The sequence below is a fragment of the Cyclopterus lumpus genome, chromosome 1 (genome assembly GCF_009769545.1).
Source record: "Cyclopterus lumpus isolate fCycLum1 chromosome 1, fCycLum1.pri, whole genome shotgun sequence".
NCBI classification, from domain to species: domain Eukaryota; kingdom Metazoa; phylum Chordata; class Actinopteri; order Perciformes; family Cyclopteridae; genus Cyclopterus; species Cyclopterus lumpus.
The window spans coordinates 22,797,504-22,910,003 of NC_046966.1; the positions used below are offsets into that span (position 1 = coordinate 22,797,504).

A 112,500-nucleotide genomic window follows, 5' to 3' on the forward strand; every position below is an offset into this window, starting at 1 on the left:
TGTGCTTTGTGTTCACCGCTCATCAGCAAAGTTGGCGAACTTGCTAAATACAAAACGTGCTTTAAACATCGGGCACGTTAGACTCGTTGACGTTAGCGTTGAGCCTCAAACTGTGATTGGCGGGTCGCTACGTCACTCCTGGGAAGTCCGAATGCGGTCGATTCCGTTCACCTGGCTGCAAAAAGAAACCAAGATGGCGACGGCCTGAAATGCCAAACTCGAGGCTTCAGTCCACAAACCAGTTGGGTCGACGACGTCCACCTCTTATAAACCGTCTCTGAGCTCAAAGCCCGTAAATACATACTCACAGTGTTGGCCATATTTAATTTTTTAGGCTTGTAGAGGGAAGAAGCTCAAAGACAGAAGAGGCTGAATGCACACAAATAAATACAGAGCGTCACTTTAGAAACCATGAAGGACACGTGTTTGGTTCGTCACGTCAGGAAGGCTTTTCATCTGTTTTATTATTCAAAAATTAATGCTTTCTTCCTTCCACTCTGATTTATTTAATCTGTAAAAGGGAGGTTTTTATGTTTTTATGTAAAAGCACTTTGAGCTACATAGTCTAACCTATATAAATAATAATAAAGGTTATTATTATTATTATTATTTACCTACGCATCAGAAGTATAAATAGCTCTTTTCTACTTCACTCCGACCTCGGTAACAGCCGACGACGCCTGCATGTAAATGATGCCGCAGTCAGTTTTCGCAAAGGTCAACGAAGGTTTTTCTCATTTTCTCACGTCCGGCCAAGTGGAACGAAGTGGAGACGAGGGGATGAAGCCTAGCTCGGCTCTGGCGGTTGGTCGTACGTTGAAATCCTCACGCGGCTCAAAGTCCTCCGACGAGCCTCTGAGCAAGTCGCCGCCACCCGGCGGCATGAACGCGAGCTTGAAACGCTGCCTCTGTGTGCTTTATGGGAGCCGATCTGGCTCTGGGCCCCGACAGCAGATACCCTGCTGGAGTAACAGATGGCCCGGTGCATCATGGGAGTTATGTCCACAAATATCTATTACAGTCCATGAACGGCACAGGAAAGCTGCCGTTAAGGTGAACGTGACGCATCCCATACCGGTGGTAACTATAGCGACACAATCTGTCAAAGGACGTGCCAGTGTTTTAAAAAAGCACAGGTAGGTCGTGTCCTAAATGTTCTTAATTCTTCTGGTTCGGATGCTGTGTTTTGGTTACAGAGAAAAAACAAGGTTGTCTCCTTTGATGAGAGATTGTCATTTCTAATTATGGTGAAGTGACTTCTACTATTACAGGTGAAACATTTACACTTTCATTACAGAACAGAGGTTATGGCAAGAGGCAGAGAAGAAAACACGAAAATAAATCAATACTGATTCTAAAAAACATTTAAATCGACTGGTAAAATATTACTTAACTACTAATTTATCAGAATAAAGACAATTGCATGATATAACCTGAAAAATAAAATGTGTATAACCATCATCCCCCCCCCCCCCCCCCCCGGTGTGTGTGTGTGTGTGTGTGTCTGTAGATGTTCCTCACCGTGTACCTCAGCAACAACGACCAGCACGTCAGCGAGGTTCCCATCACGCCGGAGACGCTGTGCAGAGACGTGGTGGAGCTCTGCAAGGAGCCCGGAGAGGCCGAATGCCACCTGGCCGAGATGTGGAGAGGCTCAGGTGAGTCTCCACCTGGGAAAAAAAATAAATTAAATAAAAACACAAACAGATATAAATCGTCGTTTCTCATCCCATTTTCCCTGAGACTGAACACGGTGTTTTTCAAACCAATCAGAGCACGCCGTTGGAGAAGGGGAGCGGATGCTGGACGTGTTGCAGCGATGGGGGCAGCAGATGGGGGAGGTCCGCTACCTCCTGCGTCACCAGAGAGCTCCGGGAAGAGAGTCGGGTGAGAAACAGGCTGGATGGTGGGAAGCCAGTGAGGGGTCGTGTTCTTGTCGATGCACATGGGGGAGAGAGGGGGGTGGGGGTGGGGGTGTGGGGGGGGGGGGGGGGGGGGGGTCGAAACCTCCAAACTCCTCTCAGGTGAAAAGAAAGAGCAGCTGGTGACTCCGTGTGTGTGGAGGAGGTGACACATGGCGGCCTCCGTCCTCCACGGGAGGAACAGTGGATAGTTCACAGAGATAAAGACGTGTTATTATTGGGAGGAAAGAAGAAGGACCGATAGCTTTTCTTTGTCCACAGCAGTGTATACAAACACGTACTTTCCTGGGAAGTCCTTTTCCAGCCTCAATATGGTGGTTTGCCATCCCCCCCCCCCAGAGGAAAACTAAGAAATCTGGGTGCCCAGTTCAGATTACACAAGCTTTAAACTTTAAACACGGCAAAGGAAGTGATGGGAGTGATGTCGCTGGAACCTGTCAGTTATTTATTTTACATGCTTCTAACTATTTATTTATTTCCCTCATGCCATCTCAGCTTATGTTCAATAGGTTACATTCTCCCAATCTCAAAATTGAAAGAAAATAAGACGGCGCAGCTTAAAAAAAAAAAAAGGAAACGCATTAAAACCACAGCTTATAAAAAAAAAACTAATCTTAAATAGTAGTAAAAAGTGCTCGTGAAAGAGTGGAGAAATATGACAAATGAGAGGAGTGTAAATACTTAAATATAACGCCGGCCTCCAGTCGAGTCTTCGCAGTAATCCAGTTGTTGTATTTGTGCGCATGTGGAGGTGAAGTGAAGCGCACGGTGCAGATCAACACTGTAATCAGCTTATGACTCAAAGGAAGTTGTGTGTGTGTGTGTGTGTGTGTGTGTGTTTTGTTGTCTATTTCTGTCCCAAAAAACAAAGAAATCCCCTCTGAGGTTTTCCTGCTCTGACTTTTTCATTGTTAACCTCGATGTTCACAAAGACCTGATCACTAAATTACTGTGAAACCACTGCAGAACACCCCCCCCCCCCCCCCCCCCCCCCCCCCAAAAAAAAACAAAACATGACCTCAGAGGATAAAGCTGTTAAAGCTGTTAAAAAAAGACTTCCTGTCTGTGGCTGTCAGCTCAAAGCCCATTGGTTCCTATTGAAAACGTTCATTTAAAAAAACACAAATGTATAGTTTTTTTTTTTAAAGACTCAGTAATTTCCTAAAATAGCTTTTCGCTGTAGTTTTTTTTTTGTCGGGGACTATTTTCAGGGGCGGATTGATCCACATTTGGTGCCTCTGGAAATGAATAAAACACAACAACCAGATTTCAGACCTGTTCTTTCCAGAAAGAGAGAATACATCTGGCCACAGGTCTTTAGCACTAATACAAACAATTATTGTTGTCCTTGTTGAGCCTTTAAAACGTTGCGGGATGTCGATATCTGTGAGAGTTTACGAGGATACAACGGTGTGTCATCAGCCTAATTGTGATCGCAGAAGACAACGTCATTAGTTCTGCAGGTATTAAACCAGAGAATCCCTATTGACCATTGATATCTGTGCCAGATTTCACTGTAATCCATCCAAAAATGTTATAGGAAATTAGATTCTGGACGATACTTAGCGTCAAGAAATGCTGAACATTTAAAATTCTCATTTAAAAAAAAAAATATTTCCAGGTGGATCCAGAGCGGACCATCAGATGATGAAGAGGAACCAGGCGAAGGCTTCTGTGGAGAGATGTCTGGAGAACGGGGTGAGACCGTGTTTAGCCTAGCTTAGCACAAAGGCTGGAAGCAAAGGGAAACTGTTAGCCATAAAGAAAGAGAAGCTACATCCAGCAGTTAGGAGGTGAACTCTGACTGTGTGTGTGTGTGTGTGTGTGTGTGTGTGTGTGTGTGTGTGTTGCAGGTCTCGGCTCCTCGTCTGGACGTGACGCTGAGCGACCTCCAGGATCTGGCAACCAGACAGCAGCAGCAGATTAATGCACAGCAGCAGATGCTGGCCTCCAAGGTACGAAACACTGAACAATGATATTACTATCACAGCCCATAATAGTATACAAATACACAAATTCTGCTACAAGGGATTTCTGTTGTTTCTGCGTTAGCAAACCAGTGTTCCTAATGTTTCTAGCACGAGCAGCGGCGCCACGTTGTTATTCACGTGGATTCTTGAAGCACATTTAGATCAAAAAAACAACTAGAAAACTATTCTGTAAAAATATACAATTGATATATTTTGATCTGGGACAACAAAGAAAAAACATTTTCTTATAAATAATCGTTTTTAGAGCCTCAAGTGGCCATGGGAGGAACTGCAGTTTCACCAAATGCACACTGCGGACAACATAACAACAACAAAAATGGTTACGCTGGCATAAAGAAGCAGGTTGACAGCTGTTTTACTGTCATCCCATTATGTATCTCAGGAATCTAAATATACAGGGAAATAAAACATTTATACAGAAAAGAAAAACAGTGCCTGAAAATAAAATATAACATTTCTCAATTGAGGCTTTCTGGCGAGCGAAGTCTCCACAGCTCCCCGACTTGAATCTGACAATCAGGTCCACAGTGATGTGTCGGGCGTGTGGAGGTTTTGATCTTTGAACGCTCCTCTCAACATCTCCGTTTCCTTTTCTTCCACTTCTGTCACCGTTGCACTGAATGCGGTTGCGGTTGCGGTTGCGGTTGCGGTTGCAGGAGCAGCGGCTGCGCTACCTGAAGCTGCAGGACCAGCGGCAGCAGCAGCAGGAGACGTCCGAACAGGAGCGACTGCAGCAGCTCAGGGAGAACGCCCACAACCAGGAGGCCAAACTGAGGCGGGTCCGGGCCCTCAGGGGCCAGGTGGAGCAGAAGCGCCTCAGCAACAGCAAGCTAGGTCGGTGCGACGAAGTTTTAAAAGGAATGAGCATGAGGGCAATCGTCACGGCTGGAAAACGTGACACGGTTATTGTATCCGAACTTCGTATTTCCAAAAGAACCTTGAGAGGTTTTCCCCATTCACATCCATGAAAGTCAGAGTTTTCTGATAACGGCATTTAATTACGGTTAGAAGAACTTAAGACACAATGAGTCTTATTTATTAAGGCTTTTTAAATTGTTTTTCTGGAGCTGAAGCGACGCATTCTGTCTGTTTGTATTATAAAACACAACACCTGTTATTTATATGACACGGTGTGTGTTTTTCCTTTTTGTTAATGCATTGAACGGAGGACAACATGTATTTAATTTTATATATTTCATATATATATATATATTATATATTTCATATATATATATATTATATATTTCATATATATAGATATATATATAATACAATATATATAATATATATATACAAATATATATATATATATATATATATATATATTTATATATATGTGTATATATACACACACATATATTTTATATATATTATATTTATATATTTCATATATATATAATACAATATATAATGTTTATGTATATATATATATATATATATATATATATATATATATATATATATAATGTATATATATATATATATATATATATATATATATATATATATATATATATATATATATATATATATATGTGTGTTTGTTACTCCAGTGGAGGAGATCGAGCAGATGACCGGTCTGTTCCAGCAGAAACAGAGGGAGCTGCTGGTCGCCGTGACGCGGGTGGAGGAGCTGAGCGACCAGCTGGAGACGCTGAGGAGCAACAGGCTGGAGGCCCCTCTTCATCCTCCTCCTCCTCCTCTCCTTCATCACCACAACACCTCCTCCACAGCTGAGCTGGAGCGCCTCTATAAAGAGCTGCAGGTGAGACCCGAGTGGAGGACCTCCACGTGGCTTAGAGGGTCTTCAGTCCTTCCAGAGATAACCTGGATCTACTTGAAGCTCTGCTGGCTGAAGCTAAAGATCATTTTCACTATCGATTAATTTGCCAATGACTTTCTTGATTAATTGATTAATTGTTTGGTCTATAAAATGTCATAAAATAGTAAAACCGACAGTTCAAAAGCAATTTTAAAAACATAACTTCAGATTGTTCTCGATGTTTCATTAGCCCGGCTGACTAGTTTACTACTAGCGGCGAGCTGGTGTAGCTACTCACACTAGCTACAGGCTGCGCTAACTAGCTAATGCAGCGTTTGCAATGTTAGCTTCCGTCGTACCAGTTTTTCTTTTTTACCTTTGCGCTCCGTCCCCGACGCGGCAGTTGAGGAACAAGTTGAACCAGGACCAGAGCGGCCGGCTGCAGCAGCAGAGAGACAGCCTGAACAAGAGGAACCTGGAGGTGGTGTCGATGGACCGGCGGCTGGCCGAGCTCCGCCAGCGGCTCTGGAAGAAGAAGGCCGCCCTGCAGCAGAAAGAGAACCTGCCGGTGAGTGCACACAACCCCCCACTGCCCCCCCCAAAAACATTCAGTCAGCAAAATATAAACTTTCTATTAATCCTTTAAACTGGAGCAACGTGGCGACGACTGAGCCTGCAGCTAGCAGCTACATGCTAACGGCGCTAACAGTGCCAACAACGTTAACAGTGCTGACAGTGTTAACCTGGGGCTGAACCGGAGGGCGGGCGTTACGCTTTCGATACGTTACGTCAGTGCTAACCGCTAACCGCTGTTTGAGTAAAAGTACTAATACCAAAAGTCCTGCATTTAAAATGTTGTTTGAGTAGAAGTATGTAAGTATAATCAGGAAAATGTACTTCAAATAGTATGAATGTGTCCCCTGTGACTGTTTAATTATGTATTATATCATACGATTATTATATCTCATTTAGCACTGATCACATTCATGCTGGATTAATCTGCTAACCAACAGTTTTGCCGAACCAACAGTGCAAACCTCAATGTTATTACATCTTATATAAATTACAATTATTAACATTATTTTAGAGGAAAAGCAGAACATCCTCACATTTGTGAAGCTGGAACGAACCATGAAATGGTTTTACGTGAAAAAGGACATAAACCATTAAAATAGTTACCAATTAATTTCAACTCGTTGACATTTTACTGAACTGTTTGTTAAATATCCAATCGTTCCCTCCAGGCGGCTTCAGACGGAGTGGCCCCTCCGCACGGCGTGGGCTCCAGAGTGGCGGCGGTGGGGCCGTACATCCAGTCGTCAAGCTCTCAGGGGCCTCCGGTGCCGGCTCGCCACGAGGTTCTGGTGAAGCCGGCGTACCCGGACGGCACCGCCACACTGCCCATGCCCGACTCGTCCCAGAAGCCGCCTCCCAGACCAGCCAAACCCGCCTCAGGTACCTGAAGTTACTCTGAAGCATATCTACTATACGGTCCAAAGCATCGTTCGGACCGACGTGTGCCGACAGCAGTTTCTCTCCTCTTTACAGGTTTCTCCACGTCAAAAATAACCAAACACTCCGACTGGAGCGGCTCGTATTCGGAGTCCAGTGGAGGTTACAGCCACGCCTCCACCCTGCCTCGCATGTCCAGCCTCAGCAGCCACAACTCAGGTCAGCTGGAGCACGATGTCTACACGATAAATGATGCTGTCTGTGGTGATGATGATGATGATGATGCCCCCTCTTTTCCCTTTTCATAGGCGCTAAAACCCTCACAGATCAGAAGGCCTTCTCTGGGTCTGACATCCCGCCCCCTGTCCCGTCACAGACCAATCAAATCACTGAGAGCCTGCTCAGGGACAATCAGGTATCAAGGGACTCTCACTTCCATTTTCTCACTATTACATTGTTCATTTACGTGGATAAATCAAAGGAATCGATCACATTGTGACGCCCTCAGTCGATGTGACAGTCCTTGACTTGCTTGACTACTTCGATTTAACAACAATACCACTGAGAATAAGAATACTAAATGTTTTTAAAGTGACAGGAAAGCCTTGCAAAGCCATACAGCTTACGAACATGAGCTATGAATTGTTTCTACGTTGGCCTTCCTTACATTTCAGCTTGTTATGTTAATAAAAAGTATTTGATTGACTCCTTTTTTTCAATGTAGGCCGGAGTATCTGTGTAAATTTGTTATAATATTGACTATACTGTTATTTATTTCTGTGTTAACGCCTTTAGGCTTCTGGTAAAGGTTCCAACATGATGACGGCGCCGCCTCCAGTTCCCAGTAAGCCCAAGCCGTTCTCCTCATCCGGCCCGCCGACCTTCTCCAAGAAGCCCCCTTACTGCACCGGGACCTTCCCCGGTAAGGTGCGACCGGTCGGGGGCCAACTCAGGGCCCCGGGGGTCCACTCCAGCCACAGCCACACCCTCCCTCTGCCCAACAAGCAGGAGAGTCCGCCGGCCGCCGCCGTGCGGCCGTACACCACCGAGCTCTCGGAGGCCCCGCCCCCTCCGCTGCAGAAGCCTCAGACTCTGGCGGCTTCATCCATCTACTCCATGTACACCCAACAGGGGAAGGGCTACCAGGGCCAGGGCACGCTGCCCCGCAGCCAGCCCAGAGGTGACGCGCCCACACAGACCGCTAGTTAGCACTCTAGTTAGCACTCTAGTTAGCACTCTAGTTAGCACTCTAGTTAGCACTCTAGTTAGCATTGATTTGGATGTATTTTTCTGTTTCACAAACTATCAAACAGTTATTGCCACAAACATTTTGATTTATATGTTAAATTATATAGGTTTTAATCGGGATACGGTTTCTACTTTTTCACTTAAAGGGATAGTTTTGGGTGTTTTGATGTTGGGTTGTTTGAGATACTTGTCCACAGTCAGAAGACCCTCAGTTTGAAGAATCAGACAGAATCAGACGGTTGGCTTCGAAGCCCCGGACTCCGTTGACAAAAACAGTATAGAAAGTATAGCGTACACTTAAACGTACGATTTATTGCTTTCCTATAACGGCATTTCCATCATGACCACTAGTCCCCCTCGTACACCCAACTTATTGAATTATCTTCATCAAGGTGGAGGCAAAAATAAAATGTACGGTCTGTTCTCAAGTTAGAAAAGTCAAAACTTTAAAACTTTAAAGCTTTAAAGATGACGTTCCTGTTACTTATACTGTCAATATTTTTCTCATAACTATGAGCAGTTCCAAACACACAGATATTTAATATCCAGACAGGACTAAGAAAAGCAGAACATCTTCATATTGGAGAAGCTGGAAGCATAAAATGATTTCTGATTATTGATTAATTGATTAACTGACTAATCATTCCAGCTGTTAACCGGATGATTGGTTTGTCGTTGCTCCTCACAGTGTACGGGAAACCAGTGCTCCCAGCTAGCGGGCCGACTGCCGCCTCAGACATCACGACCTCTGGGTTTTGCGCATCCGAAGGGGTCGAGGCTGACAGCAGTTGCCGGGGCAACGGCGAGGGCGTCGGAGCAGAGACGGCGGAGCGCGGCACCCCGCGGCCGCTGAGCCCCACCAAGCTCCTCCCCTTCCTGTCCAACCCTCACAGGAACCCCAGCGACGCCGACCTGGAGGCCTTGCGCCGCCGGCTGCACCACGCCCCGCGGCCCCTGAAGAAACGCAGCTCCATCACGGAGCCCGAGGGCCCGGCGGGTCCCAACATCCAGAAGCTGCTCTACCAGAAAACCACTCTGGCCGCCATGGAGACCATCCCCATGGAGACCATCCCCATGGAGACGGTCGGCCCGGCGGGGACGTACGTCAGGAATCGCGAGGACGGGACAGGCGGCGGGGACGTCGCGTTCAGGGTCGACGGCGGCCAGCCAAGAGCCGAGAGCCCGGAGGACTGTCTGACCCCGCCCCCTCTGCCCCCCCGTGCGCCCATCCCCGACCTCGCCGCCACCTGCCGCCCCCTGCCGCCCCCTCAGGAGGGCAAGGAGGACGAGGAGGTTTGTCCGTCCGCCTCGATCCACCTGGACTACTTTGCCGATGAGTTCCCGCCCTACCCGCCCCCACCATACCCGTCCTGTGGGGAGGGGGATCAGGGAGACGACGGCCTCAGCCTGCAGCCGCCGGAGGTCACGGGACAGGTGACGGTGCCCCCGGTGAGTGTGACCCGGGTCACGGGGGAACAGGGTACTAGATCAAATTATCACGTCACCGAAATGATTACAGACAAATATTTCCCCTCTCAGGGGAAGAGGTCGATCCTCCGTAAAGCCGACTCGGAGCGGATCCACCACGGCATGCGGGTCAAGTTCAACCCTCTGGCCCTGCTGCTGGACTCGTCTCTGGAGGGCGAGTACGACCTCGTCCAGAGGGTCATCTACGACGTGAGTCACTCCCCCCCCCCACCCCTGGTCTTAATCTGCCGATCAGCGAGAGAGTTTGCCATCGCAGACCCCATCAAACGATGTTCCTTAAATCTTAGATTTGATCACTCGACATTATACACACTGTCCATCATTCCCTGCAGGTGGACGACCCCAGCTCGCCGAACGACGAGGGCATCACGGCGCTGCACAACGCCGTCTGCGCCGGCCACACGGACATCGTCAAGTTTCTGGTTCAGTTCGGGGTCAACGCCAACGCGGCCGACAGCGACGGCTGGTGAGTTTGCCGTTCTTCTCGGCCGTGTAGCCGTGGAAGACCATGACATCCTCGATGTTTACTCCTCCTCCGAAGCCGTGATTGAATCCCTCTCCTCGTCTGCAGGACTCCCCTCCACTGCGCCGCCTCCTGCAACAACGTTCAGGTCTGCAAGTTCCTGGTGGAGTCGGGGGCGGCGGTGTTCGCCACCACGTACAGCGACATGCAGACAGCCGCCGACAAGTGTGAGGAGATGGAGGACGGCTACGCCCAGTGCTCCCAGTTCCTCTATGGTGAGACTAAACACAACGTCTTCAGAGCGCTTATTGAACGTAGCAAACACCCTCTCCCCCCACCGATGGGGTTTGGTAAGTTCAATGAGGAGATTTCTTGGTGCTCTGAGATGAAGGGAGACCACGAGGAGTTTGTGTTGACTCTGAGGACCGTTCTAGAGGCCTTTAAAGGGGTTCAGGGGGTATTTACCGAAGTTCAGTGATTCTCTGAGACGGTTTTGGGGGTTTTAGGCCACGATCACGCAGAGAAACCTTCGTTTTTCTATGGAAGTTGTCGAGGTTTTGTGAAAAGGTTCCAACAAGGTTCTGGTGACGTTTGAATGTGGTTGAATGGATCATTTCAAGTAGGTTCCAGAAGCAAAATAAGTTTCCTTCCATTCTGTGAGATAAGAAGAGTCAGGGAGGAAGTTCTACGTGTCTTCTACGTTAAGAAGGTTTCGTGGGTATGGGGGTTTCTTGTGTGGATTTTGTGGGTCTCCAAGGACCATTGATGAGGTCCCAGTGGTCCCATTGACGTTACAGGGGTCCACATAACATTTGAGGGTGTTTCATTGTCCTGAGGTTGTTTTGAGGAGGTCTCAGGGCTCCTTAAAGGAGCTCTCACACGTTCAGTGTTCATTGAGGAGTCCTAAAGGAAATAATGAGGGAAGTTCATGGGACCCCTCATGGTGTTTCAGGGTCATTAAGGAGGTTTCATGTTACAACTCTGTTCAGAGTTTCTAAATGTCTCTCTCTCTCTCTCTCTCTATCGGCAGGCGTTCAGGAGAAGATGGGCGTGATGAACCGCGGCGTGGTCTACGCCCTGTGGGACTACGAGCCTCAGGGCGAGGACGAGCTGGGCTTTGTTGAGGGCGACTGCATGACGGTGCTGCGACGCGAGGACGAGGTGGAGACGGAGTGGTGGTGGGCGCGGTGCGGCGACCGGGAGGGCTACATCCCCCGCAACCTGTTGGGGGTGAGTTTAAAAAAAATTAAAAAAAAGGCTTGTCCGTTTTACAGCAGCATTTAAAACCGCCAAAAACTAAATACTTTATATTTATTTTTATATTTTTAATGAGCAGAAGAATTTCACGTGACCCGGCCTTTCGGCTTGATTATGTGCAAATTTACGAGTAACCGTTTTTGTAATTTTCCATGAATTTCCTTGAAAGAAACTGTTATTTGGGACTAATTCTGGATTTGAGAGCAGCTGAAAATATAGATACTTTTAAACAGAAACTAAAATAAATATTTATTCAGTCTAGCATTTTTATTACTTCTGATTTTATACAGTTAATTATGTGTTTTTATGCCATGGTGTTAGTATTTGTACATATTTATTTTGCTCAAATTGTACTTCTTTACTGTTTTACCTCAATCAATTTGTATTTAATGTATTTGTTTACTTTACTTAACTTAATTTGGTGTCCTTAAGTCTCTTCTTTTCCACATGTTCATCATTTTTAAAGCACTTTGTGTGCAAGGCGTTGTATAACTAAATAAACCTAATTGAAAAATGGAGAGAACGCTCTCAGACAGTTTATTATTCGATATCTCCGGAAAAGCCCGAAATTGTGATTACGGTAAAAAACGGATGGATCCATTTCACCTCAAGCCCTTCAAATATTAACTTGCTTGAAACTTTAATCCCCGTTAGTGTTGAATTGTACATTTTGGTAAGAGGTCACGTTATCCATTAAAAGGGATTAATTGGATGTGCATCAAGTGAACCCTCTCTCCATTTTCCATGAAAGAACCTTCTGAAGACCAAACGGTTCACTTCCTTTCCGAGAGGTTTGACGTCCCGCTCTCCACATTGAGCTCCACAGGGAATTGAACCGTCGACCCTGACTTCTTAAATCTCATTTGCGTTTTAATAATCTTTTTTTTTAAAGCGGCTCTGAGAATCCTGTTCCTCGACAGTCTCACGTAGGGGGTTTTGGTAATTAAACGTTATCTTAATGGTGTTTTTAATGAGAAATTCCTTTTTCCCCTTTTATTTGCCAGCTCTATCTGAGGATCAAGCTGCGGCAGAGGACCCTGGCTTAACCGCCGACGGACGGACCCTTGTCACGAGAGGGAGTTTAAACCTCTGGACTCTAATAAAAGAGAGAGAGACGGGTTGTTTTCTGACCCGCTGACGGACACGTTTGGTTTTTCAACCTCAGCACAAAGATTGACGCAATGAGCTCGTCGTCGTGGAAGAAGAAGAAGAAGAAGAAACAATAGTTCATCTGCATCCTGCGGTGAAATGAACCGATTACCAGTTTACCATCAGCTGTCCTGAGCCACCGAGGGGCCCTAAAAAAACTAAATGGGAAGATACGTTTTTTGGGGTCCATGTTGTAATTAGTTTTTTTCTTCATTTTACATGGAGAGAGAGAAAGAAAGAAAGAAAGAAAGAAAGAGAGAGAAAGAAAGAAAGATGCCTCGACGACATGCAACAGAGGTTGTTTGGTTTTGTCGTTATTGAAGCATTTAAAGGTACGATCACTTGGTTTTGTTACAGCTTCCACTGGTTTCACCAAATGTAGCAAATATTGGAATTACAACACATTTTGGACGTGTTTCACCAAATATGGAGTCATTTTTATACAGAGCCCAAAGTTTGTTTTTCACCTTTTTTTGTGTGTACAAGATAACAACTTGTGTGAACAACTTAGTGACTTAAGGGAACAATTTAAGGACTGAAGGGAACAAGTTAAGGACTTAGAGAACAAGTTAAGGACTTAGAGAACAAGATAATAACTTGTGGGAACAAGTTAGGGACTTAAGGGAACAAGTTAAGGACTGAAGGGAACAAGTTAAGGACTGAAGGGAACAAGTTAAGAACTTAGGGAACAAGATAATAACTTGTGGGAACAAGTTAAGGACTTAAGGGAACAAGTTAAGGACTGAAGGGAACACGATAATAACGTGTGTGAACAAGTTAGTGACTTAAGGGAACAAAATAATAACTTGTGTGAACAAGTTAGTGACTTAACGGAACAAGATAATAACTTGTGTGAACAAGTTAAGGACTTAAGGGAACAAGTGAAGGACTTCGGGAACAAGATAACAACTTGTGTGAACAAGTTAAGGACTTACGGAACAAGATAATAACTTGTGGGAACAAGTTGGTGACTTAAGGGAACAAGTTAAGGACTGAAGGGAACAAGATAACTTGTGTGAACAAGTTAGTGACTTAAGGGAACAAGATAATAACTTGTGTGAACAAGTTAGTGACTTAAGGGAACACGATAATAACTTAGGGAACAAGTTAATAACTTGTGGGAACAAGTTAGTGACTTAAGGGAACAAGTTAAGGACTGAAGGGAACAAGATAACTTGTGGGAACAAGTTAGTGACTTAAGGGAACAAGATAATAACTTGTGGGAACAAGTTAGTGACTTAAGGGAACAAGTTAAGGACTTAGGGAACAAGATAATAACTTGTGGGAACAATGTTAGTGACTTAAGGGAACAAGATAACAACGTGTGTGAACGAGTTAGTGACTTAAGGGAACAAGTTAAGGACTTAAGGGAACAAGATAACTTGTGGGAACAAGTAAGTGACTTAAGGGAACAAGTTAAGGACTTAAGGGAACAAGATAACAACGTGTGTGAACGAGTTAGTGACTTAAGGGAACAAGTTAGTGACTTAAGGGAACAAGATAACTTGTGGGAACAAGTTAGTGACTTAAGGGAACAAGTTAAGGACTTAAGGGAACAAGATAACTTGTGGGAACAAGTTAGTGACTTAAGGGAACAAGTTAAGGACTTAGGGAACAAGATAATAACTTGTGCCAACAAGTTTGTGTCGTGAGCGAAGAAGTTATGGAACAGAACCATAAATTGAGCAAGAAAAGAAAAAGGGTCTCTGTAGTGCAGATTATGTTCCACCAGTTAATTATTTAAATTATTTTATAATTTGTAGCCAGTTCTTGTTGTGCACTTTTGCAGTTTTGTTATTAATGTTCCCAGAAACACATACAGGGTGTGTTGAAGCACTTGTTTAAGAGTATGAAACGGTTTGGATTTGTTTTTTTAATTATTGTTATAAAAGTTTATTCATAAAAGTCCCTGTTTGGCACAGAATTTGTGTCGTTTTTTTTTTTTAAAGATAAAGTCGGAGGCATTTTTTTTTTTACATGTTCAGTAGATCATCACTAGATATCATATAGTGATCATTTAATAATTTTTTTTGTGTCGAAACTGAGGACTTAAATTACAAACTCCTAAAAATCTGTGTAATCTCAGTATTCTTTTCTAATATACTGGAGCGGTAGATTTATTACATTTTCCCAAATAATGTCTTAATCAGAGGATGCAAGCGGTGTGTTTTTTATTTAGCTAGGCTAACCTGCTTCCTGTCTTTGTGCTAAGCTAAGCTAAGCTAAACACACCCCGGACCTCTCTCTCTGTTCCGGACACTCGGATATGAAACTGATTTATTCACGTCCGACTCTGGAGAACAGGAAGATTCATTTCTTAATAAAAAGAAAAAAAACTATTCACACTTTCTTTCCTCAGTGTTTCGTTTTTTTTTTTTTTTTTTACATCCTGCAGAAAAAATACAAATGATTTAAAATGACAGTTTCCGTCACGTTGTTTCAAACGGTTTATTTATTAGCTGGAGGGACAGTCGGGGAAAATCCACTCTTTTAATGTTTAAATGTTCAGCTGACCTCTAACGGGGTCATTGCACACTTTGACCTCTCGGGGTCGTCGCACACTTTGGCCTCTCGGGGTCGTCTCACACTTTGACCTCTCGGGGTCGGTCGTCGCACACTTTGACCTCTCGGGGTCGTCTCACACTTTGGCCTCTCGGGGTCGTCTCACACTTTGGCCTCTCGGGGTCGTCTCACACTTTGACCTCTCGGGGTCGTCTCACACTTTGGCCTCTCGGGGTCGTCTCACACTTTGACCTCTCGGGGTCGGTCGTCGCACACTTTGACCTCTCGGGGTCGTCTCACACTTTGGCCTCTCGGGGTCGTCTCACACTTTGACCTCTCGGGGTCGGTCGTCGCACACTTTGACCTCTCGGGGTCGTCTCACACTTTGGCCTCTCGGGGTCGTCTCACACTTTGGCCTCTCGGGGTCGTCTCACACTTTGACCTCTCGGGGTCGTCTCACACTTTGACCTCTCGGGGTCGTCGCACACTTTGGCCTCTCGGGGTCGTCTCACACTTTGACCTCTCGGGGTCGTCGCACTTTGACCTCTCGGGGTCGTCTCACACTTTGGCCTCTCGGGGTCGGTCGTCTCACACTTTGGCCTCTCGGGGTCGTCTCACACTTTGACCTCTCGGGGTCGTCTCACACTTTGACCTCTCGGGGTCGTCTCACACTTTGACCACTCGGGGTCGTCGCACACTTTGACCTCTCGGCATGCAGAAGAATCATAAAAACAAAGTGCAAAGAACTCCATTGGAACGGGAAGCAGTTTCAAATGCCACACGGGATCCATGGAAAGTACATTCGATATTAAGGTTTACAATTGCACAGAACCTCATTAAAAAAAAACAATAAAAAAAACAAACAAAAAAACACGTTTCAACACGACTACTTCATACTTTAAATGAGAAGATTTTCTTTCTTCTTCTTCTGCCGGTCAAAGAGCATGCAGGTTTATGTCCATCAAACCTTCTCAACGTGAACAGAAACCGGGACCCGAAAGATGCAAATATTTCGGCGTCCGTCATTTGTAAATGCAGACGTTAAACATTAGACGTTAAACATTAGACGTTAGACGTTAAACGTCCGAGGCTTCGACACTTGGACCAAGTGGACGTGAGGCGAGGACAGCGCGACGCCTTCTGTACAACAAAAAACATTGTTCGGCTGCATTGTTTTGCACATTTAATGATTCATCTGAACAACGGCGTCCTGCAGCGTCCCGATCAATGCGTCGGCCTCTACAACTGTGGATTGTTAGTTATTGAACCGGTTATTGAACAGCAGGCTGAATTAGTGCTCCAGAGCCACGGTGACTGGATCAAAAGTGAATAAAGTGCATAATGGGAGGAGCCGGTGGGCTCGTGGGTGTCGGGAGTCGAAAGAATTGCGGCTTTACTTTGATTCCACAAAGTAATTATAAATCCATGCCCTCAAAATAATGTAATATGTTTGAGGGATGTCGGGTAAAATCTTTAATCCTTAAATTAATCACTTATCAAGCAGAAACTACAATCCAGTCCCTTAAAAAGTTTCTCCGACGTGAGTATGTGCTTTCAGATGATTGTAAAGTAAATTCCCCCAAAATTGTTTTAGAAGACTTCAACGTGGACATTTATTACTGTGACGATTATTTATTGTTGAAGCTTAAAAAGTATTTAACAGATTAATCAGTGGTGAAAATATACAGCCAATGCAGCTTTACTGTAAGACTTTCTTATCTGCGCTGATTGCATGTGTCGTGTTTGTCCACAGCAGCTGACCCCTGACCCCTGACCCCCGACGTGGGGAGAAAAAAAGAGGCAGATGTGTACGGGCTGAAAAAAAAAAGATGCAAAAATGTTTGACGAGAAGACGCCTCACTCTGTGGAGAAAGACGCGTCCACTCCTCCTGTAGAACCCCCCCCCCCCTCCCCTCTCTCTCTTCAGATTTAATATTTTGGTCTGAGCGCGTGCAGATGTTTTGTTGTGCTGTGGGCGAACGGACCGCTCAGTCCTTCCTGTCCGGTCTCTTTAAAACCAGTCCTTCTCAAATCCGCCCCCCCAACAAAAAATAAAAATAAATCCCGCTGTCTTCTCATGACAGCCGCATGACGGTATCAGATTTATCGTCCAGGGTTAAATCCACCGAGGTCAACCGGCTTTAACTCAAGACATTGACGTCTGCTGGGAGGAAAATGATGATGATGATGATGATGATGATGATGATGAGCAGGACGGAAGTATAGATCCAGGACGGGAGGATTAGGGAGCGAGAGAAGCAGATGCATGGATGGCGTCCGCCCGGCCGGGGGTTCTCACGGAGCTCAGCATCGGTCGGGCGGAGGTCTCTGATGGTCCTGCTGCAGGTTCTGGTCGTGGTTCTGGTTCTGGTCGTGGTTCTGGGAGGCGGGCAGCAGGCGGGCGACGTGGCCGATGCCTTTGGTGACGCCCTCCCTGAAGAGCAGCTTGGCGCCCAGTCGCAGGTACTCGGGGTGCTTGATGAAGCAGAAGCGAACCACGGCTCGCTCGCCCGTACGCAGCTCGTCCTGCAGCGGAGGGAGAGAGAGAGAGACAGAGAGACAGAGAGGTAGAGAGAGAGAGAGAGACAGATAGACAAAGAGGTAGAGAGAGAGAGAGAGACAGATAGACAGAGAGGTAGAGAGAGAGAGAGAGACAGATAGACAGAGAGGTAGAGAGAGAGAGAGAGACAGATAGACAGAGAGGTAGAGAGAGAGAGACAGAGAGACAGAGAGGTAGAGAGAGAGAGAGAGACAGAGAGACAGAGAGGTAGAGAGAGAGAGAGAGACAGAGAGACAGAGAGGTAGAGAGAGAGAGAGACAGAGAGACAGAGAGGTAGAGAGAGAGACAGATAGACAGAAATGTAGAGAGAGAGAGAGACAGAGAGGTAGAGAGAGAGAGACAGAGAGACAGAGAGGTAGAGAGAGACAGAGAGACAGAGAGGTAGAGAGAGAGAGAGAGACAGATAGACAGAGAGGTAGAGAGAGAGAGAGAGACAGATAGACAGAGAGGTAGAGAGAGAGAGACAGAGAGACAGAGAGGTAGAGAGAGACAGAGAGACAGAGAGGTAGAGAGAGAGAGAGAGACAGATAGACAGAGAGGTAGAGAGAGAGAGAGAGACAGATAGACAGAGAGGTAGAGAGAGAGAGACAGAGAGACAGAGAGGTAGAGAGAGAGAGAGACAGATAGACAGAGAGGTAGAGAGAGAGAGACAGAGAGACAGAGAGGTAGAGAGAGAGAGAGAGACAGAGAGACAGATAGACAGAGAGGTAGAGAGAGAGAGAGACAGAGAGACAGAGAGGTAGAGAGAGAGAGAGACAGAGAGACAGAGAGGTAGAGAGAGAGAGAGAGACAGAGAGGTAGAGAGGTAGAGAGGTAGAGAGAGAGAGAGAGACAGAGAGGTAGAGAGGTAGAGAGAGAGAGAGAGACAGAGAGGTAGAGAGGTAGAGACAGACAGACAGAGAGACAGAGAGGTAGAGAGGTAGAGACAGACAGACAGATAGACAGAGAGGTAGAGAGAGAGAGACAGAGAGACAGAGAGGTAGAGAGAGACAGAGAGACAGAGAGGTAGAGAGAGAGAGAGAGACAGATAGACAGAGAGGTAGAGAGAGAGAGAGAGACAGATAGACAGAGAGGTAGAGAGAGAGAGACAGAGAGACAGAGAGGTAGAGAGAGAGAGAGACAGATAGACAGAGAGGTAGAGAGAGAGAGACAGAGAGACAGAGAGGTAGAGAGAGAGAGAGACAGAGAGACAGAGAGGTAGAGAGAGAGAGAGAGACAGAGAGACAGATAGACAGAGAGGTAGAGAGAGAGAGAGACAGAGAGACAGAGAGGTAGAGAGAGAGAGAGACAGAGAGACAGAGAGGTAGAGAGAGAGAGAGAGACAGAGAGGTAGAGAGGTAGAGAGGTAGAGAGAGAGAGAGAGACAGAGAGGTAGAGAGGTAGAGAGAGAGAGAGAGACAGAGAGGTAGAGAGGTAGAGACAGACAGACAGAGAGACAGAGAGGTAGAGAGGTAGAGACAGACAGACAGAGAGACAGAAAGTGAGAAAGTGAGAGAGAGACAGAGGTAGAGAGACAGAGAGACAGACAGACAGAAAGAGAGAGACAGAGCGAGAGAGAGAGACAGAGAGACAGAGACACAGACAGAGAGAGAGAGACAGAGAGAGATGCTGTCACGTGACGTAACACAAAGCCGCCACCAGAGGGCGATCACGCGCCGCTCCGTCGCCCAGACACCGACCTTCCCGTGCAGGCAGTCCACGGTGGCCGTCTGCCTGACGTTGCCCACGTGCACGGTGACCTGTGACCCCCGGCGGAAGGTCTTGGCGTGGAAGAGCAGGACGATGGCGGCTTCGAACTGACAGCAGATGGTCGGGTTCATCTTGGGGCTGACCATCACCATCCCCTGCAAATCACACGTCACGTTTTTATTTTTTTTATTATACGCTTCACTTTTTAAGAATCTGCAGCGTCTGTTTGTTTGGTGAGAACAAAGTGACGCAGCAGGTTTTTAAAAGGAGTTTTTTTTAATATATATATATATATTTATATATCTTTCCTGCCGCGACGACAAAAACTGAAAGTGTCACGTTTTTTTGTGTTTTTTTTCGAGTTTATTCTCGGGGTACGGTGGCCGCGTTGGGACATCTCCGACTCAGCTGTGCTCGGATTGACCTCGTAAGAAGGTCCATGCCGTGTTTTCAGCGGGACTATTTCTACAACTATGGGATGGATTTTCATAAATGTTGGTGATCCTTCTCATTTAAACACTTTTTGGTTCATGACCAAATTACCTGCAGAGCTGATGGACGTTAAAAAAAATGAATAATTAAACACACAAAGACGCTTTAAAGACAGAGGATTCATTTCGAGCGTGGGAGAGACTTTTTTCGGCAACGTAAAAATCAAACACGCGGCCTCTGGGTCACGCGACCTCTGACCTTGCGCAGCAGCGAGCGGTCAAAGTTCCCCAGAGCCAGCGTGGCCGCCTGCCCGGCCCTCAGCACCCGGCAGGCCGAGCGGTTCCTCTGGATGCTGCCCACCTTCAGGCGCAGGAAGCGGCCCTCGTCAGTGGGACCGACCACCAGCCGCTCGCCCTCCCGACACACTCCGCTGAAACACACACACACGCGCGCACACAACACACACACACACACACACACACACGGTCGGCCAATGGCGGGATTAAAAACTACAAAATGATGATGATCTGCGTTGTGTTCCTCTCACCTGTACAGAGTTCCTCCCACCACAGTCCCAACGTCAGGAACAGAGTAGATCTCATCTACCTGCACACACACACACACACACACACACACACACACATACACACACACACACACACACACACACACACACACACACACACTGGAAATGTCAATATATTCAATATCGTCCCGTTAATGTTTTCTCGAAGTTGCATTTTTTCAAACCTTCTTTGGTGTGTGTGTGCGTGTGTGTGTGTGTGTGTGTGTGTGTGTGTGTGTGTGTGTACCTGGAACTCGGTGAGCTGCTGCATCAGCTCTTCCTGCTCCTTGCTGTTGCTCAGTGGAGGGAGGATGTTCAAGAAAACCTTCAGGAGGTCCAGACTCTCTCCCGACACACTGGAGAGGGTGAAGATGGGCGTGATGCTGCGCACACACACGCACACACACACACACACACACATACACACACACAGACACACGCACACACGCACACACACACAATATCATCACATTGTTTCTGATATTTTGTTCCAACGTGGGTAAAGTGGTGACACAGTTTCACAGAGATTCTCTCCGCTTCACAGTTTTAGTGGTACTAGTACTCACCATGCAGACTGGGTGAACTGCAGTACTAGTAGTACTCGTGGTACTAGTACTCACCATGCAGACTGGGTGAACTGCAGTACTAGTAGTACTCGTGGTACTAGTACTCACCATGCAGACTGGGTGAACTGCAGTACTAGTAGTACTCGTGGTACTAGTACTCACCATGCAGACTGGGTGAACTGCAGTACTAGTAGTACTCGTGGTACTAGTACTCACCATGCAGACTGGGTGAACTGCAGTACTAGTAGTACTCGTGGTACTAGTACTCACCATGCAGACTGGGTGAACTGCAGTACTAGTAGTACTCGTGGTACTAGTACTCACCATGCAGACTGGGTGAACTGCAGTACTAGTAGTACTCGTGGTACTAGTACTCACCATGCAGACTGGGTGAACTGCAGTACTAGTAGTACTCGTGGTACTAGTACTCACCATGCAGACTGCGTGAACTGCAGTACTAGTAGTACTCGTGGTACTAGTACTCACCATGCAGACTGGGTGAACTGCAGTACTAGTAGTACTCGTGGTACTAGTACTCACCATGCAGACTGGGTGAACTGCAGTACTAGTAGTACTCGTGGTACTAGTACTCACCATGCAGACTGGGTGAACTGCAGTACTAGTAGTACTCGTGGTACTAGTACTCACCATGCAGACTGGGTGAACTGCTGTACTAGTAGTACTCGTGGTACTAGTACTCACCATGCAGACTGGGTGAACTGCAGTACTAGTAGTACTCGTGGTACTAGTACTCACCATGCAGACTGGGTGAACTGCAGTACTAGTAGTACTCGTGGTACTAGTACTCACCATGCAGACTGGGTGAACTGCAGTACTAGTAGTACTCGTGGTACTAGTACTCACCATGCAGACTGGGTGAACTGCAGTACTAGTAGTACTCGTGGTACTAGTACTCACCATGCAGACTGGGTGAACTGCTGTACTAGTAGTACTCGTGGTACTAGTACTCACCATGCAGACTGGGTGAACTGCAGTACTAGTAGTACTCGTGGTACTAGTACTCACCATGCAGACTGGGTGAACTGCAGTACTAGTAGTACTCGTGGTACTAGTACTCACCATGCAGACTGGGTGAACTGCTGTACTAGTAGTACTCGTGGTACTAGTACTCACCATGCAGACTGGGTGAACTGCAGTACTAGTAGTACTCGTGGTACTAGTACTCACCATGCAGACTGGGTGAACTGCAGTACTAGTAGTACTCGTGGTACTAGTACTCACCATGCAGACTGGGTGAACTGCAGTACTAGTAGTACTCGTGGTACTAGTACTCACCATGCAGACTGGGTGAACTGCAGTACTAGTAGTACTCGTGGTACTAGTACTCACCATGCAGACTGGGTGAACTGCTGTACTAGTAGTACTCGTGGTACTAGTACTCACCATGCAGACTGGGTGAACTGCTGTACTAGTAGTACTCGTGGTACTAGTACTCACCATGCAGACTGGGTGAACTGCAGTACTAGTAGTACTCGTGGTACTAGTACTCACCATGCAGACTGGGTGAACTGCTGTACTAGTAGTACTCGTGGTACTAGTACTCACCATGCAGACTGGGTGAACTGCAGTACTAGTAGTACTCGTGGTACTAGTACTCACCATGCAGACTGGGTGAACTGCTGTACTAGTAGTACTCGTGGTACTAGTACTCACCATGCAGACTGGGTGAACTGCTGTACTAGTAGTACTCGTGGTACTAGTACTCACCATGCAGACTGGGTGAACTGCAGTACTAGTAGTACTCGTGGTACTAGTACTCACCATGCAGACTGGGTGAACTGCAGTACTAGTAGTACTCGTGGTACTAGTACTCACCATGCAGACTGGGTGAACTGCAGTACTAGTAGTACTCGTGGTACTAGTACTCACCATGCAGACTGGGTGAACTGCAGTACTAGTAGTACTCGTGGTACTAGTACTCACCATGCAGACTGGGTGAACTGCTGTACTAGTAGTACTCGTGGTACTAGTACTCACCATGCAGACTGGGTGAACTGCTGTACTAGTAGTACTCGTGGTACTAGTACTCACCATGCAGACTGGGTGAACTGCAGTACTAGTAGTACTCGTGGTACTAGTACTCACCATGCAGACTGGGTGAACTGCAGTACTAGTAGTACTCGTGGTACTAGTACTCACCATGCAGACTGGGTGAACTGCAGTACTAGTAGTACTCGTGGTACTAGTACTCACCATGCAGACTGGGTGAACTGCTGTACTAGTAGTACTCGTGGTACTAGTACTCACCATGCAGACTGGGTGAACTGCTGTACTAGTAGTACTCGTGGTACTAGTACTCACCATGCAGACTGGGTGAACTGCAGTACTAGTAGTACTCGTGGTACTAGTACTCACCATGCAGACTGGGTGAACTGCAGTACTAGTAGTACTCGTGGTACTAGTACTCACCATGCAGACTGGGTGAACTGCAGTACTAGTAGTACTCGTGGTACTAGTACTCACCATGCAGACTGGGTGAACTGCAGTACTAGTAGTACTCGTGGTACTAGTACTCACCATGCAGACTGGGTGAACTGCTGTGCGGCCGTCACGGCGTCGTCCGGGCTGGCCACGCCCATCGGCACCTTGTTGCAGCCCGGCTGCTTCAGCAGTCGCTCCAGCTGGCGGACGGTTCTGTCCACGGTGCCGCGGGAGCACAGGTCCACTTTACTGACCACGATGAAGATGGGAACTTTCAGCGCCATGGCCAGGCCCAGGTGCTCCCGGGTCGTGCCGGCTGGACGGAGGAGAGCGGGAACACTGTGAGCATGCTGACATCAAAATAAAATACTTCCATTACCCAGAAGCCACCTGGCAGGAACCAGGAGGGAATCACACACGAACAGCGTTTCTATTACTATTTTTATTTTTATTTATTTATTACAGTTTTAGGACTGAAAAATGTTCAAGCTGCAACAATAAGGTGATTAAATGAGAAAATTAACCTACGACTATTTCGATTATCGATTTTTCTGTTTTTTAAGCAACCTGTGAACAAACCTTTAAAATGTGAGGATGCTTTTCTCTGTCACGTTTAATAATAACAAAATTAAAAAAAGTTTTATTTGGACTGTTTAATTTGACGAAACAAGAAATATATTTTGGACTTGTGTTGTGATCATTTAAAAAACAGCTCTGGCTCTCTGAGTCTAATCTCATTTTAACGTTGATCCCTTCTGCCCCCTAGTGGTGACTATACAGAGTTGTTTTTAATTATTTCCTGAAAGCAGAGAACTTAATAATTTTGCTTCCAAGAAAATAATGTAGAAAAACAAAAATGTATATATACAGTATATATATATATATATATATATATATATATATACAGTATATATATATATATATATATATATATATATACATATATATATACATTTTATATATATATACACAGTTTTGTATATATATATATATATATATATATATATATATATATATATAAAATTAATATTTTTTGTGCCCTGTATGAAACGCGCAGCTCACCGATGCCGGTGTTGGCGCTCACCACCAGCATGGCGAAGTCGGGGCAGTAGCTGGTGAGGCCGAAGATGGTCGTCTTCAGGTACTTGTGGTGTCCGGCCAGATCGATGAAGGTGATCATCTTGGAGGAGCTCTCGCAGATCTCCTCAGCCGTCCGGGACTCGCTGTAGTTCACCACCTGCATCATTAATTAAATAAATAAATACATATGTTCCCATTGATTGGATACTCGAATAATTAAATGCACTGTGGCAGAGTTCTGCAGAGTTAGTTTTTTAAAATATTTTATATCTATATATCTATCTGTGCTCACCTCTCCTTTGCTGTTGAAGCCGAGGATCTCGAAGCTGATGCTGGAGGTGCGTCCGGTCTGGATCTCGTGCAGATGCCTGAAGAGGTTGAGCCTCGCTCGGCCTCGCCCGTTGTCCAGCTCGCCCTGCGTCAGGACGCCCAGCAGGGTCGACTTCCCCGAGTCCACGTTGCCCAGGACCGCCACCCGCAGGTCCAGGAACTGTCCCAGTCCAAAAGAAACACATGACGGAGGAGAGGGATCATAGTCTCTACTTTAAGCCTGTTTTAAAAAAAATCAAATGAACTGCTGCTTTTGAGAGGAGAGCGCTTTGCATGCTGGGATGCGGATGACCAGCAGCCGTCTGGAGAATGACGTCACGTCTGACCTGGACTTTTATATTCAGGCAGATGGGAGTTCCTTTTGTTGGACTTCTTCACTCTGTGTCGCTGACACATCGAGCCAATCAGAGGAGAGGAGGCTCTCACACACACACACACACACGCACACGCACGCACACACACACACAGCACCCGGAGACTCTCACCTGCTGGTCATCGGGGACCTTTCGAACCAGGACTTCTGCGATTTTGCGCGTGTTCCTGTCCAAGTCGTAGTCCACCTCCCTCTCTCGGAGGAGAGTGATGTCGGCACCGACTCTGACGAGACGGAGGAGAAGAAGAAGAAGAAAGAAACAAGTTACAACTCACACACTTGTTGTGTTCAGTTAGCAGCGCTGAACACCAGTTGTTTTATTCTTTAAAGAATATAATTGACATATTTATCTATTAGAAAGGAAATAAATCCCCGCAAAGAAATGAATTTCAAGGAAAATTCAATAATAAAAATTCTTCATTATTGCGGCTTCACGATTGAATACAAGACCATTATTATCATTATCATTTTATTTATTATTATTATTGAATGCATCACAGGGGAGGGTTCAACTCTATCTTGTATTCTTTATCGATACAACTAAAATTAAAGATTATTATAATTGCCACATTTTCATCATGACCAATTATTTACTGACTGTTTAAAAAAAAAATTGTAATCTATTTATTATTTGGGCACTTCTCTGCCCAGCATCTCGATCTTTACGGTCGCCGTGGTCGTAACACCTGTAACGTCTGACGTCGCCCGTTCCTGTAATATCACGGCTGTCACATGACCGCCTCGGTTTCTTTTGGGCATCGTACTTCACATGATAACATTCCCTACTCATGTGTTTAGGATAATAATAATAATAATACTAATAATAATAATAAATGCCCTCTTAAAGCTGGAGAAACCCTTTAGAGACGGCGCTCAGAAGCAGGCGACCTACTTCTCCGCCATCCTCTTCAAGGTCTTGAGCGAGGCCTTCATGTCGGCGTCGGTCAGGCCGACCAGCAGGCCGTTGTCTTCCACGCCGATCTGGTAGACGGCCTCGCCGCGGCCCTCCTGCAGGCGCCACTTCAGCTGCGTGGCCAGGTGCTCGAAGCGATACTGCGTTGGATTGACCAGCTTCAGCTAAACGGCGGCAGCCGGGAGAGAAACACGAAGAGAAGGCGGGTAAATAACCGGCGGGGGCGCACGGTTCAACCGGAGCTCGACCCGAACCGGCTTTAAATGATTCATCTAAATGTAAAATAACTATTAATATGGGAAGGTGCACTTTACTTGTCTGTCCCGACAGTCTAAAAATAAATATATATATATATATATATAATGTACTATCATGTATGACAAAAGAAAAATCATAAATATTTAGCATATTTTTGCTTAAAATGTATAGAAAATAGTATTTTTAGTCAATCATAACAATATAACAATATTTCTAAAAAAATCATTAATCATGAAACCCAATCTGGACCCATATAAGCAGAAGAAAATTGATTTACCAATTTAAAAATAACAAATTAGTTTAAGGTCCACCTCTGAATTGAGGTCAGAAGTCTCTGGATTTTAAAGCCAGCTTGTTTTTACTAAAAGACCTTTTTAAAATAAATTGCAGTGTTCTTTGAGGAACCTAAATCTCATCCGTCCCATTAAAAAAAAAAACATCACCTCGAGATTCTCCGAGCTACGAGGGCGAAGTAGACAAAGTACACAAAATACACTCGGCGAGTTGCGCAATTCCTATTTTGGTGTGAAGAACTCGCAGTACGCCGAACCCGAAACAGGAAATGAAGAGGTAGTTACCTTGTACTCAATGTTTCCTTCTTCCGCCTATCAGAGAGAGAGAGGAGACACATTAGGACCCTTAACGACAGATTTAATGTACTTTGTGTCCAGCTTTGGGCCAACAGCTCGTGTTTAAAGTGAGATCCATAACTTTAAATAAACAATACTTATATTTCAGGAAAACATTTTCTGTTATTAAATCTTAATTAAATTAAAGTTTTATATTTCAGACAGTTGTCATGATGTGACCGGTATATTTATACCTCTGGTGTGAGCAATAAAATGCACTTTTGACAGGGAGAAAAATATCCACCTAACTCCATTAACCATTCAAATAATTTAAAGTTTGTTATGAATAAACTGTGTGTGACACACATTTTATTCATACTTCTAACCCTCAAAAATATTTGTGTTTTTTCAGGGTTATATATACACACACGCACACACTTTTTATTCATACTTGTAACTCTCAAAAATAGTTTTATAAATAACTAGTTTATCATAACAAACTTTAAATTGGTTGAATACAATGTGTATATATATATTATAATATATAATTATTATAATTTTATTTTTTTCCCTTATATCGAATTAATCATCTGATTTAATTCATACTAATTTAGGATAGGAATATATAAGCATTATGCTTCTACCTATATCCATACATACATTAAATAAATAAACACATACATTAAATAAATAAACACATACATTAAATAAATAAACACATATATACATTAAATAAATAAACACATACATTAAATAAATAAACACATATATACATTAAATAAAAAACACATACATTAAATAAATACATACATACATAAAAAAAATAAACACATACATACATTAAAAAAATAAACACATACATACATTAAAAAAATAAACACATACATTAAATAAATAAACACATACATACATTAAATAAATAACTTTATGTAGGTTGGAAGCTAAACAAGTCGAGCAAACACTGCTTGCTGGAGTCGAAACACGTTTTGCCTAATTATTAATTGTTCTTTATTATTCCTGAAAAAATACTTTTGAGTGAACTCCTGCGACCTTTGCGCCTCGGACACGGTTGTTTATAATAATAAATATATAATAATAGTTTGACGTTTTCTCCAATGGGAATATTAGCGAGACATTGTCTGTAGAGGCTCCTCGTGTAAAGCCAGCTAGCTTAGACCGTAACAATAACATTACATCCGCGCCATGTTTGTTTTTATATTGTATTGCTGTGGTGTAAACATGTCAGTTAGCCTGCAGCTAGCCGGGTTAGCTCGCCGGCTAGTTTAGTGTCCCGTTAATCCCCGTTAAAAGGACGGTATGGTACCTCCGGGGGGAAATACGGCGGCGGCGTTTTGTTGTTCCTGTTGTTCTTTTTATTCCTTCTTTTCCGGCCTCGCTTGCCTCGTCTCGTTCGCGACTTTTTCGACGTTTTCTTCCCGTTATTACCGGAGCCCGGTCCGTGCCTGCTGTGCCCGGGCGACACTGCACCATTCCCGGAGAAATCCACCATCGCTGAGCTCTCCGGATGTCCCGCGGCCTCCCCGGAACTACAGGGATCAACCGGGAAGTCTATAAAATAATACTAATACTAATATTAATAATGATGATGATGATGATGATACAGCTACTCTTTCTAACATCACATGTTGGACGCGGAGACACGCCGCGCAGGATGCTCTCTCCTCAGCATCACCGACGCCGTCAAGTCCGCTCTCCTTCGCTAAATACGACACGGCTTCCGGTTAGAACTTTCAAAATAAAATATAAGACTTGCATTTCAAAGTAAAAAGTACAACAGCGGCTGAGGATTTGTTTGTTTTGGGGGAACTTCTCTAAGCTAGAAGTCAAAAAAAAAAAAGTCAAAAATACATTGAATTAGGAATAACACCATTACTATTCTTGGTCTCAACAAACATTTACTTTATTTATGTTACTGTGCCACAATGATTATTACTTTTTCTTTCACGTCTCACCATTGAGAAATACAAACAATAAAAACATCTATTTATATTATATTTATTTAAAAGGGACCATGTACAGTTAAAACATAAATGTCACCATGTGTTGCACTGTACCATATATAGTCCCATGACAGACATAACAAACATAAAACAATAGCAAACAGTAAAGGATAGGACACAATACAACAGTATATGTGGTAAGAAGAACACCCAATGTGAAGCTTCAGTACAGCACATTAAAAGTAAGTAATACAAACTATTAAAAGTAAGTAATAAAAACCATTAAAAGTAAGAACTACGAACCATAATAATTTTGCTCAATGAGTAATGAGTACCAGCTTTCAACTGATTTTTTTAGTTTATTTTTAAAAGTGCTGATAGAGCTGCAAGTGCTGATAGAGCTGATTTGTGGAGGGGGCCAAACCATTTAGAATTTTATAGACCATGCAGAAATCTGAAAATAGTCTAAAATTCACCAAGCTCAGCAGATTGTATTTCTCCAGTATCCCACAGTGATGAAAATCCAATGACTTTTTGTCCAATGTTTTAAGGGTTTGTTTATATGGCGATTCCAGTGGTTTTATGGTGGTTTCACCAGCCTGCCCCCAATATGTAATGCAATATGAAACATGGGAAAGGATCATGCATAAATATATTGGCAGCATCCAGAAAGAGACAGTTTCTGATATGTTTAAAATTAGCCAAATTGTACTTTATAGTATTAACCATTCTCTTTACATGTTTCTTACAGTTCAAATTTGTATCCAGTATCACGCCAAGATATTTATGATCAGTAACAATTCCAATCCATTCGCCTTTGATAAGAATATCAGCATCATGCGGTTGTGTCTTGGTTTTGGAGAAAAACATACCTTTTGTCTTGTTGATATTGAGACTCAGACATGATTGATTAAGCCAGTGTGTGATCGTTTCCAATTTGTCAGCTTGTCAGTTGCTATCTCAGTAGTTTTTGTATGTGTGTAAACAACAGTGTCATCTGCATACATTTGCAGTTCTACATCATGACACTGTTCAGGGAGATCATTGATGTATAAACTAAATAATAAAGGGCCCTAACACTGACCCTTGTGGAACACCCAGTGTGTATTCCCTGTTTCTGGACAGTGTATCACAAATTTTAACATTATTGACATGTCACCCATTTCAACTTCTTTTTGTTTCATCTGTAATTTAAGAACGTTGTAGAGTTGTATTTTGTCCATAATTTGCTGTTTTGGGTAAATGGGTCAAAAACCAACTCATGCATACAATAATTATATCAGATTCTATGGACTCACATGTGTTTGTAAATGTCTAAGGCCCCGATTGTCCCCTTGATTTGTGTATCAGTGTGAATGATCTTGAATACGAAGCATGTAAAAACATGTTTTACCTTGATAAAAAAAACAAAAAGAAGACCAATAGGACGTTCCAGAGGGGGGGGGGGGGGGGGGGAGGGGGGGGGGGGGGGGGGGGGGGGGGGGGGGGGGTGCAGCAGCTGAGAAGGCCCTGTCACTCCAGGTCTGGCACTTGGTCCTGATGGTCTTCAGAGTGTTTGCACCAGCGGACCTGAGGCAACATGTTGGGGCTAGGAGGGGGAGGAGGTCTGAAAGGTAGGGAGGGGCCATGTTGTTTAGGACTTTGTATGTGGTGAGTAGTATTTTAAAGTCTATCCTGAATTTGATCGGGAGCCAGTGAAGGTTGCGTAGGACCGGGGTGACGTGGTCATAGAGTTCTGAACATACTGAAGTTTGTTAAGAATTTTGTTAGGAGAGCCGAAGAGGATGCTGTTGCAGTAGTCAAGTCTGGAGGTTATGAGGGCATGGATAAGAATTTCAGTGGTGGCAGAGGACAGGGAGGGCCGGAGGCGTGCAATGTTCCTGAGATGAAAGAAGGCAGTTTTGGTGATGTGGTTGGCGTGCGGTAGGAAAGAGAGGTTGGGGTCTAGTATGATACCGAGGTTGCGGACCTTGGTGGAGGGGGTGACGATGGAGCCATCAATATCGAGAGAGAAGGTCTGGGCTGAGCGGGTAAGGGAGTTGGGGCCGATGATGAGTATTTCAGATTTATTGCAGTTGAGTTTCAGAAAGTTCTGTTGCATCCATAATTTTATATCGGTGAGACAGGTAGTGAGAGTGGAGTGGGTGACTGAGGTGATGGTCTTGGGAGGAGAAGTAGAGTTGGGTGTCGTCAGCGTAACAGTGGACAATGGATGATTTGTCCAAGGGGAAGGATGTAAATGATGAAGAAGAGGGGACCGAGCACAGAACCTTGGGGGACACTTGGGTGTAGTAGTTAATCAAACCACTTTTCACCCGAAAAACATTTGCATTTATTCTATTTATTAACTTTAATAACACAATAACACATAGTGTATTCTGTAAACACTATATAAATGCAATAGGCCTCACTCTTAATGAAGCTTCATGACAAAACTATTAATCAATTTTTTCTGTGGGTAGAACTAATTTAGCTGATTTACTCAAAGTCAAATTAGTTTACTCCAACAGGAGAGATGATCAGAGGTGCAGAGTTTTTACCACTATGATTAGGTTCAGGACTGAAGTATGGGAGGAGTTTCTTCCTGAAGGAGCAGCCAGTAAAGGAGTAGATGAGAGCTGCAGCTTCTACGTCATAGAAGGAGACCAGACCCTCCTCATAGTCCACAAACACCCCCACCTTCTGAGGACCAGACTTCAGGGAGAGAACAAATGGAGAGTCGGCACCAGCTGTGTACTCATTTCCATTTCTCAACCATATAGTCCAGTAACCCTTCTGAGGGCTCAGTGTGATTGGTCCCTTCCTTTTGCTCAACTCTCTGGTCACTCCTAAATCCCAGTCAGTCTTTCCTTTAACTTGAACCTCAAAGTAAAATCTGCCTGAAGAGAAACTCTGCTTTGCTAGGACACAAGTACACGAAGAAAATCTCTCTGGGTTGTTTGGGAGATTCTTCTTCACATCACTATGATTCACTTGTTTCCCGTCATCAGACAGGATGAGATCAGGATGAGCTGTTTGAGGATCAAGAGTCACATCCACTGCAAACTTCTGGACCCTCTTCAGCTTAACTTCAGTAACCAGCTTCTTGATCTTTTTACTGAGAGTCTCCTCCAGCTGAGACACAGCTCTCCTCACAGTCCCCTCATATGATGCTGGAGGAACACTGACCTCAGACCAGTCCTTGGTGGGTGGTGGATGGTGGATGTTTAGGGCCTGGACACTCTGGAGGAGGTGGAGGTGGTCTTCAGAGAGGGAGAGCTTCTCCACCTCAGTGCTTCTCTTCATCAGCTCAGAGATTTCCTGTTCCAGCTCTCTGATGGAGTCTTCAGCCTGTTTCTTTGTTGTTCTCTGCTTCTTTTCTATCGTATTGATGAGCTCGTTCAGTTTTCTCTCAACAGACTCCTTCAGATCAGTGAAGACCTGAACACCTTCTGCTTTCTCTCTGTCTGCATCTTCCTCACTGAGCTCCACTTTGTGTTTGACCTCCTGAATCTTCAGTCGTCTCTTCTGGATCATCTCCTGAAGTTCAGCCTCTGTCTTCTCCAGCTCAACCTTCTTTCCTTCATATCCTTCCTTCAGAGGAACAACATTGTGCATCTTGTGGTCTAACACAGTGCAGAGCATGCAGACACACGTCTGGTCGGTCCTACAGAACAGCTCCAGAGGTTTATCGTGCTTCGTACACATCCTGTCTTCCAGGTTCTCCACAGGGTTAATCAGCTGATGTCTCTTCAGGCCTGACATTGTCAGATGAGGCTCCAGGTGAGTCTCACAGTAGGAGGCCAGACACACCAGGCAGGACTTCAGGGCCTTCAGTTTGGTTCCAGTGCAGACGTCACAGGGAACTTCTCCTGGTTTGGACTCTTGTTGCTCTGAGCTGCTGCTGCTGGCTTTCTGTTGAGCCGACTGTCTGAACTGAGAAACCATCTCAGACATGAAGGTGTTGACGAGCAGCTCAGGTCTTGAGAAGAAAACCTTTTTACACATTGGACACATGTTCTGGTTGTTGGTATTCCAGTAATCATTGATGCACTTCTTGCAGAAGTTGTGTCCACATGGTGTGGTGACTGGATCAGTGAACACATCCAGACAGACGGAGCACAGGAACTGATCTTCAGATGGCAGAAAGTTTGAAGCCATATCTACACACATTGTGGAAGAAAATAATAATAATAAATAGATTAATTATTTGTTTGAAAAAGGAAACGTGTGATTCTTTTTATATCTTTTAACTTTTGAGTAAACAACCCAGATCAAAGTGGTGCCGACAGACTCAACCTTGCTCCTCTTGCATCGCAGCACAGAATGAGTCCAATGTGAGTTAAAGAACAGCACTGACAACAAAGCTGCTGACGTGATGACAAACACATCACATTTCCTCCTGCTGCTTCACAATAAAAGCCTGGTAGAAAACTCTTATTGTGAAACTACTAGAGGAAATAGAGGAAGTGATCAATGAACAGTAACAAAAGCAGGAAAGTCGGAGTGAGACTGAACTTAACACCACAGATTCAGTTCCTAGTTACTAAAGTCCTCCTGAGACAGTTTAAAGCTGTTAAAGTGAGTTTCTGTGTAGTGGGACTTTGGACAGACGGCCATAGTTATATTGTTAATAATTCATCAGGTATGAAGTGATAAGAGAGGAACTTCCTGCCTGAGTAAAGGTAAAGTGTTGTGTTCATCCTGGTTATTAAAGGTGTAAATATGATCAGATGTACTCACCAGTGTTTGGAAGAGACTCCGTTGTGTTGTTGACAAAAACCTGATGACGTCACTTTGAATTGTCTCTGAGAGAAAAGCAGAGACAAATTTTTCTTGGTTTTTAATGAATTGCATTATAATGCATGAACTGTATAACATATTTGTATTTCTTTCTAAAATAAGTACATATCACTTCACAGTTTATTCTTCAGTTTGTTTAACTGGGAAAAAAAATAGCAATAATAAAATATATATAAAATAAAAAATATATAAAATAATTTGTAAATACAATTAACTTAATTTCAAACAAAGTGCAAACAACATATACTGTATTTCCTCACATTGAACAGCAGGTTTTCTCAAACAATAAAATAACACAATTATGAACAAGGTGTGCAGGTCTACATGGACCATATTATTTTGTGATCATATTCCTATGTATATTCCTATTCATATATATCAATCAGTGACTAGTGTGGGCTTGCTTTGCTTTACAGATTTTGTCAAAGCGGGGTTGCTGGTTGGAGATAGCTACTCTCAGTTCATTCTCAATGTTCAACTTTGATCTGTATTTGGTCTTCATTGCAGCAACTGCAGAAAACCCTGTTTCACATAAATAGGATGTGGCAAAAGGCAACAGTATGCCCATAGCTCTTTGGCCTAGTAGTGGGTAGTCTTTCTCCACTCCAATCCAAAACACAGCCAGTGAATTGGATGTGAACTGTAGTCTCCTTGTTGAGTCAGATGTCATGTCAATGTACTGCTCTTCCTCTGTGGTACTGAGGTCTGCAGGTGCAGTTGCTTGAAAGGGGTCTCGTAACCAGTCATATTTGGCAGAATCCTCAGGGAAGTACTTGTGAAAGTGCTTTTGCAGGGCTGAGATATGAGCCTTCATACATGGAATAATTGTATTTTCCAGCTCATTGTTTTCTAGGAATGCATTCAGGTTTTCAAAGGAGTCCACACTCCCCTCTGCAAGCCTTCTCTCCCACATATTCAGTTTTTTTGTAAAAGATGTTATTTTGTCTGTGAGCTGTGGAAGATGAGTGTTGGTGCCTTGCAACTGTAAATTCAGTCCATTGAGCTTCTGAAATATATCACTGAGATAGGCAAGCTTCTGTAAGAAGTTTTCATCATGAAACTTGTGGGCAAGGTCATTCCCTTCTTCAGTCAAGAGCACTCTAATCTCATCCCTCAGCTCAAAAACCCTGGACAGTACCTTCCCTCGTGAAAGCCATCTAGACTCACTATGCCACAACAGAGCTGTGTGCTCGGATCCCATTTCTTCACATATTGATGTTAGAATCCTGGATTTCAGGGGTCTGGTTTTTAGTTGACTGTTGTGATGACATCTGTCAACACTGAGTTCAGTTCGGGACTTAGCTCTTTGGAGGCAAGTGCCTCTCTGTGAAGGAGGCAGTGTGTCCACTGTGCTTTGGGAGAGACGCGCCTGATAAGAGCTTGCAGTCCGTTGCGTTTCCCAGCCATCGCCTGAGCCCCGTCTGTGCAGACTCCCACGCAGTTCTCCCACTTCAGATCTGCCTCTTTCAAATAGGCGTCAATTATTTAAAAAAGTTCTTCTGCAGTGGCCCTGTTTGGTATATATTTGCAGAAAAGCAAATCCTCCTTTATTTCTTCCGCATCAATATACCTGACATATGCTATTAACAAACTGTCTTTACTGCTGTCCGTTGCCTCATCCATCTGCAGAGCAAAACGACCATCTTTCATCTTTTCAATAAGCTGCTCTTCCATGTCTGCAGAGAGGTCACCGATACGCCTTGAAATAGTGTTGTTTGACAATGGAATAGTTTTCAGTTTATTGGCAGTTGCTTCATCAATAACTGTTGAAACCATGTCAATGGCTGCAGGTAGTATTAACTCCTCCGCTATTGTGTGAGCCTTTTTGCATTGGGCAACTCTGTAGGCTACTTTGTAGGAAGCGAGTTGTGCTTTAACGGGGACAGATGCAGCTTTTTCAAAGTGACTCTGCTGGGCATGACAGTTTTCCAATTGTTTTTGGAAAAACTCAAGGTGCTTGTTAATATGTTCAGGGTGGTGGGTTTTCAGGTGTCTTTTTAATTTAGTGGGCTTCATGCTCTCTGCCGCCAGTATTTTAAGACACAAAACACACTGGGGTCTCTCATCCTGACCGACAATAGTGCTTGTGAAGCCCAGAGACAGATATGCCTCGCTATATTTCCTTGCCTTTACCTTAGTTTGAGGCGTTGTCGAGGTGGTCGCGTCGCCTGTTGCGGCTGTAACAGAAGTTCCATCGGATTTGCGCTTTAGACCAGTCACAAATCTGTCCATCTTTGTACATACTTCCTTCTCTTATCTTTATCTTTCTCTGTCGCTCCGTATCTTTCTCGCTCTGTGTCGCTGTGTGTCTCTCTCTCCCTCTCTCTCTCTCTCTCCCTCGCTCGCTCTCTCGCTCTCGCTGGTTTTGCCACAGTCGGTCTGTGACATGAGCCGCTCTGGTGGCGTGGTTGGAACACAGTGCATGTCACGTCGGTTATTTTATATTGTTTTACCGGTGTATGTGTGCGTCTGTGTGTGTGGGTTGGTGATGAAGCCGCGACCCCCCTGTAGTACCACCGCGCCCCCCCTAGGGGTCGCGACCCCCACTTTGGGAACCACTGTACTAATCCATCTTCTATAACTAGAATTCCATCAACTTCATCTTCTTCCCCGTCGCTTTCCTCTTTCAGCCCCTTGTCTCCCAATCAAGTTCTTACCTTGGTAACCTCTGCCCGCCCAACCACCTGCCCCCTTGACCCCTTCCCATCTCACATTCTCCAGTGTATTGCCTCTGACCTTCTTCCATTTCTTACCCATCTTATTAACACCTCCCTCTCAACTGGCTGCTTCCCTAACTCTCTGAAGGAGGCGAGTGTTAACCGTCTCCTAAAGAAACCCACCCTCAACCAGCTCTCAAGTGAGCTGTCCTTAATCAAGTGTCCTCCTTTCTCCACCATAAAAACCTTCTTGGCGTGATGTACCAGTTTGGCTTCAAGGCCGGCCACTCAACCGAGACAGTGAACCACCAGATCCTTACTTCCTCCCTTCAGGATCTGGGTATCTCAGGCTTTCCTCTATCCCTTTTCTCATCCTACCTCAACGACCGCACTTACCAGGTAACCTGGAGAGGATCTGTGTCTGAACCTTGTCCTGTCACTACTGGAGTCCCTCAAGGCTCCGTCCTGGGCCCCCTCCTCTTCTCTCTGTACACCAACTCTCTCGGCTCCTGTTTTTCCTACCAAAGCTATGCTGATGACATCTAACTGTGGGCGTCTCTCAGTGGATGTCCACACACCTCCTGAAAATGATCCCTGACAGGACTGAACTACTTTTTCTTCCAGGGAAAGGCTCTCCCACCCACAACCTGATTATTACCTTCAATAACTTGTGTTGACACCGACCTCGACTGCCAGGAACCTCAGTGTCACACTCAACAGTCAACTCTCCCAACTTCACACCAACAACACGCTCCTGTAGGTACATGCTGTACAACATCAGGAGAATATGACCTCTTCTCACTCAGAAGGCAGCACAGGTTCTGGTCCAGGCTCTGGTCATCTCACGTCTGGACTACTGTAACTCCCTCCTGGCAGGTCTACCTGCTAATGTCATTTAACCTCTGCAGCTCATCCAGAATGCAGCAGCTCAACTGGTCTTTAACCTAAATTCACCAACACTACTCTGCTCCTCCGCTCCCATCACTGGTTACCAGTGGCTGCCCGCATCCGCTTCAAAACATTCGTACTTGCGTACCGAGCTGCAAACAGATCGGGTCCAGTCTACATCCAGGACCTGGTCCAACCTTATACCCCAGCCCGGCTTGTAACTCCGTCACTTCGAGCTAAACACTCAACAAAGTCACGCCTGTTTGCTGTCCTGGCTCCTCATTGGTGGAATGAGCTCCCCACTGACATCAGGACAGCAGAACGTCTCTACATCTCCCGCCTCAAACTAAAAACACGTCTTTTCCGTCTTTTTCTTGATTAAAAAAAAGAAATAGCACTTTTTTAATGAAATTGTCCTTTCTTGATTCTTGTTGTTCTGAGTTGGTCCTCCTGAGACAGTTTAAAGCTGTTAAAGTGAGTTTCTGTGTAGCGGGACTTTGGACAGACGGCCATAGTTATATTGTTAATAATTCATCAGGTATGAAGTGATAAGAGAGGAACTTCCTGCCTGAGTAAAGGTAAAGTGTTGTGTTCATCCTGGTTATTAAAGGTGTAAATATGATCAGATGTACTCACCAGTGTTTGGAAGAGACTCCGTTGTGTTGTTGACAAAAACCTGATGACGTCACTTTGAATCGTCTCTGAGAGAAAAGCAGAGACTTGTCTCGACTGCAGTGTTTCTGCCACTCTGACCAACTTACGCTTCGTTTCCGGAATGTGACGTAGAAGCTCTCCTCTTCAGTGTGGCTCCGCCTCTTACCTGTGGCTCCGCCTCTTACCTGCAGCGCTGTGGTCTTGTTTTAAATCCAAGGAGATTAATACCATGTGTTGGAGCTATTTAATTGATATTAGTATTTAGTTGTTTTATTGACAAGTAGTATTGTTTAATCATTCAGGTTGTTTGCTTATTTAGGTTAGATGTTTTGATATATTAGAATAGCTTTTTTCTTGTGATAGTTTTTAGTTAGTTTAATTCTTTATTGTTGTTGTCTAGATATATTTAGTCTTTTGGTTGTTCATTTGTTCGTTAATTGGGTAACACTGTGGGCACCTGTGGTTATATGTAGGAGTAGGCATGTAGAGGACCAGCATGCACCTGGGTAGGCCTATGTTTTTTACCAGCGCAGGAGAGGCAGCGTTAGGAGTTCCTTTGTTCTTTTGTTTGTTTGTTTGTTTAGTTAAATAAATTATCAGATAAACGGAATGCTGAATGGACAATGCTTTCTTTTGGCTGCGTAAACCACAAACCCATGGTGCGTCAGTGGCAATTTTATTTATGTTTGTTTTTGATTCATTGGACAAATGGCCACTACACTATTAATATATAAAAATAATAGCATGAATAAGTTTACTTAATAATTACAAAAAATGTGGTATATTAAAACTCTGTATTTATCAAATGTGCTTTAAATACATTGTTTCAATGCTAATTTAGAGCATACATTTTGAAATCTACAAAACAGATGTTTGAAAACAAAGTTTAAAGAAGTCCATTTATGTAATTGCACAGAACTTACACTTAAAGTATATTTTTCTTACAATATTGTTAAGTTCAACCGAAAATCTGAGCTTCCCGCGCTTTGAAAGATGTCCTGAGACCATTAATTTAAAATATAAAGGTTTGGTACATGAGAAAATTCAAATTGCACAGATGGTGCCCAAATGTCCATTTTGCATAATTTATCTGTACTAAAACCTCTCTAACTTTGTTCTGCTTCACTTTTTCAAAGTCAAACTTTGCAGAGAGACTGGTCCCATAGTGTGCTATGATCTGGGTGGTTTTTGACCTTTGCTCTGCATGCTCCCAAGAGATAATCCTAATAATGAGTTTTGAGTTGACACCAGTTATTGAACAACAGTAAATATCATCAGCTGTCACTCACCAGTTTGTGGGTCAGCTGTTGAGAAAACCCCGACGAGCAGAGTTAATATTTCTTTGGACAGAAACACAGAGACAACAAACATTGAGTTTCACTTCAGGAGTGTGACGTCATAGCCCCGCCCCTTCCGGCAGCTCTGTTTGGGAGGTCGTGTTTCCTCCTCCAGGTTGAGACTTTACTAGAGTTACAGACATGTGGCAGTTTAATCTCTGCAGGGAAACTATTATGTCTCTTTATCTTCCTTTTCCTGCAGCCACCAGAAGAAGTCAGTCCCACATAATAAATAATAATAAATATGTTTGTGTCTCTTTACAGTCCAATGCAGCTCTGCAACAATCTCAGTGTCGGTCCACAGCTCAGCTCTCTGTAAAGCTCTCACCTCCTCATCTCATACTCACTTCTGATCTCTATGTGCTGCTGAATCAGAGGAGGAAGTTGAATATGTGCAGTCTGTTCAAGCCTTTAACAAACGCTCCTCCCTCTGATGTGTGCTCTGCTGACCCCTGCTGGTCACAGGAGGGAAACACACCTTTTGGGGATTTTATGGACAAGACTGCAGCTATAAAAATATAAAAACTTCAACAAACAGTTTCTTCTTCTGCACATTATTTTACTGCAGTGATACTTTACAGCAGAGTCATTTCATTCATTACAGAAGATGTTTTCATTCACTTTACAGGATCTGTTTTTAGTCTCTGACATAAATCAACCTTTTCTACAGGCCATCCAATCAATTTCAGCAAACAGTATGATTCAATGCAAAAAAAGTATCAAACACGTATTTCTACTTTGTAGTTAAATATTTAACATTTATTCCAACACTGACATAATAAAGACATCTTATTCATATAATAAGATATTACAAGTATTTTATTACAAACTATTTCACTCGGACTCTTCAAACATCTTTTTTTTATTCCACTTTCAGTCATTTATTTTCAGGCAGAAACATCAAACATTCTCTATAGTCCCATAAAACATGTAATAATTTATTATACCCACGTTTTCAAAGCCATGTTGTGCCTTGTGATTATAATGAAATCCAGTTGACAGGTTTACTGCAGCTTAAGATATTCATCCATACTTCTCTCTCTGTATTAATGTTTTAAGGAGATACAACCACCTCAACAGGTTAAGGACCCCTGTAATACTGAGTGGACCAGAAAGCTCAGGTAAGTAATTGTGTCGTCTCTGCAGGAGTCCAGATGAGAACATTGGAGTTCATCAGAGAGGTCATATCTTTACACTCTTATGAATATGTGCATATGTTGTAGAAAATGCTTCATGGTTATTGCTCAATACATTTCTGATAAAAAATTAATAAATCAGGCAGTTTGCTTGTAGCAGAGTTTTAGAGATAAGGAAATAAGATTTAGGATTCAATGCTTGAATAAGTTACTTATGTTAAACAATCTGTCATGGACTACAGGAAGCCTTCTGAACCAATGCTATTTAGTAATTATGGTATTAATACACAGACAGAACCGCCATTGAAAGATTTTTGTTGAAAACATGAAGAAGAAGAAAAGGTAGTACAGACAATATGGACATTTTATGGAATAAAAGGTCAAAAGTAAAAAAAGTATAAAAGGTGAAAGAATATATTTTATGCAATCTCTCTTAAAGCCACATCGTCTGTCTGCAGATTTCAACTGAGTGGATTATTCTTCCTTGTTTACTAACACCAAAACATGTTAATACACTGATTATAACAGTTATGAATATTATATCCCATTGGTGCTAATTAATCCCCCTAAATGTTCCTTTAATAGAATTGGAGGAAAGACATCCTCCCTGTTAACATCTGTGGAGATCAACAGAGTTACACCCACAGTCCACAAGTAATACGATCAGAATGTAAAACTAAAATAAATGTAAATCAGTACAATTACAACCTTAACGTTCTTAAATCAAGTTCAACTCCTCAGAGCGTCACAGAGCTCTCAGGTCTCTTTAAGAAGCCTTTCAATAGAAAAATAACCTTTATAAGAGTGACTCAAACTTAAAGATACTTTTATGTTTTAACCCTGAAGCTGTTTGAGGGACACAAATGATTACTGACCCATCATATTCAGATGAACACAAGTTCACAAGAGATATTATCACTAAATATGTACATTTATTACCATAAATGACATTACGTCTTTTTATTTCAAATGTATCAGTCCGTCAGTTTGTTTTGTTTTATGTCTCTAATCGATTGGTGTCCACATATTGACCGCTGTGTCAGTATTGTAGTATTAAAACTTTGTCTGGTGTATAAATACACTGGATGTATGAAGACTACTTAAATGTGAATATGTATTGTTGGTAATGAATTATTGTTCAGGGACTTTCTGATGGTAAAAAAGAATCAAGGAGTTTGATTGACAGGAGAGATGATCAGAGGGGAGGAGTTTTTACCACCATAATTAAGACCAGGACTGAAGAATGGGAGGAGTTTCTCCTTGAAGGAGCAGCCAGTAAAGGAGAAGATGAGAGCTGCAGCTTCTACGTCATAGAAGGAGACCAGACCCTCCTCATAGTCCACAAACACCCCCACCTTCTGAGGACCAGACTTCAGGGAGAGAACTGGAGAGTCATCAAGAGCTTTATACTCATTTCCATTTCTCAACCATATAGTCCAGTAACCATTCAGAGGACTCAGTGTGATTGGTCCCTTCCTTTTGCTCAACTCTCTGGCCACTCCTAAATCCCAGTCAGTTTTTCCTTTAACTTGAACCTCAAAGTAAAATCTGCCTGAAGAGAAACTCTGCTTTGCTAGGACACCAGGACAAGAAGAAAATCTCTTTGGGTTGTCTGGTAGATTCTTCTTCACATCATCAAGTTTCACTTGTTTCCCGTCAGCAGACAGGATGAGGAGAGGATGAGCTGTTTCAGGATCAAGAGTCACATCCACTGCAAACTTCTGGACCCTCTTCAGCTCAAATTCAACAACCAGCTTCTTGATCTTTTCACTGAGAGTCTCCTCCAGCTGAGACACAGCTCTCCTCACAGTCCCCTCATATGATGCTGGAGGAACACTGACCTCAGACCAGTCCTTGGTGGGTGGTGGATGGTGGATGTTTATGGCCTGGACACTCTGGAGGAGGTGGAGGTGGTCTTCAGAGAGGGAGAGCTTCTCCACATCAGTGCTTCTCTTCATCAGCTCAGAGATTTCCTGTTCCAGCTCTCTGATGGAGTCTTCAGCCTGTTGCTTTGTTGTTCTCTGCTTCTCTTCTATCGTATTGATGAGCTCGTTCAGTTTTCTCTCAACAGACTCCTTCAGATCAGTGAAGACCAGAACACCTTCTGCTTTCTCTCTGTCTGCATCTTCCTCACTGAGCTCCACTTTGTGTTTGACCTCCTGAATCTTCAGTCGTCTCTTCTGGATCATCTCCTGAAGTTCAGCCTCTGTCTTCTCCAGCTCGACCTTCTTTCCTTCATATTCTTCCTTCAGAGGAACAACATTGTGCATCTTGTGGTCTAACACAGAGCAGAGCATGCAGACACACGTCTGGTCGGTCCTACAGAACAGCTCCAGAGGTTTATCGTGCTTCGTACACATCCTGTCTTCCAGGTTCTCCACAGGGTCCATCAGCTGATGTCTCTTCAGGCCTGACATTGTCAGATGAGGCTCCAGGTGAGTCTCACAGTAGGAGACCAGACACACCAGGCAGGACTTCAGGGCCTTCAGTTTGGTTCCAGTGCAGACGTCACAGGGAACTTCTCCTGGTTTGGACTCTTGTTGCTCTGAACTGCTGCTGCTGGCTTTCTGTTGAGCCGACTGTCTGAACTGAGAAACCATCTCAGAGAACAAGGTGTTGACCCTCAAATCTGGTCTGGTGGTGAAAACCTCTTTGCACATGGGACACTGGCACCTGTCACTCACATTCCAGTGTTCAGTGATGCACTTCTTGCAGAAGTTGTGTCCACATGGTGTGGTGACTGGATCAGTGAACACATCCAGACAGACGGAGCACAGGAACTGATCTTCAGATGGCAGATTGCTGGCAGCAGCCATATCTACACACATTGTGGAAGAAAATAATAATAATAAATAGTTTAATTATTTGTTTCTCAACCTTGCTCCTCTTGCAAAGCAGCACAGAATGAGTCCAATGTGAGTTAAAGAACAGCACTGACAACAAAGCTGCTGACGTGATGACAAACACATCACATTTCCTCCTGCTGCTTCACAATAAAAGCCTGGTAGAAAACTCTTATTGTGAAACTACTAGAGGAAATAGAGGAAGTGATCAATGAACAGTAACAAAAGCAGGAAAGTCGGAGTGAGACTGAACTTAAAACCACAGATTCAGTTCCTAGTTACTAAAGTCCTCCTGAGACAGTTTAAAGCTGTTAAAGTGAGTTTCTGTGTAGTGGGACTTTGGACAGACGGCCATAGTTATATTGTTAATAATTCATCAGGTATGAAGTGATAAGAGAGGAACTTCCTGCCTGAGTAAAGGTAAAGTGTTGTGTTCATCCTGGTTATTAAAGGTGTAAATATGATCAGATGTACTCACCAGTGTTTGGAAGAGACTCCGTTGTGTTGTTGACAAAAACCTGATGACGTCACTTTGAATTGTCTCTGAGAGAAAAGCAGAGACTTGTCTCGACTGCAGTGTTTCTGCCACTCTGACCAACTTAAGTTTCGTTTCCGGAGTGTGACGTAGAGGCTCTCCTCTTCAGTGTGGCTCCGCCTCTTCAGTGTGGCTCCGCCTCTTACCTGTGGCTCCGCCTCTTACCTGCAGCTCTGTGGGTGAAAACCTCACCTTTACCTCCCTGTGACTCACAGAGGAGTCTGGCTTTTTGCCTCCATTGTTTTAACTCCAAGGAGATTAATGCCATATTTACCAATTATTACAAATTACTATATACATCAGAAATACATAAAAGTGACTCTTAAATAAACTACTTGGAACATTAAACCTTCCACAAATGAATGAGCAACAACAGGCTTTGAATAAGCTAATTTACATTTGTAGAGATACAGGAAGCTATCGATGACATCCCCTCTGGTGAAGCAGACCAGATGGTTTTCCTCCAGAAATATATAAAGACTTCAAAGATATTTGTATTCCTCTCTTCAGTAAAATGTACAAATATTCCTTCTTGAATCATAAACTACCTGAATCAACACAGACGGCTGCAATGACCTTAATACCAAAGCCAGGTAAAAACCCAGAGGATCCTTCCTCATAGAGACCAATTAGTTGGCAATGTGTGGAAAACTACAAATTGTCCAAACTTTTATCTAAAAGACTCGACCCTATCCTCCCCACCATCAAACAGGATTTGTTCAAGGTCGTCATTCTTATACTAATGTGAGGCGTTTATTGAAGGTCATTCAATACCCCAAAAACAACCCCCTATAATCTCTGGTGGTCTCCTTAAGACGCTGTGAACGCGGTTGATGGAATCAAAGGAAAATATATGTTCAACTTTTTGGAAGTTATTCTCTGGGTAATACATTTATAAGTTGGGTAAATCTACTGACCTACCACTTGGAGGCAGTAGAGACCCAGATAACAGCATAAGATCTCCATTTAAATTGTCTCTCTATGGCTTTAAATATCTGGGAATCCATATCTCCTACCAACTGGAAGATCTGGTGAAGATGAATCTGTCTCCTATCCTGAAACACATTAAAATGGATTAATTTCTTAGCTCGGACGGATAGCTGCTATTAAAATTAATATACTCCCTAGAATGTTGTACCCCTTGCAAATGATACCTAAAGACATCCCAAGTAGATTGATAAAAGATCTGCAAAGGACCATATCTGAGTTTATTTGGAAAAAACAACCGTCCTAAAATGAGATGATAGAAATAGGGCTCTAGCAGTAACAAACTTTCAATTGTATTATTGTTCAATACAATTGAAAAATGTATTAGAATGGGAGGCACATGACCCTAAATCAATATGGTTATTGAAACACAAGCTGTAAATGTCTCAGACTAGTGGTTTACATGGATATCTGCTGTGAATATACAAAGAATAGACACTGAAAATGGATCGATAAATTCAGTCCAGAGCCTCTCTGACAGAGATTCTCCTCATCAGTCGCCTCTTCTTTGTGTTCACACAGTGAAATGAGAGCAAAGTACAAATAAAGGTTTATTTAGGGAGAAAGTGAGAAGATGTGAAGCATTGTTTAGTCTGGAAGGTGTGGTTCACGTGGGGGGATGGGCACATGAGCACGGGAGAGAGATGGGTTCCCATAACAAACACCTGATTTATTTATTTGAAGTTTAAAATGTCTACAACGTTATATGTGGGGCTGTAAACAGGTGTTTACACAGGTGTGTGTGTGTGTGTGTGTGAGAGAGGGAACAAAGATCAAATAAAGTCTTTCTGGCTCCTCTAAAGACGTTTTCTGGAGGTCCAAACGTGCCGTCGTTCAGACATGTTTGTGCTCAACGGGCAGTTTACATGTAGGCAGCAGGACTCTGTTTACAAGGAAAGAAAGAGCAGAGATCTCCAGATCTTTTTGGAGATCTCCTTTTCCTCCCTCTGACCCACACGGAGTAATCTGGCTATTGGGCTCCATCAGTCACATGACCCTCATCTCCTTTGTCCCAGTTGTCTCTCCCGTACACCCCAAAGCCTGCCGAGGACACGAGTTCTGTACGAGTTGAACCAATGCGTGTGATTCAAATGTAGGACGTCTTGCTGATTCCCCTGAACACATCACAAAGGGAACTCTTATTAAATGAAAGACAGTACAACTGCAGGAAGCACATGGTGGAGCTGAAGTGAAACCATTCATTTACGCCTCCTCCACTTCTTGCTGGTCGCTGTGTCATCGCGGTTTAGAAAGTAGCTTCTAGTTAGCAAACATTTAAAAATCAGCTTCCTACAACGTTTTCCAGCAGGTTGTGTCTTTATTTCTGTTCCTGTGAACTAGGAACAAAAGAGACATCCTAGAAACTCCAGTAAAGATCTTCACAGCAGGTAAAGACTGAACTTCTTGTCCTGCTGCTGCTTCACTTTCTCTTTGAAACATGTTTCAGGCTAAATAAAGTTAGAAGTTAAGAATCAAGTAAACATGTTGCCACGTTCAACCCTTCAAGTTTCTCGTGGCCGGTCTGTCCTGCATTGCCTGGAATCCCACAATGCCTTGCGATGTCCCACAGGAAATAAACAGGCTTTTGACTTTGGAGGGTTCACATCAGACGACTCGTGATTTCAAAAGTCGTTTTGAGTTCAAAATGTGTTGCATTAACATAAAAATAAATGCATTAAATTGCAGTTTAATTACCTTGGATAAACTAATGCCGATGTGAGGAGTCCGTACCTGTGTGGTTCTTCAGGCACCTCCGTATTACTACACAAAAAGCTGATTGTAACTTGGATGTTGACGTTAACTCGGCTGGGGGAGAAGATCCTGTTCCTTACTCGCTTTCACAAAGAGATCCCAGGCCGTTCGTATCTTTGGGTGATGTTCCCGTTTAATTACAGTTCACAACTGACAATACAACTTGATATCTATTAGTTTCCCGGTCTCCCTCTGGTGTGTCTTGTTTGCGGTTACCCGTGCATCATTACATCTGTCGGTTGCACCTGTGCCCTATATATAAACTACCTGCCACACTGATACACACTGCCCACCTGTGGTCAACCTGAGGTAAGCTCCACATTCAAACATATAATACACAGACATGACGAACGGCTCCTACACACCGGCCCATGATTGGGAAGGTATGCACAATTACATTAATCAAAAAAGGAGTCATGAAAACAAAACAAGTCTGATTTCGTTCCTTCTTTCTTCGTCAGGTGTTATCAACGCGTGATACAATGTTATGTATATATATATATTGGATATTGGCCGCTCCAACGGTCCTGTCGTTGTCTTTAACTGTAGTACACGTACAAGTCCTTTTTTGTTTTGGTCACTCTTCCCATGATCCACGAGGAGCAGTTGGATCCATGACAATGATCACGTCCCCGGATACTAAACTTCTTTGCGGCTTTGTCCACTTTTGTCGTTCCTGCAGCTCGTTCAAGGCGAGGAATTGTTGTCCGTTTTAATGTCTAACATGAATGCAGGATGTCCGTTTTTATACTGGCGCTCCAACCTTAAATAGGACACCGTGCCATAGCCATGGTTGTACATGTATGGGTCCTCTGAAGTCCTTTGGTTTGATGCAGCGGTCCACTTTAAGTTCCTTCTCCAGGTCCAGCAGCCATTCCTGTCCATTGTTGTGAGAATGTCTGTGGAATAGGGTCATCTGAGGACATGTTTTGTTCTACACGTTTCTTGCAACAGCAGTTTTGGTAGCAAGGTGAATGGTGACATGAATCCTAACGGGTCGTAGATGGAACTGACGATTGACAGATACCATGTCTTGTATGTGGTCGTGTCTACACTGCAGGCTTGAATGTGAAAGTGTCACTTTAGGCGCACCAATTTAATCCAAGAGCCATCACAACATTAACTGTGGACTCCTAAATATTAGATCTCTGTCATCTGAAGCTGTATTAGTGAATGATTTAATATCAGACAATCACATTGATTTATTGTGTCTTACTGAAACCTGAAGTCATGTCAGCCTCAATGAATCAACTCCTCCAAGTCATATTAATACTCACATTCCTCGAGACAGTAGCAGCCATCTTTGACTCAAGCCTATTTAATAAATACTAAACCTAAAATGTATTGAATTTGCATTCATTAACTCTAATAACACAATAACACATACTGTGTTCTGTAAACACTATAAACATGTATTGGGCCTCACTCTTAAATTAAGCTTTATATGTTTTCTGTGGCTGAACATCACATATCATTTGTTTAGCTGATTTAGTCAAAGTCAAACTTCAGCTTCTTGTATTTTGTGTCTTCAAAGAAGGAACTTTCTTCTGGAAGTGGAAATACAATCATGTGGATTTAACAAAGGTTTAAATTAATATTCTCCATATAAAGTGTCATGATGCAGAGTTCAAGAGATCAATGTGTTTATATGTAACGGGATACATTTAATAAAGTGTCTTGATGACGTGTAAATCAATCACCACAGTAAATAAGATGTAAAGTTAAACTGCATCATATTCACACAAAATGTGTACATTTATTCTCGTCTATGAATAAAATCATAATTAAGATAAGATATAGAAGATAAAATGTAGAAGTTAAGATGTAGGAGATAAGATGTAGCCCACACAAGGTTGAGTATTTTCCCTTGAAGGAATTAGGAGAAGTGATTAGTTTACTCGGACAGGAGAGATGATCAGAGGTGCAGAGTTTTTACCATCATCATTATGTTCAGGACAGAAGAATGGGAAGAGTTTCTTCCTCAAGGGGCAGCCAATAAAGGAGTAGATAAGAGCTGCAGCTTCTACGTCATAGAAGGAGACCAGACCCTCCTCATAGTCCACAAACACCCCCACCTTCTGAGGCCGAGACTTCAGGGAGAGAAGAACTGGAGGACCAGCAAAAGCTTCATACTCATTTCCATTTGTTAAACATATGGTCCAGTAACCATCCTGAGGTCTCAGTCTGATGTCTCCTTTCCTGTTGATCGACTCTCTGGCCACTCCTAAATCCCAGTCAGTCTTTCCTTTAACTTGAACCTCAAAGTAAAATCTGCCTGAAGAGAAACTCTGCTTTGCTAGGACACCAGGACAAGAAGAAAATCTCTCTGGGTTGTTTGAGAGATTCTTCCTCACATCACCAAGTTTCACTTGTTTCCCGTCAGCAGACAAGATGAGTTGAGGATGAGCTGTTTCAGGATCAAGAGTCACATCCACTGCAAACTTCTGGACCCTCTTCATCTCAACTTCAGCAACCAGCTTCTTCATCTTTTTACTGAGAGTCTCCTCCAGCTGAGACACAGCTCTCACCACAGTCCCCTCATATGATGCTGGAGGAACACTGACCTCAGACCAGTCCTTGGTGGGTGGTGGATGGTGGATGTTTAGGGCCTGGACACTCTGGAGGAGGTGGAGGTGGTCTTCAGAGAGGGAGAGCTTCTCCACCTCAGTGCTTCTCTTCATCAGCTCAGAGATTTCCTGTTCCAGCTCTCTGATGGAGTCTTCAGCCTGTTGCTTTGTTGTTCTCTGCTTCTCTTCTATCGTATTGATGAGCTTGTTCAGTTTTCTCTCAACAGACTCCTTCAGATCAGTGAAGACCTGAACACCTTCTGCTTTCTCTCTGTCTGCATCTTCCTCACTGAGCTCCACTTTGTGTTTGACCTCCTGAATCTTCAGTCGTCTCTTCTGGATCATCTCCTGAATTTCAGCCTCTGTCTTCTCCAGCTCGACCTTCTTTCCTTCATATTCTTCCTTCAGAGGAACAACATTGTGCATCTTGTGGTCTAACACAGTGCAGAGCATGCAGACACACGTCTGGTCGGTCCTACAGAACAGCTCCAGAGGTTTATCGTGCTTCGTACACATCCTGTCTTCCAGGTTCTCCACAGGGTCCATCAGCTGATGTCTCTTCAGGCCTGACATTGTCAGATGAGGCTCCAGGTGAGTCTCACAGTAGGAGGCCAGACACACCAGGCAGGACTTCAGGGCCTTCAGTTTGGTTCCAGTGCAGACGTCACAGGGAACTTCTCCTGGTTTGGACTCTTGTTGCTCTGAGCTGCTGCTGCTGGCTTTCTGTTGAGCCGACTGTCTGAACTGAGAAACCATCTCAGAGATGAAGGTGTTGACGAGCAGCTCAGGTCTTGAGGTGAAAACCTTTTTACACATTGGACACATGTTCTGGTTGTTGGTATCCCAGTAATCATTGATGCACTTCTTGCAGAAGTTGTGTCCACATGGTGTGGTGACTGGATGAGTGAACACATCCAGACAGACGGAGCACAGGAACTGATCTTCAGATGGCAGAAAGTTTGCAGCAGCCATATCTACACACATTGTGGAGGAAAAGAAGAACATTTTATTAAACAGAGTTTAATTATTTGTTTAAAAAGGAACAAGTGTGATTCATTTGATATCTTTCCACCCTTCTACCAAACCACTTTGTCGACTACTTTATAAAAAAGATGGAAGACAAACGCTCATTTACTAATCCATCTTCTATAACTAGAATTCCATCAACTTCATCTTCTTCCCCGTCGCTTTCCTCTTTCACCCCCTTGTCTCCCAATCAAGATCTTACCTTGGTAACCTCCGCCCCCCCAGCTATCTGTCCCCTTGACCCCTTCACATCTCACATTCTCCAGTGTATTGCCTTTGACCTTCTTCCATTTCTTACCCATCTTATTAACACCTCCCTCTCAACTGGCTGCTTCCCTAACTCTCTGAAGGAGGCGAGAGTTAACCGTCTCCTAAAGAAACCCACCCTCAACCCGTCTGAAGTCAACAACTATAGACCTGTCTCTCTTCTTCCTTTTATTTCCAAAGCTCTCAAGTGAGCTGTCCTTAATCAAGTGTCCTCCTTTCTCCACCATAAAAACCTTCTTGGCCCTCACCAGTTTGGCTTCAAGGCCGGCCACTCAACCGAGACAGTGAACCACCAGATCCTTACTTCCTCCCTTCAGGATCTGGGTATCTCAGGCTTTCCTCTATCCCTTTTCTCATCCTACCTCAACGACCGCACTTACCAGGTAACCTGGAGAGGATCTGTGTCTGAACCTTGTCCTCTCACTACTGGAGTCCCTCAAGGCTCCGTCCTGGGCCCCCTCCTCTTCTCTCTGTACACCAACTCTCTCGGCTCTGGCTTTTCCTACCAAAGCTATGCTGATGACATCTAACTGTGTGCGTATCTCAGTGGATGTCCACACACCTCCTGAAAATGATCCCTGACAAGACTGAACTACTTTTCCTTCCAGGGAAAGGCTCTCCCACCCACAACCTGATTATTACCTTCAATAACTTGTGTTGACACCGACCTCGACTGCCAGGAACCTCAGTGTCACACTCAACAGTCAACTCTCCCAACTTCACACCAACAACACGCTCCTGTAGGTACATGCTGTACAACATCAGGAGAATACGACCTCTTCTCACTCAGAAGGCAGCACAGGTTCTGGTCCAGGCTCTGGTCATCTCACGTCTGGACTACTGTAACTCCCTCCTGGCAGGTCTACCTGCTAATGTCATTTAACCTCTGCAGCTCATCCAGAATGCAGCAGCTCAACTGGTCTTTAACCTAAATTCACCAACACTACTCTGCTCCTCCGCTCCCATCACTGGTTACCAGTGGCTGCCCGCATCCGCTTCAAAACATTCGTACTTGCGTACCGAGCTGCAAACAGATCGGGTCCAGTCTACATCCAGGACCTGGTCCAACCTTATACCCCAGCCCGGCTTGTAACTCCGTCACTACGAGCTAAACACTCAACAAAGTCACGCCTGTTTGCTGTCCTGGCTCCTCATTGGTGGAATGAGCTCCCCACTGACATCAGGCCAGCAGAAAGTCTCTACATCTCCCGCCTCAAACTAAAAACACGTCTTTTCCGTCTTTTTCTTGATTAAAAAAAAGAAATAGCACTTTTTTAATGAAATTTTCCTTTCTTGATTGTTGTTGTGAGTTTGTTCTCCCATGGTTGAATGCACTTATTGTAAGTCGTTTTGGATGAAAGTGTCAGCTAAATTAAATGTAATGTAATATCTTTTAACTTTTAAGTAAGAACCCAAGATCAGATGTGAGTTAAAGAACAGCAATGACAATAAAGCTGCTTACATGATGACAAACACATCACATTTCTTCCAGCTACTTCACAATAAAAGCCTCCCGCTGGTTCGCTGGTAGAAAACTCTTATTGTGAAACCACTAGAGGAAATAGAGGAAGTGATCAATGAACAGTAACAAAAGCAGGAAAGTCGGAGTGAGACTGAACTTAAAACCACAGATTCAGTTCCTAGTTACTAAAGTCCTCCTGAGACAGTTTAAAGCTGTTAAAGTGAGTTTCTGTGTAGTGGGACTTTGGACAGACGGCCATAGTTATATTGTTAATAATTCATCAGGTATGAAGTGATAAGAGAGGAACTTCCTGCCTGAGTAAAGGTAAAGTGTTGTGTTCATCCTGGTTATTAAAGGTGTAAATATGATCAGATGTACTCACCAGTGTTTGGAAGAGACTCCGTTGTGTTGTTGACAAACACCTGATGACGTCACTTTTAATCGTCTCTGAGAGAAAAGCAGAGACTTGTCTCGACTGCAGTGTTTCTGCCACTCTGACCAACTTAAGTTTCGTTTCCGGAAAGTGACGTAGAGGCTCTCCTCTTCAGTGTGGCTCCGCCTCTTACCTGTGGCTCCGCCTCTTACCTGTGGCTCCGCCTCTTACCTGCAGCGCTGTGGTCTTGTTTTAAATCCAAGGAGATTAATACCATGTGTTGGAGCTATTTAATTGATATTAGTATTTAGTTGTTTTATTGACAAGTAGTATTGTTTAATCATTCAGGTTGTTTGCTTATTTAGGTTAGATGTTTTGATATATTAGAATAGCTTTTTTCTTGTGATAGTTTTTAGTTAGTTTAATTCTTTATTGTTGTTGTCTAGATATATTTAGTCTTTTGGTTGTTCATTTGTTCGTTAATTGGGTAACACTGTGGGCACCTGTGGTTATATGTAGGAGTAGGCAGGTACAGGACCAGCATGCACCTGGGTAGGCCGATGTTTTTTACCAGCGCAGGAGAGGCAGCGTTAGGAGTTCCTTTGTTCTTTAGTTTGTTTGCTTGTTTTGTTTAGTTAAATAAATTATCAGATAAACGGAATCCTGAATGGACAATGCTTTCTTTTGGCTGCGTAAACCACAAACCCATGGTGCGTCAGTGGCAATTTGATTAATGTTTGTTTTTGATTCATTGGACAAATGGCCACTACACTATTAATATATAAAAATAATAGCATGAATAAGTTTACTTAATAATTACGAAAAATGTGGTATATTAAAACTCTGTATTTATCAAATGTGCTTTAAATACATTGTTTCAATGCTAATTTAGAGCATACATTTTGAAATCTACAAAACAGATGTTTGAAAACAAAGTTTAAAGAAGTCCATTTAAGTAATTGCACAGAACTTACACTTAAAGTATATTTTTCTTATAATATTGTTAAGTTCAACCAAAACTTTGAGCTTCCCGCGCTTTGAAAGATGTCCTGAGACCAGTAATTTAAAATATAAAGTATTTAATAAAAGAATAAGGATCATAAGCATATATTTCTGTCCCAGCCGGGCGCGCTCACGTGTCGTTGGGTCCACAGGCTATAATAACGATTTATATGAATAAAAATCTCTTAAAATAGTTAACTGTCTACCGCCTTCACGTGAGAGGACAAATGCCTTACAGAGTTCTGAAAGGTTAAGTACAATCCATACACTGAGCATAAAGCTTCTCCATTGGTTAGTATTAGGTATGCATGCTTATACCTCAACTACACAGCATGCTATTTGCCTTTCAGTACAAGGAGGCGGACTTCTCTAAGCAATAAACCACGATGCTACTTCCCTTATCTCTTCCCTGGCCCTAAACAGTAAGACGAGCTCCTTCAAAATAAAAGCCTATCTTCCGGTCACTTAGGGAGACCACTACTTTGACCACGCCTCCTTGGATCAATACATTCCATTCATACCTGAGACATCTTTATAGTTATGATAACCATAAAACATAAAACAATCAGCATACAGTTACAATAATACTTATTCAGTGATTACACTTATACAGTAACATACTTATACAGTGACAGTGACTTTTCTCCCATGTTTCCCTAACACATTCTTCAGAATATTCCTTATTGATTATCATATCTTTCTTATGTATTAATTTAAAACATGGACTTTCCTATTTACATGTGCAAGTATATATAAAAAACCATTACAACTCTACAATGTCCAGAGCCATCCGGTTCTGCCATGCCATAAGTGAAGTAGCATCTACTTTAGCAAGTCCTTTGACTGCATCTCTGGTATAGTTAACAGATCTCTGTTGGTTGTAGTAAATGTAATTGATCCAATTTACATTGTTGTTGATTGTCGGCCATACGAACAATGATTCAAACCCTGCAGTGATTTGATTACGAGCCTTAAATTCATCCGGGACCCCTCTAGGTACACCAATACTGTCTATGTACACATGAGAGTCAAATGAACCTCCTGGGCCTGATTGTGCTCGTTTTGATCGGTGGAGTAAACGGTCATCTGCAGATTGCTTAGTTGGGCGGTTTGCTCCTATGGGGAGAATCTGGAATGGCATTAACAGTTGGGCTAAGGCACAAGTTCCTGTCCACTGAACTGGGGGTCTGGGACGGAGTTTGTCATCGCCACATAGCCACCATAGGTCAGCTCGGGACACTGTGGTTGTTAAAGGAGGATGCGCTAAACCCATCCGTATGGACATTAATGATTAATGATGACAATAAGCTTTGGACAGAGAGCCTAGATCAGGTCCTGGACCCCAACGTGTAAAACATGTATAATTGCTTGGGTATATATTGATGGATGTTGGAGTTGCAGTACTTTGAACTGGAGGATGCAACAGGAAAAGAGTTTTGCATTCTTGTTTTGTGGGAGGAGTGGAGGAACTGAAAAGGGCAATAGTGCATTTCAGTCCTTCAGGGTCAGATCTGTTAAGTCAGTCGAAAGGTCACTTTGATGTGTGTCTATGGCAGGGAAATGACAAAGCCTGCTTCGATAGCTAATAGGTCATTTTAAGTAATGTTGGTCCAATACTTAACTAAAGGACCCTTCTGTAGGGCTGGATTTGGCTGGGCAGGCAAAGTCGGAGTGGGCGTGGTCAGATTTTTTGGTGGAGATTGGACTAGGATTTTAAATTGTCCTACCGGATCAGAACCTGACTGATACGAACCTAGAACATAAATGCCAGTATCAGACAACTTTGGATTCTTCAGCGTGAGGTACAAAGGGTTGCACTCATGTTTTGGACAATCATGTGGTTGGCTTCCTTTAACTATGCTGAGCCGATTCTTCATGTCTTTACCTGAACCATAACATCATCAAGGGATGTTCGTCCTGTACACAAATATGTCTCAGAGTATGTATGATAATAGGACCATTTTAAAGTATGCAGATGATTCTGTTATTGTCAGTCGGCTCCAGGACAATGAGACCAGCCACGGTCCGGTCATCCACGACTTTGTGAAGTGGTGTGAGGAGTCTTATCTTCAATTAAACATATCGAAAAACAAAGATATGATCATTGATTTTAGAAGACATGCCCACACACATGAAGTAATATGCATTAAGGGTCAGACTGTGGAATGTGTACAATCTTGTAAATATCTTGGGACAATTATCGACTCCAAACTGAACTTTGAAGCAAACTGTGAAGCCGTGTGCAAGAAGGGGCACCAGCGTTTGTTTTGTTTAAGGAAACTGTCCCACTTCCATATTAACAAAATCATTATGACTTTATTTTATCGTGCTTTTATTGAATCAATTTGATCTTTTTCTTTGGTGTCATGGTTTGGAAACCTGTCTTTAAAGAACAGGAACTCTCTGCATCAGATTATAAAATGGTCCAGCAAGCTGATTGGTGAGACACAACTTAGTCCAGAGTCCCTGAACACCAGACAGTTAGAACGGATAGCCGGCTCCATTTTAAGGGACGACTCCCACCCTTTGCACAGGGAGTTTCAGCTTCTCCCCTCCAGACGGAGATATTTAGTACCACGGTGCAGAACAAAGCGGTATAAAACCAGCTTTGTTCCCGCAGCCATCACGCAGGTTAACACATTACTATTATTATAATTATATCTGTAGCTTTGAGTACTTTTATCATGTTTGTCCGGTTGTATGTGTTTGTTGTAATGTATGTCGAGATGGATGCCTTGTTTTCTACTGCAAACCAAGTCTACCTACGGGTACTAATAAAGTAACCAAACCAAACCAAAGTCTGATCTTTTGAAACGAAACAAGCGGTCAATCGAGTGTGTCCTGGTTGAATTGGTTGAGTTACAGGCGGTCGGAGAGTCGTCGGTGTTTTTGAAGTGTTGAACATGTAGCCACACAAATGGTAGGACGACTATGAGGGAAGCAACGAACACCATAGCAAGAATGCCTCGCGTTCCACATACTCTGTGAAATGGATGCCATGGTTTAGGCCCAGGCCCATCCATGTCGACAAAAAAGTTTTAATCAGCCAACCAGACTTGTATGGAATTCAGCCCCAGCAATCTGGTCTTATTGGTTATCTCTGTTAGCACAGAGAAACTCAAGGCACTGTTTATCACTCTTTTGGAACTACTTACATTTTTCTTTTTAATGAAACAAGATTTTAAAGCTATGATATTTAGGTAAAAATACTTATTAACGCAGTGATTGTGATTTTAGTCTTTGTTCTCTTTGCCATGCAATGTTCTGTACAGAAAAACACTTGCAGATAATACACAAAAGATGAATATAATTCCTAAGGTTCAAACAGTCTTTGCTTCAGCAGTCAGGGGACAGTTCTTTCTTGTCTGTTGCTACTCCAGGAAAACATTTTTTGGCCGATGAACCGCCTTTGGGTGGACCCATGCAGGTTGACGTGTCTCGTGGATAGAGGTAGCACGGAACGTATCTTACAGCAGGCCTCTGTTTATCCCTGGATGGTAGACACAGGGCGGAGTCTATTCGTCCGTGTCTACTGGTGCTCCCTCGGAGGTGAAGCAGCAGGTGGCTGTCCGTCACTCGGTGTTGGTGCTTCGTTTGGATCGAGCTCAGGAGCAGGGACCTTGTTGCAGTGGGAAGCGTGAACCCAAGTGGCTCTCTCGGCGACCTTCACTGCGGTGCGTGTTGCCAGTAGAATCTGGAAGTCCTTGCCAGCGCTTCGCTTTCCAGCAAGAGCTTTATACTGATTTCCATTTCTCAACCATGAAGAGAAACTCTGCTTTGCTAGGACTGAAGGAGAAGTAGAAAATCTCTTTGGGTTGTTTGGGAGATTCTTCCTCACATCACCAAGTTTCACTTGTTTCCCGTCAGCAGACAGGATGAGGTGAGCATGAGCTGTTTGAGGATCAAGAGTCACATCCACTGCAAACTTCTGGACCCTCTTCAGCTCAAATTCAACAACCAGCTTCTTCATCTTTTTACTGAGAGTCTCCTCCAGCTGAGACACAGCTCTCCTCACAGTCCCCTCATATGATGCTGGAGGAACACTGACCTCAGACCAGTCCTTGGTGGGTGGTGGATGGTGGATGTTTATGGCCTGGACACTCTGGAGGAGGTGGAGGTGGTCTTCAGAGAGGGAGAGCTTCTCCACCTCAGTGCTTCTCTTCATCAGCTCAGAGATTTCCTGTTCCAGCTCTCTGATGGAGTCTTCAGCCTGTTTCTTTGTTGTTCTCTGCTTCTCTTCTATCGTATTGATGAGCTCGTTCAGTTTTCTCTCAACAGACTCCTTCAGATCAGTGAAGACCTGAACACCTTCTGCTTTCTCTCTGTCTGCATCTTCCTCACTGAGCTCCACTTTGTGTTTGACCTCCTGAATCTTCAGTCGTCTCTTCTGGATCATCTCCTGAAGTTCAGCCTCTGTCTTCTCCAGCTCGACCTTCTTTCCTTCATATTCTTCCTTCAGAGGAACAACATTGTGCATCTTGTGGTCTAACACAGTGCAGAGCATGCAGACACACGTCTGGTCGGTCCTACAGAACAGCTCCAGAGGTTTATCGTGCTTCGTACACATCCTGTCTTCCAGGTTCTCCACAGGGTTAATCAGCTGATGTCTCTTCAGGCCTGACATTGTCAGATGAGGCTCCAGGTGAGTCTCACAGTAGGAGGCCAGACACACCAGGCAGGACTTCAGGGCCTTCAGTTTGGTTCCAGTGCAGACGTCACAGGGAACTTCTCCTGGTTTGGACTCTTGTTGCTCTGAGCTGCTGCTGCTGGCTTTCTGTTGAGCCGACTGTCTGAACTGAGAAACCATCTCAGAGATGAAGGTGTTGACGAGCAGCTCAGGTCTTGAGAAGAAAACCTTTTTACACATTGGACACATGTTCTGGTTGTTGGTATTCCAGTAATCATTGATGCACTTCTTGCAGAAGTTGTGTCCACATGGTGTGGTGACTGGATCAGTGAACACATCCAGACAGACGGAGCACAGGAACTGATCTTCAGATGGCAGAAAGTTTGAAGCCATATCTACACACATTGTGGAAGAAAATAATAATAATAAATAGATTAATTATTTGTTTGAAAAAGGAAACGTGTGATTCTTTTTATATCTTTTAACTTTTGAGTAAACAACCCAGATCAAAGTGGTGCCGACAGACTCAACCTTGCTCCTCTTGCAAAGCAGCACAGAATGAGTCCAATGTGAGTTAAAGAACAGCACTGACAACAAAGCTGCTGACGTGATGACAAACACATCACATTTCCTCCTGCTGCTTCACAATAAAAGCCTGGTAGAAAACTCTTATTGTGAAACTACTAGAGGAAATAGAGGAAGTGATCAATGAACAGTAACAAAAGCAGGAAAGTCGGAGTGAGACTGAACTTAACACCACAGATTCAGTTCCTAGTTACTAAAGTCCTCCTGAGACAGTTTAAAGCTGTTAAAGTGAGTTTCTGTGTAGTGGGACTTTGGACAGACGGCCATAGTTATATTGTTAATAATTCATCAGGTATGAAGTGATAAGAGAGGAACTTCCTGCCTGAGTAAAGGTAAAGTGTTGTGTTCATCCTGGTTATTAAAGGTGTAAATATGATCAGATGTACTCACCAGTGTTTGGAAGAGACTCCGTTGTGTTGTTGACAAAAACCTGATGACGTCACTTTGAATTGTCTCTGAGAGAAAAGCAGAGACAAATTTTTCTTGGTTTTTAATGAATTGCATTATAATGCATGAACTGTATAACATATTTGTATTTCTTTCTAAAATAAGTACATATCACTTCACAGTTTATTCTTCAGTTTGTTTAACTGGGAAAAAAAATAGCAATAATAAAATATATATCAAATAAAAAATATATAAAATAATTTGTAAATACAATTAACTTAATTTCAAACAAAGTGCAAACAACATATACTGTATTTCCTCACATTGAACAGCAGGTTTTCTCAAACAATAAAATAACACAATTATGAACAAGGTGTGCAGGTCTACATGGACCATATTATTTTGTGATCATATTCCTATGTATATTCCTATTCATATATATCAATCAGTGACTAGTGTGGGCTTGCTTTGCTTTACAGATTTTGTCAAAGCGGGGTTGCTGGTTGGAGATAGCTACTCTCAGTTCATTCTCAATGTTCAACTTTGATCTGTATTTGGTCTTCATTGCAGCAACTGCAGAAAACCCTGTTTCACATAAATAGGATGTGGCAAAAGGCAACAGTATGCCCATAGCTCTTTGGCCTAGTAGTGGGTAGTCTTTCTCCACTCCAATCCAAAACACAGCCAGTGAATTGGATGTGAACTGTAGTCTCCTTGTTGAGTCAGATGTTATGTCAATGTACTGCTCTTCCTCTGTGGTACTGAGGTCTGCAGGTGCAGTTGCTTGAAAGGGGTCTCGTAACCAGTCATATTTGGCAGAATCCTCAGGGAAGTACTTGTGAAAGTGCTTTTGCAGGGCTGAGATATGAGCCTTCATACATGGAATAATTGTATTTTCCAGCTCATTGTTTTCTAGGAATGCATTCAGGTTTTCAAAGGAGTCCACACTCCCCTCTGCAAGCCTTCTCTCCCACATATTCAGTTTTTTTGTAAAAGATGTTATTTTGTCTGTGAGCTGTGGAAGATGAGTGTTGGTGCCTTGCAACTGTAAATTCCGTCCATTGAGCTTCTGAAATATATCACTGAGATAGGCAAGCTTCTGTAAGAAGTTTTCATCATGAAACTTGTGGGCAAGGTCATTCCCTTCTTCAGTCAAGAGCACTCTAATCTCATCCCTCAGCTCAAAAACCCTGGACAGTACCTTCCCTTGTGAAAGCCATCTAGACTCACTATGCCACAACAGAGCTGTGTGCTCGGATCCCATTTCTTCACATATTGATGTTAGAATCCTGGATTTCAGGGGTCTGGTTTTTAGTTGACTGTTGTGATGACATCTGTCAACACTGAGTTCAGTTCGGGACTTAGCTCTTTGGAGGCAAGTGCCTCTCTGTGAAGGAGGCAGTGTGTCCACTGTGCTTTGGGAGAGACGCGCCTGATAAGAGCTTGCAGTCCGTTGCGTTTCCCAGCCATCGCCTGAGCCCCGTCTGTGCAGACTCCCACGCAGTTCTCCCACTTCAGATCTGCCTCTTTCAAATAGGCGTCAATTATTTAAAAAAGTTCTTCTGCAGTGGCCCTGTTTGGTATATATTTGCAGAAAAGCAAATCCTCCTTTATTTCTTCCGCATCAATATACCTGACATATGCTATTAACAAACTGTCTTTACTGCTGTCCGTTGCCTCATCCATCTGCAGAGCAAAACGACCATCTTTCATCTTTTCAATAAGCTGCTCTTCCATGTCTGCAGGTCACCGATACGCCTTGAAATAGTGTTGTTTGACAATGGAATAGTTTTCAGTTTATTGGCAGTTGCTTCATCAATAACTGTTGAAACCATGTCAATGGCTGCAGGTAGTATTAACTCCTCCGCTATTGTGTGAGCCTTTTTGCATTGGGCAACTCTGTAGGCTACTTTGTAGGAAGCGAGTTGTGCTTTAACGGGGACAGATGCAGCTTTTTCAAAGTGACTCTGCTGGGCATGACAGTTTTCCAATTGTTTTTGGAAAAACTCAAGGTGCTTGTTAATATGTTCGGGGTGGTGGGTTTTCAGGTGTCTTTTTAATTTAGTGGGCTTCATGCTCTCTGCCGCCAGTATTTTAAGACACAAAACACACTGGGGTCTCTCATCCTGACCGACAATAGTGCTTGTGAAGCCCAGAGACAGATATGCCTCGCTATATTTCCTTGCCTTTACCTTAGTTTGAGGCGTTGTCGAGGTGGTCGCGTCGCCTGTTGCGGCTGTAACAGAAGTTCCATCGGATTTGCGCTTTAGACCAGTCACAAATCTGTCCATCTTTGTACATACTTCCTTCTCTTATCTTTATCTTTCTCTGTCGCTCCGTATCTTTCTCGCTCTGTGTCGCTGTGTGTCTCTCTCTCCCTCTCTCTCTCTCTCTCCCTCGCTCGCTCTCTCGCTCTCGCTGGTTTTGCCACAGTCGGTCTGTGACATGAGCCGCTCTGGTGGCGTGGTTGGAACACAGTGCATGTCACGTCGGTTATTTTATATTGTTTTACCGGTGTATGTGTGCGTCTGTGTGTGTGGGTTGGTGATGAAGCCGCGACCCACCTGTAGTACCACTGCGCCCCCCCTAGGGGTCGCGACCCCCACTTTGGGAACCACTGTACTAATCCATCTTCTATAACTAGAATTCCATCAACTTCATCTTCTTCCCCGTCGCTTTCCTCTTTCAGCCCCTTGTCTCCCAATCAAGTTCTTACCTTGGTAACCTCTGCCCGCCCAACCACCTGCCCCCTTGACCCCTTCCCATCTCACATTCTCCAGTGTATTGCCTCTGACCTTCTTCCATTTCTTACCCATCTTATTAACACCTCCCTCTCAACTGGCTGCTTCCCTAACTCTCTGAAGGAGGCGAGTGTTAACCGTCTCCTAAAGAAACCCACCCTCAACCAGCTCTCAAGTGAGCTGTCCTTAATCAAGTGTCCTCCTTTCTCCACCATAAAAACCTTCTTGGCGTGATGTACCAGTTTGGCTTCAAGGCCGGCCACTCAACCGAGACAGTGAACCACCAGATCCTTACTTCCTCCCTTCAGGATCTGGGTATCTCAGGCTTTCCTCTATCCCTTTTCTCATCCTACCTCAACGACCGCACTTACCAGGTAACCTGGAGAGGATCTGTGTCTGAACCTTGTCCTGTCACTACTGGAGTCCCTCAAGGCTCCGTCCTGGGCCCCCTCCTCTTCTCTCTGTACACCAACTCTCTCGGCTCCTGTTTTTCCTACCAAAGCTATGCTGATGACATCTAACTGTGGGCCTCTCTCAGTGGATGTCCACACACCTCCTGAAAATGATCCCTGACAGGACTGAACTACTTTTCCTTCCAGGGAAAGGCTCTCCCACCCACAACCTGATTATTACCTTCAATAACTTGTGTTGACACCGACCTCGACTGCCAGGAACCTCAGTGTCACACTCAACAGTCAACTCTCCCAACTTCACACCAACAACACGCTCCTGTAGGTACATGCTGTACAACATCAGGAGAATATGACCTCTTCTCACTCAGAAGGCAGCACAGGTTCTGATCCAGGCTCTGGTCATCTCACGTCTGGACTACTGTAACTCCCTCCTGGCAGGTCGACCTGCTAATGTCATTTAACCTCTGCAGCTCATCCAGAATGCAGCAGCTCAACTGGTCTTTAACCTAAATTCACCAACACTACTCTGCTCCTCCGCTCCCATCACTGGTTACCAGTGGCCGCCCGCATCCGCTTCAAAACATTCGTACTTGCGTACCGAGCTGCAAACAGATCGGGTCCAGTCTACATCCAGGACCTGGTCCAACCTTATACCCCAGCCCGGCTTGTAACTCCGTCACTTCGAGCTAAACACTCAACAAAGTCACGCCTGTTTGCTGTCCTGGCTCCTCATTGGTGGAATGAGCTCCCCACTGACATCAGGCCAGCAGAAAGTCTCTACATCTCCCGCCTCAAACTAAAAACACGTCTTTTCCGTCTTTTTCTTGATTAAAAAAAAGAAATAGCACTTTTTTAATGAAATTGTCCTTTCTTGATTCTTGTTGTTCTGAGTTGGTCCTCCTGAGACAGTTTAAAGCTGTTAAAGTGAGTTTCTGTGTAGCGGGACTTTGGACAGACGGCCATAGTTATATTGTTAATAATTCATCAGGTATGAAGTGATAAGAGAGGAACTTCCTGCCTGAGTAAAGGTAAAGTGTTGTGTTCATCCTGGTTATTAAAGGTGTAAATATGATCAGATGTACTCACCAGTGTTTGGAAGAGACTCCGTTGTGTTGTTGACAAAAACCTGATGACGTCACTTTGAATCGTCTCTGAGAGAAAAGCAGAGACTTGTCTCGACTGCAGTGTTTCTGCCACTCTGACCAACTTACGCTTCGTTTCCGGAATGTGACGTAGAAGCTCTCCTCTTCAGTGTGGCTCCGCCTCTTACCTGTGGCTCCGCCTCTTACCTGCAGCGCTGTGGTCTTGTTTTAAATCCAAGGAGATTAATACCATGTGTTGGAGCTATTTAATTGATATTAGTATTTAGTTGTTTTATTGACAAGTAGTATTGTTTAATCATTCAGGTTGTTTGCTTATTTAGGTTAGATGTTTTGATATATTAGAATAGCTTTTTTCTTGTGATAGTTTTTAGTTAGTTTAATTCTTTATTGTTGTTGTCTAGATATATTTAGTCTTTTGGTTGTTCATTTGTTCGTTAATTGGGTAACACTGTGGGCACCTGTGGTTATATGTAGGAGTAGGCAGGTAGAGGACCAGCATGCACCTGGGTAGGCCTATGTTTTTTACCAGCGCAGGAGAGGCAGCGTTAGGAGTTCCTTTGTTCTTTTGTTTGTTTGTTTGTTTAGTTAAATAAATTATCAGATAAACGGAATGCTGAATGGACAATGCTTTCTTTTGGCTGCGTAAACCACAAACCCATGGTGCGTCAGTGGCAATTTTATTTATGTTTGTTTTTGATTCATTGGACAAATGGCCACTACACTATTAATATATAAAAATAATAGCATGAATAAGTTTACTTAATAATTACGAAAAATGTGGTATATTAAAACTCTGTATTTATCAAATGTGCTTTAAATACATTGTTTCAATGCTAATTTAGAGCATACATTTTGAAATCTACAAAACAGATGTTTGAAAACAAAGTTTAAAGAAGTCCATTTATGTAATTGCACAGAACTTACACTTAAAGTATATTTTTCTTACAATATTGTTAAGTTCAACCGAAAATCTGAGCTTCCCGCGCTTTGAAAGATGTCCTGAGACCATTAATTTAAAATATAAAGGTTTGGTACATGAGAAAATTCAAATTGCACAGATGGTGCCCAAATGTCCATTTTGCATAATTTATCTGTACTAAAACCTCTCTAACTTTGTTCTGCTTCACTTTTTCAAAGTCAAACTTTGCAGAGAGACTGGTCCCATAGTGTGCTATGATCTGGGTGGTTTTTGACCTTTGCTCTGCATGCTCCCAAGAGATAATCCTAATAATGAGTTTTGAGTTGACACCAGTTATTGAACAACAGTAAATATCATCAGCTGTCACTCACCAGTTTGTGGGTCAGCTGTTGAGAAAACCCCGACGAGCAGAGTTAATATTTCTTTGGACAGAAACACAGAGACAACAAACATTGAGTTTCACTTCAGGAGTGTGACGTCATAGCCCCGCCCCTTCCGGCAGCTCTGTTTGGGAGGTCGTGTTTCCTCCTCCAGGTTGAGACTTTACTAGAGTTACAGACATGTGGCAGTTTAATCTCTGCAGGGAAACTATTATGTCTCTTTATCTTCCTTTTCCTGCAGCCACCAGAAGAAGTCAGTCCCACATAATAAATAATAATAAATATGTTTGTGTCTCTTTACAGTCCAATGCAGCTCTGCAACAATCTCAGTGTCGGTCCACAGCTCAGCTCTCTGTAAAGCTCTCACCTCCTCATCTCATACTCACTTCTGATCTCTATGTGCTGCTGAATCAGAGGAGGAAGTTGAATATGTGCAGTCTGTTCAAGCCTTTAACAAACGCTCCTCCCTCTGATGTGTGCTCTGCTGACCCCTGCTGGTCACAGGAGGGAAACACACCTTTTGGGGATTTTATTTACAAGACTGCAGCTATAAAAATATAAAAACTTCAACAAACAGTTTCTTCTTCTGCACATTATTTTACTGCAGTGATACTTTACAGCAGAGTCATTTCATTCATTACAGAAGATGTTTTCATTCACTTTACAGGATCTGTTTTTAGTCTCTGACATAAATCAACCTTTTCTACAGGCCATCCAATCAATTTCAGCAAACAGTATGATTCAATGCAAAAAAAGTATCAAACACGTATTTCTACTTTGTAGTTAAATATTTAACATTTATTCCAACACTGACATAATAAAGACATCTTATTCATATAATAAGATATTACAAGTATTTTATTACAAACTATTTCACTCGGACTCTTCAAACATCTTTTTTTTATTCCACTTTCAGTCATTTATTTTCAGGCAGAAACATCAAACATTCTCTATAGTCCCATAAAACATGTAATAATTTATTATACCCAAGTTTTCAAAGCCATGTTGTGCCTTGTGATTATAATGAAATCCAGTTGACAGGTTTACTGCAGCTTAAGATATTCATCCATACTTCTCTCTCTGTATTAATGTTTTAAGGAGATACAACCACCTCAACAGGTTAAGGACCCCTGTAATACTGAGTGGACCAGAAAGCTCAGGTAAGTAATTGTGTCGTCTCTGCAGGAGTCCAGATGAGAACATTGGAGTTCATCAGAGAGGTCATATCTTTACACTCTTATGAATATGTGCATATGTTGTAGAAAATGCTTCATAGTTATTGCTCAATACATTTCTGATAAAAAATTAATAAATCAGGCAGTTTGCTTGTAGCAGAGTTTTAGAGATAAGGAAATAAGATTTAGGATTCAATGCTTGAATAAGTTACTTATGTTAAACAATCTGTCATGGACTACAGGAAGCCTTCGGAACCAATGCTATTTAGTAATTATGGTATTAATACACAGACAGAACCGCCATTGAAAGATTTTTGTTGAAAACATGAAGAAGAAGAAAAGGTAGTACAGACAATATGGACATTTTATGGAATAAAAGGTCAAAAGTAAAAAAAGTATAAAAGGTGAAAGAATATATTTTATGGAATCTCTCTTAAAGCCACATCGTCTGTCTGCAGATTTCAACTGAGTGGATTATTCTTCCTTGTTTACTAACGCCAAAACATGTTAATACACTAATTATAACAGTTATGAATATTATATCCCATTGGTGCTAATTAATCCCCCTAAATGTTCCTTTAATAGAATTGGAGGAAAGACATCCTCCCTGTTAACATCTGTGGAGATCAACAGAGTTACACCCACAGTCCACAAGTAATACGATCTGAATGTAAAACTAAAATAAATGTAAATCAGTACAATTACAACCTTAACGTTCTTAAATCAAGTTCAACTCCTCAGAGCGTCACAGAGCTCTCAGGTCTCTTTAAGAAGCCTTTCAATAGAAAAATAACCTTTATAAGAGTGACTCAAACTTAAAGATACTTTTATGTTTTAACCCTGAAGCTGTCTGAGGGACACAAATGATTACTGACCCATCATATTCAGATGAACACAAGTTCACAAGAGATATTATCACTAAATATGTACATTTATTACCATAAATGACATTACGTCTTTTTATTTCAAATGTATCAGTCCGTCAGTTTGTTTTGTTTTATGTCTCTAATTGATTGGTGTCCACATATTGACCGCTGTGTCAGTATTGTAGTATTAAAACTTTGTCTGGTGTATAAATACACTGGATGTATGAAGACTACTTTAATGTGAATATGTATTGTTGGTAATGAATTATTGTTCAGGGAGTTTCTGATGGTAAAAAAGAATCAAGGAGTTTGATTGACAGGAGAGATGATCAGAGGGGAGGAGTTTTTACCACCATCATTAAGAAGAGGACTGAAGAATGGGAGGAGTTTCTCCTTGAAGGAGCAGCCAGTAAAGGAGAAGATGAGAGCTGCAGCTTCTACGTCATAGAAGGAGACCAGACCCTCCTCATAGTCCACAAACACCCCCACCTTCTGAGGACCAGACTTCAGGGAGAGGAGAACTGGAGCACCAGCAGCAGCTTTATACTCATTTCCATTTCTCAAACATAAAGTCCAGATACCATCCTGAGGGCTCAGTGAGATTGGTCCCTTCCTGTTGATCGACTCTCTAGTCACTCCTAAAGTCCATTCAGTCTTTTCTTTAACTTGAACCTCAAAGTAAAATCTGCCTGAAGAGAAACTCTGCTTTGCTAAGACACAAAGACAAGAAAATCTCTCTGGGTTGTCGGGGAGATTCTTCCTCACATCACTATCATTCACTTGTTTCCTGTCATCAGACAAGATGAGTTGAGGATGAGCTGTTTGAGGATCAAGAGTCACATCCACTGCAAACTTCTGGACCCTCTTCAGCTCAACTTCAACCAGCTTCTTGATCTTTTTACTGAGAGTCTCCTCCAGCTGAGACACAGCTCTCCTCACAGTCCCCTCATATGATGCTGGAGGAACACTGACCTCAGACCAGTCCTTGGTGGGTGGTGGATGGTGGATGTTTAGGGCCTGGACACTCTGGAGGAGGTGGAGGTGGTCTTCAGAGAGGGAGAGCTTCTCCACCTCAGTGCTTCTCTTCATCAGCTCAGAGAGTTCCTGTTCCAGCTCTCTGATGGAGTCTTCAGCCTGTTTCTTTGTTGTTCTCTGCTTCTCTTCTATCGTATTGATGAGCTCGTTCAGTTTTCTCTCAACAGACTCCTTCAGATCAGTGAAGACCTGAACACCTTCTGCTTTCTCTCTGTCTGCATCTTCCTCACTGAGCTCCACTTTGTGTTTGACCTCCTGAATCTTCAGTCGTCTCTTCTGGATCATCTCCTGAAGTTCAGCCTCTGTCTTCTCCAGCTCGACCTTCTTTCCTTCATATTCTTCCTTCAGAGGAACAAACTTGTGCATCTTGTGGTCTAACACAATGCAGAGCATGCAGACACACGTCTGGTCGGTCCTACAGAACAGCTCCAGAGGTTTATCGTGCTTCGTACACATCCTGTCTTCCAGGTTCTCCACAGGGTCCATCAGCTGATGTCTCTTCAGGCCTGACATTGTCAGATGAGGCTCCAGGTGAGTCTCACAGTAGGAGGCCAGACACACCAGGCAGGACTTCAGGGCCTTCAGTTTGGTTCCAGTGCAGACGTCACAGGGAACTTCTCCTGGTTTGGACTCTTGTTGCTCTGAGCTGCTGCTGCTGGCTTTCTGTTGAGCCGACTGTCTGAACTGAGAAACCATCTCAGACATGAAGGTGTTGACGAGCAGCTCAGGTCTTGAGGTGAAAACCTTTTTACACATTGGACACATGTTCTGGTTGTTGGTATCCCAGTAATCATTGATGCACTTCTTGCAGAAGTTGTGTCCACATGGTGTGGTGACTGGATGAGTGAACACATCCAGACAGACGGAGCACAGGAACTGATCTTCAGATGGCAGAAAGTTTGCAGAAGCCATATCTACACACATTGTGGAGGAAAAGAAGAACATTTTATTAAACAGAGTTTAATTATTTGTTTAAAAAGGAACAAGTGTGATTCATTTGATATCTTTCCACCCTTCTACCAAACCACTTTGTCGACTACTTTATAAAAAAGATGGAAGACAAACGCTCATTTACTAATCCATCTTCTATAACTAGAATTCCATCAACTTCATCTTCTTCCCCGTCGCTTTCCTCTTTCAGCCCCTTGTCTCCCAATCAAGTTCTTACCTTGGTAACCTCTGCCCGCCCAACCACCTGCCCCCTTGACCCCTTCCCATCTCACATTCTCCAGTGTATTGCCTCTGACCTTCTTCCATTTCTTACCCATCTTATTAACACCTCCCTCTCAACTGGCTGCTTCCCTAACTCTCTGAAGGAGGCGAGTGTTAACCGTCTCCTAAAGAAACCCACCCTCAACCAGCTCTCAAGTGAGCTGTCCTTAATCAAGTGTCCTCCTTTCTCCACCATAAAAACCTTCTTGGCGTGATGTACCAGTTTGGCTTCAAGGCCGGCCACTCAACCGAGACAGTGAACCACCAGATCCTTACTTCCTCCCTTCAGGATCTGGGTATCTCAGGCTTTCCTCTATCCCTTTTCTCATCCTACCTCAACGACCGCACTTACCAGGTAACCTGGAGAAGATCTGTGTCTGAACCTTGTCCTGTCACTACTGGAGTCCCTCAAGGCTCCGTCCTGGGCCCCCTCCTCTTCTCTCTGTACACCAACTCTCTCGGCTCCTGCTTTTCCTACCAAAGCTATGCTGATGACATCTAACTGTGGGCGTATCTCAGTGGATGTCCACACACCTCCTGAAAATGATCCCTGACAAGACTGAACTACTTTTCCTTCCAGGGAAAGGCTCTCACACCCACAACCTGATTATTACCTTCAATAACTTGTGTTGACACCGACCTCGACTGCCAGGAACCTCAGTGTCACACTCAACAGTCAACTCTCCCAACTTCACACCAACAACACGCTCCTGTAGGTACATGCTGTACAACATCAGGAGAATATGACCTCTTCTCACTCAGAAGGCAGCACAGGTTCTGGTCCAGGCTCTGGTCATCTCACGTCTGGACTACTGTAACTCCCTCCTGGCAGGTCTACCTGCTAATGTCATTTAACCTCTGCAGCTCATCCAGAATGCAGCAGCTCAACTGGTCTTTAACCTAAATTCACCAACACTACTCTGCTCCTCCGCTCCCATCACTGGTTACCAGTGGCCGCCCGCATCCGCTTCAAAACATTCGTACTTGCGTACCGAGCTGCAAACAGATCGGGTCCAGTCTACATCCAGGACCTGGTCCAACCTTATACCCCAGCCCGGCTTGTAACTCCGTCACTACGAGCTAAACACTCAACAAAGTCACGCCTGTTTGCTGTCCTGGCTCCTCATTGGTGGAATGAGCTCCCCACTGACATCAGGACAGCAGAACGTCTCTACATCTCCCGCCTCAAACTAAAAACACGTCTTTTCCGTCTTTTTCTTGATTAAAAAAAAGAAATAGCACTTTTTTAATGAAATTGTCCTTTCTTGATTCTTGTTGTTCTGAGTTGGTCCTCCTGAGACAGTTTAAAGCTGTTAAAGTGAGTTTCTGTGTAGCGGGACTTTGGACAGACGGCCATAGTTATATTGTTAATAATTCATCAGGTATGAAGTGATAAGAGAGGAACTTCCTGCCTGAGTAAAGGTAAAGTGTTGTGTTCATCCTGGTTATTAAAGGTGTAAATATGATCAGATGTACTCACCAGTGTTTGGAAGAGACTCCGTTGTGTTGTTGACAAAAACCTGATGACGTCACTTTGAATCGTCTCTGAGAGAAAAGCAGAGACTTGTCTCGACTGCAGTGTTTCTGCCACTCTGACCAACTTAAGTTTCGTTTCCGGAAAGTGACGTAGAGGCTCTCCTCTTCAGTGTGGCTCCGCCTCTTACCTGTGGCTCCGCCTCTTACCTGCAGCGCTGTGGTCTTGTTTTAAATCCAAGGAGATTAATACCATGTGTTGGAGCTATTTAATTGATATTAGTATTTAGTTGTTTTATTGACAAGTAGTATTGTTTAATCATTCAGGTTGTTTGCTTATTTAGGTTAGATGTTTTGATATATTAGAATAGCTTTTTTCTTGTGATAGTTTTTAGTTAGTTTAATTCTTTATTGTTGTTGTCTAGATATATTTAGTCTTTTGGTTGTTCATTTGTTCGTTAATTGGGTAACACTGTGGGCACCTGTGGTTATATGTAGGAGTAGGCAGGTACAGGACCAGCATGCACCTGGGTAGGCCGATGTTTTTTACCAGCGCAGGAGAGGCAGCGTTAGGAGTTCCTTTGTTCTTTTGTTTGTTTGTTTGTTTAGTTAAATAAATTATCAGATAAACGGAATCCTGAATGGACAATGCTTTCTTTTGGCTGCGTAAACCACAAACCCATGGTGCGTCAGTGGCAATTTTATTTATGTTTGTTTTTGATTCATTGGACAAATGGCCACTACACTATTAATATATAAAAATAATAGCATGAATAAGTTTACTTAATAATTACGAAAAATGTGGTATATTAAAACTCTGTATTTATCAAATGTGCTTTAAATACATTGTTTCAATGCTAATTTAGAGCATACATTTTGAAATCTACAAAACAGATGTTTGAAAACAAAGTTTAAAGAAGTCCATTTATGTAATTGCACAGAACTTACACTTAAAGTATATTTTTCTTACAATATTGTTAAGTTCAACCGAAAATCTGAGCTTCCCGCGCTTTGAAAGATGTCCTGAGACCATTCATTTAAAATATAAAGGTTTGGTACATGAGAAAATTCAAATTGCACAGATGGTGCCCAAATGTCCATTTTGCATAATTTATCTGTACTAAAACCTCTCTAACTTTGTTCTGCTTCACTTTTTCAAAGTCAAACTTTGCAGAGAGACTGGTCCCATAGTGTGCTATGATCTGGGTGGTTTTTGACCTTTGCTCTGCATGCTCCCAAGAGATAATCCTAATAATGAGTTTTGAGTTGACACCAGTTATTGAACAACAGTAAATATCATCAGCTGTCACTCACCAGTTTGTGGGTCAGCTGTTGAGAAAACCCCGACGAGCAGAGTTAATATTTCTTTGGACAGAAACACAGAGACAACAAACATTGAGTTTCACTTCAGGAGTGTGACGTCATAGCCCCGCCCCTTCCGGCAGCTCTGTTTGGGAGGTCGTGTTTCCTCCTCCAGGTTGAGACTTTACTAGAGTTACAGACATGTGGCAGTTTAATCTCTGCAGGGAAACTATTATGTCTCTTTATCTTCCTTTTCCTGCAGCCACCAGAAGAAGTCAGTCCCACATAATAAATAATAATAAATATGTTTGTGTCTCTTTACAGTCCAATGCAGCTCTGCAACAATCTCAGTGTCGGTCCACAGCTCAGCTCTCTGTAAAGCTCTCACCTCCTCATCTCATACTCACTTCTGATCTCTATGTGCTGCTGAATCAGAGGAGGAAGTTGAATATGTGCAGTCTGTTTAAGCCTTTAACAAACGCTCCTCCCTCTGATGTGTGCTCTGCTGACCCCTGCTGGTCACAGGAGGGAAACACACCTTTTGGGGATTTTATGGACAAGACTGCAGCTATAAAAATATAAAAACTTCAACAAACAGTTTCTTCTTCTGCACATTATTTTACTGCAGTGATACTTTACAGCAGAGTCATTTCATTCATTACAGAAGATGTTTTCATTCACTTTACAGGATCTGTTTTTAGTCTCTGACATAAATCAACCTTTTCTACAGGCCATCCAATCAATTTCAGCAAACAGTATGATTCAATGCAAAAAAAGTATCAAACACGTATTTCTACTTTGTAGTTAAATATTTAACATTTATTCCAACACTGACATAATAAAGACATCTTATTCATATAATAAGATATTACAAGTATTTTATTACAAACTATTTCACTCGGACTCTTCAAACATCTTTTTTTTATTCCACTTTCTGTTATGTGCAGCTTGGAACACAGGACCCAAACGCCGTCAACGATGGAAAAGCAACTTTTATTGCTAAACAGGATTCCAAAACAGGATTCCAAAAAAGGATTCCAAAACAGTCTTACACACAAGATCTTCCACGATCTAGACAAGACAAACCGACAAAGGGGAATGACATGAACAGGACTTAAATACAGAGGGCTGGTGCAGGTGATTGGACACAGGAGGAAACAATCAGGAACAGGGCAGACAATCACAGGGACAGGAAGTGAAGAGAAACAGAGGACACAAGGACTTCAAAATAAGACAGGAAACACGAAACAACACTACAGATCCTGACATAACCCCCCCCCTCAAGGGGCGGATTCCAGACGACCCAACACAGTCCCCCAGGGTGGGTGGAGGGGAGCCGGAGGCGGGACCAAAAGCCTGGCAGAAGAAGTCCGGGGGACGGGCCGGAGGACGACCACCAGGAGGACTGACCTGCTCCGGAGGACGGGCAGGAGGACGGCCACCAGGAGGACTGACCTGCTCCGGGGGATGGGCAGAAGGGCGACCACCAGGCGGACGGAAGGGCTCTGGGGGACGGGCTGAAGGACGGCCACCAGGCGGACGGAAGGGCTCCGGGGGACGGGCAGAAGGAGGACAGGCAGAAGGGCGACCACCAGGCGGACGGAAGGGCTCCGGGGGACGGGCAGGAGGATGGCCACCAGGCACATAGACCTGCTCCGGGGAACGGGCAGAAGGGCGACCACCAGGCGGACGGGCTGAAGGACTGCCACCAGGCAGATAGACCTGCTCCGGGGGACGGGCAGAAGGGCGACCACCAGGTGAACAGACGGGCTCCGGGGGAACCCCAGGAACAGAAGCCGGAAGCGGCCATGGTGGCGACCGAACACAGGGAGCCTGAGTCGGCCGGGGCGGCGACGTGACCCGGGGAACCGGGGTCTGCCGGGGCGGCGACGTGACCCGGGGAACCGGGGGCGGCGACAGGACAAGGGGAGCCGGGGACGGCCGGGGCGGCGACGGGACACAAGGAGCCGGGGTCGGCCGGGGCGCCGACGGGACACGAGGAGCTGGGATCGGCCGAGGCGCCGACGGGACACGAGGAGCTGGGGTCGGCCGAGGCGCCGACGGGACACGAGGAGCTGGGGTCGGCCGGGGCGCCGACGGGACACGAGGAGCTGGGGTCGGCCGGGGCGCCGACGGGACACGAGGAGCTGGGGTCGGCCGGGGCGCCGACGGGACACGAGGAGCTGGGATCGGCCGGGGCGCCGACAGGACACGGGGAGCTGGAGTCGGCCGGGGCGCCGACGGGACACGAGGAGCTGGGATCGGCCGGGGCGCCGACGGGACACGGGGAGCTGGAGTCGGCCGGGGCGACGACGGGACAGCAGGAGCCGGGGTCGGCCGGGGCGCCGACGGGACACGAGGAGCTGGGATCGGCCGAGGCGCCGACGGGACACGAGGAGCTGGGGTCGGCCGGGGCGCCGACGGAACACAGGGAGCTGGGGTCGGCCGGGGCGCCGACAGGACACGAGGAGCTGGGGTCGGCCGGGGCGCCGACGGGACACGAGGAGCTGGGATCGGCCGGGGCGCCGACGGGACACGAGGAGCTGGGGTCGGCCGGGGCGCCGACGGAACACAGGGAGCTGGGGTCGGCTGGGCCGCCGACGGGACACGAGGAGCTGGGATCGGCCGGGGCGCCGACAGGACACGAGGAGCGGGGGTCGGCCGGGGCGCCGACAGGACACGGGGAGCTGGAGTCGGCCGGGGCGCCGACAGGACACGAGGAGCTGGGATCGGCCGAGGCGCCGACGGGACACGGGGAGCTGGAGTCGGGCGGGGCGACGACGGGACAGCATCGGCAGGAACCGGCGGGGACTGCGGCCGAAGCAGGACCCTGTCTAACGCCTGGAGGGACTCCATCATGTCCCGGAAAGCGTCCTGGGACAAGGCAAAGGAAGCAAGGGCCGGCCGGAAGTCCAATAGGTCCCAGGAAGTTGGGGTTGGCCGGAACACGGAGGCGGCAACAGGAACAGGCGAGGGCTGCAGCACGGAGGCGACTGCGGGAACCGGAGTAGTCTGCGGCACAGAGGCGGCAGCCGGAACCCTCCACCGACGCGGTCCGGAGGTTTGCACCCCCCACTCCGGGGCTGGGCCTGCGTGACCTCTGCCACTGGGGCTACGAGCCCAACGGGTCCCTTTGAAGGGGTCTGGTGCCGAGACCCTATGGGGGTTGTAGTTCCCCTTCTGCAGGCTACGAGGGCCCCCATAGGCCAAGCGGGTCCCTTCGAATGGGTTTGGTGCCGAGACCCTATGGGGGTTGTAGTTCCCCTTCTGGAGGCTACGAGGGCCCCCATAGGCCAAGCGGGTCCCTTCGAAGGGGTTGTAGGCTGGGTCCATCTTTGGTCGGTTCGTTCTGTTATGTGCAGCTTGAAACACAGGACCCAAACGCCGTCAACGATGGAAAAGCAACTTTTATTGCTAAACAGGATTCCAAAACAGGATTCCAAAAAACCAGGATACAAAACATGCACACACACAAGATCTTCCACGATCTAGACAAGACAAACCGACCAAGGGGAATGACATGAACAGGACTTAAATACAGAGGGCTGGTGCAGGTGATTGGACACAGGAGGAAACAATCAGGAACAGGGCAGACAATCACAGGGACAGGAAGTGAAGAGAAACAGAGGACACAAGGACTTCAAAATAAGACAGGAAACACGAAACAACACTACAGATCCTGACACTTTCAGTCATTTATTTTCAGGCAGAAACATCAAACATTCTCTATAGTCCCATAAAACATGTAATAATTTATTATACCCAAGTTTTCAAAGCCATGTTGTGCCTTGTGATTATAATGAAATCCAGTTGACAGGTTTACTGCAGCTTAAGATATTCATCCATACTTCTCTCTCTGTATTAATGTTTTAAGGAGATACAACCACCTCAACAGGTTAAGGACCCCTGTAATACTGAGTGGACCAGAAAGCTCAGGTAAGTAATTGTGTCGTCTCTGCAGGAGTCCAGATGAGAACATTGGAGTTCATCAGAGAGGTCATATCTTTACACTCTTATGAATATGTGCATATGTTGTAGAAAATGCTTCATGGTTATTGCTCAATACATTTCTGATAAAAAATTAATAAATCAGGCAGTTTGCTTGTAGCAGAGTTTTAGAGATAAGGAAATAAGATTTAGGATTCAATGCTTGAATAAGTTACTTATGTTAAACAATCTGTCATGGACTACAGGAAGCCTTCTGAACCAATGCTATTTAGTAATTATGGTATTAATACACAGACAGACCCGCCATTGAAAGATTTTTATTGAAAACATGAAGAAGAAGAAAAGGTAGTACAGACAATATGGACATTTTATGGAATAAAAGGTCAAAAGTAAAAAAAGTATAAAAGGTGAAAGAATATATTTTATGCAATCTCTCTTAAAGCCACATCGTCTGTCTGCAGATTTCAACTGAGTGGATTATTCTTCCTTGTTTACTAACACCAAAACATGTTAATACACTGATTATAACAGTTATGAATATTATATCCCATTGGTGCTAATTAATCCCCCTAAATGTTCCTTTAATAGAATTGGAGGAAAGACATCCTCCCTGTTAACATGTGTGGAGATCAACAGAGTTACACCCACAGTCCACAAGTAATACGATCTGAATGTAAAACTAAAATAAATGTAAATCAGTACAATTACAACCTTAACGTTCTTAAATCAAGTTCAACTCCTCAGAGCGTCACAGAGCTCTCAGGTCTCTTTAAGAAGCCTTTCAATAGAAAAATAACCTTTATAAGAGTGACTCAAACTTAAAGATACTTTTATGTTTTAACCCTGAAGCTGTCTGAGGGACACAAATGATTACTGACCCATCATATTCAGATGAACACAAGTTCACAAGAGATATTATCACTAAATATGTACATTTATTACCATAAATGACATTACGTCTTTTTATTTCAAATGTATCAGTCCGTCAGTTTGTTTTGTTTTATGTCTCTAATTGATTGGTGTCCACATATTGACCGCTGTGTCAGTATTGTAGTATTAAAACTTTGTCTGGTGTATAAATACACTGGATGTATGAAGACTACTTTAATGTGAATATGTATTGTTGGTAATGAATTATTGTTCAGGGAGTTTCTGATGGTAAAAAAGAATGTGCTGCTGAATCAGAGGAGGAAGTTGAATATGTGCAGTCTGTTCAAGCCTTTAACAAACGCTCCTCCCTCTGATGTGTGCTCTGCTGACCCCTGCTGGTCACAGGAGGGAAACACACCTTTGGGGATTTTATGGACAAGACTGCAGCTATAAAATATAAAAACTTCAACGAACAGTTTCTTCTTCTGCACATTATTTAACTGCAGTGATACTTTACAGCAGAGTCATTTCATTCATTACAGAAGATGTTTTCATTCACTTTACAGGATCTGTTTTTAGTCTCTGACATAAATCAACCTTTTCTATGTTTTATGAGGCTTTATGATTCGCTTGTATAAAACAATCTGTCATGGACTAGTTAGGAAACCTTTTAAAACCAACGTAATCTGGTAATTATAGTACTCAAACACGGGCTGAACCGCCATCCAAAGTGCTTCATGAAAACATTCGGAAGAAAATAATGAAAGAAAGAAAAATGCAAACTAAAATAAATCAGTACAATTATATCCAAAGCCCAGTAATTGACATACTACAAGCAATATTATTCATCACTGCACAGTTGAGTATACACCGGTAAACAAATCTATGAATGTATATATATATATTTACTTTGTGGGCATATTGTAGAAAGATGAATTCAATATGTTTATGTTTACGCTGACAACTCTTCACTGATCATAAAAAAAAAAAAGATCAGGCAGTTTGATTGACGGGACGGATGATCAGAGGGGCGGGGTTTTGACCACCATCATTCCGACAGGGGCTGAAGAACGGGAAGAGTTTCTCCTTGAAGGAGCAGCCGGCGAAGGAGTGGATGAGAGCTGCATCTTCTACGTCATAGAAGGAGACCAGACCCTCCTCATAGTCCACAAACACCCCCACCTTCTGAGGACGAGACTTCAGGGACAGAAGAACTGAAGGACGAGCAAGAGCTTTATACTGATTTCCATTTCTCAGCCATATGCTCCAGTAACCATATTCGGGGGTCATTGTGATGTTTCCCTTCCTGTTGACCGACTCTCTGGCCACTCCTAAATTCCATTTAGGCTTCCCTGTAACCTGAACCTCAAAGTAAAATCTGCCCGAGGAGACGCTCTGCTTCCCTAACACAAAATTATAATGAGAGAATCTCTCCGGGTTGTCTGGGAGACTCCTCTTCACATCCCAGTGATTCACTTGTTTCCCGTCAGCAGACAGGATGAGTTCAGGATGAGCTGTTTCAGGATCAAGAGTCACATCCACCGCAAACTTCTGGACCCTCTTCAGCTCAGCCTCAGCGAACAGCTTCTTCATGTCTCTGCTGAGCGTGTTCTTCATCTGAAGCAAAGCTCTCACCACGTCCCCCTCGTATGTCGGTGGATGGACGCTGACCTCCGTCCAGTCCTTGGTGGGCGGAGCATCTTTCAGGTTCGGGAAGCTTTGAAGGAGGCGAACGTGGTCTTCAGACAGTGAGACCTGCAGCACCTCAGCGCTTCTCTTCTTCAGCTGGCAGATTTCCCGTTCCAGCTCTCTGATGAAAGCTTCCGCCTGCTTCTGTGTCGTTTTCTGCTGCTCTTCTATCGTTCTGATGAGCTCGTTCAGGCCTCGGTCAACAGACTGCTTCAGAGCAGTGAAGACACGAACGCTCTCTGCGACCTCCATGTGGGCATTTCCCTTGATGCGCTTCACTGATTGTTTCATCTCCTGAATCTTCAGTCGTCTCTTCTGGATCATCTCCTGAAGTTCAGCCTCTGTCTTCTCCAGCTCGACCTTCTTTCCTTCATATTCTTCCTTCAGAGGAACAAACATGTGCATCTTGTGGTCTAAAGCGGGACAGTGTGTGCAGACACACGTCTGGTCGGTCCTACAGAACAGCTCCAGAGGTTTATCGTGCTTCGTACACATCCTGTCTTCCAGGTTCTCCACAGGGTCTATCAGCTGATGTCTCTTCAGGCCTGACATTGTCAGATGAGGCTCCAGGTGAGTCTCGCAGTAGGAAACCAGACACACCAGGCAGGACTTCAGGGCCTTCAGTTTGGTTCCAGTGCAGACGTCACAGGGAACTTCTCCTGGTTTGGACTCTTGTTGCTCTGAGCTGCTGCTGCTGGCTTTCTGTTGAGCCGACTGTCTGAACTGAGAAACCATCTCAGACATGAAGGTGTTGACTCTCAAATCCGGTTTCGTGGTGAACGCCTCATTACACAAGGGACACTGGAACCTGTAAGTAAGTAAGTAACTATTCCAGTGTTTAGTGATGCACTTCTTGCAGAAGTTGTGTCCACATGGTGTGGTGACTGGATCAGTGAACACATCCAGACAGATGGAGCATTGGAACTGATCTTCAGACAGCAGACATCTGACAGAAGACATCTCTACACGCTGAGAACAAAAGGTAAAAGTGTGAAAACGTGCTTTGTTACACACGCCATTTTTCATTTGTACATTTACTGCAATATAAAAAACACAAACAAGATTTATTGAATTCTACAGATATGTTCCTTTAACTGATATTTCTCTGACCAGTGTCAGAAGTGTGACTTCCTTTTTGCTTAGAGCTGCAACTTCTGCGTTAACGCTGGTTATTGAAACGCAGTAAATATGATCAGCTGTCACTCACCAGTATTTGAGCCCGTTGTCGAGAAAGACCTGAAGAAGTCAGTTTGATATTTCTTCAGACAGAAACGCAGAGGCTCGACTGCAGCTCTGCTGTGGCTCTCAAAAAAACCTTAAGTTTCATTTCTGGAATCTGACGTAGAAGCACCGCCTCTGACAGCAGCTCCGGTCGGGAGGGTGTGTTTCCTCCTCCAGGGGTTAGGCATGATTACAGTTACAGTCAAGTTAAGTTTAACGTCTGACTTGCTTTCTCTTCTAATGTCTGTTGTTGGAGTTTATTCCAGCTGCCAAAAAAAACTAAAAGGGCCGATCCCACACATATAACTCTAAAACTTAGGGTCAGAAAAACCATCAACAAACTAGAGTCCTTTACAGCTCTGCAACAATATCACCGTCAGTCCACAGTCCAGCTCACTGGCTGGACTGTAAAGTTCAAAGTAGAGATTTATTGTGGCTCTCAATATACACGCACACACACACACACACGCACACACACACACACACACACACACACACACACACACTTATCATTGATTAACCTGCTGATTCTTTTCTCAAGTAACTGGTTATTCACGTTGTCTATTCAACATTAAAAAAACAATAAATACATTTACAATGTCCTCTGAGACATCTTCAGAGTAGCAGTAGTAGTAAGTTACTCAATTTTAAACAACAACCTGCGTACTGTCACCAAAAGACACAATATGTTGGATATTTTTACTTAATGTTGTACGGTGTCAATGTGCAGCCCATTTCAGGTACTTTGTACACTACTGGGTAGTTTAATAATAAAGCAGTTCAAGTTTTTATCTGTAATCAAGAAAAATGTTTAAAATTAAAATACTAAAGTAAAGCTTAAGTAGGCCTACTTCTAAAAGGCTACTTAATGGGTAGTTTAATAATAAAGCAGTTTAAGTTTTTATCTGTAATCAAGAAAAATAATGTAAATTAAAATACTAAAGTAAAGCTTAAGTAGGCCTACTTCTAAAAGGCTACTACATTTTCTTTAGTCTCATTTATGTACTAATTAAGTACACATAATCGACTCAAGAGCTTAAAACAATAAGCTGGACAAAGGTAAAACATAAACATTTAATTACTGTGTACAAATACAAATACATATATTTTCTAAGTATATCAAAGAAATTAGCCAATACATAAAACACCAACTCCATTTGTAAACAATAAGACAATCTTCTACCCAGATATATACAATTTTACACTGTTGTGAACATGTCATGGAGGGTTTTGAGAGTCTTTAATTGTATTTGTAGTCACAAACAAGCCTTTTTTTCAACGTTTAGTTTAGTTAGTTAGTTTAATTATTTATATTTTTTAATATTTTAATTACGAGACAGCCTGATCACCACTCCATACCAGTTGGTGGCGGTAATGCACCAATTCGTTGTTTGCCAACTGCCAATAAACCTGAAAGAAGAAGAAGAAAAAAAAATATAGACGACAAACGAGCCCCCGTGGGTTTTATTTAGAAAATCCATACCGGAAGTAAGATACTTTTATTTTTTTGTTTTATTTTGCTCGCTAACTTGATGCTGAAAGGGGGGAAATGCTGGTGGAACGGAAACTTCTCCGGTTATGTACCGTCTTAAATCGACGACCCCGGTTCTGTGAGGCCAGCTAGAGGTCCAAAGTGTCCGCGCGGGGGTCTTCAGACTCCGGGTCGCTCACGTCACCGACCCGCTCTTATTCATTTGTCTTCGTGTTACAGTCACTGCGGATGCTAACTGAAGCTAACGTCATCTCCGGACGCTACGAACTCGTCACAAACTGAACTGACACGAGATTCTTGGGCTTGTTTTTTTTATTTATTTATCCCCCCCCCCCCCCTCCCCGCACGCCCCGCAACTGGTGTCCCCGCACACAGCGGTGATGTGGAAAGTGACTTTACAAGCGTTCGGTGTTTTGTTGTTGGCCTGTTTACTCGGGAACTTTGTCCTCGTCGGTTGGTTTCAGCGGAACGACGTAAAACCCCAAACGCAGCAGCGCGAGGACCCGAGCGGAGCCTCGGAAACCCGGGACCCGAGCGCAGCCTCGGGCACTCGGGACCCGAACGGAGCCTCGGGCACCCGGAACCCGAGCGCAGCCTTGGACGACCGGGACCAGAGAGGAGCCTCGGGCACCCGGGACCCGAGCGGAGCCTCGGACACCCGGAACCCGAGCGCAGCCTCGGGCACTCGAGACCCGACCGGAGCCTCGGGCACCCGGAACCCGAGCGCAGCCTTGGACGACCGGGACCAGAGAGGAGCCTCGGGCACCCGGGACCCGAGCGGAGCCTCGGGCACCCGGGACCCGAGCGCAGCCCCGGGCACCCGGGACCCGACCGAAGCCTCGGGCACCCGGAACCCGAGCGCAGCCTCGGACGACCGGGACCAGAGAGGAGCCTCGGACGACCGGGACCAGAGCTGCTTCTGCCATGTAAGCAACCGTGTGTGTGTTTGTGTGTGTGTGTGGGGGGGGGGAAACTGGTTTCACGACACGTCAACGGGCGACCATTCAGGAGAAATCTTCTCGCATTTTCTACTGTCATCTTAAATTGACGTCACATGTATGTGTGCGTGTGCGTGTGCGCGCGCAACACTTCGCCGTGCATGTTGTTTTGAAAGTCACAGTTAGCCTTTTGTTATTCACGAGGGAAACAAACACGGACGTTATTGGCAAATAATATCCAACTTCATTTTATTTCTGTATCTTTTCCAATGAAAACCGTTTTTATTGTTGTTGCACTAATTGAACTCGCACATTATGCTATGTTTTTACAAAAAAACATAAAACTAAACATTTTCTTAAATTCCGTTTAAAAGTAAAGTATTTACCCCCCGGTAACGAAAGTAAAAAACGGTAACGGAGTAAACAAAATAAATTAAAAAAGAAGTTTTAAATATTGAAAATCTAACGTCTTGAACTCAGGCAAACATTAGTATTATTTAGCCAAACTGCTGTTATTGCCATTACCGAGTAGAACAGCGTGGTGTTCCGTGATTGGCTGTGAACGGAGCCCCCGCCCCCTCGCCCTCCCCCATGGGAGTTGTAGTCTCTTGCGCCCGCAACCAACAGCCACTCCCTTACATCCTCAGACCCGGAAGAGGACTACAAATATGTGAGGCGCTGGCGGAGAGGGGCGGGGCTAAGTGTTTAACAGCTGGTTGTTTGGAGGCGTGGCCCCCGGACGGGGGGCGGGGCGGTCTGGAGGTCTGAAATGACAGCTCCTGCCCACAGACAGAGCTGCTGCTGCTTCTGTGACATCTGGGCTCCAGGTTCACGGAGAGGAAGTTTCTTTTTTTTTAAACTTGAAGTTAAAACACAGGAAACAGAAGTAGAGGAAGCAGAAAGATGTGGAGAGGGATTTGCCTCTTCCTGCCTTTCGTGGTGCTCGGTGGACGGCTGTACTCGGAGGTTTGCTTTATGTGTTTGTGTGTACTTTATATACTTTTCCAGGTGTTTATGAAAAAGTTACACAATTCTGATTTTGCTGCAATACCAAAGAAAACAAATGTATAAATAGGTTTAATAAAGTAGTAGAAGATAAGATCAAATCAGCATATTTAAAAATATATATATATTTTAGCGAGCACCAAAAGCCGGCTCCACATCTTAATCTTTAATGTTGTCTGATCATTTAACTTTCTTTGTTTATGAAACAAGGCATTAAAAAAAGGGAAGTGCTTGAGGCGACAGGTTATAATTATTTTTCTAAGAATCTCCTTCCCAGTTGTCTGACTAGTAAGTTTACATAACAGGAACTTTCTCGAAAAGAAAAGCTCAATTCAAACCAACACAATAATAATTCTTCTTGTTTCAATCGTTATTGGGAAGTTCCACATATATATATTTTTTTAAATGTTTGCCCCGTTGATGGTAATAAGTTTACACGACTTAACCAGCTGTGTGTTGCACATGATGCAACGCTGACATGGTCGTTGGTCTTTTTAACACGAGAGACACGTCGAATAACGGAGCTTTTAATGGACTTTGAATTGTTACTCTGTAATGCAGAAAGTACTGCGTTTTATACTGTTTTAATGTCCTGTGCTTTAGAGCTGAAGCAATTAGCTAGTCAGGTAATGTACAAATGGTGTGTGTGTGTGTGTGTGTGTGTGTGTGTGTGTGTGTGTGTGTGTGTGTGTGTGTGTGTGTGTGTGTGTGTGTGTGTGTGTGTGTGTGTGTGTGTGTGTGTGTGTGTGTGTGTGTGTGTGTGTGTGTGTGTGTGTGTGTGTGTGTGTGTGTGTGTGTGTGTGTGTGTGTGTGTGTGTGTGTGTGTGTGTGTGTGTGTGTGTGTGTGTGTGTGTGTGTGTGTGTGTGTGTGTGTGTGTGTGTGTGTGTGTGTGTGTGTGTGTGTGTGTGCTTTTTGTTGTTGTATCCACTTAAACTAGGTGTGTGTGCAGTGGATTAAGACTACAGGTAACCAATCCATAGCCCCTCCTCACCACACCCAGGTGGTGCCCCCACACACACACACACACACACACCTTTTTAATGGCGTCCTCTGTTTACTGAGCTCATTAGTGCTCTCGGATCCTTACACCCTGGTTGTTTCCGCGGGTCAAACGCATTTGTCTCGGTTTAAAGACGTCAGCAGCTGAAGTTGCTCGGATGGAGGGATGAATTTTGTATGCGTGGGTTCAGGTGACAGGTGGATGTATTATGTATTATGTATGGCTGGTCGCCTCCGGCTGTTTAAAAAGGGGAAGCGGCGGCGAGGCAGGTGGAGTTAAAAGTAATGCTGGTATTAATACAACTTTATTTATATATTATATTATGTATAATAACATTTAAAAACAGAGCAAATAGATTTTAAATCAAGTACAATTAATTGTAAAATGGCAATGTAAGTTTCTAGTTAGAGGCAGGATTTTCTTACATTTTATTTTTATATTTATTGACTACTTCAGAGCACTGCATCAACAACATGTGATGACACATTAATTAATGATGATATCCTAATTTAATTATTGTTTAACATTTATTTATTTTTTCAATCGTTTTACATAGAAAATGTCACAATTTCTCTCAAATGTGACGTCTCCCAACAGTCCGAAACCCAAAGATATTCAGTTTACAACAATATAAAAAATTTAAATAAAAAATCAAACAATATAAAAGACGCACACACAGTATTGATTTAATTAACTTTATCTTAACTCTGCACATTGAGCATCAATAAAACATGATGATAAAACCGTATTTTATTGTCAGTGCATATGTTGCATAAATATAGTTACATAAATATAGTTACATACATATGTTGCATAAATATAGTTACATAAATATAGTTACATAAATATAGTTACATACATATGTTACATAAATATAGTTACATACATATGTTACATAAATATAGTTACATACATATGTTGCATAAATATAGTTACATACATATGTTACATAAATATAGTTACATGCATATTATACATAAATATAGTTACATACATATGTTACATAAATATACTTACATACATATGTTGCATAAATATAGTTACATGCATATTATACATAAATATAGTTACATACATATGTTACATAAATATAGTTACATGCATATACATAAATATAGTTACATACATATGTTACATAAATATAGTTACATGCATATTATACATAAATATAGTTACATACATAAATATAGTTACATGCATATTATACATAAATATAGTTACATACATATGTTGCATAAATATACTTACATACATATGTTGCATAAATATAGTTACATGCATATTATACATAAATATAGTTACATACATATGTTACATAAATATAGTTACATGCATATTATACATAAATATAGTTACATACATAAATATAGTTACATACATATTATACATAAATATAGTTACATACATAAATATAGTTACAGACATATTATACATAAATATAGTTACATACATATCATACATAAATATAGTTACATACATATGTTGCATAAATATAGTTACATGCATATTATACATAAATATAGTTACATACATATGTTACATAAATATAGTTACATACATATTATACATAAATATAGTTACATGCATATTATACATAAATATAGTTACATACATAAATATAGTTACATACATATTATACATAAATATAGTTACATACATATCATACATAAATATAGTTACATACATATTATACATAAATATAGTTACATACATAAATATAGTTACATACATATTATACATAAATAAAGTTACATACATATTATACATAAATATAGTTACATACATAAATATAGTTACATACATATTATACACGGACTCAGCTTTCACTACTTTACATCCAATAGTTCTGCAACAGTCGATTGCATCAGGCCGTTAATTTGTTCTTTTTTTTCATTTGTATGTTGGCGTTTTTTTATTATTATAAATTATTATAAATAGAGCTAATTTATTTTACAATGCGTTGTAGTTTGAGAGGAGTTTCTTCACGTGGGGGCGGGGTTTAAAAGTTGTCTTCCTCTCGCTCCGCTTCAGCTGACGGGCGTCCTGGACGACTGCTTCTGCGACGTGGAAAGCATCGACGTCTTCAACAACTTCAAGATCTACCCTCGAATCAAGAAGCTGACGGGCAAAGACTACTTCAGATACTACAGGGTGAGCGACGCGCTCTGCACATCGAGAATCACAAAGGAAATCATCCACGCGGCGGAGTCTGGATTTTCATGTGAAAGTCACTTTATGTGGTGAAAAGGGGAAGAAAATCAGAACTTTGGGCTCTCGACGAGCGCCTCTTTTGCGTTTCCGTCCCTCCTTTTTCATATTTATAAGTGTTTCCTGAGCCACGCCGGATGGTTTCCTACAAACTGCAGCACACTTCTCGTAGGAGGAAGAAGGGGAATAACATCTGGAGCTGTAGGAATTATGTAAAATTTGTAAAAATCAATGTCAACGTTCCTTGAAGAACATTTCCGTGTCGGATACCTGAACGCGAACCCGCCTCTCCTTCAGAGTAATTGGTTGGGAGAACGAGGCGTGTGAACGCGGAGAGGCCGTTCCCTGATATTCAGGTTCACGCTGTTCTTAAAAAAACAATTGGCATTAAAACGCTTTGTTGTGCTCTTGTGGGTCCAAAAGAACAACAGTTTGAGTCACGTTTTAGTTGTTTTAACGAGATCGTTAAAGAACAAGAAGGATGACCAACGTGTTGAAGTATTGCGAAAGATGTTTTACTTTAACAGTATTTTAAAACATTTTTTTTTAAATGTCAATTTTTTTACCAATACAGCAGTTTTGATTTATATTATTATAAATGAACTAATAATAAATGAATTAATATTATTATAAATGAACTAATAATAATAATAAATGAATTAATATTATTATAAATGAACTAATAATAATAAATATATTAATATTATTATAAATTTAAATGAATTAATATTATTATAAATTAACTAATAATAATAAATTAATTAATATTATTATAAATTAAGTAATAATAATAAATTAATTAATATTATTATAAATTATTATTTTTCTTTATACTATACATGTTATTTAGTGTACTTTTAAAACCGAGTTTAGACACGAACGGAACAAGACAAAGCGATGAAATAGTTTTAGTTTTTTAAAGTAGTTATTGAGAGAAAAGTCCGCTTCTGTGAACACTTTTCTAGTTTTTAATAGAACATTTTTTAGCTCTGTGAGAAGGATAAAACGAGCTTGAACGCGTGACCTCAGTAGAGATTCAGGAGCTGCCAGATGTAGTTCACCATCTGGAGACGTTCTCATCTTCATGATCTCAAAAACAACAAAAGGCTCGTTCAGACGCACTCCTGTTCGGGAGTCGTCCTGTTGATTGTGTTTTTTAAGAATAGTTCAATTTCTCCAAACCTCAAAATACAGAAAAATGATTGTGGTAATGAAAAAGGAAAATAAATTAAACTACTAGCACCTCAAATCTTTACTTGAGTACAGTGAATTAATTAGTGCAAGGTCAAAGGTCGTAACGAGGTCGGATCTTCTCTTCTCCAGGTGAACCTGAGGCGGCCGTGTCCCTTCTGGCCCGACGACGGACATTGTTCCATCAAAGACTGCCATGTGGAGTCCTGTCCAGAGGTCAGAGGTCAACCACACACACACACACACACACGCTTCATATTAACGGTAATAACGAGCCTTGCATGACGAATCATATCACCCGTAAAAAAAGCAACACGTGGCTTTCATGAGGATGATTTAGGATTCACGTGTTCAGCTGTTTAGATAAAACGGTCTTTTGTTTGTTTGTTTGTTTGTTTGTTTATCTCCGTTTGTGTTTTACAGAGTAAGATCCCGGTGGGCATCAAGTCTGGGAACTACAATAAGGTGAGAACATAGAAGATGAATCTTCTAATTACCAGTCCAGGCATTTTCTATTACCCACAATCCTTTGTGTTTGGTGCCTTTTTTTTTTTTTTTTTTTGTATTGCCAGGCAGTTATTTAATACTTAAGGGAAGAAAATGACATGATAAACAATGTAAATATACATTTTATTACACAATTCAACTGATTATCATAACGTTTTCGTGCAGATACCAAATACATCTTTGTTTACTTTGCTCTTCATGTTTCACTGAATAGATCAAATGCGTAAACTGCGTCATTAGGATGAGCTTTATCTGATGAATGTGTATTTATTTATTATTTATTAGCCTGTTTAGGAGTCTCTATAAGTCATGAAGTATCTTTTTGATAGTGGAGGAAACAATCCAAGACTTTATCATATTCATATTTGCCTCGTCAGGTATTTAAAATGTCGACTTATCAAACTTCTTGTTCTTGTGATGAATTCATCGTGTCAGTCCGCCTCTCAATACCGTCCTGACTTCCTGTCTGCGGCTCTCAGCTCTAAGCACATTGGTTCCTACTGAAGACGCAAATCTTCAAACAAAATCAAAAAGAAAATGAATATACATCTTTTATTTAATAAGATAGAAAATAAAGGTTCAGGGATTTCCTCTAAACGCTGGTCTAACTTGTTTAATGGAGTTCAGGACCAGCTGTGTTTGTTCCAGCCCGTTCTGTCTCATTAGCTGATTCAATAAAAACACACACACACACACACACACACACACACACACTTCACTCCCGTTCGCACTCAACTTATCTGCTCCGCTAGTTTCCATCAGAGTGTTTGCCGGCTCGCTGCCCGATGTTTGTCTTGCGATGGCCGCGAGGTGTTTGGACCTCTGCACACGGCCCGAGGTCGAGGTCGAGCTGGGAGACCGTTAAAGAGAGTCGTGGGATGGAAAGCGTGCGACCGCGCGCCGCCTCGGAAGGTGTGTGAGGAAGCTCTGCAGGAGGTCATGAACCCCCACCGACCCGCCTGGAGACCCCGTTAGTCGCGTTTTGAGCGTGAGGCTTTGAGGATTGCGTCACCTGAAATCTATATTTCGGTTATTAAACAATGGACCCTTTTACTGACCGAACTGGCTTTTGATTCTCAGTGTTTACTGAGGATTTAAAGGGATTAAAAATATATATATATAATAATTAAATGGCACGTAGAAACCTGTCGAAACTCCTCCTGCAGCACTCGCACGTTTTCCTATTTCTGACTACCTACACATACTTATTATTATGTACTTTTGCTTTTTTTGGACTGACGACAAAGAGAAGAAGTTTAAACTTTGGAGAAAAGTGGGACATTTATTTCACTATTGTTTGACATAAAAAAAGAAATTAAAAAAAAAATTAGAGAAATCTCGAAAAATAATTAGCCGTTTCAGCGATAATGAAGATAATTGTTAGTCGTAGCCCCTTTTTTAAAACGCGTGCGTTGACGAAAGCTTTTACTGTCAGCCTTTTTGTTTATTTCAGGAACGTAAATATGGACGAAAATAAACAGGAAAGAAATCGTAAATGAGGATATTCTAGAGCGCATGTAATATAATATAAGTATAATATAGTTTAGGGAGTCTCTTTCTAAAGATTATGATTATAATTCTCTCTCTCTCTCTCTCTCCAGTACTCTCAAGCACCGAGCGAGATCGCGGACGTGACGGAGTGCGAGCAGGTCAAAGAGCTGGGTGCCATCAACAGCACCCTAAGGTGACGACCACAGACCTCCCCCCCCACCCCCCCCCCACCCCTCTCCCTGTCAGCTGCAGCAGCTCCAGCAGCTGATAGTGACCAGAACGCTCTCCAGCCTCTGACTGGCAGCTGCCGACCTTCACGGACGAGTTTGTGCTGAAACAACAAAAGATAACGCGCAGCGCGGCTCGAACGTCTAAAATATAAGCTCGAGAACCGACGCTGTGGATCCCTGAAGTTCAGTTAGACTTTTCAAATGGATTCATCAGATTTAAATCTGGGATCCAGTTAGAGAGCAACACAACACAACACAACACAACACGCAAAGAAAGACAAGACAAGACAAAGCAGGCATTTTTTTTCATGTTTTTTTTATTTGTTGTCATCACGTGTAAATCCTCTCTTCCCGTTTCAGTAACCGGAGTAAACAGGCGTTCGCCGACTGGGCGAGACACGACGACGCTCAGGACAACTTCTGTGAGCTGGACGGTGAGGACTCGTAACCCTCCCCGACCTTTTTTTAAATCTGAAACCGCGCCGTGGCAACGCTGGAAATGTCTCAATATAAAAATGTCCTGATCACGTTCCATTAGGTGCTCGTGACCTCTTGACCTCTAGCGTCGCCCTCCAGGAGAAACGACTTACACCTGCAAACCGACACACGTTTACACACCGCCTCCAGTGCATTAAGTGTGTGTGTGTGTGTGTGTGTGTGTGTGTGTGTGTGTGTTAGATGAAACCTCTCCAGATTCTGAGTACGTGGACCTGCTGCTGAATCCGGAGCGATTCACTGGATACAAGGGTCCTTCGGCCTGGAGAGTCTGGAATAGCATCTACGAGGAAAACTGCTTCAAGTGAGAGACGCACACACACACACACACACACACACACACACACACACACACACACACACACACACACGCACACGATTGCATTTTTTCTTTCTCTCTCTAGAAGTTTTGTAATTGTCAGAATAAAGTAGACCCTGGTCTCTCGCGGTGTTTAATTAACACAATGAATGTATTTGTTGTTGTCTTTTTTAAGCGGATCCTGGCTGCAAAACAAATTTTCCCTAAAAGTACAATAAATTATTATTCATATTGTAAAAGTGTTGGTAGTGTTTTTGTAGTCTGAGTTTTACTCTTTGTGTTTAATTAAATTACTGACGTCTCTAAAATGTCTTTAAAAGAAAAGGTAGGAGATGATTATTGATCATGACTAAAAGAAATAAAATATAAATGTCTTTTTAATTTAGTTATTTTTTTCTCGACAGGCCCAGATCGGTGTACCGACCTCTGAACCCTCTGGCGCCGAGCAGAGGTGAGTCATAAACGATCAATAACCGGCAGTTTGTACAAACTACAACGTTTTTTTTATGCTTTCTCATCAAACTGTATTAAAAGTCGTGTTCCTTATTGCAATTTTAATTAAACAATATTTCATTGTTGACGCATTATTTTCACATTTTTGAGAACTTCTTCTTTTGTGAAATTAAACATGTTGGAAGGTTTTGAAAAAAGGATTTATTTTTTATTTCTTCTATTCAAATGTCAATATTAAAAATAAATAATTTTAAAATCCTCAATTTGAATAAAATGATTCTTCAGATTTAAATGATTCAGCCATTCTTTTATTAAATCAACTTTCCCTTTTTCATGAATATAATCGACAGTACTTCTTTTCTCAGGAAGAACAAAAGTTAAACGCCAACAAATACGTATTTAAGCTGAATATTCCGTTAGATTAAAAACAAGTTGTGATTTTCTTTTCAATAAGTTCTGTCTTTTGGACTTTTAAACAATCTAATTATTATAGAACATATCTAACAGAGCTTTGTTCTCTCTTCTGTGTTCAGGAGACGACGATGGTGAGTGAAACCTCCTCCATTCACTTCTTTTTACTACAAAATTAAATGTGTTTTTTACATTTTTTTTATGTTGCTCACATTGCAGAAGAGGTTTTCTACAAGTGGCTGGAAGGTGAGCACCTCCATGTTTTTATTTTACTCTTCTCCAAGGAAACTTTCTTTGACATTTCCGTCATTTTTGTGCATCTTTTGTGTGATTTTAAGATGTTTCTGTTTTTCATTTCCTGGAGTTGATCCGTTTCTGTGGTTCCCGTTGGTTGGTTAATAAAACATGTCCACCGGTTCCTGGTCTCAGGTCTGTGTTTGGAGAAGAGGGTCTTCTACCGACTCATCTCGGGCCTCCACAGCAGCATCAACATCCACCTGTGTGCCGAGTACCTGCTGGACGGTGCGTCCGTCTTTTTGTTTACTTGTTCGTGTTTGTTTTCTGCTATCTGACAACAAATCGATTTCCTTACTGTGAAAAAACTCTTTTCTACTAACCACACACACACACACACACACACACACACACACACACACACACACACACACACACACACACACAACACCCTCCTATCTCGAGTGTGATTGTTGTCGTTTTGATTCGCAAGAAATATAATCAGACATATCAGGTTGTAATTCCTTCCCTGTGCTGCTCACAGTAGCGTTAAGCTTTATACAAATTAATGCACGGTGATCTCACCAAAGTGTGTGTGTGTGTGTTCCTCTGCAAAAGAGTTGGCGACTTAACGCACATGGTGGTTCTTATTCTACAGCCAATTACTTTGAAATGATAAGTTGAAGCAAAAAAACAACAACAACAAAACAAACAAACTTGCCTCTTTAATAACAAATCCGACGAAATGATTCATGCAGAAACATAAAGAGATGAAGATGACTTTTGACCGTTGAACGTGTCTCTTTGAGTTCAGTGGCGGTTAAAGATAATTTTAAAAAAAGATAGAAATGCTGCTCGCGGCTAACGGCTAACGTCCGTCCTCGTTCGATCCCCCCAGAGGGCTGGAGCCGGTCGGTCTGGGGTCCGAACCCTCAGGAGTTCCGGCAGCGCTTCGACACGGCGGAGACGAAGGGCGAGGGCACGCGGCGCCTCAAGAACCTCTACTTCCTGTACCTGATCGAGCTGCGGGCGCTCTACAAGGTGGCGCCCTACTTCGAACGGGCGTTCATCAACCTGTACACGGGGAACCTGAAGGAGGACGGAGCCACCAAGGACCTGCTGCTGCAGGTCTTCAACGAGATCAAGTGAGGCGGGGAGGAGGACACACCAATTCATCAGCACAGATTTAGATTCTCCTTCCTCCTCTGGTCGTTATAATAACAATATAATTGTGTCTTCCAGATCGTTCCCGATGCACTTTGATGAGAAGTCCATGTTCGCCGGACACAAAATCGAAGCCAAAATATTAAAGGTGAAGCTCAAATCCTCGGATCGCTTTCCGTCTTTGTGGTTTCACACAAGAGAGAGCGGCTTCCTTTTGTGACGGTGGTGTGTCTCCTCTCTTTTATCCCCTCCCTCCTCCCTCCTCCTCCAGGAGGATTTCCGCCTCCATTTCAAAAACATCTCCAGGATCATGGACTGCGTCGGCTGCAGTAAATGTCGCCTGTGGGGAAAACTGCAGGTGAGCGAAATAATCAGACACGTCGTCTCCTGTTAGATTGTGTAGTCGGTGACACTCTTTTCTCACGGGTCTTCCTTCCGGTGTTGTTGTTATTGTTGTTGTGTAGACCGAGGGTCTCGGCACGGCTCTGAAGATCCTCTTCTCCGAGAAGGAGATCCAGAAGCTCCCCGAACACAGCCCCTCCAAAGGCTTCCAGCTGACGCGCCAGGAGATCGTGGCCTTGATAAACGGCTTCGGCAGGTACAGTCTGGCGCCCCCTACTGGCCGGCCACCACATCGTTACTGTCCTCTCACCGCCTCTCTCTCTCTTTCTCTCTCTCTCTCAGGTTGTCCACCAGTATTCATCAGCTCCACAGTTTCCGCCTGCTGCTGGATGACAACAGGTAACAGAAGGCGGCGCCTCACGTGGCCAGTAGGCGGCGCCAGCCCCCAGAGAACTGCAATAGTCACCCAAAAGAAGGTCTTTTTACCCCCCCCCCCCCAACAGACACACCCCTTCTGTACTTCCTCCTCCGGTAGATTATGAATGTTAACTCCTCCTTGCCTCCGTCGGGAAAGTCTGAAAACTTCACCTGACGTCTCTTTTTTCTCTCTCTGCTGTAAAACCTGTGTACAAACCTTTTTGTTTGTTTGTTTGTTTGTTTATTTATTAATTATATATATGTGTATCTATATATAATTTTTTTTCTCTTGAGAGGTTGACCGGATTGTTTTGTGAACGAAAGCGATCGGACGTCTGGGAGGAAGTGACGTCACAGACCTCCGCCGGTCGTCTCTCTCTTTCTCTCTGGCCCCGCCCCCTTCCGCTGACATCACTTCCAGTCGGGGTTTTTTTTTTTTTTTTTTTTCACGGTCGCTTGAACCCGAGTCTGACCCTTATTTTTTTCGTGCTTTACGCGTGAGGATGTTCCCTCAGAGAAAGGGTTCTTCTAGATAAATGTACGATTTTATTTTTTATTTTCCTCTCTTCTCTCGCCGCCTTCTTGTTGTTTTTAGATACATTTGTTGCTCGAAGCCTGAGAATCTGGACGTGTGTGTGTGTGTGTGTGTGTGTGTGTGTGTGTGTGTGTGTGGGGGTGTGGGTGTGCAAGGTGAATTGAGCTGAATCAGACGGATCTCGACTCATCAGTTATGAAATTATAGTTTAAACGAGCTCGTTAAATATGAGGCACCGCTGCCTGTTGAAGCTTAATAAGCTTATATATATATATGATTATATTTGTATTTAATTCTTCTTGTGTTAGAAGTAGACGTCTTCTCTATAAAACCACAGAGTTGTCGGCTGGACAATTAATCACATCAACTTGTCAAATCTCGTGTTTTTGTTGTTGTTTTTGTACATAAATCTTTAAGGAATTATGACAAAGATGCCACAGAAGCAAAGTGGTTATTATTTCTTCTTAGAAAGGGAAGTGGCATAAAGACAAAATACATTTTTATAGCCAAACACTGTGTGTGAAGTTGGAACTCGTGTGTGTGTGTGTGTGTGTGTGTGTGTGTGTGGATCATCAACAGTTGCAGCTATAAGATAATGGACTATGACTTGATTCCATAGTGAACTTTGATACAGTAGCAACATTTTTGCTCCTTTGCGTTGACTAACTAATAATTCAGTTTTTGGATGAAAGTGTCGCGTTTCCGTTCGTGTAATTATTATTATTATTTGTTGCAAAAGTGCCGCCTAGTTTTATTTTGATTTTTTCAAAATCGCCTTTAGTCTGGACCGATTTTATTTAAATTTAAAGGAAACGTAGGAGTTATTAGGTTCTCTTAAGATAACTTATTGCTTCGGTATTTTTACTTTACATTTCCTCATAAGGGAAACTGAGTTTTTTTATCTTTTATTTTATTTCTTATTTTTTAATGTTCCCGGAGCCTTTAGGACCACAAGAAAGGCCCTCTGGTTTTGTTATATATATATATATATATATATATATATATATATATATATATATATATATATATATATATTCATTTGAGCTACAAAAAGCTGGTCAATATTATTTATTTTTAACAAACAACGATCAATACGCAACGTGAAAACAAGCAAAAGGGCGTCAAACTGGTTTATGTCAAACTGGTTTACGAGCTGATTTTACAGATTTCATTCACGATTCCGGTCTCAATAGTTTAGTTTTTTTTTTGCGCATGAAGTGGACCAAAGAGTTTTTATTAAGTTGCCTAAATCTTTTGTACGTTTCTGTTTTGTTTGTGACGCCCAGCGAGAGTTTTTTATATTTTACTTTTATTGATTTTTCCTTTTTTTTTAATTTAACAGGTGTTTAATATGTGTCGCAGCTTTTGTTCAGCTGTAATTTAATAGTTTCGAACCTTAGAAAAGGATAAGAAAATATATGATTGAAATAAAAAAAAAATATATATATATAAAGAGTAATATTAAAATCCATCTTCTTGTGGGCCTTATACCATTCTTTACATGCATCTAGTCCTCTTTTCTTTCTTTTCTTGTCATACAGTCGTAGAGTAAAATATCAGATACAGTTTTCAACGTTATTATTACGTCTCACAAGTTCAACGTTTAAATAACAGCCTCTTATAAGTTATAACGAGTTAATTGAGTCTATTTTCTTTGTGTGTTTTCTTATTACTGTGAATGTGAGACAGAAGTGTGTGTTTGAGAGAGAGAGAGTGAGAGAGAGTGAGACGTGTGCATGCCCTCCTCCTGAGCCTCGCACGCCCTCCAGCAGCTGGACGTCCCGTCCGCTCCGCTCTTCAGCCTTAAAAAATTTAAATGAAAAGAAATTGAAAACGATTTATTTTTTGGGGGGGGGAATAAGAAAGCAAAGAAGAAAAATGTAACCTGCTTCCGACCTTCAGGCTCCTTCATGTTTGAATCTGTTTGTCGGGTTAAAAGTTGTTTTTGTTTTTCTTCCTTTTTTTCCCCTCTATGAATATACATGTAGTTGCACCACGTGGGTTGTTTACCTGTTGACGATATTTATTTGACAAGAAGAATAAATATTTCTTGACTTCACTGAACTCTTGTTTTTAATCTTTTTTGTTTCTTTTTTTTTGACTGATCCAGTAAAAAAAATGTAAGTACAACAAAGTACAACAATATATATATAATGTTTACAAGAAGGAACAAATATATAATAATATTATTATTATTTATTTTTTGGGGGGAGAACTTTTTTATTTTTTACTTTGTCACCAGCTACGTCAATATATCCTACGGTCCAATAAAAGTGCTTCTTTTATGACAATGCTCAGGTTATTGTTCGGCCATTCCATGATGTCAGACCCCTTAAAATAAAAACAATCGGAGCCTGTTGGTGGCAAAATAAACTCCAGGTTGAAAAAATCCAGTAGTTTAATAAGGAAATGAACGGTTTCTGTTGGAAATATGGACTTTTTTAAATTTATTGTGTTTTTCCTACTCTTTTCCTCAGATTTAAACGATTCGACAGGTTTCCAGAGTTTTAAAAAGATGAAAACGTCACAACTTCCGGAAATCTGAAATGTATAAAAAAAAAAAACTCAAATAATTTCACAGATGTTTTATATTTATTTATTCAAAAAAGAAGTCAAATGAAAACACACCGTTATATAACTTGCTAATACGTGGATCTTTGGAGGTAAACATACAAAACAACAAAGAGGTGTTCAGCTGTCTTGCTATTGATATTTACATGATATTGATTATGTTGAATTAACACAGCGTGTGTGTGTGTGTGTGTTTTACGATGTATTTACTTTTACCTTACAGTCAAGAACCTAAAAAAATGACTCAAGGAGTTTTTCAAGGATCGTTCAGGAAATGAAACTCCGTCTCAAAAGAGTTTACTTTTTAAAAACTAGACTGAATCGTTAATCGGATAGTCTCTGATATCTATTATATATCTGATATGTTAACTGATCAAACAACTGTGAGGACTCCTAACAATCACATTCACATCTGGAGTTTATTTCCAGAAGGATTGAAGAATCGTGGCCGAGTAATCCTCCTTGAAAAACTCCCCCCAAACAAATGCAGAAACGCACTCTAAAACATTCACCACAACATCGTCTGCATACGGTCTGTGAAACGTGGGTTCTAAACCGAGTTAAACCAGTCTGGATCACCTGAGAGTTGGACCTGTTGTGATCATCAGAATTTCTGTTCATTGGTACGTGCCATTTATTAAATGGTGTCGACGTCTTTGAATTGATTGTGATTCACGTTCATGTTCCCAAGAGGTTAAACCTAATGGCTTTGATGATCCGCTGACCTGCTGGTGGCGCAGGTTTATCCAGATGTATCGGCACAAGATTGTGTGCATTCATGTTCCCCAGAGGATGAACCTAAAGACTTTGATTATCCTCTGTGTGCATTCAAGTTCCCCAGAGGATGAACCTAAAGACTTTGATTATCCTCTTTGTGCATTCAAGTTCCCCAGAGGATGAACCTAAAGACTTTGATTATCCTCTTTGTGCATTCAAGTTCCCCAGAGGATGAACCTAAAGACTTTGATTATCCTCTTTGTGCATTCAAGTTCCCCAGAGGATGAACCTAAAGACTTTAGTGATCTTCTGACACCAGCGGGTCAACGTTGTCATTCATCTGAATAAAGATTACATCTATCTGATGGATTGGCTCAAAGTTGTGTGCATTCATGTTCCCCAGAGGTTAAACCTAAATACTTTGGTGATCCTCTGACACCAGCGGGTCAACGTTGTCATTCATCTGAATAAAGATTACATCTATCTGATGGATTGGCTCAAAGTTGTGTGCATTCATGTTCCCCAGAGGTTAAACCTAAATACTTTGGTGATCCTCTGACACCAGCGGATCAACGTTGTCATTCATCCAATTAAAGATTCCAACGTCTATCTGATGGATTGGCTCAATATATCCGTTTCATTTATTCATGTTCCCAAGAGGATACATCCAAGGTTTAACCTGGATTGCCACAGAATGGTGTGCGTTCACGATTCACGAAGAGTGATACATCTACATCTCTGGATGGGTTTGCGACAACGTTTTCTGACATTCGTGGTCCCGATACTCCGTGGAGGAACATTCTGGTATGTTTCCCCTAAAGTCTACACACTTCTACATCGGCGATGATAAGGAGCACGATAACTGATCGGTGTCAAAGTGCTGAGTGACGCTGTACAGTGAAGAGAGGGATTATGGGTAAGGGTGGAGCTCTCCGGCGGTGGCGGTCAGGCGCTGCTCGTCGCCGGTGGTGTGCACCGTGAAGCTGCTGTGGCGGCTGCCCCAGTCGTAGCAGTCGGAGGAAAGACTGTCGGAGGGACGACAGACTGACAGTCAGCTGGTTTATTAATGCATTTTTATTATTGTATCATTAATATTATTATTAAAAATAATATCATGTGAATGTGTTTTGTCTGACACCAACCTAAGATATATACATATACCTTCATATATAAATATATATACATATATATGTATATATATGAATATCATCTTATAGTGTTGTCTGACACCAACCTATGATGTATACATATAGTATACCTTCATATTATGTATATATATATATATAAATAAATATTTATATATATACATATATATATATATATCTTTATACATATACATATATATATATATATACACACATATATATCAGTGTTTGAAAGTAAGTACATATACAATTTGGAATTACTTGCACTTTCCTTGAATATTTCTATTTTCAGCTATTTTATACTTCTACTCGACTACAATTTAAAGGGACAAATTCAATAATTTGAAGTTATTTTGCAGATAGAGATTAATAACACAAAATATATATACATCTAATACATTCTGATTTATTATTATAGATTGAACTACCCAGCAGTATGCAACATTAAAGCAATAAACACATTATTGCAATACAATTAATGCATTAATGTGTTTATTGTGTTTATTAATGTGTTCATTTTGATGCTTTTTAATTGTAACCCAGTATTTCTAAACTGTCATTTTCTTACATTTTAATGTTTATGAAATTGCTTCCTGTCAGTAAGAGATTATATTTAAAAGTCCCACAGCGGAAGGCATGGAATTAACGGCTAAACAGCTGCTTTATCTACATTTCTAGAAATGTAGTTGGCCGGTGACGTCGGCGATGGTGTTCGTACCTCGCTGATGCATTCTGGGGAGGAATGCTCCACGCGAGGTCGTCGTCACTGTCGTACCGACGAGGGTTGTCAAAGAAGTATCCTCTGGAGGAGAGAACGTGGTTCGGTATCCCGGCGGTGCTCTGGGGAGACACAAAGACTCACGGTGAACACACTCGGGAGGCTCTGCTGGTGGAAAAGGGTTCAATAGACCTATCAGACCTGTTGTCAGAAGACTCGTCGAGCACGGAGACGTTGTGATCATTGAAGTAACTAAAAGGTCATTTTATTGGGAAGAGATGGTGAATATGTGTTTATCACTATGCTGCAGGAATGAGTCCTAAATAAACAAGTTCACACTTTTGCACTTCCTGTTCCCTCGTCTCTAAGGCAACGGGTTATGAAATGAGCTCTGTGGTTAACACAAGTTGAGGATATTTTATTAAATATGTCAGTTTTGAATCTTTAACGTGTCTTTAAAAAAAAAAAAGGCGGTACGTTGCTAACAGGCGGCTAACCGAGGCTACGAAAACGTCATCCCGCCGGCTAGTCCGCCGTTCCAGCCTCGTTGCCGTAAAACATGGCGCTCACGCCACCGCGATGTTGCTCGTTGGCGTCCTCAACGTTAAGTATCGTAAACTTTTGCTCGCCACAGAACTTATTTTCTGCAATAAATCCCCAAAATCTAATGAAAAAAGGGGGGGGGGGTGTTAGCTTACAAAAGCACGTTGTCCCTGCAGAAACGCTCCAGATTCAAGCTAATTGAAATATTGATCTGATGACGTCGCTTAATGAAATTTAAAAAGATCAATATGTCCGAAATATGTAAAGACAATTCATCCAATATTTGCTAGAGATAATTAACTCGGGGAACAAATGGTTGACCGACCATTGTTATTTTTAGCTACGACTTGACGTGGTGCAAGCGTTGCAAAGGTCGGAGGTCACCTGACCCCGCCCGGAGGACTGACCCTTTCCTGAGGCGGCCGGCGGACCCTGAAGAAGAAGACGACCAGCGAGGTGGGCAGCAGCTCCCAGACGAACAGAATCACCCCGAACACGATGTAACCGGCGTCTCCCAGCGACGACCGCAAGTCCGCCTGGAGACACACCACGGACATCGGTACAGTGTCACCAAGTAGGGCGGGGGGAACTTCAGGTATTTGTACTTCACTTGAGTATTTCCATTGTACGCTGCTTTGTATTTAAACTCCACCACATCTCAGAGGTAAACATTACACTTCTTACTCCACTACATTTATCTAAAAGCTTTTATTACTTTACATATTACAGTTGTTAAATCTCCTTCCTGTCCAAGTAAAACGTAGTACCTCCAGATGTGTTGATGTTGAATGTTTGTGTTTTAATAAGCTCCTCCTACTTCTTCAGATAAATAAACTCTTTAAAAAAGGAGCTGGAAAATGCATCGTCACAAAGCTGAAAACAGGTTTTTCTTTCTAGAGATAAGAGACCCCACAAACATGACGAATTTATAGAATATGATGCATTGATGTAGATTAAACTAGACAACAGGATGTAAAGGAGTTTAAAAAAACATCTGCAACAGTAAAATGCAACACACACATTAATACAGTATAGTTCAGAAACATCTTTCTAGCAGGACTTTTACTTGTAGCGGAGTATTTTCACAGTGTGCTAACAGTACTTTTACTTCAGTAAAGGATCCTCACCTGGTCCGAGACGTTGTACCAGTCATAGTCGAAGGAGTTGATGGTCTCGATGTTGGTGAGGGCGAGCACCACCAGGTTGTAACAGGCCCGCGACGCGTACAGCAACACCACCATGATGCCAATCAGAGTCACCTGACACACCGACGTCCCCTGCAAAGTACACAGGAAAAACCTTGATTACACCCCACGAGGGAACCAATCGGGGACGCTCTCAAATGGATCCCATGTCAATGGCGCTGGTAAAGACCACGAGATGTGGTTGAAAGCGAGGTCAGTAAGTGTGGCCTCGGGCGAGGATTGTTTTGCCCTCCAGAGAAACCCTGTGCCTTTACCTTGGACTCCAGGTAGATGTTGGCCAGCGACATCTTGGCGACCTTGTAGAGGCAGACAGACAGCGAGACGGCGCAGAGGACGAACAGGCTGTCGTTGATGGTGACCCTCACCAGGACGATGGTCTTCACGTCGGCGGCGGTCATCTTGACCAGCAGGGCACAGACCAGATTCACCACCAGGAAGAGGAGACTGACGCCCAAGAAAACCAGGTACAGAGGAAGTCTGGGAAGGGGGGGGAGACGGAAGAGAGATGCACCATCGATAGCCTCTCACTGGGTTCTAAACATGGAGGCGGAGCTAAAGACATGTTCCGCTCTCGCTCGTGAATACTCGTTATTGAAGGAACTTGAGTCAGAAAGAGTGGGTTGAAGGGTTACCTGTACTTGAGCAGTGCAGGTGCATACTTGGACTTGGCCTTAAAGTAAACCTGTAGGGGGGGGGGGGGGGGGAGACAAATAAAAGACTGATTAGAAGACATTTACAGCTCCATGAGTCTTCCTACTCATGGTTTTCAGTGATTCAGAACTTTGAGGAACAATCGGACAATTCCAGGTGGGACGAACGATGAGGACACACCCCTCCGACATGGCTGCCGAGCCAGGTCCATGAAAAGTAGAAGTAGTTTGTTGTAAGTTGGCTGACAGACGGAACAACTCCCAAAATGGAGACATATTACACGACTAAAAGTGAAAGTGATCCGGTCCTAGCAGCCAAGTTGCCTCATTGCTGGAAAAGACAATTAAGGCAATTCAGTCTTAATGTAGCTGTGTTTATTTTTATTTTTTTGTATCAATCAGCAGGCTAGGATTTACCTCAACATATCTGACCCCGTATCAGAGAACTATGGTCGCCTTTTAGTAACCTAAAAAATGAAAAAGGCCCTCTGCGGAGCCGGTTTGTCCGTTCTGGGCCACCGTAGGAAGATGGCGGCCCCCGTGAAGATGGAGCTGCTCCTTATGTGGACATGAAGGGCTCATTCTATGCGAACGAATAAACACAATGATTTAAGAATTTCTTGGTTCGAGTATCACAAATAAAAATATTTGCTGCTTTTCCTTTTTTATAATGTTAATAATGTGATTGTATTACTAATGCTCACTAAACAGCATTTTTTCACTATTTTCACTATTTTTAGAAAGCAGAAAATTATCAGCAGATTAATCCATAATATAAATAATCATTAATAGTTCAAATGAGCTCCTAAACTACAGCAGTAAAATCCTGCTTTTACATTAATGTATGAGCATTAATAATATATTGTCACAGGGGACATTTTATTACTTTAAGTACATTTTCCTGACTGAACTTACATACTTTTACCTGTAGTGGAGTATTTTCACATGTGTCTTATTAGTACTTGTACTATGTAAAGTCATCTGAGTACTTCCTCCAGCGCTTTTCCTCAGAGCCAACAATCTGCAGCTCGTTTCATCGATTCGTCGCTCCTCGCTGACCGAAGGTGCCCTCGTTAAGGAAAGGAGACACCGGCGTGTTTCGGTTAGATAAGAATAACCTGCGTCATCTCGGCGCACGGGAACAAGGCTCGTTAAGCTGCTTCCCGAAGAGCCTCGTTTCTATCACGTCTTCCTTTTCGGGGTTCTATTTCTGAATCTGCCAGCTGCTGTGGATGAACGGGTCGAATGGACGGAGGAGGAGAGGCAGCTGCTCGCAGGGTGGGCCCGGTGGTTTGATTCCAAGCTCCTCTCGTCCAGAAGTAGAAGCGACGACCTTGAGACGAACACCGTCCTCCAAATGTCTCTTGATGTGTGTAAGCGCGGGAAAAGGTGTCAGAAACGCGCCAAATGAAGGTAATCACCGAACATATGTTTGTCCTGAAGAAGAAAACGAGCTTCTCGCAGCAGAAGTTTGTGAAGCGGAAATAACGAAGAACGCTCGTTGATCTGAAGTTCTCACCGGATGAGTTTTCATTTCCTGTTTCACAACATTCCATGAATTACTTCTTTTTAAATCTACTGCCGAGGCATTTCACCAGTAGCATTCAAGCTAGGGATAAAAAGGTTATACGCTCAAACCTGAGGCGGCTTTACCACCGCATCCATCTCATCTAAGCTTTTTCTTTTCTGTTGCTATTTTCCATGGATGAAGCCGTCTCCATTCTTAATGCCACCTGACTGGTTGATGTAGAAACAGTCAGTAAGCTAACGTTTAATTAGCTGAACAAATGGAAGGTTTCCCCAAGCGTCAGCCTGATGTATTCGGTGCCTTTGGAGACTATAAGATATGGACGAGGATTACAGTTTTCGTACGTGACACTAAACTACCGTAGTCTCATGTTAATACTTTCTTCTTTTTACTTAATTTCCTCGATACTTTGCCTCGCTGCCGCCCGGCTGGCGAGCTGCGAGCACCTTCAAATCGCGACGTGATCATTTCTCTCAATGGAAAAGCGTCCGTCGTCGAGTGGATCGCTAACGATCGGTCAAAAAAAAGGGAGCCCTTCGCCGATCCTCGATGGACTCGAGAGCGAGATCGGGGGGTCAAAAGGGTCGTTCGTACAGTACGGACGAAAGGCTGGCTAGAAAGTAACGAAGCTGTCCGTAAAATGTCGATTTGATTATGATCCAGCTGGTTGAAAGTCTCCCGACTGCTACATCACTGATGGGTTTTGTCAAAGGTGTGGTCTGTTGCACCTGTAACCACACCCATCTGTGATGTCACGGTGCACGGAGAGAAGTTAAAGGATGGCCATGATGTTACCCCTTTTTTTGACTTTGTGCTTCCAGTTCCACCAGTACCGGTACCAGCAGCAGTGCCCCCCACCCCCCACCTCCCCACGCCCTCTCACCTGTGCACAGTAGAGGTTCATGAGGCTGAGTGTGAAGAACTGCAGGCAGACGGGGAAGCAGTACAGCAGCCAGAAGGCGAACGGCCCGAGCGCGTTGGCGGTCACGCAGTCTCTGAAGTAGAAGGAGAAGAGGAGGGCGCGCAGGGCGGCCCACAGCAGACACAGGAACAGGAAGGCCGTCTGGTAGCTGAAGCGCTTGTGTCGGTAGCGCAGCACCAGCCAGAGCTGGGCGTAGACGAAGGCGAAGAGCAGCGAGTAGAAGATGGTGTAGGCGATGGTCAGACCCAGCTTCACGTAAGGGGGGATGGCCGGCGTGATGGTGGGAGGGGGAGGGAGGTGGGTGCCGTTGCCGGCATGCTGCTGCCGCTCCTGCGCCGGGTTCCACTCCATCGCCTCCCCATTCATCCCCTCACGGCGTTCCCCCAGGAGAGGGAGGGAGGGGGGGGAGAGGGAGGGAGGGGGGGAGAGGTCGTCAAAGACGGAGCAGCAGAAGAAGAAGAAGAAGAAGAAGGAGAAGAAGAAGCGTGTCTCGGCTCGTTAGACGGATCCTTCAACATCCATTGACTCTCCTCCAGACTCGCCGTCTGATTCACAGAGAAGTGGAGAAGGAGGAGGAGGAGGAGGAGGAGGAGGAGGAGGAGGGACACCGCCCCTCTTTTTGCCGGTGCCTGGTGGAGAGCGATTGGTGGCTGTCGGTCACGTGATCACACGATCACACTCTCCGGCGGGGGATTGGCTGAGCAGGAGGAGGGATGCTGCAGAGAGGAGAGGAGAGAAGGTGGAGAGACGGATCTGGAAGGAGAGAGAGAGCGAGAGAGAGAGGTGAACTGGGATGTGTGGTCCCACACACACACACACACACACACACACACACACACACACACACTTTGTCACAGCAGCGTCATACAGGCAGCTTCGACTGATTCTGGTTTTTAATGGCCAATGTCAGACATTATTATAATATATATGATAAATTCCGCCATTAACCGATTAACTAACTTTATGCATTTATTAAAAATATATGTAAGTGCCAAATGAACAGTGCAATTGATTGATTAAAAATAAATAAATAAATATTTCCGTAATATGTGTTTCCTAAAGATTAGCATCCAAAACAAGATTTGGATCCCGGAGAGAAGTGAACCAGTTCTGAGGTAATTGGGGTGCAGCATCATTTCCATCAGTGTGAATGAATGAACTGTATCACCCCTGATATGTCTCACCCAAATATAGACCCCTTCCTCCTCCTCCTCCTCCTCTCTCTGCAGTTCTTCTTCTCTGCTTTTACATAACAGGGTGTTAGATAATAGAGGACGCTGCGTCGCTCATCTCAACGCGCTGACGACACACACACACACATACACACACACACACACATACACACACACACACACACACACTCCATTTTCATCTCACGCTCTGCTTCTATTTTTTGTTTACGTCGATCTGAACCAAATCGTTTTCATAACGTGTTTCAGCTGAAAAAGATGTTGAAGCTGTTTCATATAACATGTTAACTGAATATCTGAAAGATAATATTCTCTCTCTCTCTCTCTTTATGTATATATATATTTATATATATAAATATATATATATATTTATATATATATATATATATAAATATATATATATATTTATATATATATAAATATAAATATATATGTTGGAAACTTCTGATGTAATCTTGAACAATATCAGGTATTTTAATTATATATAAATATATATGTATAAATATCTTTATATATATGTATATATATAAATATATTTATATATATAAATAGATATATTTATTTATTTATATATATATATATATAAATATCTTTATATAGGATATCTCTCTCTCTGTGTATATATATATATATATATATATATATATATATATATATATATATAATATATATATTAATAAAATACACGATATTCCAACCTCTCTCTCTCTATAAATCTGATAATAATACTTTTATACTTTCATTAAAGGATCATATTTTTACATTAATATATTGATACCTTTGCTTAAATAAAGAAGAACTTCTTCCACCACGGAGCGACACGATCGCATGTCAAAATAACATTAAATGGGTTGTCATAAAATTACTAAACTAGTAAAGTCCAACGTGTTTCCTGGTGAATGAATATTGTTAATATCTTCAGTAGAGATTGAACGACGTGTAAGAATCACAAATAATATGTATATAATAAATATTTATTTTGCTGTGCTTCCAGGACGAAACACATCCTGACAGAACATAAATATTAAAAAGGCGCCGTGAGGTTTCACTGAACTCCTCTTCAGCCTGATTCCTTAACAAAGAAGTATTTAGATTATTTACCTTATAAAGCAAGCGACACAACATCAGATACTAAAATAAAACAGTTGAATTCAGTGAAGGAGCTTCTCAGCCACATTAAGAGGAAGAGGGAACTAAAGGAAAGGAGGGGAGGAGGTAGCGAAGGGAACGAGGCAGATCGAGATCACTGGTAAAAGTCCTGCATTAAAAACCTAAAAGTATGTCAGAAAATGTACTTATCAAAATCAAAGTGCTATACAGTATATAATGTTTCTGGATTAATATTACTGCTGCATTATTGCCTGTGTTGCATGTTAGTGCTGTAAATGTTTTTAACTCCTTTATATCCCGTTTATTCTACATTAATGCATCATATTCTATAAGATCATCATGTTTGTGGCGTCTCTGTGAGAACCTCGCTTAATAAAGCTTTCAGATAAATATAGTGGAGTAAAAACTACAATATTTACCTCTGATATGTAGTGGAGTATAAAGTGGACTAGAATGGAAATACTGAGTAAAGTAAAGTACAAGTACCTCAAATGTGTTCTTCAGTACATTACTATAGAGTAAAGTTCTACCACTGATCAGTGAGGTGTAAAAGAAACGGATGAAAATGGAGAGAATAAACAAAGAAAAAAAAGAGAGGAAAGAGATGTGCAGAGGACGTAGTTACGCAGTTATACTTATTGTCCACAAGATGGCGACGATGTCTTGAATTAAAGTGCTGAGCTCTGACTCAACCAAAGACAAACCGGAAGTGCCCGGACGTCTCCATAATAAGGTTGCATTGTTTTAATGTAAAATGTGTTTATCATGTGAAAACTACAGTAAAGGGGTTCAATGCGGAAGTATACTGTACAGGCAGGACTGTTGGATAAAGTTTTTTTTAAAACTTATAATAATAATACTTCCGGTCGGACTTTTGTATCAAAAAATTAAATAATTATTAACACGTTACGCAGAGCTCAGAAACTAAAAAACAAAAACACGACGCAATAAAATGCAAAGGAGATAAAAATGAGTACTACTGAGTTTATTTTCATGATATATATATATATATATATATATATATATATATACATATGTGTGTACTTTTACTTGCGTGATAGTATTTATACACCGTAGCGTTGCTATTGTATCAACTAAATTAAAACATAGCGACTCATCAAATAGGACGCTAAAAATAATAACTGTTTTAAGAACATTTCGAGTTTATTTTTTTACATTTGGCGCTTTTACTTTTGAAAAATAAAGTTAACCGGATGTCACGTGGTTGTTAGGTAAACGCCACGCCCCCTCTCCATTGATTCAACCCGCTCTGCTCCTTCCCCTCAGTTCGCCGCTGTGTGCCGCCGTTTCGGCTGTTTGTGTTGCTCCTCCCCGGCTTTTTATTATTATTATTATTACTAATATTAATATTATTATTATCTGTCTGTGGAGCCGCGATGGAGAAGAAGATGTGCACCCGGTACCGGAGCTGGTTGTGGGTCTGGTCCTGCCTGCTGAGCCTGTGCGCTCCGACCGGGGCTCTGGAGCTCGGGGACCTGTTCGAGTTCGGAGAAGAAGCCGGAGACCGGCAGCTGCAGCCCGGCTCGGACTCCACCGCCGAGCTGCCTCTCAACGGTTCTCTGTTCTTCTTCGGGGACACCGTCGACCGAGTTCACGTGAGTCGGGACTCCGTTCAGGGGGAAATGGACCGGATTTCACCGTGAGGTTCATTCATGGGCGTTTAAAAAGATCATTAACTCCAGTATTATTATTTAAAAAAAAAGTTGAATAACTGAGAAATGTTTAGCTGAAAGCTTCCAATAAGTTGCACAATTAATTAAGACAGAAAGTAAATGAAATTCAACTTTAAAATGACTGAAATTCAAATTTGTGTGAACCGAATCTATAAACATGTTTTAACCCAAATTATCTAATTAAATGTTGCAAAAATACAACCTTTTTTTATGTAAAACTGACCAAAACATAAGCACCCGATACTTCTTTATATATATATATATATATATATATATATATATATTCTCCTTTTTAAATGAGCATAATTTTAAAGGCATTTTGGCTCATCTTTATTCACGAAATAGTGATTTTATTTAGTTATTGATTCGTTGACACCTGATGAGTTTTTCCTGTACTTTTCAAATCCTTTGCGGCTCTCAGATTTTCACGTTTGAACAACAATAAAAACTTTCTTCCCGTCTTCTAACTTCCACTTCAGAGCCTCAACTGAGACCATCTTTAGTTTTATACTCTTGAACTGGTGTCCTCCACTTCCACTTCTTTCAGTGTTTCAAATGCTTCAATGGAAACTTTCCCACAGTGATCAGACACTCGATTGATTAGTTTGATAACGGGATTGTCTCCTCACTTCAGTCTTTGAGTCTGTTTGTTTGTTTGTTGACACCTGATAAGGTTTTCTGCCTTTAATCCCCTCATTTTAAAGCTGTTTTCAAAATAAGAGTCTCTGTCGCTATCTCTCTTTCGAAAGTTTGATTTGTTGGGATTGACTGTGGTAACACGTTGAAGTGTTGGTGGTGTGAGTGGACAGGTGGAGAGTGTGTGTGTGTGTGTGTGTGTGTGTGTGTGTGTGTGTGTGTGTGTGGCTGCTGCTGGTGGAGGTTTGTTGTTTGTTTAGTTCTCTCAGAGAGACGGAGGTGTTGGAGTCACTGAATATGTGAACAGAGGCTGGAATGTGAGTAAATTAAAAGCCAACACAGATAAGCCTTTCATCAAGCTGAGACACACACACACACACACACACACACACACACACACACACACACACACACACGCACACGCACACGCACACACTGAATGCATTCCTCAGGTCATGTGACAGATAATCCAGATTGGAGCATCTACACTTTGTGTGAAACATATTTCAAATGTGTTGAACTGTCAATCCAGAAAAATAATTAAGTTCAAATCAAGTTTTTTATATTGTCTTGAGTTGTGAAAGAAGTTTAAAAGATTTAAGTGTAAACTCTTTTTTTCTTTTACCAAATGGGCAACGTGGGCAACTACCCAGGGGGGCCTCCGGGGGCCCCTCTGAAAGATCCAGCTTCATTTTCAGTTGGTCTCGGTACTTTTGATTGAATGCAAAGGACAAAAAAAAAGAAAGATGTTAAAAGAGTAACCTTTTCCCCGCGGCAAAATCTAGTTCAAAACTTTTATTTTGGTGTTTATTGTTTTGTAAATTCCTGGTGGATTTCTGGTGGATTTCTGGTCCTCCGGGTGGGGACTTGGAGGCGGCTCATGCGGTGTCACAGGAGCTCCCCTCGGGGCTTTACGGGGCTCTAAAGTGAGTCGCAGCTCATTGTTTGTCTGGGAAACCAGCGCTTTACTGCTCGTGCTGCCATTTTCAAAATAAAAGCCGTAAAAAAAAGCTGGTGAACAAAGTGGAGCGTTCGGCTGCTACAGTTCCCCTCAGGAGCCGGTGGAGACCAAACACTGAGCTAAAAGATAACGTTGCTCTGTAAGCATAGAAAAAAACAAAAGTACGTACATTTAATTCTAAAAACTAAAGAATTAAGAAACAACTGACAAAGTTAAGAAATAAATGGTAACAAGATGCATGTCCAAAAAATAATGGTGATTTAAGGAAAGTTAAACTAATTAGATGTAGAAAATAAAGAATCTAAATAATTTTGCACGAGCAGCTGAACCACGTCGAGACACGTGTGTGTGTGTGTGTGTGTGTGTGTGTGTGTGTGTGTGTGTGTGTGTGTGTGTGTGTGTGTGTGTGTGTGTGTGTGTGTGTGTGTGTGTGTGTGTGTGTGTGTGTGTGTGTGTGTGTGTGTGTGTGTGTGTGTGTGTGTGTGTGTGTGTGTGTGTGTGTGTGTGTGTGTGTGTGTGTGTGTGTGTGTGTGTGTGTGTGTGTGTGTGTGTGTGTGTGTGTGTGTGTGTGTGTGTGTGTGTTCTCTTCTGTGTTTACGTCACTGCACCATTTGTTTTGCATCCTCCTGTTAAAACAACCAGACCACACAGATTTCCCCCCGGCGTCTCCACAGGAAGTCACTGGAAGACGTTGCGAAGGTCGTCTCCACGTTTCTCGTTATAGTAACGTGGCTTTACCCCACTAGACAGGAAGTACTGTATGGCCAGGTTGGCGTCCTGTTGGTTTTAACCCACTAGACAGGAAGTACTGTAAGGCCGGTTGGCGTCCTGTTGGTTTTACCCCACTAGACAGGAAGTACTGTATTGTCAGGTTGGCGTCCTGTTGGTTTTAACCCACTAGACAGGAAGTACTGTATGGCCAGGTTGGCGTCCTGTTGGTTTTAACCCACTAGACAGGAAGTACTGTAAGGCCGGTTGGCGTCCTGTTGGCTTTACCCCACTAGACAGGAAGTACTGTATTGTCAGGTTGGCGTTGGTGTATAATTCTTTTTTTTTTTTAAGTTTGCAATAGTGTATTTTTCAGAATAAAATGTCTCTGCTGCATTTCCTCTCAGCGTGAAGCTGTTATTGGTCGCTGTGAGTCTACATTCCTTAAAGCACCCGCCCCCTCTTTCAAGTGCCTCCAACTAACCGCCCCGACCCCCCAAATGAGTGACATCCTGTTGCTCCCCAGTAATTATCAGCACTCTATACATTGACGCGCCTCAAGCTTTCTCATACTTTCCAACTGCAGTCGGGTTTGAAAAAAAAAAAAGTCGCAGATGATTGTAAAATAAATCGACATGAATCTGCTCCAGCTGCTGAAGAGGGTTTCTCTTTTTAGTTGTTGTGTATTTTTTGTTTTAGTCCTCAACAGGAAGTGGAGCGTCCTCCGCAGAGTTTACACATCTGGAACGTATAGACGACAGACATCTGTCCCCCAAAACCAGATGGTAGAGCTCAGTGTGTGTGTGTGTGTGTGTGTGTGTGTGTGTGTCCACCCCGCCGCCGTTCTCACACTGATAACGATGATCTCAGGGGTCGGACATGTGTGATGTCAGCGGCGTCCTGGCACGTTTCCATATCGCTGCTGCGGGTCCTCGAACACTGGTCGTATTATTACAAGTGCAAACTGGTCATTAGCTGCTGGAAGATATGTCAAAAAAAAATATGTTCAATGTGTGGACTTTACCGGCTTTTTGAAGAAAAGGTCTTTATGATGTAACATTTCCATGTTATGATGTCTAAAAGAGACGTGACCGTTCACAGGAAACAATGTAGTTAGGAAAATATAATGAAATACTTAGTTAGGTTTAGGCAACACAACTGCAGAGTTAGGTTTAGGAAAAGATTATTATTATTATTATTAGATTAAGACTAACTGAAGACTACGTTACAAAGAAACCTGAAAACATCGGGAAAAACTAGAGTCCGAAACTCAAATATCGATATAAAATAGAGAAAATCAGCAAACTCTCACACCGGAGAAGCGTCTTTCTACACGGAAGCTAAATGTTTGAGATGAAGCTCTCTGAGCCCGTCGCCCTCGTCCTCGTGGGCCTTTTTGGCGTCTTTTCGGAGCCTTTTCGGCATCTTTTCGGGGTCTTTTCAGAGCCCTTTTCAGAGCCTTTTCGGGGTCTTTTCAGAGCCTTTCGGGGTCTTTTCAGAGCCTTTTCGGCATCTTTTTCGGGGTCTTTTCAGAGCCCTTTTCAGAGCCTTTTCGGGGTCTTTTCAGAGCCTTTTCGGCGTCTTTTCAGAGCCTTTTCGGCGTCTTTTCAGAGCCTTTTCGGCATCTTTTTCGGCGTCTTTTCGGGGCCTTTTCGGCGTCTTTTCGGGGTCTTTTCAGAGCCTTTTCGGGGCCTGTCGGTAGCCATTGGCTCGTGTTTGCCGCTCGGGGACAAAAAAGACTTCCTGTGACGAAGTGTCCGCCTCTCCTCCTAAAGTCAGACGACCCGCTGGGCGCCGCCGGGCCTCTTCGCCCGTATGCTGCTGTCATTCATGCGTTTCCGTAGGAGGAAGTCTCCGTGGTGAAAAGCCCCCCCCCCCCCCCCCCCCCCCCCCCCCCCCCCGACAAGAGACGCCGGTACCTAATCCCTGCAGGCTTTACAGAGGCAGCCGAGCAGCACGGCTTTCCTCTCCGGCTCTTATTTCGGCCCCTCTTGCGACCCGCGGCATCGCCACGAAACTCACAGACACCTCTTTCATGTCAACGGAGAGCGCTGAGGCTTTGACCTTTGACCCCCCCCCCCCCTCTCCTGCTTGTAAAGATTCGTTATGTTACCTGCATCTCCCTTCGGCTCAGGTGGAGTCATTTCCTCCCGTTTAAAGCGTTGGATTATATGTTTTATAAAACTGTTTCTTAACTACTAAATGTTTGTGTTGCCATGGAGATGAAGTCGGGCACAATCAGGAAGTGAACAGATTTAACGTGTGATCTTTAGCGTTGGCCACTTGTTACCGAAATGCATCTTGGGAGTTCAGGGGTTGTTTTCTTTCTTTCTTCTTTTTTTGTTCACTCCCCCCCCCAAAAAAAGTGCTCCACGATGTTCTCAACGATAAAGAGCTTTTAGCGTGACGCTTATCGTCCAATATCACCATCCTGGTCTGCTGATGGGGGACGGAAGATCTGCAGGAAACATCTTGTGATGTCTAGAAGTGGGCCGCCACTTTGTAGTGGTGTGTGTGTGTGTGTATATATATATATATATATATATATATATATATATATATATATATATATATATATATATA

The 112,500-nt window shown here is 43.0% G+C and overlaps 10 protein-coding genes across 17 annotated transcripts in view; 3 read left to right on the top strand and 7 right to left on the bottom strand.

Moving 5' to 3' along the window:
- The window catches only part of LOC117748470 (apoptosis-stimulating of p53 protein 2-like), a 24,908-nt gene extending 9,837 nt beyond the window's left edge, over nucleotides 1-15,071 (top strand). For both annotated transcript variants that reach the window (XM_034558295.1, XM_034558375.1), the window contains 17 exons: nucleotides 1,511-1,658; nucleotides 1,774-1,887; nucleotides 3,544-3,620; nucleotides 3,776-3,877; nucleotides 4,570-4,747; nucleotides 5,467-5,678; nucleotides 6,079-6,243; nucleotides 6,920-7,130; nucleotides 7,224-7,346; nucleotides 7,436-7,542; nucleotides 7,923-8,307; nucleotides 9,064-9,824; nucleotides 9,915-10,052; nucleotides 10,196-10,329; nucleotides 10,435-10,601; nucleotides 11,357-11,556; nucleotides 12,588-15,071. In XM_034558295.1, coding sequence (XP_034414186.1) covers nucleotides 1,511-1,658; nucleotides 1,774-1,887; nucleotides 3,544-3,620; nucleotides 3,776-3,877; nucleotides 4,570-4,747; nucleotides 5,467-5,678; nucleotides 6,079-6,243; nucleotides 6,920-7,130; nucleotides 7,224-7,346; nucleotides 7,436-7,542; nucleotides 7,923-8,307; nucleotides 9,064-9,824; nucleotides 9,915-10,052; nucleotides 10,196-10,329; nucleotides 10,435-10,601; nucleotides 11,357-11,556; nucleotides 12,588-12,629 — 3,264 coding nt within the window. In that variant the 3' untranslated portion in view covers nucleotides 12,630-15,071. The remainder of the gene's footprint in view (nucleotides 1-1,510; nucleotides 1,659-1,773; nucleotides 1,888-3,543; nucleotides 3,621-3,775; nucleotides 3,878-4,569; nucleotides 4,748-5,466; nucleotides 5,679-6,078; nucleotides 6,244-6,919; nucleotides 7,131-7,223; nucleotides 7,347-7,435; nucleotides 7,543-7,922; nucleotides 8,308-9,063; nucleotides 9,825-9,914; nucleotides 10,053-10,195; nucleotides 10,330-10,434; nucleotides 10,602-11,356; nucleotides 11,557-12,587) is intronic.
- A 2,054-nt stretch (nucleotides 15,072-17,125) lies between these two features.
- Nucleotides 17,126-28,684, bottom strand: gtpbp2b (GTP binding protein 2b). Its single transcript, XM_034560829.1, has 12 exons — nucleotides 28,336-28,684; nucleotides 27,021-27,047; nucleotides 26,164-26,348; nucleotides 25,384-25,495; nucleotides 24,861-25,058; nucleotides 24,551-24,725; nucleotides 23,585-23,804; nucleotides 20,728-20,863; nucleotides 20,463-20,521; nucleotides 20,174-20,345; nucleotides 19,474-19,638; nucleotides 17,126-17,760 (listed from the first exon to the last, which is right to left on the bottom strand). The coding sequence occupies exons 1-12, from the start codon at nucleotides 28,519-28,521 to the stop codon at nucleotides 17,539-17,541; spliced, it is 1,857 nt and encodes a 618-aa protein (XP_034416720.1). The 5' UTR covers nucleotides 28,522-28,684; the 3' UTR covers nucleotides 17,126-17,538.
- Nucleotides 28,685-31,293: 2,609 nt separating this feature from the next.
- LOC117750939 (E3 ubiquitin-protein ligase TRIM21-like) lies at nucleotides 31,294-38,087 on the bottom strand. Of its 2 annotated transcripts, XM_034562522.1 has the most exons (3): nucleotides 37,936-38,087; nucleotides 33,695-33,759; nucleotides 31,294-33,114 (listed from the first exon to the last, which is right to left on the bottom strand). In XM_034562522.1, the coding sequence occupies exon 3, from the start codon at nucleotides 33,110-33,112 to the stop codon at nucleotides 31,466-31,468; it is 1,647 nt and encodes a 548-aa protein (XP_034418413.1). In that variant the 5' UTR covers nucleotides 33,113-33,114; nucleotides 33,695-33,759; nucleotides 37,936-38,087; the 3' UTR covers nucleotides 31,294-31,465. The 2 variants fall into 2 exon arrangements, with proteins under 2 accessions (XP_034418413.1, XP_034418332.1); XM_034562441.1 differs by lacking the exon at nucleotides 33,695-33,759.
- Nucleotides 38,088-40,051: 1,964 nt separating this feature from the next.
- LOC117750049 (E3 ubiquitin-protein ligase TRIM21-like) lies at nucleotides 40,052-64,497 on the bottom strand. Of its 2 annotated transcripts, none has more exons than XM_034560952.1 (2): nucleotides 64,387-64,497; nucleotides 40,052-43,244 (listed from the first exon to the last, which is right to left on the bottom strand). In XM_034560952.1, exons 1-2 carry the CDS (start codon nucleotides 64,466-64,468, stop codon nucleotides 41,593-41,595), a joined length of 1,734 nt encoding a protein of 577 aa, XP_034416843.1. In that variant the 5' UTR covers nucleotides 64,469-64,497; the 3' UTR covers nucleotides 40,052-41,592. The 2 variants fall into 2 exon arrangements, with proteins under 2 accessions (XP_034416843.1, XP_034416930.1); XM_034561039.1 differs by lacking the exon at nucleotides 64,387-64,497 and adding an exon at nucleotides 43,748-44,128 and having other exon boundaries at nucleotides 40,065-43,244.
- Nucleotides 47,766-58,883, bottom strand: LOC117751142 (E3 ubiquitin-protein ligase TRIM21-like). 2 transcript variants are annotated; one of them, XM_034562854.1, is made up of 2 exons: nucleotides 58,843-58,883; nucleotides 47,766-50,084 (listed from the first exon to the last, which is right to left on the bottom strand). In XM_034562854.1, exon 2 carries the CDS (start codon nucleotides 50,080-50,082, stop codon nucleotides 48,433-48,435), a length of 1,650 nt encoding a protein of 549 aa, XP_034418745.1. In that variant the 5' UTR covers nucleotides 50,083-50,084; nucleotides 58,843-58,883; the 3' UTR covers nucleotides 47,766-48,432. The 2 variants fall into 2 exon arrangements, with proteins under 2 accessions (XP_034418745.1, XP_034418652.1); XM_034562761.1 differs by lacking the exon at nucleotides 58,843-58,883 and adding an exon at nucleotides 52,248-52,387.
- On the bottom strand, nucleotides 56,770-63,220 carry LOC117731180 (E3 ubiquitin-protein ligase TRIM47-like). Its single transcript, XM_034533361.1, has 2 exons — nucleotides 63,080-63,220; nucleotides 56,770-58,262 (listed from the first exon to the last, which is right to left on the bottom strand). Exon 2 carries the CDS (start codon nucleotides 58,258-58,260, stop codon nucleotides 56,770-56,772), a length of 1,491 nt encoding a protein of 496 aa, XP_034389252.1. The 5' UTR covers nucleotides 58,261-58,262; nucleotides 63,080-63,220.
- Nucleotides 64,498-65,206: 709 nt separating the features above from the next.
- LOC117750532 (E3 ubiquitin-protein ligase TRIM21-like) lies at nucleotides 65,207-79,308 on the bottom strand. Of its 3 annotated transcripts, none has more exons than XM_034561900.1 (3): nucleotides 79,173-79,306; nucleotides 78,698-78,934; nucleotides 65,207-68,164 (listed from the first exon to the last, which is right to left on the bottom strand). In XM_034561900.1, exons 2-3 carry the CDS (start codon nucleotides 78,923-78,925, stop codon nucleotides 66,737-66,739), a joined length of 1,656 nt encoding a protein of 551 aa, XP_034417791.1. In that variant the 5' UTR covers nucleotides 78,926-78,934; nucleotides 79,173-79,306; the 3' UTR covers nucleotides 65,207-66,736. The 3 variants fall into 3 exon arrangements, with proteins under 3 accessions (XP_034417791.1, XP_034417870.1, XP_034417719.1); XM_034561828.1 differs by lacking the exon at nucleotides 65,207-68,164 and adding an exon at nucleotides 72,072-72,177 and having other exon boundaries at nucleotides 76,874-78,934; nucleotides 79,173-79,308; XM_034561979.1 differs by lacking the exons at nucleotides 78,698-78,934; nucleotides 79,173-79,306 and adding an exon at nucleotides 70,164-70,314 and having other exon boundaries at nucleotides 65,207-68,385.
- Nucleotides 79,309-80,312: 1,004 nt separating this feature from the next.
- ero1b (endoplasmic reticulum oxidoreductase 1 beta) lies at nucleotides 80,313-95,683 on the top strand. 2 transcript variants are annotated; one of them, XM_034560661.1, is made up of 16 exons: nucleotides 80,313-81,604; nucleotides 85,654-85,773; nucleotides 87,154-87,237; nucleotides 87,445-87,486; nucleotides 89,130-89,212; nucleotides 89,610-89,683; nucleotides 89,928-90,048; nucleotides 90,468-90,514; nucleotides 91,050-91,061; nucleotides 91,147-91,173; nucleotides 91,357-91,449; nucleotides 92,060-92,306; nucleotides 92,404-92,473; nucleotides 92,597-92,683; nucleotides 92,790-92,923; nucleotides 93,010-95,683. In XM_034560661.1, the coding sequence occupies exons 1-16, from the start codon at nucleotides 81,059-81,061 to the stop codon at nucleotides 93,068-93,070; spliced, it is 1,848 nt and encodes a 615-aa protein (XP_034416552.1). In that variant the 5' UTR covers nucleotides 80,313-81,058; the 3' UTR covers nucleotides 93,071-95,683. The 2 variants fall into 2 exon arrangements, with proteins under 2 accessions (XP_034416552.1, XP_034416626.1); XM_034560735.1 differs by lacking the exon at nucleotides 80,313-81,604 and adding an exon at nucleotides 82,396-82,582.
- A 1,984-nt stretch (nucleotides 95,684-97,667) lies between these two features.
- On the bottom strand, nucleotides 97,668-103,984 carry gpr137bb (G protein-coupled receptor 137Bb). Its single transcript, XM_034525606.1, has 7 exons — nucleotides 103,580-103,984; nucleotides 101,151-101,200; nucleotides 100,773-100,995; nucleotides 100,441-100,590; nucleotides 99,721-99,849; nucleotides 98,771-98,892; nucleotides 97,668-97,932 (listed from the first exon to the last, which is right to left on the bottom strand). The coding sequence occupies exons 1-7, from the start codon at nucleotides 103,982-103,984 to the stop codon at nucleotides 97,818-97,820; spliced, it is 1,194 nt and encodes a 397-aa protein (XP_034381497.1). The 3' UTR covers nucleotides 97,668-97,817.
- Nucleotides 103,985-107,209: 3,225 nt separating this feature from the next.
- The window catches only part of LOC117748002 (nidogen-1-like), a 27,973-nt gene continuing 22,682 nt past the window's right edge, over nucleotides 107,210-112,500 (top strand). Inside the window, exon 1 of the mRNA XM_034557614.1 lies at nucleotides 107,210-107,534. Within this exon, the coding sequence (XP_034413505.1) occupies nucleotides 107,316-107,534 (219 nt within the window). The 5' untranslated portion in view covers nucleotides 107,210-107,315. The remainder of the gene's footprint in view (nucleotides 107,535-112,500) is intronic.

Excerpts from the sequence above, each read along its gene's own strand:
- gtpbp2b (XM_034560829.1), bottom strand. The coding sequence starts at position 28,521 with ATGGTGGATTTCTCCGGGAATGGTGCAGTGTCGCCCGGGCACAGCAGG. Across the intron at positions 25,496-26,163 it reads TTGAAGAGGATGGCGGAGAA|AGTCGGTGCCGACATCACTC; the intron begins GTAGGTCGCCTG and ends CCGTCTCGTCAG. Across the intron at positions 25,059-25,383 it reads AGGTCCCCGATGACCAGCAG|TTCCTGGACCTGCGGGTGGC; the intron begins GTGAGAGTCTCC and ends GGACTGGGACAG.
- LOC117750939 (XM_034562441.1), bottom strand. The coding sequence starts at position 33,112 with ATGGCTTCAAACTTTCTGCCATCTGAAGATCAGTTCCTGTGCTCCGTC.
- LOC117751142 (XM_034562854.1), bottom strand. The coding sequence starts at position 50,082 with ATGGCTGCTGCAAACTTTCTGCCATCTGAAGATCAGTTCCTGTGCTCC.
- LOC117731180 (XM_034533361.1), bottom strand. The coding sequence starts at position 58,260 with ATGGCTTCAAACTTTCTGCCATCTGAAGATCAGTTCCTGTGCTCCGTC.
- LOC117750049 (XM_034560952.1), bottom strand. The coding sequence starts at position 64,468 with ATGTTTGTTGTCTCTGTGTTTCTGTCCAAAGAAATATTAACTCTGCTC. Across the intron at positions 43,245-64,386 it reads AACAGCTGACCCACAAACTG|ATATGGCTGCTGCCAGCAAT; the intron begins GTGAGTGACAGC and ends CAATGTGTGTAG.
- LOC117750532 (XM_034561900.1), bottom strand. The coding sequence starts at position 78,925 with ATGTCTTCTGTCAGATGTCTGCTGTCTGAAGATCAGTTCCAATGCTCC. Across the intron at positions 68,165-78,697 it reads ACACCTTCATGTCTGAGATG|GTTTCTCAGTTCAGACAGTC; the intron begins GTTTCTCAGTTC and ends ATGTCTGAGATG.
- ero1b (XM_034560661.1), top strand. The coding sequence starts at position 81,059 with ATGTGGAAAGTGACTTTACAAGCGTTCGGTGTTTTGTTGTTGGCCTGT. Across the intron at positions 87,487-89,129 it reads AGTCTGGGAACTACAATAAG|TACTCTCAAGCACCGAGCGA; the intron begins GTGAGAACATAG and ends CTCTCTCTCCAG. Across the intron at positions 92,307-92,403 it reads CAGGTCTTCAACGAGATCAA|ATCGTTCCCGATGCACTTTG; the intron begins GTGAGGCGGGGA and ends TGTGTCTTCCAG.
- gpr137bb (XM_034525606.1), bottom strand. The coding sequence starts at position 103,984 with ATGAATGGGGAGGCGATGGAGTGGAACCCGGCGCAGGAGCGGCAGCAG. Across the intron at positions 101,201-103,579 it reads TGAACCTCTACTGTGCACAG|GTTTACTTTAAGGCCAAGTC; the intron begins GTGAGAGGGCGT and ends CCCCCCCTACAG. Across the intron at positions 100,591-100,772 it reads ACATCTACCTGGAGTCCAAG|GGGACGTCGGTGTGTCAGGT; the intron begins GTAAAGGCACAG and ends TGTACTTTGCAG.